Source organism: Adiantum capillus-veneris, chromosome 9, assembly GCF_014529385.1.
Source record: "Adiantum capillus-veneris isolate H3 chromosome 9, ASM1452938v2, whole genome shotgun sequence".
In the NCBI taxonomy this organism is placed as follows: Eukaryota; Viridiplantae; Streptophyta; class Polypodiopsida; order Polypodiales; family Pteridaceae; genus Adiantum; species Adiantum capillus-veneris.
In genome coordinates this window covers 136,208,242-136,350,539 of record NC_140939.1, presented here as the reverse complement: position 1 = coordinate 136,350,539, position 142,298 = coordinate 136,208,242, and the positions used below count along the sequence as shown (strand labels likewise).

The 142,298-nt window shown below is 43.0% G+C and overlaps 3 protein-coding genes across 3 annotated transcripts; 2 read left to right on the top strand and 1 right to left on the bottom strand.

Moving 5' to 3' along the window:
- The first annotated feature begins 33,900 nt into the window (after positions 1 to 33,900).
- On the top strand, positions 33,901 to 96,458 carry LOC147451225 (altered inheritance of mitochondria protein 32-like). Its single transcript, XM_086520187.1, has 5 exons — positions 33,901 to 34,982; positions 35,060 to 35,148; positions 79,174 to 79,479; positions 79,610 to 79,693; positions 96,162 to 96,458. The coding sequence occupies exons 1-5, from the start codon at positions 34,680 to 34,682 to the stop codon at positions 96,187 to 96,189; spliced, it is 810 nt and encodes a 269-aa protein (XP_086376313.1). The 5' UTR covers positions 33,901 to 34,679; the 3' UTR covers positions 96,190 to 96,458.
- LOC147451226 (uncharacterized) lies at positions 76,190 to 79,132 on the top strand. The gene has a single exon (XM_086520186.1). The coding sequence runs from the start codon at positions 76,216 to 76,218 to the stop codon at positions 77,317 to 77,319; it is 1,104 nt and encodes a 367-aa protein (XP_086376312.1). The 5' UTR covers positions 76,190 to 76,215; the 3' UTR covers positions 77,320 to 79,132.
- Positions 96,459 to 135,900: 39,442 nt separating the features above from the next.
- LOC147451224 (uncharacterized) lies at positions 135,901 to 141,269 on the bottom strand. Its single transcript, XM_086520886.1, has 5 exons — positions 141,119 to 141,269; positions 140,806 to 140,866; positions 140,458 to 140,530; positions 136,035 to 136,065; positions 135,901 to 135,956 (listed from the first exon to the last, which is right to left on the bottom strand). Exons 1-5 carry the CDS (start codon positions 141,267 to 141,269, stop codon positions 135,901 to 135,903), a joined length of 372 nt encoding a protein of 123 aa, XP_086377012.1.
- Between the last annotated feature and the right edge of the window lie 1,029 nt (positions 141,270 to 142,298).

The following is a 142,298-nucleotide window of genomic DNA, read 5'->3' as shown; positions in this document are numbered from 1 at the left end:
GCAATATGTGTCCCAATAAGATATACATCATCCACGCCATTTTACATGCAGAATGTTGTCAGTTAGACTATCTCAAAAGCAATGTGTAGTCAAATGACTATCCATTTTCTTATACCAAGCACAAGAAGACTGCTTTAAACCATACAATTCTTTATTACATTTGCACCCTTTCTTTTTCTATCCTTTCTTGACAAAATCATGTGGTTGAATTACATACACTTCCTCATATAAGTCACCATTTAAGAAAGTGCTTTTAATGTCCAATTGATGTACATCCTATCCAAAATAAGCTTTGAATGCACAATGAAACGAATAGTAGTCAACAAGTGGGAGCAAAAGTTTCTTTCAATGCCCTTTTGCTAAGCATAACCTTTTGCGACAAGCCTTGCCTTGTAGCAATCAATACTACCATCTGGCTTATGTCTCAGCTTTTAAATCCACATTGTACCAATGGCATTTTTACAAGAGGCAAGTCACATAAATACCAAATAATTTTATTCACAAGTGCATCATATTTATCTTGCATAGTATCCAGCCAACTTGTCCTCATCAAGTGCATCATTTACATCCACATAAGAAATAGGTTGATATGTGACATCACTTGAAACCTACATAGGCTGAACATTTGTCTCATATGGACTTACAATTGTATTCCCTCTATTGAAAAGAGGCAACAGGTATCAAAAATGTCATGTGATCTTGCACTTGACTCTTTAGTACATGACAACAAGGCTGAAATGCATCTTCCACAAAAACAACACCTTAAGAAGTCAAGATACGTTTTGACCGTAGGTAATATAATTTATTACCCTTGCTTTTAGCACTGTAACCAATGAAGATGAATTTGACAACCTTATCATTCAATTATTGTGGCACTAGGGCATATAAGCCAAGTAACCACTAACATGCAAGTGACCAATAATGGCATCTTATCATGCCATGCCTCATATGGAGTCATAGATTGTAAATCTTTGGTGGGACACCTGTTAAGTCTGTAGACTGCACACTTGACAGCTTCTAGCCAAAAAGCATGAAGCAAAGCTCGGATTTTGACCATACATCGTGCCATATCCATCAGTGATTTGTTTTTCCTCTAAAAAATACCATTTTTTTGAGGTGTATAAGGCACTGTACATTAGTGTTTTATCCCGCGACCAACTAGAAATGCATGAAATGCTTTTGGCATATATTCTCCCCCTTGACCAAAACAAAGGGTATCCATAATATAACCGAATATAATTTAATTCAACAACAAAAATTATTTGAAGCACATAAACACTTCAAAAGTAGCCTTAAGAATATACCCATATATGTCATGAGTAATCATCGATAAAAGTCATGAAGTGCAAACTATTACAAAAACAAGGAGTGTGCATTGGGCCACAAACATCAGTGTGAACAAGCTGCAACTTGCAAGTAGCCCGTACTAAACCATCTTTCAAAAACTTAGACCATTGTATTTTCCCCAAAATGCAGCCTTCATAAACATGCTTAGATGGTACCTCCAACACATATCAAATTTCTACAAATGCATCAAATTGGCAATATTCAGATGTCCAAAACATGCATGATATATTTTAGCACCTAAAACACCTTAAGAATCCGCATCAAGAAAAATTTCCACACAATAGTCATAAGAATTGAGCTTGTACAACCTAGGAGACAAGATACATGATGCCACAATAGTATCACATGAAGTAAGATAATGAACAAGGCATCAATCATCCCAAACTCTATAACAAGACCAAGTTTTGCTAATGCAAAAATAGATGACACGTTCTTCTTGATCCCAGGCACAAAAAGTAGATCTAAAAGTGTCAAAGAACTGCCTTAACTGTAGTGAGTATATCTTTTCAACTCCTTGAATAGGATAAGTGGCATCGTTGGCACAAGTTACAATATTCCCATTGGTGATAGCATCAAGAGAAGTGAACATCATGATGAGATGTAATGTGCTTTGTAGCATCGCTATCAAAATACCACACATGTGAATCTATACCTACAATCCTGCATGCATCATGAACAGAGGGGTCAAATTGACACTACATTGTAAAAGCCCATTCTACATCTACTTTTGGATTTTGTAATGGATTCATTTAAAGAAGATTCGGTTTCTTTCTTAGTGCCTCTTTAGCCTTCAACTTAAGTAATCGCTTTATCAAATGATCAACAACTCTACAATAGCTCAAACACAAATTTTTCTTTCCTCTCTTTGCATATTTACCAAATGCATTGCTATTATGGGAGGCATTTGTCACAGATGGGTTGCTACCCGACAAAGGAATAGTGGAAGTAGTAGCATTGTTATTGCTACCCCTTCTTTGTGAAACATCAAAAGCCAAATTCAAAAGCAATTGCTTAGCCTTTTTTTTTCTTGGCATAACGTCTTGTAATAGCAAAGTGGCCAACCCATGAAACTTAATAGGGTTAGCATTGCCCTATGCAACCATCCTCACGGTAGGAACAAAAGTATGATACTTATCTATAATGCATCCAAGATAGTTTTCACAAATAAATTGTTAGGATTGACTTCACTTACAACAATAAGTTACTCATTGATATCTTTGGTTGTAGTAAAAACAACATCCATTTCATCTTCCTCATGCATGACCTTGGATTCTAGAAATTTGCATAGATATGCTATTTTTTCCTTGTTGCAACGTGCATACAAGTCAGTTAGAATGCCCCAAGCTTGCCCCAAGCTTGTTTTGTTGATTTTGTTAAATATATGTGAGGAGTAATGGTGGGCTTGACAGATAGCACAAGCAATGCATGCACCTTCACATCTCTACTATCGCAATGAGTCTATCCAGTTGTAGGTGAAATAATACAAGGCGTAGGAGCACAAATACTAGAACTTGAACATGAAACTTGAATCCAAAGAACATCATTATTCTTCACATTGACAATGGATCAAAGCTTGTAGCTTCCATGGCTATGGAGGTATTGTGAGCTTGGCACATAGAGCTCACGCATCAAGGTGGCAAGGGACTAAGCTCCACAAGCCACAAAAGGGTGAGAGATTGAGCTTTTTGTGAGCTCAAAAAGAGAGAGGAGTAGGTTGCTCAGTTTAGGGCAGATTGATAGCAATAGGTCATTGTTTTGCTCATAACTTGATCTATAGAACTACAATTCAAAAACTTTTATTTTCAAAGTAGAGATCACTTTGAGCTCTACGACTTTGTATAAGAACTCATCACTTGGTTCAAAGTGTGCATATGTATAAAATCAAGATGGGTTGTGCATTTGAATTGAGTAAGAGAGGAGAGAGAGTGTAGAGTGAGAAAGAGATAGCTTCATCTTAACTTTAACATTGAAGGCCTCGAATACACACACCCTCAACAAAGAAGAGAAAGGGGATTTGACCAAAAGAGAGAGGGATTGTGTGTGTAGCACGCCACACACACACACACTCCAATTCTCGGCATCAACAACCCGTTTTCTTGGCTTACCGCATCAACGACTTCTCCTCCGACATTGACATGCACATGTGAGGTGCCTCTTCCATAAAGAAGTGACACCCGACGTCGACACTCACTACAGATTTTCACATGCTTTCTAGCATTGTAGAGAGTGACATATAGGGAGACATGCTACAAGATTATTATTAGCAACATGTTAACCCTCACGGACACCCTATCACCTAAGACGGACGCCATATTATTTATTTGGTAGAGTCAAGGACCGGGCTTGTCGGTCCAATAGGTGTGTAGGTGATCGCCGATGAGAGACGCACCACTTACCTTATTTTTACAGCAATTGTGCAACGATCGGCCACTATGGGCGCCCATGTGTGAACGGGCCAAACTCTTATGAAAGGTCCATTTGACCTAAAAATCCTCGTTCTCTGAGGTGTAAGCTAAGAAGTGCTCTTGCTCCATCTCTATCTCCTTCTCCTTCTATGTGTGTGTGTGTATGTTAGAGAGAGAGAGAGAGAGAGAGAGAGAGAGAGAGAGAGAGAGAGAAAGAGTGTGTTCGAGCATTGCGACAACATCGGCAGCGACGAGATGGTAGAGTGCAACATCAACGGTAGCTCCTTCTTCGTAGCACATGATCCTTCACGACGGCAGCATTGAGAGGTGAGTGACACACCATTGATCTTTGAGCTTGCTAGGATTCTCTAGCTGTGTGTTTGCAGCCTTTCAAGGCTCGCACATAGTGCACAGGCAAGTTCCCAGCCTTTGACACGTACGACAAAGCATACATTTTTGGCATTGATGTCGGGGAAAGTCTTACATTAAGCTTGAGGAGCACTCAGTGCTACCTCTGGAAGCTTTTCTTCCATCTATTTTCTGTTTTTTGTTGAGTTCTGTGAGCACTATTTAGTGACTGTAAAGGGCAAATCAATAGGTTTTTGGCAGATTCTATTAGTAACTGTAAGCTCTATTAGTGCTGCATTGTACTAGTTTTTGTTGGTTTTGCAAGATCTATATTGTGCAGGTGTTAGTAGAGCTATTAGTGCGTGCAGACAATAAGGACTAGAGTAGATAGTGAGCAGCAGAGTTGACTATGTGTGTGAGTGTGTAATTTTGTGTTGAAAGTTAATTAGTTGTTACTTAGTTGCAAGGAGGTTAGAGAGAGCTCCTAGGAGCTGTTGTGTGCGCGTGGGAGCTTGGCGTCCACGCGGCCACATTAACCTCAGAAAAAGCTTTTTTTTTAAAAAAATAATGAAAAATTAAAATAAGAAAAAACGCTCGGGATATTTGGGACTAAAAGGAATTTCGAAAATTAAAAAATATATATTCTAAAAGGAAGGGATCGGGATCTTTCCCCAAGTCCAAGCCCAGGCCCATGCCTCACTCCTCAGTCTTATCATATACTACTCACACTACCTTATATATAAAGACTAAGATCTCAAGTGAAGAGAGGGCTGTACATAACCGAATGGGGGGCTATAAAGCACGACATGTCCCCCTAGCCAAGATGCTCATTTTGAGCTATCATACGCCATATTCCGTGGCTCGATTAAAAAAAGGGACCAAAAATTAAAAAAAAAGGATTGTAAACACCTAAAAAACTAGGTGAGCGGCCTTCACGGGCACTCACCGTCACTTCTAGAGTGTTGAGGTCACATGCACCTACGCTCTGGTCGTGTGCTAGAGGATGATCACATCGAGAGTGTCTCCGTTTATGTGGGCACTCATTATTCCTCTACCATAGGCTCTAGGCCCTCAATGGGAACCCTAGGCAATACCACTCATGACCCGCATATTGCATCTAGTGACTCTTCCTTTGACTATGACGTCATGGAGGGTTACCCAATGCCTAATCCCGATAGCTCAAGCCAAGACATTCATGCCATGGGCCCACGGTACGGGCCGAGCGTGCTTAGCTGCTTGAAGGAAATCTTTAGTAGAGCCACTCGCTCTGAACATGGAGCTAACGATGTAAATGAGGGGGGTGGGGAGTAAATTCGCCATTCATGACCAACGTAGACCCCATGCTCTTGGAGAGTGTTCACATGAGTACTCCATTCACTGCACCCCCTGAGTCTTCAGAGCTATCCCCCTCCGAGGTTATATTACCTGATTGTAGAAGCCTTGCCGAAGTGCAAGAGGTTGAGCGGTATATCATTGCGGCTAAGGAAAAGGGAATCGAGAGCTTACGCAAGGCGGAGCAACAAAGAGACTTAAAAGCGAAAGCCCCTATGTCAATATCCTTGCTAGGAGAGCAATCGAGTGCTCCTGAATTAGCGACCACTAAGGGTCAAACCATAGAGAGCCACATTGCATCTAGTTCAAAGGACACTCCTAGCACATCAATCCTAGATGGAGCTTTCCTAAATGAGAACTGGGAGTGCGAACTACAAACAAAAACTCTAATCGATCCATACACAAGTCACATCTATCACGTGGGTTGGTTAGATGTCCTACAATCCACAGCGGGTGCTACTAATGTAGAGGATCAACAACAAAGAGTTTGTGAGGTCATCCATAGGGTTATTGAGCTAGAGAGACAGAACAAGGGGATCCACATGCCTTCAACGGGTCTCATGAGATTCTTGGATACAAGGAAGGCTAAACAACCAACCTTATCGCAAATGAAGACTCCCTCAGTAAGTCCGATGGATCCTCCATATGTTGTTTCGCCAAGGGTCTCAATGCAATCTAAGCCCACAAGTGATAGCTTCACTTTCCCGAGTCTAGCTCATCTTTCCCTTGATGACACCATGGCTACCATACCTGCCCCAGTGATGGGCATGCCAAGAAACACGCCATGGATCTCTTTTGTTAGTAAAGCACCACTACATGGTAGCTCAATGCCTGCAACAGTAGCTACAAGTGTGTACCAATCATATACATCTATGGGTCCTCGTACTCATGTAGCTCCTACCCCTCCCATTGTTTCAACAACCTATGCTCCACAAGCACAACTCCCAAGCTCTTATTTCAATGGGACCATACCGGCTAGCATTAGCATGTCACATCCGACGTCTGCTATGCCTAGGGCCACACATATGAAGTTTGGGCTGCCATGTCGCACAACACCGTACCAAACTTGGAACCCAAGGGCTTCCTATGCATCAAGCCCAATGCCAATACCTAATCCACCTGTAGTCTTTGGAGCGCCTTCACCCACGATGTCTGCTCACTTAGGTGACTTGGCAACATTTGCTCAAGCTATCAGTCGATCTATTGCTGAGAATATATGTAACATGCCTATTAGAGAGCCTAGAAGTAAGACAATACAAATAGCCAAGCTCACACAAAAATTTAGTGGAGACGGGGATGTGAGAAAGCATATTGAAGTGTTTGAACAAATATGCGATTCTCTAGGAGAACACAATGACCTACATAAGAGTGATGCTTTAAGCCTAACCTTAAGTGGGAAGGCTGGGATTGGTATAGAACCTTAAGGGTGGAAGAAAAAATGATTCAACCTACTCTTAGGAGATTGTTCTTGAAAGAATACAGACGAGAGGAAGTGCTTTGGGGTGTAGCATCTCAGCTCCAGAAAGCCAAACGAGAGGAAGGAGAGTCCGTGAGAGACTTTATTAGTTACTTGAAGCATTTAAATTCTCGTTGTAATCCAAATGAGCGCTTCACTAATAACCAACTTCTTGATAGATTCATTAGGGTATTACGACATGAGGATATCTACAATGGCCTAGCATTTAAATTCTCGTTGTAATCCAAATGAGCACTTCAATAATAACCAACTTCTTGATAGATTCATTAGGGGATTACGACATGAGGATATCTACAATGGCCTAGTCATTAGAGGTATCACCACTTGGGAAGCAATCACCACCAATGCGGTCCAATTGGAGGATAATTTAATGAGTCAAGGAGAAAGAGTGTAGGTTGAGCCTAAATCTACTAGCTCGCAAGCATCGGGGCATCAGCCAATGACCCTAAAGCCTATTGTTAAGGAGCCAAAGATATCTGAGATGACTTTAGCAGATCTCACCAAGGCCATTCAAGAGAGTTTTAGAGACAATCGTGCTCCGCAAAACAATCATATGTATCCAAGAAGGGAGCAACAATGGTGCTCAGTATGCTATGGTCCGCATAGTACCAGTGAATGCCCTACTTTTAGAGTAAAATTCAATGGGAATTGCAATGCCTGTGGGGAGGTATGGTCATCAAGCTAAGGATTGCATAGTATTTAAGCGTGCGATGGCCAATAGACCAACCTTAGCATGGACGGACACACCTCAAGTGCCTGCATTGATGTCGGCCCCACATCTTGAACAAACGTCACAACACATGGTCCCTAGGGCCCAACATGTTGTTGAAACCTCCAATGCTAGGACCGCAACCACCACAACCGAAAATCACTTCTGTGAATCAAGTGGGTTGTGAGTCATCTAATGCTTTTTGGGAAGGCTGTGAGGAAGATATAGACCTTAATATTGCCTATGGGATTAATGCGCTTGAAGAAAGTCCACAATACTACATGGAGGACTATTGGGGACAAGTCAAACCTATTTATCAAGTAGATGCTCTTGCCACAAGAGGCCAAAATATCAATTACACTGCCAAGAGACCACCTCTTCAATGTTATGAGTGTGGAGGTCCACATTGTGTGGCCGAGTGTCCTATTAGGCTACAAAAGAATGCCACACTAATGCAAACCAATCAAGCAAGCACGTCTACAATGCCAATACTCATGTGTAATCGATGTGGCATAGATCATTTGATTGCCCAATGTTCGAATAATCCAAATGCACCAAAGATCACGCCACGAAACTTGATTGAGGTTACTGAGGAGCCATCACAAAGTACACCTGTGTTACCAGTAAATGTACTCACACAATCGATGCTTCAAAACCAAAATTATATTCTTGAAGAAAGAGAAACGGCATCAATTGCCCAATCTCAGAAAAAGAAGAAAACACGAAGGAAGAGATTGTAAAAAGCAGAAAAGTCAGACCCCAGTTCAAGGACTAACATAGGAGCTGGTGACGACCCTGTATATATGAACGATGCTGAAGAGGATTCTGATTTAGGTGAAACCATGGAGACCAAAACGACCATTAAGAAAGAAACCAACAAGGAAGACCATCATGAGCCACAATGGCCAGGACCCAAGAAGAAGATAGGAACTTACCCAAACCCTACAGAGGAGATCGAGTGAGTCAAGCAATTAAGGAGTTTGGTAGAAGATACCCAAAGGGATCTAGAGCCAGCACCTAGGCAAATCCAGATTACAGACACAATGTTCCCTACGCAACAACGACCTCACAATGTCCATAGACCCCTAGCCATACCTAGTGTCATCCAAGAAGAAAGTGACTTAAAGTCATGGGAAAGTGACTCACTTCTTGTTGTTGGAAAGAGGGACTACCTAACCCTACCAAAGAAACGGAGATCCCATCTTCCCCACGTCAAGGGACTAAAGCCCAAAAGGCGCTATTAAACATTGCCAAATTGATGGATTTCATGGCTTCAGAAGTCAGAACCACCATCATGTCCAAACTATATGGAGACCCCGAGCTATTCTTAGCTCTTCGAGCTTTCTTCAACGGAGAACTGAAAGTCGGGGCTACCACAATTTACACAGATGGATGGAGCTAGGGAGATGCCAATAGAGGAGGAACACTTAGATCCACAACACAACCTAGATGAGAACTTTGTCGTAGAAATACCTGTTAACAAGTTGGGACAATACTTTGAGGGTGATGAATCCAATGCGACCATACCAATCACTACCAAGGAATTAACTGTGAAGGGAATCCTTAATGGTGGCACTGGGGTTAGCATTGTGACTAAAAATTGTTGGGAAACTATGGGAATGGTACCACAACCATAGTAGTGAAGATGGCCAATGGGTCTATTGTTAAACCTATTGGGATGTTAGAAGATCTCAAGATCAAGGTCTTTGGACACAAAATAAGAAATACCTTCATTGTTATGGATTTCTCCAAGCACACTATGAAATCTGAGATTATCTTAGGACGTCCTTTCATGAGGGAAGCCACAAAAATGGTGAATGACTGGTCTAAAAACCATGTCTACCAGTCCAAGATTCTGTCATTTGAGTGGATCTTGTAACTGGTTGAGCACATCCTCTAGAAAACAGGTTTATAATTGATCATAGATCTGACACCACAGTTCACTCGGCCCCATTACAGTATTGTTACACATGTAAAGTGGACACTGATGTTGGGGAAGATTCTCCTTATATGGATGTACTAGCTGGGATGATCGATTCGGACAATGTGGATTGGGTCCACTTAGCAGCAACCATAGACACTTGGGGAAACATGGGGACGACCTGGGTAACACCTGAGGGGGATGAAATGCCACCACTCGTATCCTTAAATATGCTAGAAGCAATGCATATATCTTCTGATGACCTACAAGATGAAGGTTTGACTGGCATTGGAACCAGTAGCGTCTCTCAAGACTATAGCCCACACGATTCGAGGTCAGAATCATCAATTGAAATTGACTCTGAGAACAAAGAATTCGAGTTAAATCTTAGTGCAAATGTGGGACAAAATATTCAGGGCCCAGTGGTACCCTATATGAAAATCTATCCAAGGGAGCAGAAGACATAGTAGCGATTCATCTAGTGACTCTTCACTAGAGATCGACCGTAATTGAAAATTAGACAAGAAGAGTAAGAGATATAAGAGGCGATGATATCGAGCAAATATGCGTGCTAAAATAAATGAAAAGAAATCTACCACAGAATGGCTTAATTATATAGGAGCATGTGATGCTCATTGGAAGTTGGTAGATAACTAGGGTGAATACCTTCAAAGCGTTATGTGGTGTAATCCACAACCCATTGACATCGCATTACTAGAGGCTACAGAGAATCCAAAGTTGAGCCTTACCGTAAGGAGACGACAAAATCGAGAGTTAGCTCAACAAAAAAAGGAAGCGTAAGTGAAATCACAATCCACAGAACAACAAGACCCCATAGACTTACACCCTACACCTGATCATTTCAAATCCTACACCATGGAGGAGCGTAAAGTTGTGTATACAAAGGCTCAAAGAAAACCTATTGATGGAAGCAATGGAGTCTATGATGGTCCAACAATAGTTAAGGAAATAGAGTTAGTAGACTCAGGTGAGGAGTCCAAACCTGTCTTCATTACCCAAGATCTGACAGAGACTCAGGAGTATGTACTTAAAGAACTTCTCAAGGAATTCAAGGATATATTTGCTTAGACATATCATGATATGAAAGGTGTTCCACCTTCCGTGGTGCAGCACACAATCCCCATGAATAGCATGGCTAAAGCAGTTCAGCAACGACCCTACCCAATGAATCCTAAGTATGCAAAGATCGTTCAAGAAGAGATTGAAAAGCTCGTGAAATACGGATTCATATACCCTATTGAGCACTCAGAATGGGTGTCTCCAATAGTGATTGTGCCGAAAAAGAATGGGAAACTTAGAGAGTGCGTGGATCTCAAGAAGGTCAATGCCGCCACTAGGAGGGATCATTACCCCTTACCATATTCAGAACATGTGCTTGAAAGAGTTGCAGGGAAGGACGCTTATAGCTTTTTAGATGGGTACTCTGGCTACAATCAAATCAACATTGGGCTAGAGGACCAAGCTAAAACAACCTTTATAATCGAATTTGGAGTGTTCGCATTTCGTGTTATGGCTTTTGGCTTGACCAATGCCCCTGCTACCTTTCAAAGATCAATAAACACTGCTTTTAGAGAATATTTGAGGGAGTTTTGTGAAGCTTTCTTTGATGACCTTTGTGTGTATTCCTCCTGGAAAGAACATCTATCATGTTTACAAAAAGTGTTTGAGAAGTGTACATTGTATAGCATCTCCTTAAACCCTTTCAAATGCCAATTTTGGGTTAAACGTGAAGTCATTTTAGGGCATACAGTGTCCCAAAATAGGATTTCCACAGATGAGAGAAAAATTAAAGCCATTGCTGAATTGCCACCGCCTACAAACTATAAAGGAGTTCAAAGGTTTATGGGCCGTGTTAGTTATTATAGATGGTTTATTTTAAACTTTTCCCACATAGCTCGTCCTTTGTACAAGCTTCTTATTGAGTTCTTGGACCGTGGAGTGTGACCATGCATATGAGTCATTGAAAAAGACCTTGACAAGCGCTCCCATTCTACAAGTGCACGATTGGAATATAATTTTCCATGTGCATATTGATGCATCAAACTTTGCTATTGGGTGTGTTCTAGATCAACCAACAAAACATAAATAGAACTACCCCATTAGCTTTGCAAGTCTTCAATTGAATGATGCCAAGAGAAACTACACCACTACAGAGAGGGAAGGTTTAGCTATGATCTATGCAGTAAAGAAATTTTGCTACTATCTTCTGGCCAACAAGTTTGTTTTCTATGTTGATCATGAAGCCTTGTTGTATCTAGTAAATAAACCTTGTTCCACGTGAAGAATTACACGATGGTTGTTAATTCTTCTTGAGTTTGATTTTACCGTTGTGGTGAGACCTGGTAAAAAACATGTCATGGCGGATCATTTGTCTCGCATACCCAATGGTGAAGCCCCTATTAGAGTCGATGATGAATTGCTCGATACTTCCTTATTTCTAGTCGAGACCATGGTTGAATGGAGTGAGAAGATTGTGAACTTTCTAGTTAATGGTTTTCTAGCCAAAGAGCTTCATAAGGACATTTCTCAAAAACTGTTAAAAGAATGTGAACCTTATTCTCTCATTGTAGGAACTCTCTACAGGCTAGGGAAGGACGATATTCTTAGACGTTGTGCCCGTGAGGATGAGTATTTATACATATTGCAAGAAGCCCACATGGGTATAGCCGAAGGACATTTCTCAGGGGAACTAACTGCTAGAAAGGTTTTGCAATCAGGTTATTGGTGGCTGATAGCGGGAAAAAGAGCAGTGCAATCGGGTGGCCTCTGTACTCGTGCACACTCCACAAACCACGCCTCATGCAAACAAGCAAAGAACAAAACAAAGGGGGCACCACCCTAAATTAAGAGGTTTAGGGACCTCACACATAGTGTACATAGGCAAGTGAGACTTCTGGCATTATGATGGCATCAAAACATATGGCAAAACACATAGAAACGAAGCTTAGGGACCTTATGTAGCATATATATACACAAGACATCAGCTTAACAATACAATGACATTTGATCATACATAACAAGGATATAGAGAAGCAAGCCAAGGATGGCATAATCCCTTGTCAAAAACAATCAACCCAGCAAGTAGGTATGATCCTACTAGCAACACATCAATACCTTAGAGAATGATGGCGAGGATGGTGGCCATGGAGCATGAGAGAAGACTCCTTATTTAGGTTTTAGGGCTAGTAATGTAGCATACTAGAGGGAGAGAGAGAGAGGGAGAGAGAGTAGAGCTCCATCCATAGCTCCTCGTTGTGAGCAATGTCGTCATAGCTTCGTTGCTTGGTGAAGTGAGTGAAGTGTTGGTTTTGAGTGAGAGAAGGCCTCCTTATATAGGTTTCTGAGAGGGTTTAGGATTAGGGATAAACATGCTTAAATCCGCTGATTGGGGTTACTTTTTGCTTAGGGTGGTCAACAGATTGAGGTCACCTGATATGTCACCATCAAGATATTCTCTAGAGTGATGTGAGAGGGGAGGGTAAATGCTGATTTTTCTGATTGTGACACATGGGGATAAGGCCTTGACCAGCATTTAAGAGCAGGTAGGTGGCTGTTGAAACTGGAGGTTCTGCACATGTCAGGGGAGGACCTGCTGGGTCCTCCTGAATATCAAATTCTCAAAAAATCCTCAACCATGGCTTCTTTTGACATGTGTTCTTTGAAAAAATCAGCATGTCTCTTTTCAACCCAAAAGTCTTTATCCCTGTTGACTCACCTTTACCATAAGATTTTCCCTTTTTCTCCTCCTGTAACTGCATTGTTGATGCCCAATCACTGCTTCTAGTAACAGTGAACTGTTTACCTACCAAATACTTATGGTGCATTAAAAAATATTTACCATGGGTAAAAAAAGTTACTGTAGGTAAAAGGTGATTTGTATTTACCATGTAGGTGAAAAATATTTACTGTCGGTAAAAAAGTGAAAACGGAGTATGCTGTGCTGTGAGTCCACACGAACATCCTCGTGTAAATTTCACTAGAAATTCACACCTAGAATGGGCTATTCTGTAAGATATAGGTTGTAGGCATGCATAAGAGCTCGTTCCCACGTATCTTCTGTCCATGGCACTTTTTACTCTTTTGGTGCTTGTGAAGTAGATTTTTCTTCTCTTTCGAGATCCCTTGGACTAGAGTATCCTCATCTCCCCAACAATTGACTGTGCCTTTATTGCATCTTCAGAAGGGGTCCTAAAAACCATGCATCATATAGCCCTCCCCCTTAAGCTAAAGGTATTTGATGCCTCTAGCTGTAGGTTGTGCTACAATAGGGTTCTCTTGAATACTTACCCACCTGGTACCAATTGAATTTGCCATGTTACTGCTTTCTTGGCTGATGCACCCTGTTTAGTCCTTTCTGATGAATAATTGTATCCATCCATGACTAACAACTGGTCTCCTAGACCCTTGAAAGCCATACCCCATCCATTGTCAATATCCGCTTTCACTGGTAGCATTCTCTTTTTTTCTTTTTTTCTTCTCTTTTTTTTTTTTTTTGTCTTCTCTTTTTTTTTCTCTTTTTTTTTTGATTTTGAAACGACTATGTACATGATTGTTACCTTAGTTGGAGCTCGAATATGATGAGCTCTCCTCTGAACCATCCTTAGCATTGATTTCACCAGCATATGGCTGTGAAAGACGACATTGGTAGGCCTTCAATCGCCAACCATTTACCGGGGTCTGATGTACCTTACCATCTAGGTCACCTAGTTGGTAACTACCATTTGAGAACCTCTGTATCACTACAAAAGGGCCTTCCCACTTAAGCAAAAACTTACCATCCTTCCTGCGATCAAAGCGATTGTCGTATCTGAGCACTAAAGAACCTTCCTTGATACCTTTCTTGACAAGGTTGCGATTGAACTTCTTTCATTTCTTCTTTGCCTGGGCTGCATAGTACTTCACTGCTGACTCTCGATCTAGCCCTAACCTCTCCAAATCGATGATTCTTCCTTCCACCTGCTTCTCTTGACTATCCTCTTGATGTGCTTTTAGAACTCGGAGGCTCGCTAGCTCCACTTCTATAGGCAATAGTGCCTCTTGCCCGTAAACCAAGTGAAAAGGTGTATACCCCAAGGATGTTTTAAAGGATGTTCTGTAGGCCCAAAGTGCTGCATCTAGGTGTTTGTCCCATGCCTTAGGATGTAAATGCACTTGCTTAGTGATGATTTTACATATAAGACCATTTACCTTTTCCACAAGACCATTGCACTGAGGGTAGTATGGTGTAGAGTGCTTGCGCTTGATTTTTAACTTGCTCATCAATTGCCCGACTAAATCAGCTCGAAATCCCGGTCCCCTATCCGAGAGAATCTCCAAAGGTGTGCCAAAACGGCAACAAAGGCATTCAAAAATGAAATCACTCACGTCCTTGGCTGTGATGCGCTTTGTGGGACGATCTTTTGCCCATCTGGTCATGTACTCCACCCCCATAATGATGTATTCCTTCCCTAATTGAGTGCAAGGTAGTGGCCCTATTGCATCTATCCCCCATTTTTCAAATGGCCCATAGGTTTTGATTGGATGCTGATTTTCATGGGTAAGACGCCTTGGTCCAGCTTTTTGGCAAACCTCACATGTGCGGCACCAATGTTGTACATCTCGATGGAGGCTTGGCCACGTGAACCCTGCTTGTAAAATCTTTCTGCTAGTAATCTCTTGTGCAAAGTGGCCACCACACACACCTTCATGACAACTAAACAAAATATCCTTTATCTCTTGGGATGCAGGAACTCTCCTTAAGACAGCATCTTTCCCTCTACAATACAATTCCTCATTCACTAAGCTATAGCTGGTAGACTTTTTTGCCAACCACCTACGTTCACTTTTACTCATACCAGAGGGTGCTTCACAATGCTCAAGAAAGTAAAGTAAATCATGCAGCTCCTCCTTTCCCTGGTATAAAGGACTTTTCACAAGGATAGCACCTACTATGAGAGTTTGTAGTTCTTTACCTGCTAAGGCATCTGCTTCTCGATTTTGATCTCTAGGTACAAAGTGCACTCGAACTTCTTTAAAACCCTTCGACAAGGCCTTTGCTTCCCTCATCTTAACAGACAATTTGTCATTTTTACAGGCCCATACACCAACCATTTGCTTAACAATCAACATGGAGTCACCAAAAACATTTAGCTTTGTGATGCCCTGAGAAAGACAACATTGCAACCCTAAAACAAGGGCATGGTACTCTGCTTCATTGTTAGAATGAACCTCTTTTAGATGAAACCCTTTTGCAAAGATCTTCTCCTTCTTTGGACCTAATATTAATATGCCTGCTGATGCCTTGTCTTTGGTCCTCTTGTAAGCCCCATCAAAATACAGACTGTGTGCTCCCAGTAGAACTTCAGGCTCCGGGATAGGCGGTACCTTACTAGGTGCCTCTTTCTTGGCCTTCTCATAACACCTTTGTGTGAGGACATCTGCCAAACAAGCACGGGTGGAATCCTCTACTTGTAGTGTGTAGTCAAACTCTTGAAGCTGGACCACCCACTTTGCTATTCTTTGAGACAATTCCATGTGTTGTAGGGCATATGGAAAAACCTCCTCAGTTGTGATCACCACAAATTGTCTCGGAAGTAAGTAAGCCCGAAACTTCTCCACTGCAAACTTAAGAGCTAGCACCAATTGCTCAGTTGCGCTGAAACCCTTTTCAACAGTTGTCATCACTCTACTAGAGAAGTAGACTGGTCTCATGAGAGATGTCTTTGGGTCTTTTTGCATCAAGACAGCTCCTAGAGCTTCTGGACCTACACTAGGATTTACATAGAATAATTCACCCCATGTGGGTTGTAGGATGACAGGCAATGAGCTCAAAATGGTTATAACTTCTTGAAAGCACCTTTCACCCTCCTCACTCCATGTCAATGTAGTGTGTTTAGTGAGCTGCTGCAAAGGATAGATTGCCTGAGAAAGGAGATGTATGAATCGTCCCATGTAGCGAACCTTTTGAATGAAGGAGACTAGTTGCTTCACGTTTGAAGGAGTAGGTAAAGCTAACAATGTCTTTACCTTTTCAGGGTCAGCCTCAATACCATCTTGAGACACAACATGGCCTAGTAGAGTGACCTTGCTCTCACCTATGTGGCACTTGTCTTTATTCAATTGCCCACCCAATTGGGCCAGACGGGTGAAACCTTCATCAACCTTGGACAGATGTACTTCCCTAGAGCTGTAAATGCAAAAATCATCAATGAAGACTCGTATGGACTTACCAAAGTAAGGTTGAAACACCAAGTTCATAAACCTCTGGAAAGTAGCTGGGGCATTAGTTAAACCAAAAGGCATAACTCTATAAGCAAAACACCCCCAAGGTGTTATGAAGGTAGTCTTTCTTTGGTCTTCATCTGCAATTCTGATTTGGAAGTAGCCTGAGTACCCATCACACACTGTGTACCTTTCATGACCAGCCACTTCATTTAGTATTTCATCTTGAAAAGGCAAAGGAAAATGGTCCCTTTTTGTGGCTGCGTTTAGAGGCTTGTAATCCACACATACCCTCCACTTCCCATTTTTCTTTGGTACTACCACAACTGGAGACACCCACTCAGAATCTTCCACTGGGTAGATAAATCCTGCCTTGAGTAATCTTTTTACTTCTTTTAAGAGTGCATCTTGTTGCACTAGCCCTAATCTCCTTAGCCTTTGCACCACTGGTTTGGCACCTTCCTTTAATTGGATATGGTGTTGGGTAATCGTCACTCCTTTAATGTGCTCGTAATCAGTTATAAAGAGGCCAGCATGCTTCTTTAGTACCTGCAAATAGGGTTCTCTCTCTTCTTCTAGTAGGTCCTTAGCTAGCATCTCCTCTAAGCCTGTGGCTTCTTCCTTGTTTAGAGAGTCTTGACCACCTTCTCCTTCTGGGTTTCGCAGTATTATACCCATGACTTCCAAAGAGCTAGCATCCTCCTCAGATGACTCATCCTCAAATGAAGAGCAGCTGCTTGTGCTCCATTCATCCATAGAAGTCTCCATCTCTAGGTCTTGTTGTCTACCCTGCTTCATGTCATACACAATTTTTTGTTGCTTGCCACCTACCTTATGATTTGGTCGCAACTCAAGGGAACCTGTCTCCCAATCTTGCCTAGCTTTCATAGCCATAAGCCAAGGTCTTCCAAGGATTAGCGGATAGCCCTCCCCCTTAGTTGGGATCACATAAGCATCAATTGAGATTGCCACACCAAAAGCTGAAACCTTCACTCCATTAACCTTTCCCACACAAGCCACCCTTACATTATTTGTCATCTTAGCTTGTAAGGAAGTTTGCTCGTTTACTTTCAAACCCAACCTGTGCATTAATTTCTCTGTCATAACACAAATCTCGGCTCCACCATCTACGTACACATTGGAGACTCGCTGACTCTTAATCTCTGCATCAATACTGGCACGATATCCTTCATGCCTCTTGCACTAATAGACCCAACTGACTTTGCCTTAGCCCTCCTGGTGCTGACCATCTTAGACCAGGTTCTACGCATCTTTGGGGAAAGGTGGAGGAGTTGCTGCCATGAAATCTTTGGTCCTTGCTTACTCACATCTGCTACCAGGTCGTAAGGTATGGATCCTACCCCAAGTGGAAAGTCTTCTACTCCTATGTGCCTCCTTGACCTACTCTTCCTTTTCTTTTCTCCTATCACTTGGGAGGAACCCTCATTCCCTTTATCCGGCTTTGAAGCTTCCATTTCATCAGTTCTTTGTCTCCTAACTCTCTTTATTGGCATGGCAACAGCTTCCTCCATTTTTTCTTTCCCTTTATCCTTACCATTGTCAAGACTTATGACAGAGACAGCCCTGTCCTCCCCTCCCGATGGTAGTGGAGGGATCTCTGCTGGTGCTTGTGGTGGTGGAGGAGGGGGTCTCAATATTTGGATTGGTGGAGCCACGTGTGCATTTTGTCCATTTAGTGGCCTAGCTCGAGGAGGAGTGACTTGCTGGCGAGGAGGCCGTCTTTGATTACCATTTCCTTGATAGCGTCGTGGATGGGGGCAATAATACATGCCGTGACCTACCTCTCCACAGTTGTAGCAAATGTACTCACGTGCTTGCCTTTGTCCTTCTTGTCTATTTCGTTCATTTCCTGGCTGGGGAGCCCTTACACCTTGAACCAGATTGATGGACAGGCTCTCTAGTTGATTGGTGATTTGTTGAAGTAATTCTTGTTGAGAGGACTCTTGGTCTGTTGCTCCTGTCCCTGCTACTACCCTTGCCGTAGGTTGAGCTAGCGGTGGAGGCTTCGTTCCCCCTTGTAGTTGAGCTTGGAATTTTAACTTCCTATCCTTCTCCCTTGCATAAGTCATAGCTTTATCAAAGGTATCTGGGAATTTACCTTTTACCTTTTCTCGAAGGATGGGGTAAAGCCCTGCCAGGAAACAGTCCTTCTTTAGGCATTCTGGCGCCCTTTCTCCTTCACCTAGTGATGCACACCATTTCTCCCACAGGTTGGAAAACTTTCCTTCATAGCTTCTATAGTCATTGGGTGATGTTTGGCGTAGCTCTAAGAGCTGTCTCCATATCTCCTCTAGAGGCTCATGGCGGCGAAATTCTTCGATGAAGGCCATCTTTAAGGACTCCCAGTCTCTTCTTTCTTCAGGTGCCAAAGTTTGATAGCATAATTTTGCACCTTCCCTCAAGACCAAAGGAAAGGCCCTTCCTTAGCTTAGTAGCTTCGTTATCCCTTCCCGATACCAGAAAGGCCATTTCCAAATTATCCAAAAAGTCTGGAGCAACCTCCCCAGGCTTACCATAAAAATTAGGGAAGGCCATAAGTGAGAGAGTAAACAATTACACAAACAGCTCCAATTTATCTTAAAATAGAGTATGGTAATTACAATTTGGAGCTTTAGCACAACTTAGCTCAAAATAGGATGAAGATCGACACATCAAAGGAATGGTAATAGTCTAGTAAGGGTAGAATGACAACATGAGGAGAGCGCAAGATTTCCCCAAGTTTCTCGGCTCCAAACAACAGGGCTATTCTTTGCTGATAAAAGATTTTTCTATCAATACAAATATTCACACGGATATGACGCACAAAATGGAAAGGAAACATGCGGGGATCATCATTCTCATTATTGGCATCCATACTTACACACAAGAGCTTAGCTTAGTTGCACCACCTTGGGACCAATGAGCCTGATCAGCCACAGAAGGTCAGCACCTCGGATCACTTCGACTCTTCCTGATGCATCTGTGAAGACGTAAGGCGTGATGGAAACACTTTGTACAATGCTGAGCCTTTTAGCAAGCAACAATTGGATGCTATTACCATAATCAGCATGACGAATGAAAGTGACACCATTAATGTGCAACACATCATCAACTAAGATAGTTTCCTTAGATTGAGATAACTTCTTGAAAATTAGCAGCAAAGGTAGGGCAGGGAGGCTTTTCACCTGGTTTCCAAAGCACTTTGGACAATATCCAAAGTGATCTTCACGCGGACAGGAGGTTGGCTTGGGATTGGTGGTGTCTGGATTCACAAAGTGCACTGGGAGCACTCGCAGACGGGCGGCAATCTTGTAGGCAAGCCTTCCCCTCTTTGCTTCAGGAGGATTTAGGGGTGAGAGTCGTGGTTGCAAGTTGGAGGTTGAATTTGGTTGCTCACTAGCCTTTTTCTTGCCTGTAGTGGTCATGTAATCCCTTATTAATGAGATTAAGCCAAATGTTACCTTACGCTTGAGCACGCGCTGCGGCCTTGGGCCACTTAGGTGTAGAGGTGATCTTCCTCCTCTTAGTCGGCTCCTCAGGAAAGAGAGGTCTGGTGATGCTTTCTCTTCCCTTAATGTGTGTCACAGTACCTTCGTGTATGTTGATGTAGAATATTTCAAGATCGTGTGCGTTGGAGGTTTCTGGAGCACTCATAGGTTGAGAGGAGAGGTATATCAAGCTCTTCTTCTCACTCTCCTTCGTTGGCGACGATCATGAACAAGGCATGTAGAAGAAATTACTTCTTGAATTTCAATGACACTGCAACCTGGTAACAAGACCTCGATGAAAGCTTTTAAGGCCTCTAAAGCCTCCTCCTCTTCTGTTCTCCAATTTGCAAACTCCTCACGCCATTCGTCCATGTTGTAGATTGCACATCTTCATTGCTTGTGGACTGAAGGTCTGTGTAGCCCTCCTCAGTGGGGGCACCAAAATGATAGCGGGAAAAAGAGCAGTGCAATCAGGTGGCCTATGTACTCGTGCACGCTCCACAAACCACGCCTCATGCAAACAAGCAAAGAACAAAACAAAGGGGGCACCACCCTAGATTAAGAGGTTTAGGGACCTCACACATAGTGCACATAGGCAAGTGAGACTTCTGGCATTATGATGGCATCAAAACATATGGAAAAACACATAGAAACGAAGCTTAGGGACCTTATGTAGCATATATATATACATAAGACATCAGCTTAACAATACAACGGCATCTGATCATACATAACAAGGATATAGAGAAGCAAGCCAAGGATGGCATAATCCCTTGTCAAAAACAATCAACCCAGCAAGTAGGTATGATCCTACTAGCAACACATCAATACCTTAGAGAATGATGGCGAGGATGGTGGCCATGGAGCATGAGAGAAGACTCCTTATTTAGGTTTTAGGGCGAGTAATGTAGCATACTAGAGGGAGAGAGAGAGAGAGAGGGAGAGAGAGTAGAGCTCCATCCATAGCTCCTCGTTGTGAGCAATGTTGTCATAGCTTCGTTGCTTGGTGAAGTGAGTGAAGTGTTGGTTTTGAGTGAGAGAAGGCCTCCTTATATAGGTTTCTGAGAGGGTTTAGGATTAGGGATAAACATGCTTAAATCCGCTGATTGGGGTTACTTTTTGCTTAGGGTGGTCAACAGATTGAGGTCACCTGATATGTCACCATCAAGATATTCTCTAGAGTGATGTGAGAGGGGAGGATAAATGCTGATTTTTCTGATTGTGACACATGGGGATAAGGCCTTGACCAGCATTTAAGAGCAGGTAGGTGGCTGTTGAAACTGGAGGTTCTGCACATGTCAGGGGGGGACCTGCTGGGTCCTCCTGAATATCAAATTCTCAAAAAATCCTCAACCATGGCTTCTTTTGACATGTGTTCTTTGAAAAAATCAGCATGTCTCTTTTCAACCCAAAAGTCTTTATCCCTGTTGACTCACCTTTACCATAAGATTTTCCCTTTTTCTCCTCCTGTAACTGCATTGTTGATGCCCAATCACTGCTTCTAGTAACAGTGAACTGTTACCTACTAAATACTTATGGTGCATTAAAAAATATTTACCATGGGTAAAAAAAGTTACTGTAGGTAAAAGGTGATTTGTATTTACCATGTAGGTGAAAAATATTTACTGTAGGTAAAAAATATTTACTGTCGGTAAAAAAGTGAAAACGGAGTATGCTGTGTTGTGAGTCCACACGAACATCCTCGTGTAAATTTCACTAGAAATTCACACCTAGAATGGGCTATTCTGTAAGATATAGGTTGTAGGCATGCATAAGAGCTCGTTCCCACGTATCTTCTGTCCATGGCACTTTTTACTCTTTGGTGCTTGTGAAGTAGATTTTTCTTCTCTTTCGAGATCCCTTGGACTAGAGTATCCTCATCTCCCCAAGAACTGACTGTGCCTTTATTGCATCTTCAGAAGGGGTCCTAAAAACCATGCATCAGTGGCCTACCTTATTCAAAGATGCATCACTTTTTGCAAAAGGATGTGATGAATGCCAACGTTACAAAATCACACAACGAAAGGATAAGATGCCCTTACATCCTGTTAAAGTGACTCAACCATTTGAAAAATGGGGTTTGGACTTTGTAGGCCCAATTAGTCCGGTAGCTCATAGCACTTAATCTTGATATATTATCGTTGCCACTGACTATGTGACAAAGTGGGCGGAAGCCAGGGTGACACATAAGGCTGATGCAAGGTCAACTGCCAAGTTTCTCTTTGAGAACATTATTATAATATTTGGTTGTCCCTTTGAGATTGTGAGTGACAATGACACTTATTTTATAAATGGAGTGATAAAAGAACTCACTACCGACTTCATGATAGCTCACCATAAGTCCACACCTTATTATCCACAAGCAAATGGCCAAGCTGAGAGTACCAACAAGACCTTAATCTCTATCTTGACCCAAACGGTGGAAGCTCATTACACAGATTGGGATTTGAAGCTGACTTCAATCCTATGGGCTTATCGTGCTTCTTACAAAGTGGCTATTAATTGTACACCATTCAAACTGGTATATGGCCAAGAAGCAGTTATGCCATGGGAGTTTGTAATTTCTAGTCTGCACGTAGCTTCACAAGAAGGTTGGGATGGTAACCTTTAGGGTAATATAAACCTAGGGCGTACATGGATGATAGACACTAAATGCACTATAGATTGGGGGATGGGGGTGTCACAACGTAGAAACCAACTCTTAGCCACACCACTCATAGCCCAACTCTCTAGAGCTTCAACTGCTGTAGTTAAAATAAAGCTTGAGACAAACAAAACCCATCCTAATATAACAAAGAAAACATACAAGTGGGTCCCTAAAGCTTCTTTAGCGACCATAGCTAGTGCTAAAAGACAGGAGCCTGGTAAGAGATGTCCCACTCATCCCAAGAAATGTAAAGAAACGTTGCATTCGATTTCTAAAATTCTATTAGAAGCCCAAGGCTACTATCAAGGTAATGATCAAATCTGGGTGCCAAAACGTAAATTGTCCTTTTACCTGTCACCTGATCCATGTGAGCCCAATCCTATAGCTCCAAAACGAATTGACGATTGCGAAAAAGAAAAAATCACAGAATGCTACACACCCACTCCAGAGCTAGTTTGGGTACCGAAGAAAGAACGATTTGTTCCACCTAGCTCAGGAACATAGAAGTCAAAGAAGCTTCTTGCTCTTCATGTAGCTCCCACAGAAATAGCTATTCATGTAGCTCCAGAGCTAGTTTGGGTACCGAAGAAAGAACGATTTGTTCCACCTAGCTCAGGAACATAGAAGTCAAAGAAGCTTCTTGCTCTTCATGTAGCTCCCACGGAAATAGAAGCTTCGACACAACCTCCACCTACCATTGTACATATCCATACAAACAAGGAAGATTTTGACTTCCCATTGTAAGTTCACCACCTACAACAACGTTGCAAATAAAATCATGGGAGAGTACCTTACCACCCTTGCAACTAAATGAAACGCATAGGGTGGCCAAAAACTATCGATTAAAGCCTTCACCCATAAAAACTTGGAACAATTGGTTTCAAAAGGCGATGACATCATTCGAAAAGGTATGATCTACCAAAGGAAAGAGGGAGTGTTTGTTGACAGTCATCATTCACTCACTCCCCTCTTAACGTTCCTCCCTAATCTCTCAATCTCTAATCTTAGGGAATGTGTATATAAAGCTTACTAAAAGAGCAAGAGCCACCAAACAAAAATAAGGAAACCTACGAGTTCTAAACTTAACACAAAAACATAAAAATGTATTATGCACAAGGACACGACCTTTTGACATGACCCTTATAATATTTGCACTCTAACCATCATCTATCTGTGTGTACAGATATGACTAGTATGATAGAGTCATCCACTCCTACCTTGAGTGAGAGGTACGCTCTTTACTTTGCACAAGTGTTTCACATAGTCTACCCAATGCTTGCATGTGAATGGGATTTGGTAGATATGCTAGCGGTGTGAGAGGAATTTTGTGGAATTAGAATGGTTGATACGTCTCTTTACCAAAACTGATCCATAGTTATTAGTAGAGGATGTCACCTCAATTGCACAAGACTACCCTCTTGACCAAGATGACTATAGGCGTCTAGTGATGTTCTTAGTGAACATTTGTGCTTCTAATGATGAGGAAGAGTTACATGGTTACACGGATGGCACATATGGTCTCACGGATGATGACTTCGTTTTTCTTGATGATGACGAGGATAGGGGTTTAGCCTTAGGGTTCCCCCCAAAATCTCTACAATATCCTATTCCCTTGACTCTTTCGGGGGAGTGCAAATAATTAGGTTAGGGTTCCTTATGTTGTTTGATTGTGTTCAATAAGGGTTGGTGCCTCTTCCCACTGATTTGCCTCCTAGAGGTATTCTTTGTGTTTTCTAGTGTGTACAAGATGTTAGGACTTTGAAATTTATGGAGTCTTTCTCTCGTTCACTCTTTGAATCAAGCATGATTATCAACACAAACAGGTGTTTCTTATCCATTAGCATTGCCCCTTGTCTTTTTTGGTAATCCATGTTTGTCTGCTTTAATTGTGATTGGTAGCAAAATGTTCCACACATTTGCCTAAATTAAGCATTAGATTCTATATAATTTTATGTCATAATCCCTTGTCTAGGTTTTAGAATCAAGCAGTCTGACTAAGCTAGTTTGACCAAGTTAGGAGTTAGAGATTTTCTCTCAATACCATGGGGAATGCCTTCGTAATAATCAATGCTTACTTTACGTTCTTAATCCGATTTAAGCATCATTGTGTGCAATGTACTAAGGCTTTCTAGTGGGCTTAGTCCTATGACCTTTAGCTTAAGTATTGTAAAGGGAGTTTACTAGTGTGATGAGCTTGGGGAGGGTAACAGTGTTATATGACCCCACAAAATTCCAAAATTAGAATGCTGAAAACAAACAAACAAAAAAATCAAAGTGCCACAATGTAAAATCTTAAGCTGGAAGAGAAATCTCAGCTTGATTTGGTACTTCACTCACATGTATCGCCTATGGTACTAGAGCCCTAGAGGTTCCCAGTATGGGCGCTTTTCCTTGAAAAGCAAAAAATCCAAGGCATACAAAATAAGCACACACATCAAAATTGAATCATTGTGAAAAGACTTTGGGGGGTCAAAGAAAAGGAAATCAGTCAGGCGATGATTTCATGAGCAATTCTTTTTATTGTAGCTTAACTACAAGGCCTTCTAGGTATAACCTCTAGTCAGCCCTCGGACATGAAATACTTGGCTCTCGCGATTAAACAACTTAATTGACCATAGAAAATTGAAAAGCTTGCCTATGGTATTAATAGTTGACCTCTAGTGCCTTTCGACCGTTAAATTAGTGACCCCAGACTTGTTTAGTTTTTTATCTTACAACTGTTTATGCTTTTGATTATATTACAATTTAATGTTTATTGCTAACAAATTGTTTAAAATTTTGTTACCAATCAATTTGTTTGCCTACAATTGCATATGCTTTTTAATTGTATATGAGAATGCGATTACTATGCCAATTTTGTTTGATTTTGCAGTGACTGAAGAAGACTAAGGACATTCATCTCAAATCCTCTTCCACATCGACGAATGAGCTTCAACTCACTAGCTTTCGAGGACGGAATCTACATAAGGAAGGGGGGCATGTTAACCCTCACGGACACCCTATCACCTATGACGGACACCGTATTATTTTTTTGGTAGAGTCATGGACAGGGCTTGTCGGTCCAATAATGTGTAGGTGATCGTCGATGAGAGACGCACCACTTACCTTATTTTTACAGTAGTTGTGCAACGATCGGCCACTGTGGGCGCCCATGTGTGAACGGACCAAACTCTAATAAAAGGTCCATTTGACCTATAAATTCTCATTCTCTGAGGTGTAAGCTAAGAAGTGCTCTTGCTCCATCTCTGTCACCTTCTCTTTCTATGTGTGTGTATGCTAGAGAGAGAGAGAGAGAGAGAGAGAGAGAGTGAGAGAGTGTGTGTGTGTGTGGTCGAGCATTGCGGTGACATCAGCGGCGGCGAGGCGGTAGAGCGCGGCATTGATGGCAGCTCCTTCTTCTTTGCAGCACAAGATCCTTCACGATGGCAGCAATGAGAGGTGAGTGACACACCATTGTTCTTTGAGCTTGCTAGGATTCTCTAGCTTTGTGTTTGCAGTCTTTCGAGGCTCGCACACAGTGCACAGGCAAGTTCCCAACCTTTGACACGTACGGCAAAGCGTACACAACAATTCTATGCGTATCTGAGAGCGAATTTTGATTCCCATGATGTATGTTCTTTGTGGTATTGCTTATGCATAGCCGTTGACTGCGTCTCAGAGACAACTCTCAAATATAGTTTTACACACACAAGGACAGTCATAGGTTCCTTGGACTCAGCAGATATGTGAGCATCTTTGGTTGTGATAGTCATTATAATTCGAGGGGGAGTTTTGAATGCATATGGTTTATGTGTGACTAGCACTTGAGAGTGCTTGTTCTCTATTGACAACATTTTACTTCCTGTACACAATTGGTTTTGTGCTTTTGCTTGCATACTCATTAGCGGATGTTTCAACATGTATCTTGTGGGTTTGCAATAATAGTTTAATGTTTTGAATGCACATTGTGTTGCAGACACTGTTATACGACATTGTGCATCCAATTTTGGCTTGTTTTGGTAGTCCTGAGCGTTTCTGAGAGTCGATACAGAATAGCCCTTTCTGAGACTGTGGCTAGTCGTGTTTGCATAGCCTTTGGTGAAGGTCGTTGCATGAGGTTTTTTGAAGCCAAGCACTGAGGGATGGGTTAGATTGCTAGAGATCTCCATTCGTGGCCTCACCATAGGATATGTATAGATGGGTATAGGTCCTTTGACGCCAAGTTGGCAATCGCTCAACAATTTCTTTGAGTAGTATATGCGATTTTATGCCCAGAGAACACCCAATATTGTATGCATTGATTTTGTATTGTACTTTGCTTGAGATTTTCATCTGTATACAGAGGTGAATCTGCCGGATTTTTCCCATGACTCCTCTAGTTTTCCTATAGCACTTTTTTGCATTGACCTTGTAGTGATTTTGCTAAGTTTTCAATTGAGATTTCTATCTTTGTGCAAAGGAGACTTTGCCAAAATTTCCGCAAATTTTTTGTCATAAACTCTTAAGTATCACTCTCTTACATTTGCTCTTGTCAGCCATGGCTAGAACTTCTGAGAAAGAAGAGTATTATATCACGCAGTTGATGGCACAAACTTCACGATATGGAAGCAATGTATGCTTGATGTCTTGGTCAGTAAGGACCTTGCAACGCCATTGAAAGATCGTAAAGAGGATGTTTACACTAATGATCAGTGGGAGGAGCTGGATGCTCATGTTGTGGCGACCATTTACCTACACCTTGGTGAGTCCATTTTCTTTATGATTATGGACAAAACTATTGAAAAAGAATTATGGGAGTCATTATGCTCAGCTTGGAATGGCAAGAGTGCCTCGAACAAAGCTTTTCTTATTAAAAAACTCATACATTTGAATATGAAAGAAGGTAGTAGTGTCAGTTCAGACATAAATGAGTTCAATAGCTTGTTTACGCAACTTACATCGAAGGCGCTTAATTTCGATGATGAAATGACAACCGTTTTCTTGCTATGCTCTTTGTCTGCATCATTGGATACATTTAACATTGCCATTTGTAATTATGCCCCTAAGGACAAGCTTGTTTTCAATGATGCTACTAGTGTTTTGCTAACTCTTGACACTAAAGGGCATGGAGATGTGTATGTGGCTAGTGGAAGTAGCGAGAAAAACCATCAACGGCAACGAGGTTGTAGTCGTAGTCATTGTTGTTATCTGGATTGCAAGAATGCACGTAGCAAGAGCCATGGATATGACACAAGGAAAATTGAATGCTACCATTGTCACGAGAAAAGACACATGAAAAAAGATTGTCATTTGTTGCAAAGAGAAAAGGGTAAAGCCATTGTCGTAAGTCTTGCACCTCCTAAAAGAAGTGTGAGGATAGAGGAGCTCAATGTTGTTGAGTCTCCACATGTTGATGTTGTTTCTGACGTGCCATAACCGTCATATGTACTAGTCTTCACTTCTTATTTAAGTCTAGAGATGTTGTTAGCTCTTGACGAATGCTTTGTAGGGAATTGGATCACTGACTCAGGTGTCGGCTTTCATGTTGCTCATCATATGGAGTGGTCTTCCACACATGGTTCAAAGTTAAGCTATTTGTGTATGTGTAATGGTACCGAGTTCATGCTGCGAGGTGGTAGGCATGTACCAAAGCTACCCAAGAGCTTGGTTTTAGCAGGAGAGCTTGATGATTTTGGATACACTACCATGTTTAGCAATGGTTCCTGGATTATCAAAAAAGATAACTTGGTCATGCTCAAAGACAAAACTCTGGCTCATTATATTCTTTGCATGTCTCATCTATAAAAGAGAACTCTATTTGTGTAGCCAGCGAGCTGCCTTCTACTGAGTTGTGGCATAGTCGGCTTGGTCATATGAGTCAAAACGAAATGAAGCAATTCCAGTGTTTTGATTTTAGTTCGTGCGAGCATTGCATATACGAGAAACATACTAGACTTACCACTTCACCATTGGATAGCAAGTTAGAAAATCCTCTAGATTTGGTTCATAACGATCTATGCGAGCCTATGCCACATAAGTCTCTAGGGGTCATGATACTTCCTGACTTTCATAGATGACTCTAGTCAAAAGGTGTGGGTCTACCTCTTGAAGAGGAAAGACAAAGTCTTTAATCTCTTCCAAAAGCTCCTAGCTATGGTTGAAAACTAGTCAAGCAACAAGCTGAAGTTTTTGCACACTAATAATGGGGGAGAGTACGTCTCCATTGAGTTTAAGGACTTTTGTAGCAAAAGAGAAATTCGACTATAGTTTACTATGTCGTACACACCTGCTCAGAATTAAGTTGTTGAGCGCATGAATATAACTATTCAGGGGAGGGTCACTTCCGTGCTATCTATGGCAACTTTACCTCAAGATTTTTAGGGAGAAACTGTTATGATAGTGGTGCATATACTCAATAGGTCGTCTAGTACACCGTTGAACTACAAGATTTTGCAGGAAGATGTGGACATGCAAGAATCCTAATTATGACAAATTATGTGTCTTTGTGTGTGAGGCATTCTCACATGGGCCTAAGGAGATTAGAAAGAAGTTGGACCCCAAGTCACACAAATGCATCTTCATTGGCTATGATGCAGATAGAGAGATGGGTTATCATCTCTGGCACCCAAAATCTTGGCAAATTATTTATAGCTCAAAAGTGATCTTTAACAAATCAAAGATGCATGGACAGCCTATGAAAGAGGTTGAGTTCAAGGATGTAGTCTCAAGTCTTGTTATGCAAACAGATTAGTCTATTAGTGATGTACCTATCACTAGTAATATGCGAGAGAGAGCTAGTGATGCTCCTGAGAGAGCAAAGTCCATAGTTAGTGGAGGCAGTAAGGAGATCTACATGTGTATCTCATGTCCCTAAGTGATTTCAGCCAGGATTAGATTATCTATTGGTCATTGACTGCGGAGAGCCCACCTACTATCAAGAGGCTATTGAGATTGAAGATAGCATGAAGTGGGAGCAGGTTTACCTCATGGTTCTCCCCTGAAAATACCCACTATAGTTAGAGAGAACTAACCTTTGTAATTTTTGAGCTTACTTTTGGTCCTTATGGTGGGAACTCCCTCAAAAGACCTACCTCATTTATGATAGGTATCAACCCAGTATTTTACCGGCCCTTGTTCTTTGTTATTATTTTCTCCCTCCCCCCTGCACTGAATCGATGTCAAGCTGGTTTTGCTCCTCTGAGTCTACTACTTATCATTTAATACTTATCTTAATATAGGTACTCTATAAGGATTCACACCGTGTATACCCATCCCTGCTCATGGATACGTAGGCAAACCTGCAGGATACTGTGTGAAATTCAATGGTGTTGGATGGGTGGCACCCAACTAGATTCCACTTATTGGTTGCTACTATATAATTGGTGAGGGACTTTTTTTCCCTCTCATAGCCTTGCAATACTGATTTTGGGAGAGTGAATGTGAGAGAAGTTGTGCATCTTGCCGTGGCAAAAGCTAGCTGCTATGGTACTTGTAGAAAAGAATACCTCATCACAGATTTTTTTACTCACTGGGTTTTCTCTTTTACATTAATGATGGTATGCCATTATTAATTTCATAATTAAAAAAATTTATTGGCCTCTTTGTTGCTAATGGGGCTTTCAAGCTGCAGTGTGTGTACTGGTTAAATTGTTGATTTATTGGGCTTATTGATAACTGACTGCATCACTTGCATAATTAGTCAAAAATGGAATGGCGCTGCATTCTCAAAATTGGTTTTCTATATTAAAAATCACATGGCTTTAAACAAAAGCCTAATGAGTTTGTTGCACAGCCTTCTCTAAGTACTTGATGCATGTTTAGGCTTGGGTACATTTATTGTTTTTGGTCTCATAAATTGAAAATTGATCTCTTTCTTTTTGGGGTATGTAATGAAAATGGCCTATGAACTTTGAGAATAGCGGAATTAAGAGAATTAGAGTGAGCACGTTTGTGAGATTACTTTGAAAACATAGAGGGTGAACTTAATTGATGGTAGCAACATAAACATAGTACTTAATTAACTTGGTATGAACAATAATTTTGCAAGAGAGAGAGTATTAGAGAACATGACAATAGTTGGGGACCGGATTTACTTGGAGCCGGTCCCCCCTCCAAAATGCGTTTGTATTATAGATTCTCCCATCAAGAGAGACTTGATACAATACAATCTTTGTGTTCCTTGTGACCTAGGTGATGCAATGAAGATGAAAGCTTCATGCATCACAAGCATAACATAAACTTTGCAAAAAGCATTAACTATCCCAAGCCTCAATCCCAAGGCCTCAAACACCTTCGAAGGTGGAGAGAGCTAGCGGGGAATGAGGGTGGGGAAGAGGAAGAAGAATCATCCATAGGAGAAAGAAATAGTTCCTCACTTATCATCAATATTTTTGCTTAGCATAGCATAATAGCAATGAAGATGAAGAAAATGACAAGCTTAAGCATTCAAGCATGGCTCTTGGTTGGATTTGCATTCCATAGCCAAGAGTGTTGGTGTAGGTTCTCCACTTCTCAACAAGCTTGAAGAAGGAGATGGAGCTCTTGCCTTTGCACTCCACACAATGAGAGAATGTGTGTGTGTGTGTGTGTGTGTGGGAGAGTATACCCCCCTCTCATGCTTGGTCCACACCTCTCTCTCTCTCTCTAGTAATATTTAATTATATCATTTGGGACATGTGTCTTCTTTTTCCTCTTTGAGAGAAAGAACTTAATTATTTATTTTCATGCATTTAAATTCTCATTGGACCCCTTTAAAGCCTATCCAATAGGATTCAAGCACATCATGATGGCCACATGTGGAGAATTTTGCCATGTGTCTTTTATGCTTCTTAAGTCATTTGGTTTGAATTGAATACTTCAAGCACTGAGTCAATCAAGCATGGAAACAGTTTTTGCCTCTTGAGAGTTGATCTTTGAATTGAACACTTCAAGAACCTTAGTCATTTTAAGCATAAAAAATCACCTCAAGCTTTGGGCAAGGTTCCCACACACTTTAAGCACTTTAGTTAGCAAGATGACAAGCACCTCATTCTTGGGTAGGGTTCCCACCTCAAGGTCAACCCTAGTTTGCCTAAGATTAAATGACTTTTTAACACTAACTTTTGGAGGTCTTTAATGAAGCTAACCCTAAGGTATTTAAGCTCCATTAGGTAGCATTGCTATTTAATAAACCATCTCTCATTTGGATCCCTTTAACCTTGGCCCCGTGTTGAAACAGATCCATAAGCACATATCTATATTCTAACCCTTGTTCCCTTTTATTCTCCCACATTAATTGATCAGTTTAATATGAGAAAATCATTTGGGTTGGTTAGATATTAGATTTTATGACAAGGTATGTTGTGGTTTTTTTAAACCTTATTATGACTTTGAATGATCAATGCTAGTTACAATCTTGAGAATGTGTGATTGATTTGCTCGATGTAGAATATTTTTCTTCTTTAACTGACTCTAAGCTCGACTTGACTACTCTGGAGCTTATAACAACACCTGTAATGCGTATTCAAAATTAACGAATTTGTTGTCTTGTTTATATGGACGCAGGTGGGGAGTCTATTACTTAAGATCTTTTTGGCTAAGCTGTTGTCCATCACTGTCAAACTTGGTCTCTTTCACTTCATAATAAGTTGTTCTTGACTATCTTATGTACAAAACACTAAAATGATACCTCATTCTCACCATGATATACAAAAATGAATCAAAGAGTGAGTCATTTTTGTGCTAATAATTGTCCTTTGTTTAAAGCCAACTGTCTTTTGAACTGTTACGTTCTTTTGTGTATAAAAATAATTCTAAAAACAACAATACACGCGTCTTAACCACAAAGTTTTCCTAGAAAGCTAGGACATTAGCTTTGGAGATTTTTGTTTATATAGGCTTTGATGGACCCATTGTCTATAATTTCTTGTTAGGTTGACAGGTGTTAGGTAGTCTTTCCTTGTCTATGGATCGAATTCTTACTCAGCTATTGTAGTCTTTGACTCTTGCTGGTTTTAAGTTGCAGGTTAATCCAAAATTACTTACCCTTGTGTATGTATTTTGATTCTTATGATTTCAAGAATATTTTACCTATAAACGAACTACTCTTGGATGAACGGTTCGTTTGAGAACTATCCATAGAAACTGGTTAAAGCATGAAAAACTTCTCGATTGACTATGAGCATCCATACTATTCTCTACTAGCTAACAAAGCCTTTTAAAACTTCAACTAGAATAGAATCCGCTCTGTTAACATTGTCACTTATAGCTCCGATGAGACTCATGGATTTTCTGATATGATATAGCTTCTTGGCTTCATACTTGACTATTCTATTTTCATAAACTACTATACATACTCAATGGACATACTGCCGACTCATTGAGGATGGTGCCTAGGTTAGGACGGGCACACATACACACACATATGTTACTTTCATATGTGGCTTACTGTTCTAAGAATGGAACTTGCTAATATTTAACACTACATGAATGGTAGGTATAAGTTTAAAAAGTTTTAAGTAGAACATGGATAACAATCGATAAGTTTGTTCACACCTGTAATACGTATTCAAAGCTAAAAATTCTGTTGTATTGTAATGGATGCAAGTGAGCACTCTATCTTTACTTATAATCTTTTTGGCAAAGATGTTGTTCATCAATGTTAAACCTGGCTTTTTTCACTTCAAAAAAAGTTGTTCTTGACTTTGTTATGTACAAAACACTAGAATGATACCTCATTCTCATTCTCACTACGATGTACAAAAATGAATTAAAAGCTAAATTGTTTTTGTGCTATATCATTGTCCTTTGTGTAAAGCTAGAGATGTCTCTCCTTCATGCGTGTGTACGATGTTCGAGTTGCAAGCAATTGAAGCTCCAAGACAACCTTTTCAGCAATCCCTTAGTATCCTGCTTGGGCAAAATCATTATTCAAATAGTCACATGCTAAAGAAGAAATTATAGAAGATTTGGCTATTTTTTTCACATTTTAAAACTGGTTTGGCCAAATTTTAAGGCGCAATATTTTCTTTAACTCACAGAAATACTGCTGCAATGACAAGGTAAGGTCCTCTGTTGGTTGCCATTCAAGACAAACGTTTGCTTGTCATCTATAGATGATCCCTTGCACCAACAACTCGTCGTTCCATGCCTGAGGCAAGCTTGGAGAGAGAGAGAGAGAGAGAGAGAGAGAGAGAGAGACTTGGAAGGTTGTTCAAGGAGCTGTCAAATTGGAGAGAGAGAGAGAGAGAGAGAGAGAGACTTGGAAGGTTGTTCAAGGAGCTGCCAATCCAATTTGACAGCTCCAATTGCTGTGTGAGAGAGAGAGAGAGAGAGAGAGAGAGAGGCTTGTTCAAGGAGCTGCCGATCCGATTTGACATAAGCGTGGCGGGATGATGGGGATGTTGAGATGAGCAGGTAATTCGTAGCAGGCAACTTGCAAGCCGCGAGTCGACGAAGAGAGAGGCTCACGAATCTCTGTGTCAGCTCCCGTTGCATCATAACCTCCCCCGGCTAGGCTACTTGTTCAGTTCCTGGTTGTTGTCTTCTCGGACGCCCGGCTCCAGCTTGGCGCTTGGGCTCTCCCTCCATCACACACACAGCAGTAGCAGCAGTCTCGTCCCTCCCCCCCCCCCTCTCCCCTTCTTTTTCTGCCTCTTCATCTCCCGCTGCCTGGAGCGCCCCGTCGATTTCCAGCTCCGCCCCAGGTGCGCCTGAATCATTTGGAAGGTCAGAACATTTTTATTTCTCTTAACTACTAGCCTAGCAGCTCTGGCTCCGTCAAGGATCCACAGCAGGCTGCCCAACAAGTCTGCATGGCAACCCATACTCTGCCGAGGCATCAGAAAAATGCAGAGCCTGGCGCTGAGCTTGCAGCGTATCCGCTCTCTTGGCAGTGATGATGGTGGAGACCATGATATCAAGCACGATGATGATGAAGGGGTCAATCGTCTCCATGGCTTTGTGAGAGCGGACATGTATAAGGATGCCCTCCGTGGAACTGTGCGTCCTTATCAGCAACACGTCTTCCTTTGCTTTGGAGATCCTGGCAACTGGCCGCCCATCATTGAAACCTCCTCATCGCCCACTCTCGACCTTCCTCGCCTCCTTGCAGCCTCTCTCAAAGCCAACAAAGACCGCCTGCCCAAAAAGGTACCACCATTCACACCTGAACATCAGTACGAGCGCTCACATGATTACTTATGGCCCTGATGACTGCATCTGTATAGACACTGTTCAATGTTTGCCAAGGGTCTGCTGGGGACATAGAAGCTTTGAAGGGAGATGTGCTTGTTTTTCCAAGCATGATCAAATTCAAGTAAGTGACGAGAGAGGCTATGCAGACATGAACATACATGCATGCTCCTAGGGTTGTACATGAATGAAACACACACACACACACACACACACACACACACACACACACACACACACACAGCCCAAATGAAACTTTGAAATCAAGTATGTGTGCAGTTGTAAGTGAACACCTGAGACAAACTTGAGCACACTTGTAAGTAGACAATACATGAGCCTCAAACAAGAGAGTTTGGCACAATCACGTTTAGATTACTGTAATAATTTTGACTGGATGGTTACAAAATTGAAAGGCACTTGCAGATTGTACATTGTTCTCATAAGTTTGCACTACATACATAAAAGACCAACACTCAAGAAAGTCCTCAAAGCAACTATGTTTAACAAGTTGGCTTTAGCATGAGGTGCATAGTTCTTGCAACTAAACGTAATTGATGATATCGTTCTCTCTCTCTTCTTAGGCTTTGCTTCTTCCTTGATGTTGCTACTACATCTTCTCTCTCTTCTGCATTGTGGCAATGCTACGTCACAGAGTGGTCACACTTTAAAATCCACTCTTAGCTCTTGGAGATGGAACCAATTCAAGAGAGCTGGAGTGATGGGTGAGTGTCTTCTGCAAAGGAGGTTCAACGAAATTATCAGCAACATTATCTAAAGTAGAACGTGAGTCAAGAGACAAGCCGAAGAGTACCATCCAATATATTCTCTGGAAAAAAATGATGTTTTATCCGTACAGGCTTCGTCCGTGCATGAAATATTGGATTTTGTGTAGAATCCAATTAGAATATAGCACCATCTCAACCAAATAGACTCACATGTAGCACTACAAGTAGCACGATACTCTGCCTTTGTAGAAGATAAGGCCATGGTGGGCCTAAGCTGCCTCTTATTGTCGCATGAATTACTCCTTTACCAAGTGTAAAGCTATAACTTTCGTCGAACATTGTGTTTTTGGATCACTGTCCCAAATTGAATCAATCTATCCTTGAAGAGTAACTCTTTGAGGTTTTCCCCTTCAAACACTTCTTTTATAATGCTTTTGGGCAGTTTTGTAAGTATATGCGCCCCCCCCCCCCCCCCCCCCCCCCCCCGGGGGAAACATGACCTTGCTTTCCACACTTCAGAAACACTTGTTATCTTTACAATAACGTTCAACCTCTCTAGGAGAAAGTTTATTTTTACCTTTGTGGCCCTTTTTTTTCGCCTTTCCTTTATTGTTGTTGTTAGCCTCGGAAGAATTTTGTCATACTGTTCTTCCCCTTTGGCTCAATTGATTCATTTGCTTCCGTTGGCTTTGAGCCCTTCTTGGTTCCTTTTTGGAAATGAATCCTTGAAGCGACCATAGTATGATGTATGACCTCCGTAATAGTTTTAGGTCTTTGTGAGTTAACATACTCGCTCATCTCCTCATATAGGTTAGCACAAAATTGTTATTTTTAATCCGCAGAGTCCATCTTTTTGTAGATTGTGGCTTTGAGATATAACTCCCAAATTTATTGACATACTTTTTGATAGAGTCATATGGCCCATCTTCAATGTTCGCCATTCTGTGAGGACTTTGTCTTTGGCATCACTTGGAAGGAATTGCTTTGTAATAGTAATCCTCAAAGCTTTCTAAGTCTTTGGAGCTTCACCTTGACTATGTAGCCTTGCCCACCATTGATGGCCTGTCTTTTGGAAATGCATAGAAACATGTCGGAGCTTTGAAGATTCTGAAAAATCTTCATCTTCAAAAGCCATGTCAAATTGTTGGATAAAGATAGTACTTTGTCAGTTACTCCGAAGGTTCCTTCATAGGTAAGAATGCTGATGTTCTTTCCTCCCTTTTTGAACTTCTTCAATTTATGTGACCTCTTCCTTGCCGCATAGCTCCTCTGTTTACCCCTTCTCTTCTCTCTCTTGGGTGGCAGGTGGCTGTCCTCCGTGTCAGAAGATGGTGATGATGACGAGGCGGAAGAAGGCGAAGGTGGTGATTGTTCTCTTCGCTTCCTCTTGCTTGGATTTCTTTCTCCCTTCTTTGAATTAGCATGGGAGGGAGTGCTTGATGATTTCCTCTTCATTTTGGGAGGAGTAGGTGACTGCTGTGATCTCCGTCTTCTTGGGGCAACATCAATAGGTGGAGTGTCACTTTCATGTTAGACTTACACCACTTTGCTGCTTCATAGGTCTAGTGTAACAGACTTGGACACTCCAAGTCAAGAATCTACTACGACAGCACCAAATAACCACTTTAAAATAGTCCACAATTCACAATTCACAATTGATTCAACACTGGCCCAGCGGAGTTCCGTGCCTACAGATATTGGCCCCAAAGACTAGCGCCCCTTTTGGTATTTCTTTTTGTATTAATCTGAGTTCAAAGTACAAGAGTGTGGGTAGGCGCTCACACTCAGACTCTGCGTCCAGATGCTTTGAGTTGTGAGAGGCCAGCCCGTTAATTTAAAGGTTACATGGGATGCCAAAAGCAGAGCCCCCAAAAGCTGAAAATCAAAAGCTTCCTGAAAATAAAGTTGAAGATTTCTCTCTCTCTCTCTCTCTCTCTCTCTCTCTCTCTCTCTCTCTCTCTCTCTCTCTCTCTCGCTTAATAAAAATAAAGCAAAGAGGCTTTCTCTCTCTTGCTTAATAAGGCAAAGAGGCTTTCTCTCAATTGTGTAGAAATCAGCAACCAGCAAAAGCGTAGCAAAAAGCATCGCCCAAAAGCTGCCAGCAAAATCCCGCAAAGTGCGCCGCGAATCCTGGAGATTCCGTATGGCAGAGCGGTCAACCCGCTACGTCAGCAATTTAGGGTTAGGGTTTCAACAATTTAGGGTTTTTGATTTTTTGCAATTAGGGTTAGGGTTTCTTGCAAAGCGGGCAGCCACGTCATCACTTTGTGACATACCCCCCTCTTGAAAGCATTGTAATCGCCCTCGATTATGCCTGCAAAACAGACAGAAGCCATAAACTGCCTTAGCAGACACTGACTGTTAGTACCTACGTACTAGGAACACACATCTAGCACATGTACCAATCGACAGTCACATCACAGGACATCACAAGACATCACATGACATTCAACATTCATTCGGATCTTAGACCATGATTTACTATGCTAAACCAAAAGCTTCGAGGTAAAGTTTCACAATCTGAGGAGTATCTGCTAGGTCCTCCTCCTCCATTCACTTCGCATCCAATGCAGGATAGTTCTTGAATTTAACCAAGAACCGCATTCTTACTTTACCTTTATTCTTTGTGTCCTTATGTGCCAAAATCTGTTCAGGAACAAAGATCTCCTCGTTTTCTTCCACTTTGGGTTGCTCATCGGGCTCCCCATCATCAGGCACATCACCTTTGAAAGGTTTCAAGAGACTCACATGAAATGCATTGTGAATCCTCCAAGTGTCAGGCAGTTTCAGTCGGAAGGAGACATCATTGATCTTTTTGGAAATCTGGAAAGGTCCGTAGTATCTCATACTAAGCTTTGGAAAAAGCCTCTCCTTTCCCTTTTTCTTTCTCAGGCGTGCCTTCTCCAAACGTAAGAGCACCCAATCATCCTCCTTCAATTTCAAATCGCGACGATGGCGATCCGCTGCCTTTTTCTGTCTTTCCTGAGATTTTTGCAAAGCCTCGCGGACCTTGGCAAAAGCCGTGTCTAAGTTGCCGTATACTCATCAACTTCAAAAATCTTATCTTTTGTGCTTAGGAAGGGTTGAACCTTCGCATCACCTTCAACAATCTCAAATGGCGCCTTCCCCGTCGAAGAGTGTATCGTGTTGTTGTAGGCAAATTCCACCAAAGGTAGATACTTTTCCCATTGAGTCTTCTGATCCAAGATATAAGACTTCAATAAATCTAAAACCACTGAATTGGCAATCTCAGATTGCCCGTTAGTCTGCGGGTGGAAAGATGACGAGAAGTGCAACCGCATGCCAATGTTCTCCCAAATTGCCTTCCAAAACAAACTCGTAAATCTGGGGTCCCTGTCAGAGACAATTGTCTCAGGCATGCCATGTAATCTGAAAATCTGGGACACAAACAGTCTCGCTAAGTGATCTGGCTTGACTGTTTTCTTCACTGGAATGAAATGAGCCTGTTTGCTAAATTTGTCAATAATAGTCCAGATACCATCATGACCACTCTGTGTTCTCGGGAGGTCAAAAATGAAATCCATTGCAATACTTTCCCAGGGGCCGGTGGGTATGGGCAAAGGTTGTAACAATCCCTGTGCTTTATGCCTGTCAAACTTGAACCTCTGGCATACCAAGCAACTGCGCACAAAATCTTTCACATCCTTCCTGAGTCTCGGCCAAAAGAAACATCTGTCTACCCCTTTCATGGTGGTAGCAATGCCGCGGTGACCTGTAAAAGGTGGACAGTGGCATTCAGTCATAACCTTTTCCCTCAACGGCTGTGTAACGCACAACATGGTTTTCCTCATCAAGTAGCCATCCTGAATGGAATATCCCGTTACCGTCTCCCCATCCCGTATCCGTGTGAAAACGTCTGCAAAATCTGGATCTGTGGAATACTGGTCGACCATATCCTCGAAGCTCCTATGATGTATCGCGGAAATAGCCAGAACCAACGGCTTCGAGACAAAGCGTCTCCCACCAAATTCTTCTGCCCCTGAACATGGACAATCTGGAAGTAAAACTGTGACAAGATGTTCGCCCATCGCATCTGCTTTTCTGATAGCTGCTTCTATGACAAGAAGTAGCGCAAACTCTGATGGTCTGTCAAGACAGTAAAATCAGCTCCGAGTAGGTAGTGCCGCCACTGAGTAAGAGCATGGATAACCGCCAAAAGCTCTTTCTCATAAATCTGTGCTGTCAATTCTGGCCGTGAGAACAATCGACTCTCGTAAGCAATGACATGGCCTTCTTGCATTAAGACCGCACCCAGACTATGACCACAAGCATCACAATATACTTCAAATGACTTCTGCAAGTCCGACAAAGTCAAAAGTGGTCCCGTAGTCAATTTCTCTTTCAAAGTTTGAAAGGCTGTCACCTCTGTGGGTCTCACGAGAAAGGGACTCCTTTCTGTGTTAAGATATGCAAAGGGGAAGCAACCTCTGCAAACTTTCGAATGAACCGCCTGTAGTACGAAGACAGTCCCAAGAAGCTTCTAACTTCATGGACATTCTTCAAATCGGGCCAATCACGGATAGTCTCTATCTTGGCCAGATCCATCTGCACTCCTGCTGTTGAGACAATGTGTCCCAAAAAGTGTATCTCTGGTAGGAAAAATTCACTTTTCTTTGCATTAATCACTAACTAACTTGTGATCTCGTAATGCCTGAAAGACCTTAAGTAGATGATCTCTATGTTCTCCCTCATTCTTGGAGAAAACAATGATATCGTCAAAGAAAGTGCCAACAAATAGCGTGTTCTCTCGAAAAATCCTGTCTATCATCTGGTTAAAGGTCGCAGGAGCATTGGTTAATCCAAAAGGCATCACCAAAAACTCAAATAACCCAAAAGTCGTCCGAAAGGCTGTCTTGTAGACATCTCCCGGCGCGATTCTGATATGATGATATTCACTCTTCAAATCAATCCTGCTAAAACACGAGGATCCCTGTAATCTGTCGAGTATATCATCGATCCTAGGAATCGGAAATCTGTTCTTGATGGTGATTTTGTTGAGAGCTCTATACTCGATGCACATTCTCCAGGATCCATCTTTCTTCAAAACCAACAACACTGGAGAGCAATATGGTGAAGTACTAGGCTGGACAAGACCCTTTTCCAAGAGGTCTTTCACTTGGTTCATAATCTCTTCATTCTGTGCTCGGCTCACACGGTAAGGTGGCCGGTTCGGTGGCGTGCTTCCAGGAATCAGATCAATGGAAAGATCTTTAGACGAGCAGGTGGTAACTCGCCTGGTAGGCCCTCTGAGAAGCAATTGGCATGAGAGTGGAGAAAATCTTGGCGTTCTTTATCAAGTTTAGACATATTTGTCCTATCCTCATCACTCAACTCTTTCATAAAGATCGAGTAAACAAACAGACTGGATTTCATTAACTTAGAAATGGCCGAAGCCGATACAATAGGGACATACTCGCCCTTAAGTTTAATATCAAGTACAATTGTTCTGCCCTTTTGTAGTCAATGTCGCTTTCCTCGCCCGATAGTCGACCACGGCGTTGTTCTTGTGGTACTAGGGAATTCCCAAGAGAACATCACAACCTTCCAAAGGCATTATGTAAAAGTCCTCATGCCCCAAATACACGTGACAATGCAACCGAAGTTTGCCAATGACAGGTGTTATGGCTACGTCCCTGCCGGGTGCCGCTAGAACTGCCTCCGCAAGTGGTCTCATCCGATTGGGAGTGATCTTGAGCCGCGCCGCCAATTCCGGTGAAGTGAAGTTTGCCTTGGCTCCTCCATCAAAGAAGATAAGGGTCTCTTGGTCTTTCACTTTGCCCCAAGCTCGGCAAAGTTCTGTACTCTCGTCCAACGTGCTGGGATCGGTACCCACGCAATCTGGAACCAGTCCTGGTTTCATCTTGCCTTTTCTTCCATGTTCCTCAGCTGCGCTCGAACTTTTAGGCTTTTCGTCGTCCTTATCGTTCTGTTATTTCTGTGCCTTTTTAGGGCACTTCGCGGAGATATGTCCAGGTTCCGCGTATCCAAAGCACTTCCCCTCCCTGATGAAGCGAGCTCTCTCCTGAGGAGTAAGCTTGGGTCGCGCATCTTTCTTTTCTGAGTTGCTCTTCTCTTTTTACTTTCATTTGTCGAAGTCTGTTCAGCTCTTTGTGTCATGATCTCATCGGTGGGGTAAGTCAGGCTGCCAGAATGGATGGCAAAACCCCCTTTCTCATGACTCATCAACTCTTGAATAGAAGCTGACTTCTGTTCCAAGCAGAGATCTCGGATCTCTGTAGGTAGACCCAAGGTAAACCGCTCAATCTGTTCCTTGAACGAGATCTTCTTAAATGAAGAGGCGGGTGGAAAAGAGCTCCAGAATCTCTCGCAATAAGCGTCCACTGTATCTTTCTTGGTCATCCGAAGATGGTTCCAAGCAGTTCGTATTCGTTCATACTCTCGAGTCAACCAAGAAGAAATAAAAAGCCTCTTGAATTTCAGCCATTTAACTGGCGCAGTCGAAGCGTGGACCACCAAGTTCGAGCATTCCCCTTAAAGTAAGAGGCAGCTCTTCAAATCTTAGAGTGCTCTGAGTAACGTCCTCCCGCGAAAGCGATGTCAAACTGCTGTACAAAAGACAAAGCCTTTGAAGCATCTCTACACCCCGAAAACGTGTCAAATTTAATTGACTGTCCACCTTCTTTAAACTCTCGGACTTTCTTGCTTTTATCTTCTAGAAAGTCATACTCGTTGGCTTTGTAAAAATTCTTCTTCTTTGCATAAAAGTTGCGGTCATCAGAGTCTGAACTGTCTGTAGACGAGTCCTCTGTAGAACTGTCACTCATTGGGCGAGATTTAGACTTCTTTGCCTTTTTCTTGCCCTTTCCGAAGCGTTGTTTCTTGCTTCGCTGTTTGCCTTTTCGGTCTTCTTCGCCTGAGTGAGATGAGCTAGAAGAACTGTCGGAAGAAGAGGAAGAAGAAGAACTGGGTACTCCTTCAAATCGAACACGCTTCTTCTGTTTCTTTTCCTTTTCAAATGTCGCGACTGATGACCCAAATAGCCCGGGAAGTCAGTGCCTTTCTTCTACTTTTTGCCGTGCTTTTTAGCTTTGTTCTGCGCGTCAAAAAGCTGAGCAATTCGTGCATCAACCACCTCTTCTAATTCCTTCTGTGAATATTTCTTGTGAGCAGAAGGTTTCTTAAGAGCGGGTTTTGGGGGTGGTGGTGCGGTTTTCTGCCACTGCGCGTGCACCTCCTGGAAAGATGTCTCGCTCATATATTTTGCAAATTTTGGGTCCTTCGCAAAATTGAGCATCATCTTTGTTGCTTCACCGATCAATTGACAACGCTCCATCTCTCGACGCTCCGCCTTAGTAGGCCGAGGCGGGCCATACTCCTTACCGGAATCTTCGTTGTGATGCCTTCCCGCATCTCCGGATGCATAGGGAGTTGACTGATCTTTGCTTGAAGCCATAGGTGCTGCGAATTTTTTTTTGGGATCGGATTTCCCGTAGAAGAGAAATCGGCCGTGCTCTGATACCACTGTAACAGACTTGGACACTCCAAGCCAAGAATCTACCGCGACAGCACCAAATAACCACTTCAAAACAGTTCACAGTTCACAATTGATTCAACACTTGCCTGACAGAGTTCCGTGCCTAAAGATATTGGCCCCAAAGACTGGCGCCCCTTTCGATATTTCTTTTTGTATTAATCTAAGTTCAAAGTACAAGAGTGCGGGCAGGCGCTCACACTCAGACTCTACGTCCAGATGCTCGGAGTTGTGAGAGGCCAGCCTGTTAATTTAAAGGTTACATGGGATGCCAAAAGCAGAGCCCCCAAAAGCTGAAAATCAAAAGCTTCCTGAAAATAAAGCAGAAGACTTCTCTCTCTCTCTCTCTCTCTCTCTCTCTCTCTCTCTCTCGCTTAATAAAAATAAAGCAAAGAGGCTTTCTCTCTCTTGCTTAATAAAGCAAAGAGGCTTTCTCTCAATTGCGTAGAAATCAGCAGCCAGCGAAAGCGTAGCAAAAAGCATCGCCAAAAAGCTGCCAGCAAAATCCCACAAAGGGCGTCGCGAATCCTGGAGATTCCGTACAGCAGAGCGGACAGCCACATGTCAGCCCGGCATGTCAGCAATTTAGGGTTAGGGTTTCAACAAATTAGGGTTTTTGATTTTTTGCAGTTAGAGTTAGGGTTTCCTGCAGAGCGGGCAGCCTCGTCATCACTTTGTGACATCTAGGGCATGCATGTACGGCTACTGTGCCTCGGGCTGGCCGCCCTTTGCATATGCACTTTCTCTGCATTGTCACTTCGGGCCGACCGCCCATCTTATATTTCATTTGGGTCATGGGGGATTTTTCCAGATTTTGCCCTACCTCCCTTGGGCACCTATTCATTGGGCGAGGGGGGGATAGTAGATACCCACTTCTCAGTCATAGATCACACATCTAATTGTATCGACAGGGTCTTCTATTTTGGTAGTCATGGGGGGACTGATCGCCCCCTCTTCAACACATAGCGTTTGTTGTGTCTATTGTCTCTCTCTGCTCTCCTCTCTCACACTTCCGCACACGTGCACTCACACATGGTATGAGAGCTTCAGGCTCTTCATGTTCTGGCGCTTCACCTATAGAGGTTCTCCTCCCAAGAAGAAGATCAAATCAGTCAGCGTTTTCTGCAGATTTGCTGACGTTTTGCAAAAGCTAGACACGTGATGGAATATGGAGTTTTCTATCGTGGAGGACCCCACCTTCACTTGGGTTTTTGTCTCCACACATGGCGATCACCAGTTCTGGCTGCTTGCGCTACCTTTTTGGGCACTTTTTTCGCTAGAAAAACCCTCTGCTCCACCTGCGTTTTTCAGCCAAATTTACGTTTTTGTGCAAATCAACATTTTCAGCAGAGGGGGGCAGCGTCAGCATTGGCCCACTGGATCTTGCCTCCTACACGGTTCGGCATCCGGTGCCTTACTGGCGAGATTCCTCTGATTCTACTACAATTTTCAGCCATAAACACCTGCTGTCTTTTCTGTGCTTTCAGCCCACGTTGGGTTGCTACATTGATTCCCCGCCCTCCCCAGACCCTCTACATTGCTCCAGACCATACCGGAAGCGTACGAACACGCTGAAAATCGCTGGACAACAGTGTTTTCTTCACCTTGCAGTTGCCTTTTGGGTGGACAGCAGCCACATGGCTTGTGTTTTTTACAGAGTATGAAGTTACCTCCTGCGAGGACACCATCCGGTGGTGGTCCGTGCTGTCTCTCCGTGATTACTGCAGTACATGGTATCTTCGACATCGGCTTGATCATCTACGGGCGTACGATCCTTGGGAGATCCATTCAGTCCAGCCATCATTCGGCTGGTGCGCACTCCAAAGGGGGTGGTGACTTGTGGTTTGCTACAGACACACCTATGCACTCATCAGAGGATTTCACAGCGCACATGAGATATGGCCATGCTCATGGCATATGGTATTCCGACATTCCCAGAGAAGACACCACCATCTTGGGTGGACAGACACTTACCACTTGACCTCGACAATTCAGATCACTTGCTTACACAGGAGGATCTACATAGACTTAGGGAGGATCTTGGATCTCTTCTTGGACACGTTTATTGCTTAGATCTCTAGACTGGAGTGGGACTTCAGTGCTTTGGACTCTCTTGGAGAGTTTACCCATTAGATGTGGGAGATCAGGCATCTTGCGACTACATCCGGAGTCACCCGGAGCTTGGCTTGGATGGTAGTGCCGTAGCTCTTGTAACTCCTGATCATTTAGATTGCTACCTTTAGAGTTGCTTACACTCACCCTCAATAACCTTACAACAGACTCATCCCCTGACTTGGGCAGTAGGGCCTAGGCCACTCCTAGCTCATTTACATTGAGAGCCACACAGAGTTGCGGTTTGGTGGTGGTGTTGGCACGGATTATATTTTGGTTGACACTGGAGGAATGGAGGCAGGAGATACAGGCAAGACGGCGCGGACAGATTGGTTTGGCCTTTCCTCTTCTACATGGAGGATCTTCACAGCACAGACTGCTCAGTCTAGCTTGCCTTCTTCATACAAGATGATCATGGTGCAGACAACTTGGTTTGACCACACCTCTTCTCAGAGGCCCTTCACAGCATAGACAAACAGTCTGGCTTTCCCCTCATCTTGGATTACCCTACGTACTGATAGGACACCATCTGGTGGTGGTCCGTGCGGTCTAATGGTGACTGCCATAGCTTACGGTAGCTTCTACAATGCAGACTGTTCAGTTTGGCTTTCCTTGTTACGGAGGACGTTTACGGCGCAGATTGCTACATCTGACCTTCTTGGAGTTTTACACAGCTTAGCAGCCACATTGGGTTGCAAGGTGGTGCATTAACAGGCTTCCGATCATTCTCATGAAGGTTCTTGGGCTTCCTCATTTTCTCTAGACGGTTTGACTACACACACCACAGATCCTATTGGGCAGGACACTTGCAGGTCTATTGGCACTTATTTTATGACAAAGGAGTTGTTTTCAGGACCTGCACGCAGTATCTTCACCCTGTATCCGGTGGAGTACAACAATTTTCTACATTGCTCGTGACGACATCTTTCCATGGAGATTTCTTGGAGGTTGTCACACGCCAGACTCCTTCAAACATTGCAGTAGACATCTTCATCATTTGCTTCATATCTTCGGCTTCACCTGGTTTGTTTAGTATCTGGTGCTGAGAGGGGGTGTTAAGACTTACCCCACTCTGCTGCTTCCATGTCTAGGGCATGTATGTACGGCTAGTGTGCCTCCAGGCTGGCCACCCTTTGCATATGCACTTTCTCTGCATTGTCAGACCTCCGGGCCGGTCGCCCACCTTTGTCCTACCTCTCCTTGGGCACCTATTTATGGGGCCACGGGGGGTACCCACTTCTCAGTCATAGATCACACATCTAGTTGTATAGACAGGACAGGGTCTTCTGTTCTGGTAGTCATGGGGGGCTGATCGCCCCCTCTTCCACGCATAGCGTTTGTTCTCTCTCTCTCTCTCTCTCTCTCTCTCTCTCTCTCTCTCTCTCTCTCTCTCCTCTCCTCACGCTTCCGCACACGCGCACTCTCATATTTCATACCTCTCGCTTGAAAGTTCAGGGTGCACTTCTTCTCAAACAGTTTGCCTTGGGGGTCCTTCCGGTATCTCCTCTTCATTACTCAAAGAGATTCCTGTTTTGGAGTTCTCACTTGGAGGCTTCGCAGGAATTCTCTCTTCTTGGGCACTTGGGGAAACTTGAGCTTGAAGGGCTTGAATTTGGCTTTGAACCTCCGCTTGTAAAAAAATAGGGTTTCCCGTTGCTTCTTGTAACTTGTTAACAAGGTAGTTGACGACGCTGCAACATCATCATATGCTATACCATGAGCCAAATCTAAGTTGTCAGTATTAACTACATTCTCTTGATTATGTGGGTCATAATTAAACTTTCCTATATGTGTATGCAACCTCTTTCCTTGGCACTTCCAAAACTTTGGCTACCACTTATTTCTTGAAAATTAGTACTCGAGTAGCTACACCCGTGGTTTAGAATATTGTTAATTGCAGAGAGTAGTGGAGTGGGTTTAACAGTGCGAGGTTAGCATCGATTCCTATTGAGCTTGCTAATAGCTCAATATGGTTAAGTCGTAGGCAAGTCCCGTAAGACTCCATTATTAAGACTATAGTTCCTGATGGTGTCCCCCGTAGCTTGTAAACAAGCATACCAACCAAGTTAATAATTCCGAGTCCCACTTCCTTTCATAGATTATTGAAGGACGTCTCTTCTTAGGCAAGAAAAGAGAAACCTTAGCTCTGATACCAATGTCAGAGAATCTAACACTTACTTTTAGATTCAACGGAATTTAACTATGAAAAGAGAGTTTTCCTTAAAGAGAGAGAGATAGCAAGGAGAAAATAGGTTGTGCCGGGTTGATTTCTTTACACAAGTACACAAAAAAAACACTTTCACCATGCACATAATTTAAAGAGAATAACCAATTAAGATTGACAACTCAATGAGGATCGGATTTGCTTGGAGCTGGTCCCCCCTCCAAAAGGACTTATATTATAATCCTCTCAAAAGAGATCTTTGTTACAATACACGTTTGTGCTCCTGCAGAGCCTTGCTTGAATCAAGAAGATGGTGTCTTCAAGATTCCATGGTATAACCCTCCTTCCCAAACCCTAAACTGTTGGGGATAAAGGCCATTAGGCCTATACCATCACAGACTAACCGCTCACTAACCCTAATCTCATTCTTTCTTATTGATAATATAGAACAATAAGGAGTTCACACATAGTGTGTGAAGAAGCTCCACCAAAACTCTCTCTCTCTCTCTCTCTCTCTCCTCTCTTGAAACCCTAATCTCTCAGCCCTTGCATCTCTTCCACGTTGCACACTTTATCCATACGAAGTTTGATGGTTTAAACTTTGAGCATTGGAAAGCAGGTATGCATGATGCATTGACTCAGTTGGGCCAAGTGTTGCGAGTACAGGGTATGGATGCTAAGCTAGAGTTTACTTGGTGTAACATGATCGTCAAACGTGTAAGCTCATCCAAGTCCTCCCACTCATCGTCAGTCATAGACTCTGGCCTAGTATCCATGTCACGATTGTGACGTATTATTTGTCTTGGTATTGCCTTCTCTCTTGGTTCTCTTGCAGATACGAAGACGTACCCGATTCAAGACCCCAATTCTCCACAGGATGCGTCTCTTCGCCCAAGAGTTGCACCTGTTTGGCGAATAGCCATGTCTCTTCAGCGAATGGTTGCACTTTTTGTCACGTGACACATCCAACCCTATGTGTCCGTGGACAAGCTACAACATGATCAGGGTTCAGTCAGTCCAGTCAAGTCTAGTTTAGAAGTGATCTGACACTTTTGTGAGTCTATTCGTAGACCGTGCATGCCCAGTCACTTAGTGTAAATGCATATCCTTCGGTTGCACACAACATGATCATCATAATTTCCTTCAGAATCCATCAGATTCAGTTAGGGGATTTTTCCAATGCATGTAGCCTATTTTCCCTATTTTTGGTATTTTTCACTTATTATTTTTAAGTGACTTTCCAACAAAAGTAGGTAGGGCAATTTGCTAAGTTTGTATATAAGCAAACTAGAGCTAGCACTATTTGGCTGAAGAGGCAACAAGAGCTCCTGCTCAACAGGCACCTTCTCAGCAAGAACCCATCAGAACCCTTGGCGTTTTGGTGTTCCTTGATTGCCCACACCCTCATCAGCCTAGCGTTTTGGTTTCCCACAACACCTCCCAAAGATCCCCTAGCGTTTGCAGTTCTCTCATCGCCAGGAGTCCTTGGAACCCCAGCGTTTTCATCAACGATAGCAGGCTACCCCAGCGTTTTCTGTTTTCAGCCCTGAACATCGCCGGCAACCCCAGATCACCTCAGCGTTTTACTAACGCTACAGCAGATGCCCAGTGTTTTTGGTTTTCAGCCATAAATGCATCAGATGGTCAGCGTTTTCAGCCCTATTGGACAAGAGCAGATTCAGCCCTAGTTGGTTGCAGAAGACCCCCAATTTTCAGCCCTCGAAAACGCAGCCAAAGCAGTCATTTTCAGCCATCAAAACAGCCCCGAAATTCAGCAAATAGAAGACCACCGATTTCAGCCCTAAAGTCGCCGTCGTCATCCCCGTCGTCGTCATCGGCATAGTGTCCCAGGTTGCATCAGTCCATTGCATCGTCATTGTACCACTGTGCAATCAATAGTAGACCACTCTCGCCGATGAGAGTGGGGCCTTCGGAGGAGGGTTTTACAACGCCTCTGGTGTCGTATCTCTCTTATCTCTCTATCTCTCAGTCTCATACACTTGCACGCACAGTGTCCATTCACTTTGTTTGTGATCATAGCATTTTCCATTAAGAACGGAAGGCTCTCCCTTCCATAAGAACTAAAAGGAACCTTGAGCACAGTTCGGAGCACTCATCTTGAGCAAAGCGCAAACAATCATTCCGTTGCACCTAACATTGGTATCAGAGCTTTGGCAGTGTTCTGTATCACTCAAGGAAAGAACCACAAGATTTTTTTTTTTTTGCTTGTTGAGGTCAGGTCACACGAACCCAAGTTCGCTTGGGCGTGTCGATTCCTAATCGTGTTTTGTTGAAGAGTGATAGGAATCCCAAGAAGGAAGGGCTTGTCCAGCCTCCCCTTGTGTCTCTTTTCACTCATTGAGAGCGGACCGTGCACTTAGCGGCCGGCCAATTGACGTGAGGTGGGAAAAAGCAACCTTGGTGTGAGCGCAAGGCCGCCAAGGGGTGCGCCCGCGGAAAGGAGTAGAACTCGGGTGAAGAGAAGATCCTTCTCAAACACGGTTTGCAAGCGAAAGAAAACCTCAAGAACCTCAAGACCCTCAAGAACCCAAGAACCCAAGTTCCTCGGGAACTTAAGAACCCAAGAACCCCCAAGACCCCACAATAACCCACGACTTCAGAATGGTCATCACTGGAAGCGGAATGGATACTTCGCTTGGAGGTGATGAGTATGAGAGAGGTGAAGAAGAATTTTCCCCACTAGGAGGTTTTTCCCACCCTCCCCCTTTTTCATCTACGACAAGGATTGCACTAACTTCTATGGAGGCTTTCGACAAGAGGATGATGGACAGGAAGTTAGAAAGCGAAGAAAGAATCGCAGCCATCGAGCGTAAGTACCAAGAAAGAATGGCAGCCATAGCGCGTGAGCGCGAGCAAGCACGCTTGGAAGCCAAAGCAAGAGAAGCGGAATTTGATCGAGAGAACAAAGCAAGAGAAGCAAGATTTGATCGCGAGACCAAAGAAAGAGAAGCAAGATTTTATCGCGAGAACAAAGCACGAATGCAAGAGATGTTGCGACTCTTTTCTCAAGTTCAGGCACCGATGCAAGAGATTCGGGAAAAAAAGACTTGTCAGTCTCTTCTTCTCCAAAGCATGACACACAGGATTTGCATGATGGTGTGAAGCATCATGATGATTTGATTGACAATGACTTGCATGATGATTTGAATGACAATGATAAGCATGATGATTTGATTGACAAAGACAAGCATGATGATTTGCATGATCAAGATGTGATTTCTCACAAGCATGATGAGTTGCATGAAGATGACGTGATTGTTCACGAGGATGATGTGTTAGTTGATGCTTTTTCTAGCGAAGCTAACCTCCTTGCAGATTCGATCAATCATGAAGAACCGATCTTGGCTTTCAAGTCGAGGTCCAAAGAACCCCCACAGGACGATTCGATCATTCAGGAAGAACGGATCTTGGCTCTCCAACCTAGGTCCAAGGAACCCTTACAGGAAGTATTATGTGTTCGCATGATTGATACGTACACATTGTTCGAGTGTTTCATTCGTGATCGTTTCCTGTATTTTAGTCAGCGTCTTTATGCGATCCCTTTTCCTAGGCATGACATATTGTATGTTGAGCACGTTTCTCTCATGGATGAGCACGAATGTATGCGGATTTTTCGTGAAAAGCTGAAAAGTATGTATGTCAGGAAGTCACATTCCATGTCTCTTCCTTGGCATGACACAGTTTCCGAACGAGCACATGAAGTATGAGCACCAAGCATGGGCATTTTCGTTGTGAATTGCCACAGTTGATTGCTCTAGATCATAAGAGAAAGATTCGATCTCATTGTTTGCGTGTGTGTGGTGAACGGGTTAGCACTCAGTCTCTTAGTTCATCTACATTGCATGCACAGTCTTTGAGGAAGACAAGATTTTTTCCAGTCACTTTACATGGAATAGGTATACGTTTATGGTTTTGTGTTGGAAGTGGTTTCAGGAATTTTCAGCCATGGAGATTCTTGAAGAAGAAAGAAGCAGGACTCTCGACAAAGTTGAAGCATTGAAGAAGACTTTGTGTCACTTTCGGCGCGGCCCAAAGAAGCAAGCATTGCAGGCCTTTATGAAGTTCAAGTACCGCACGACCCACACATCAGAGTCCCTTTATGGGCCGGCGAAGAGTCCCTTCCAGGATTCCGGATGCTATTGGCGATCTCCCTCGACGCCATATAGGTTGGTACCAGTACCTCACTTTGAAAAGGAGGGGATGTCACATGACACATCCAATCCTATGTGTCCGGGGACAAGCTACAGCATGATCAGGGTTCAGTCAGTCCAGTCAAGTCTAGTTTAGAAGTGATCTGACACTTTTGTGAGTATTCGTAGACTCCAGATCACCTCAGCGTTTTACTAACGCTACAACAGATGCCCAACGTTTTTGGTTTTCAGCCATAAATGCATCAGATGGTCAGCGTTTTCAGCCCTATTGGACAAGAGCAGATTCAACCCTAGTTGGTTGCAGAAGACCCCCAATTTTCAGCCCTCGAAAACGCAGCCAAAGAAGTCATTTTCAGCCATCGAAACAGCCCCGAAATTCAGCAAGTAGAAGACCACGGATTTCAGCCCTAAAGTCGCCGTCGTCATCCTCGTCGTCGTCATCGGCATAGGCCCAGGTTTCATGAGTCCATTGCATCGTCATTGTACCACTTTGTGCAATCAATAGTAGACCACTCTCACCGACGAGAGTGGGGCCTTCGGAGGAGGGTTTTACAACGTCTCTGGTGTCGTATCGCTCTTCTCTCTCTATCTCTCAATCTCATACACTTGCACGCACAATGTCCAATCACTTTGTTTGTGATCATAGCATTTTCCATTAAGAACGGAAGGCTCTCCCTTCCATAAGAACTAAAAGGAACCTTGAGCACAGTTCGGAGCACTCATCTTGAGCAAAGCGCAAACAATCATTCCGCTGCACCTAAGACTTTTACGCCGAAGGGTCACGACTCTACAACAGAGGGACACGACTATTGGCCTAGAGTCATGTCTCTTGACCTATGGTCATGTCTCTTCATCGTGTCTCTTGAGTTTCTATATAAGAACGCCCTTGTAACACATTTCAACCATTCAATCAATCAAACACAGAGTCTTCTTAGTTTTGTTTCCGAGTCAAGTTCAAGTTTCTTCAGTTTCAATCATGAGTTATTACTTAATTAAGGATTAGTAACTAGAATCCTTACAGTTGTATAAGAGAAAAAGTTTCTTGGACTCGAAGGTTGTGAGCCTCTCACCCTCGCCAGGACCCTCTCCCTTCTCCCCCTTACAGGAGTTGTATGGAAGCAGAAGAAAGGTGGTATACACACAACTACGAGCATGAGGTAACTTAAATTTTCTGTTCCAATTCGATAACTAAAGAACCGAACACAGATGTGCGTCAGTTGCGTACCCGATGCATTTTGGGAATCCATCTCTTGGTGCCTCTTCAAGTGCCCTTTTCTCGGGTAGTATCCCTCGGACTCGCACCCCTTCACGCGAAAGGACACAAGATGGCCAAGGAAACACCCTTCTCCTGTGCACGCCATGAGATGTACCCCTTCGTGCAAATCGATGGGCTCCTTGGCTGAAATTTTCACGTGCCCCTTTGCCGGTGCTCGCACCTCTTTGCGAAGAGCCATGCCCTTTTGCCAAGCGCTGGCCTAAAATCGCTGAAACGCTGAATTTCTGCACTGGGACGAATTATTGGGCTAAATTGCTGAATTCGCTGGCTGAATTGCTGAAACATTGGGCTGAAAACACTCACGTGATCTGTTGAAAAACATCCTACGCTGGCACCTTTTCGCTAACTGAATTCTTTGCTGGTGTTTTTACGTAAACAAGCCAGCAGTGCAAGGCATTTATCATACTTAGTTTTAATGCCTGAAAGTGGCCGGTCAACCCCAAATTTTTAAAGCCTCATATGAATACACTTCATACATTAATGCCCAATTCACTTTTTTTAGAAAAAAAAAACTACACGACCAGCAATTCCCTTTTACTAGCGTTGCTCTCCATCCTTTCTCCTCTAGCGCTGGCCTTCTGTGCTTCGCCGCGGAAGGGATACTTTTGAGCCATGGCTGCGGACGACTTCAATGTGCCGTCCCATTTCTCTAGATGAGATTTCGGACACGTCCTCCTGGAGAATCCTCCTCCATCCGAAGTGATTGTCATTCCCTATACTCTAGAACCCGAAGTAATTCTTCTTCCCGGAGTACTCGTTCCAGAACCTTTTTCTGCTGCAGCACCTACTCCCGCAGAGGTTCCAGTTCTTGAGCGTTGGCGTAAGCTTATTCCAAGTTATCAATTACTTTCTATAAGGAGTCAGCATGACTTGATTACAAGGTGTCGACGACCATATTATGCCCGAAAATCCGATAGCAATTCTCAAAAAGCAGATGGAAGCAATTTCAACAAGCCTCACATCTATTCACACGTGCTTGGATCAAATGCAAACGCAAAACATTTCCCGGAGTCATACTACTACTTCTCGAACTACAGATGCTGCTTCTCTGCCATCTTCTTTCGACGCTCCAGTGGTCGATCAAGAAGAACCACTCAAACCAAAGGCTTCGGAACTCAAATTTTCTCACCCAAATCATGGTTTCTTCGAGACAACTAAAATATTCTTGGAAATGTTATAGTTCTAAGCAACCTACTTCTTATTGGAATCATCAGCAACAGAAGTAGCAACATGAAGCTTCCAAAGGATCTCATCTTAAAAAGAAATCAGCAATATCAAGATGGGCTTACTTAGTGGCACATATATCCGACCCTAGTCGAGTACTCGGTGGTGAATGCCGCGACGTTGGACAAGTTCCACCTCGCAAGCCATGCCCTACATTTAAGTCTTTCTTATCTGATGGTAGTAAAGTTGAAGATTGTCACGTGACACATCCAACCTTGTGTCCGTGGACAAGCTACAACATAACAGGGTTCAGTCAGTCTAGAAAAAAAAAATCGGGCACTTTTGTGAGTCTATTCGTAGACCGTGCATGCCCAGTCACTTGGTGTAGATGCATATCCTCTGGTTGCACACAACATGATCATAAGCATTCCCATCAGAATCCATCAGAATCCTTTAGGGGAATTTTCCATTGCATTTAGCCTATTTTACCTATTTTTGACATTTTTCACTTATTATTTTTAAGTGACTTTTGTTGGAAAGTAGGTAGGTCAATTTTGCTAAGTTTGTATATAAGCAAACTAGAGCTAGCACTTTCTAGCAGAAGAGGCAGCAGGAGCTCCACGCTCAACAGGAAACTTCTCAGCAGAACCCATCAGAAGCCCTAGCGTTTTGCAGATTGCAGGACCTAGCGTTTTTCCCATCAAGATCAGCCAATTTGCTTTGCAGATTCCGGCGACAGTAAGACCACAAGCCTAGCGTTTTTGCATCAGATCTTCACCGCAAGAAAGTCTCAGCCCTAGTGTTAGTAAAAGCCATCATCGCCATCCAGTTTTGGCCTAGCGTTTTTCAACAGGAACAACCTCAGCATGCAGCGTTTTTCAGCCATGAAGAACCTGCAAATTCAGCCCTAAGAGAGTAGCAGATTCAGCCCGGAAAGACCAGCAGTTTCAGCCCTTAAGAACCTCAGTTTTCAGCTCTAAAACCTACAGATTTTCAGCGACAAAGACCATCAGAAAACAGCCCCAAAATCAGCGTTTTTCGGCAACAGCAGATTTCAGCCCATAGCGTTTTTGGACAGTAGATAAAAGATTGCAAATTTCAGCCCTTAGGTCGGTGTCGTCATCTCCGTTGTCATCGTCGACATAGCCTAGACTTGCATCAGTCACATGCATCCCCATTGTACCAATTTGTGCAATCATAAGTAGACCACTCTCGCCGGCCTTCGGAGGAGGGTTTTACGTTGTCTCTGATGTCGTATCTCTCTTCTCTCTCTATCTCTCAGTCTCATACACTTGCACGCAGAGTGTCCATTCACTTTTGTTTGTGATCATAGCATTCTCTCATTAAGAACGGAAGGCTCTACCTTCCATAAGAACAAAAGGAACCTTGAGCACAATTCGGAGCACTCATCTTGAGCAAAGCACAAACATTCATTCCGTTGCACCTTACATTGGTATCAGAGCTTTGACAGTGTTCTGTATCACTCAAGGAAAGAACCACAAGAATCACAAGAATTTTTTTTTGCTTGTTGCGGTCGCACAAACCCAAGTTCACTTGGGCATGTCGATTCCTAATCGTGTTTTTGAAGAGTGACAAGAATCCCAAGAAAGAAGGGCTTGTCCAGCCTCCCCTTGTGCCTCTTTTCACTCATTGAGAGCGGACCGTGCACTTAGCGGCCGACCAATTGATGTGAGGTGGGAAAAAGAAACCTTGGTGTGAGCGCAAGGCCGCCAAGGGGTGCGCCCGCGGAAAGGAGTAGAACTCGGGTGAAGAGAAGATCCTTCTTAAACACAGATTGCAAGCGAAAGAAAATCTCAAGACCCTCAAGAACTCAAGACCCCCAAGAACCCAAGTTCCTTGTGAACTTAAGAACTCAAGACCCGCAAGAACCCAAGTTCCTCGTGAACTTAAGAACCCAAGACCCCAAGAACCCATAAGAACCCACAACTTCAGTGGATGGTCATCACTCGAAGCGGAATGGATACTTCGCTTGGAGGTGATGAGCATGAGAGAGACGAAGAAGAATTTTCCCTACCAGGAGGTTTTTCCGAGCCTTCCCCATCTACGACAAGGATTGCACTAACTCCTATGAAGGAGTTGAAGCAATTGTTTATGGAAAGGAAGTTAGAACGCGAAGAAAGAGAAGTAGAAAGAAAGGCCTACGAAGAAGAAATGGCAGCCATAGAGCGTCCGTACGACTTGGAAGAAAAAGAAAGTCAAGCAAGATTTGATCGCGAGAACAAAGCAAGAATGCAAGAGATGTTGCGACTCTTTTCTCAAGTGTAGTCACATATGCAACAAAATCAGGGAAACGAAACTCTCTCAGTCTCGTCTTCTCCAAAGCATGACACACAGGATTTGCACGATTGTGAAAAGCATGATGTTTGGATGACATTGACAAGCATGATGATTTGCACGATCAAGATGTGATTTCTCACAAGCATGATGAGTTGCATAAAGATGATGTGATCGTTCACAAGGATGATGTGTTAGTAGATGCTTTTTCTAGCGAAGCTAACCTCGTTGTAGATTCGATCAATCACGAAGAACCGATCTTGGCTTTCGAGTCGAGGTCCAAAGAACCCCCACAGGACGATTCGATCATTCAGGAAGAACCGATCTTGGCTCTCGAGCCTAGGTCCAAAGAACCCCTTCAAGAAGAACTGATCTTGGCTCTCGAGCCTAGGTCCAAAGAACCCTTACAGGTATTATGTGTTCGCATGATTGATACGCACGCATTGTTCGCGTGTTTCATTCGTGATCGTTTCATGTATTTTAGTCAGCGTCTTTATGTGATCCCTTTTATTAGGCATGACATATTGTACGTTGAGCATGTTTCACTCATGGATGAGCACGAATGTATGCGGATTTTTCATGAAAAGCTGAAAAGTATGTATGTAAGGAAGTCACATTCCGTGTCTCTTCCTTGGCATGACACAGTACCCGAAAGAGCACATGACAGTATGAGCACCAAGCATGGGTATTTCCATTGTGAATTGCCACAGTTGATTACTTTAGATGAAAAGAGAAAGATTCGATCTCATCGTTTGCGTGTGTGTGGTGAACGGTTTGGCACTCCGTCTCTTTGTTCATCTACGTTACATGCATAGTCTTTGAGGAAGACAAGATTTTTTCCATTCACTTTACATGGAATGGGTATGTTCATGGTTTTGTGTTGGAAATAGTTTCAGGAATTTTCAGCCATGGAGATTCTTGAAGAAGAAAGAAGCATGACACTCGACGAAGTTGAAGCATCGAAGGAGCCACACAAGACTTTGTGTCGCTTTCGGCGCGGCCCAAAGAAGCAAGCGTTGTAGACCTTTATGAAGTTCAAGTACCGCATGACCCACACATCAGAGTGGGCCGGCGAAGAGTCCCTTCTAGGATTCCGGATGCTATTGGCGATGTCCCTCGACGCCATACAGTTCGGTACGAGTACCTCACTTTGAAAAGGAGGGGATGTCACGTGACACATCCAACCCTATGTGTTCGTGGACAAGCTACAGCATAACAGGGTTCAGTTAGTCCAGTTAGTCTAGATTAGAAGTGATCTGACACTTTTGTGAGTCTATTCGTAGACCGTGCATGCTCAGTCACTTAGTGTAGATGCATATCCTCTGGTTGCACACATCATGATCATAAGCATTCCCATCAGAATCCATCAGAATCCTTCAGGGGAATTTTCCAGTGCATTTAGCCTATTTTACCTATTTTTTACATTTTTCACTTATTATTTTTAAGTGACTTTTGTTGGAAAGTAGGTAGGGCAATTTTGCTAAGTTTGTATATAAGCAAACTAACTTTCTGGCAGAAGAAGGAGCAGGAGCTCCACGCTCAACAGGCAACTTCTCAACAGAACCCATCAGAAGCCCTAGCGTTTTGCAGATTGCAGGACCTAGCGTTTTTCCCATCAAGATAAGCCAACGATTTGCTTTGCAGATTCCGGTGACAGCAAGACTACAAACCTAGCGTTTTTGCATCAGATCTTCACCGCAAGAAAGTCTCAGCCCTAGTGTTAGTAAAAGCCATCATCGCCATTCAGTTTTGGCCTAGCGTTTTTCAACAGGAACAACCTCAGCATGCAGCATTTTTCAGCCATGAAGAACCTGCAAATTCAGCCCTAAGAGAGTAGCAGATTCAGCCCGGAAAGATCAACAGTTTCAGCCCTAAAACCTGCAGATTTTCAGCGACAAAGACCATCAAAAAACAGCCCCAAAATTAGCGTTTTTCGGCAACAACAGATTTCAGCCCATAGCGTTTTTGGACAGCAGATAAAAGATTGCAGATTTCAGCCCTTACGTCGGTGTCGTCATCCCCGTCGTCATCGTCGACATAGCCTAGACTTGCATCAGTCACATGCATCCCCATTGTACCAGTTTGTGCAATCATAAGTAGACCACTCTCGCCAACGAGAGTGGGGCCTTCGGAGGAGGGTTTTACAACGTCTCTGGTGTCGTATCTCTCTTCTCTCTCTATCTCTCAGTCTCATACACTTGCACGCACAGTGTCCATTCACTTTGTTTGTGATCGTAGCATTCTCTCATTAAGAACGGAAGGCTCTACCTCCCATAAGAACAAAAGGAACCTTGAGCACAGTTCAGAGCACTCATCTTGAGCAAAGTGCAAACATTCATTCCGCTGTACCTAACAAAGATTTATTGATCCTTTCCTTGTGCAAGAGGATCCTTCAGAGGTCTAAGAGGAAACAACTCCCTCGACCTCCCCCTTCTCAATTGGAAGCCTGAATACCCGCTGAGAAAGCTGAAGATTCAGAAGATTCCAGTTCTTGTGTGACAACCAACAAGCACATAGCTCCTTCTTTGGATACCAGTCCTCACCTTCAGTGGTACAAAGGATAAAACAGATGCAGACTCTTGCAGCACGACTTCAGTCGTTGCTATTGAATCTTTGGACACAACTTGTTCTATTGATAAACCTTTATAGATGGATATACGTCCAAACACTACTCGGTCTGAGTCTACGACATTCCTTCAAGAGGATTTTACTGTTCCAGACAAACCAACGGAATACCTTACAGATTTCCAACAAGTGGTCTTCACTCAACAGAAAACTCAAGTCAGTTTACCAATAGTTTCACTCGAAGCAGATAAAGATTCAATCTTTTCTTGGATAAAGCTCGAAGTTACAAAAGACTTTGACAAAGGCACTTATCAAGTTACGGATATGATCAGTTTTTAGTTTGGCAAAATAGTTATGGTCAATAACAATGCCATGACGTGGGAATTAACAGAAAGAGCTTTGGATGCAGAGGCACTACAACAACACTTTTTTCTCTCCTGGAGTTTCTACAACTACCTTCGGTTTTATTTTAAATGGGAGGGAATGTCACGATTGTGACGTATTCTTTGTGTTGGTATTATCTTCTTACGTGGTTCTCTTGCAGATACGAAGACGTACCAGATCCGAGACCCCGATTCTCCAAAGGATGCGTCTCTTCGCCCAAGAGTCGCACCTGTTCGGCGAATAGCCATGCCTCTTTAGCGAATGGTTGCACCTTTACGCCGAAGGGTCACGACTCCACGGCAGAGGGACACGACTATTGGCCTAGAGTCATGTCTTTTGACCTATGGTCATGTGTCTTCATAGTGTCTCTTCAGTTTCTATATAAGAATGCGCTTGTAACACATTTCAATCATTCAATCAATCAAGCACAGAGTCTTCTGAGTCTATCTGTGAGTCAAGTTCAAGTTTCTTAAGTCTTAATCATGAGTTAAGTACTTAGTTAAGGATTAGTAACTAGAATCCTTACAATCCATGCTCTGTAGTGGCAACACTTTGCCCAATTGAGTCAATGCATCATGTATACCTGCTTTGCAATGCTCAAAGTTTGAACATCAAGCTTCGTTTGGAAAAGCATAAACCTTGACAATGATGTACATGCCAAGTCCATGGCGATAACCTGTAGGCTGTGACAAGATAAAGCACAAATCGATCAACTGACAATAGCCAAAGCCCGGCTAACTGACACACCAAGTACTGTCAAAATACAACATAAGCTGGCATAAGCTGTCTAAGAGAACTGTAAACAAATATGGCGATCAATTTAACAAAACAAGTGAGCAAAACCGCCCAAATGATGCCAAAAACCTACTCTAATCTAAGAGCACTATGCGGTAACCGATGAATTTATCATCAACAATCTCCCTCTTGAAGCGATTACCACATACATATCAAATAACATAATCGTGTGAGCAAACACTCTCACAATGCGATGCCAAAACACTATGGCATAGTAACCACCGAGTGCCAAATGCAATCAAAACAGGACTGTAAACCATGCACATAAACAAATAAACTCGCAAAAAAATTTCCTTAGAGTTTCGACAATATTTGGCTATCTAATCATAATAACCATACATGCCATAAACATACTCAAAACCATGAGCAAATCATGCGTCAAATTCGCACTCAAGCATACATGAGCTGCCTCAAAGTCTCAACTTCCTAAACCTGGAACACAATCATGTAATCCGAAACAAAAAGTACATCAACCGCACTCAACAAGTGAGGCATATACTAGCATAAACTTGGATGTAAACCAACCAAAATATAGTACAAATTGATGCTCAAAACAACTGAAAATCAACCCACATATGCCATTGCAAGGCGAAGAATATCATCCGCCGAAAAGTGCACATCATGCGCATCCACATGGCAATATGAACGAGCATCATGCATGCCCTAAATGTGTATCAAATGAGCATCCGAATCAGCTGAAAATTCAACTCACAATCATGCTAGAAATGCTTGCAAAACTCTCTGCAAATCTGTGCACCACACTCTCGAAATTTGCTTAATCGCATAAGTCAATGCACATAACCTGTGATGAATCCACTCTCGAATCTGAGAGTCCACAATAATGCATACATCCACAAAGTGTTCTCAACGTATACGCATAAATCTGTTGAGAATCTTAACCCACACTCTCTTCACTGAAAGCAAAACATCAATGCACAAAACAAGAGAAAGTTGTAGATCTCAAAAAAACGGTTAGGAATTGCAGGAAGAGACCTGAAATGGCATGTTTTTACAGGTAAAAACAGATCTGTAAAAATCTGTAGCTGTGTACCCTAGACGTGTAGGCAGTCTGCCAAACGTACAACAAAATTTGTGTTGAATTTTGAAAAATTTTCAGTTGGCAAGTTGTAGACTACAAAGTTTTTGATGAGGATCACGTGAATCAAGTTGAAAATCGACCTTTTACTCTGCCAATATTCTGCTGCAAAACAATGATGGAAATTTCGCAGCTTTACCGCAATCTCCGCCGCAACGTTGCAATGGTGTAATGCCTTCTCTCCGGCTCTGATACCAGTTGAAGTACACGAGCGGGAGCGTGTGTGCACCAATGGAGAAGAGAGGAGAAGAGGAGCCCTTGTGTTTGCGGGGGCTAAAACTCACTCTCAATATGTGAGTCTCCTTATTCTATTATGTACATAATGAATAAGTGTAGTGGACGGACACCATGTGGCCGGTTAGACCAAGCGCCCGCCCACTACACTTGTTCATTATGTACATAATAGAATATGGGGGCTCACATATTGAGAGAGTTTTAGCTCCCACAAACACAAGGTCTCCTCTTCTCATCTCTTCTCCATTGATGCACACACTCGCACACGCTCCCGCTCGTGCACTTCAAGTGGTATCAAAGCTCATGGCGACATTGTGGTGGAGATTGATGTGAAGGTGTGAAATTTTTAGCATTGTTTTGCAGTAGAATTTTGGCTAAGTTCAACATCGATTTTCAGCTTGATTTCCGCAATTCTTACCGAAAACGTCGTGGTCTACAAACTTTCCAGTTAAAAGTTTTTCCAAATTCAGCACTGATTTTGCTGTACGTTTGGCAGATTTGCCTGCACGTCTAGGGTGCAGTAGAATTTTGGCTAAGTTCAACATCGATTTTCAGCTTGATTTCCGCAATTCTTACCGAAAACGTCGTGGTCTACAGCTTTCCAGTTAAAAGTTTTTCCAAATTCAGCACTGATTTTGCTGTACGTTTGGCAGATTGCCTGCACGTCTAGGGTACACAGCTACAGATTTTTACAGATCATTTTTGACCTGTAAGAACAGCTCATTTCAGGCCCATTCCATAAATTCTTAATCGTTTTTTTGAGATCTACAACTTTGCGGAAGGAAGTTTCTGCAAATTCTGAACGGTTTGAGAGATATGGACTGACTAGCTGCAGGGTGTTCGGAAAGTTGATGATTATGTATGCCTATTGTGGTGATTTTCTACATTCAGAGAGCTTGGATTGAGCTTTGTCATTCTCTTGTTTTGCATAGTGATGTTTTGCTCTCAATGAAGAGAGTGTGGGTTGGGATTTTCAACAAATTTATGCGCATACGTTGAGAATGCTTTGTGGATGTATGCATTCTTGTGGACTCTCTGGATTCGAGAGTGGATTCATCACAGGTTATGTGCATTGACTTATGCGATTAAACAGATTTCGAGACTGTGGTGCACAGATTTCAGAGAGCTTTGCAAATATTTCTGGCATGATTGTGAGTTTTTCTCTGATTCGGATGCTCATTTGTTTTACATTTGGTGTATGCTTGATGCTAGTTTATATTGCTATGTGGATACACACGATGTGCGCTTTTCGGTGGATGATATTCTTCGCCTTGCAATGGCATATGTGGGATGATTTTCAACTGTTTTGAGCATCAATTTGTACCATATTTTGGTTGGTTTGCATCCAGGTGTATGCTAGTATATGCATCGCTTGTCGAGTGCGGTTGATGCACTTTGTGTTTCGGATTACAGGATTGTGTTCCAGGTTTGGGGAGTTGAGAGTTTGGCGCGCTCATGTATGCTTGAGTGCGGATTTTGCGCATGATTTGCTCATGGTTTTGAGCATGTTTATGGCATGTATGGTTAGATAGCCAAATATTGTCGAAACTGTACCGGATTTTTATTGTGAGTTTATTTGTTTATGCGCATGATTTGCAGTCGTGTTTTGATTGCATCTGGCACTTAGTGGTTGCTTTGTCATAGTGTTTCGACATTGCATTGTGAGAGTGTTTGCTCACCAGATTATGTCATTTGACATATATGTGGTAATCTCTTCAGGAGGGAGATTGTTGATGATAGATTCATCGGTTACCGCATAGTGATCTTGGATTAGAGCGGTAACGGATGAATCTATCATCAACAATCTCCCTCTCGAAGAGATTACCACATATATGTCAAATGACATAATCCGGTGAGCAAACACTCTCACAATGCGATGCGAAAACACTATAGCAAAGCAACCACTGAGTGCCAAAAGCATTGCACAATCTTTGCCATAAATCTCTAGATATACATGCATCCAAACCAATGCGATAGACAGACTCACCAAGGTGTAACATGATCATGAGTCTAGAGAGATGCCTACAGTCAAAGGACGATCTTGCAAACACAGAGATATTGTGTGTTGGCATTGTGGTCATACAGGGCATATACGTAGGCGTTGTTTTCAGCAAATGAGACAACGTAGGAGACAACACAAGAGAGATGCTATCACTTTGGATGATGTGGGAGAAGTTGTAGCGTATGTGGCTATGCATGACGGAGATGTCGACTTTGCTTCCATGTTTACTCCTGACTTTCTTATGTCGGTTTTTGACGACACATTACCTTCGCATTGGATACTAGATGTGAGTGCTAAATTTCATGTCACGCTGAGTCGTGAGTGGTTTAGCACATATACTAGTGGTATGCTTGGACGTGTGTGTCTTGCTGATGGTTCAGTGCATGACATAGTTGGTGTAGGAGATGTCAGACTATTGTTGCCGAGTGGTGTATCATATGTGTTGCGAGATGTAAGCTATGTGCCAGGTTTGACGCAGAGCTTGATCTCGGGGAGTCAGTTACGACACATCGGATGCCAGGTAGTGCTGGACGAGCATAGTTTTAGATTGTATCGTGGACAGCTAGTCATAGCGAGAGATGCTAGTGTTGGCACGATTCATGCGATGCTAGTATGTCAAATGCGAGACGACACAATGTTCGTGATTACGCAGCCATGCAGAGAGACGAGGCATGTCTCCCTTGCGGATAGGTTGCATGATGCGAGCATGCTGAGCCAGTTGTGCAAATAGTTGTGTAGCAGGGTATGTCATTCGTGGATATGATGACGGATATGGATGGCTTGAGTGTTGAGGATTCAGCTGTGATTCAATCTTTCATGAATATGCTTAGGCCAGAGGCTGATGCGTGTGAGTTGGAACTAGGCATTGCTCTTGCCACACAGGGTTCGTGACACGCGATGGACACGAGGATGGATTCTAGGGATCGGAGTTCGCATGTCAGGGTGATTTTCATGATTGGAGTTTTGAGCCAGATTTGATAGAGATGGTCAGATTGGCAGAGATTTCCAGGATTGCATCAGCATTTGGGAGTCTCATGTACGAGATATTGATCTCGAGACCCGAGATTGCATTTGCGATAGGTGCATTTGCAGTGGGAGCAGTCAGTTGTGCAGTGTGACTGACGTTGGCCTTGAGCATAGGGGCACTTTGCAGCGTATGGTGAGATACTTGCGGGATGTGTGCGGCTTTGGTGAGGAGAATGTAGTCGATCGCTCTATACTTTCTCTACAAATAGAGATGGATGCACACAAATTCAGTGAGCCAGTGGGCGTTGGATGAGGTCATACTTGTGATAGCCTTGTACATGTTTTGCACGGTTTTGGTTTGTTTTCTCCCTCATGGCCACATTGGCTTTACGTAGGAGGTTGTTGGGGTAAAGGCCCACATAGCTTTGGAAAAAGCCTCTCCTTCCCCTTCCGTTTCCGTAAACGTGCCTTCTCAAACCGGAGTAGCACCTAATCATCTTCCTTGAGCTGCAAGTTGATGCTTGTCTGCTGCCTTCTTATGCCGTACTTTAGACTTCTCCAAAGCCTGCCGTACCTTGGCAAAAGCAGTGTCTAGATCTTGTGTATGCTGATCTGCTTCAAAAATCTTATCTTCGGTGCTTAGAATGGGTGGAACCTTCTTGACACTCTCGAGAATCTCAAATGGTGCCTTCCCCGTAGACGTATGAATTGTGTTATTGTAGGCAAACTCCACCAAGGGTAAAAACTTCTCCCACTGAGTCTTCTTATCAGAGATATAAGACTTTAACAAATCTAAGACCACCGAATTGGCTATTTCAGAATGCCCATCTGTCTGTGGATGAAACGAAGATGATATTTTAAGCCGTGTGCCTATATTCTTGTTGCCCTCCAAAACAAACTCGTGAAGCGGAGATCTCTATCTGAAACTATAGATTCATGTATACCATGTAGTTTGAAAATTTGTGAGACAAACAACTTAGCCAAATAGTCAGCTTTAATTGTCTTCTTTATCAGAATAAAGTGGACCTGTTTACTGAAACGGTTGATGATTGTCCAAATGCCATCATGCCCACTCGGATTTAGGCCCCTCGGTCGGGATCTGTAGGTCGGCTAGGGTTAGGCTCGAGAAGCTCTAACCTGTTAGGTCTTCGATGGCTTGACACTTGAGCAGTTTGTGACACCGAAGTTTGCCTTGACAGGTGTAATGGCAACATCCCATCTTGGTACTGCTAGAACGGCCTCTACCGGTGGTCCCATTTCCTCGGGTGTGATTCCAAGTCGAGCCGCCAATTCGGTCAAGATGAAGTTGGCCTTGGCTCCTTTGTCGAAGGAAACGAGGGCTTCTTGATCTCGTACTTTGCCCCACGCTCTGCAGAGCTCCGTACTTTCATCCATTTGCTTTGGGTCGATCCCCACAAAATCTGGTACTAGTGCTGCCTTGGTCTTTCCTTTCTTTGCTCACTGCTCTGCCGCTTTGGACCTCTGTCACTTGCCCTCGGCTTGATCATTGGATGCTTTGTTAGGGCACTTGGCAAATGCCCTTGCTCCTCACATCCATAACATTTGCCCTCTTTGTAGTATTCACCATGCTCCTCTCTGACAATCTAGGGCTTGATGGCTTCTTCTTTTGTCGCTTCCCCTTCTTCTTTTTACCATTAGGTTGGTTTGGCCCCCGTTGAGTAGACATTGGCATGTTCGTTGGGTACGTTATATCGGCGTGTATTTCAAATCCTTGCTTGCATGACTCATGAGTGGCTCAATGGAGTCTACCTTCTTTTGTAACAGTATCACCGGATCTTCGTGGGTAAACTACAACAACACCGCTCAAATTGATACTTGAAGGTAATTTTCTTGAAGGATGAAGCTGGTAGAAAAGCATCCCAAAAGCGATGGCAATAGTCATCAAGAGTGTCTTCTTTGGTCATCCGAAGATGGTTCCATGCTGTGATAATGTCCTCTTTGTACTCTTCGGTGAGCCATGTTGAGGTAAAAACTCATTTGAACTTTATCCACGTGGTGGGTGCCTCCTTTCGCAAAAGCAAGGTAGACCACCAAGTTTGGGCGTTGCCTTTCAGATAGAAAGACGCTTGTTGTACTTTGGAGTCTTCGGAAAAGCGCACTCTCGAGAAAACAATGCCGAATCTTTGAATGAAGGCAAGATCTTTGTGGGTGTCCTTTTATCCTGTAAAGTTGTCGAATTTAAGTACTTTGCCCACCCTCATGAAAATCCTTGGTCTTCCCACCGTTGTTCAAGCTGGTCAAACTGGCTCAGTCTGTAGCCTCGTCTCTGCCTTGTTCCAAACATTCTCATCCGAATCAGATTTGTCGAAGAAGAAGGTATTTTTATGAGAATTGTTAGAATGTTTTGTGCTTTCGAGATCCTTTTCGGGATCTGTTATTCTTGGATCGTTTGTCCCTACCATTCCTCTTGTTCTTCTTGCTCTTTCGAGTAATCCACATTCGAAGCAATTAGCAGATCCAAGAAGCTTGTATGCTTTGAGGATGACCCCGATTCATCTTCGTCTTCAAACAGCTTGGGAGAGTTCCTCTTCCTCCGACCTAGGTAGCCGGGGTAATCTGCTCCTCGACTTTTCTTACGAGAGCCATTCAAAGACCTCATAACTTGGTTGACTTGTTGCTCCACGACACTGTCAAACTCGTACAATCGTTGCTTGTTTGCCCTCGGCTTAGAATTCTGCTTCTTGAGAGGTAAGTGAATGGCCGCTTGCCATCTTGAATGAATATCGTCAAGTGGATGATTCTTTAGAAATCTTGCATACTGCGCGTCCTTGGCGTATTTGAGCATGTGATTGGCGCATATGTCAACCTGAAGCTGTTGATGCGCCTCCATCTTTTCGATGTCGTTTGGTGGAAGAGGGTCGTACTCTTCTTCCGAAGTCTTGGAAGAAGTTCGACTCCCACTAGATCTTCTGTTGGTTTCCTCACTCAAGCGAGTAGGGATAACTGTCTCCTCCTCGTCGGATTCATTGCCAGAATCCATGTGTGCTGTGGGAAAAGGGATCGGATCCTTCGTACAAGAAGAATCGTTTGAGCTCTGATACCATTGTAATAGACTTGGACACCCCAATTCGGAGATCTGCAATAACAACGTGAGGGAAAATTGAAAAAAACTTAACAGAACTGAAAAGAGAGAGAGAGAGAGAGAGAGAGAGAGAGAGAGAGAGAGAGAGAGAGAGAGAGAGAGAGAGAGAGAGAGACGACACGGCATGGCGAAGTTCCATACGCAGATGCACTGGCCCCAAAGACTAGCGCCCCTTCTCAATATTTCTTTATTATTATGTTTCAGAAAGAAAGGTCTAAGGTTTCTGTCTCTGGCGATCCAAGAGATGAGGCCTTGACACCCTTATAAAGGGCCGTGATGTAGTCAAAAGCAATTACATGAAAAGCGTGAGTCTCAAAAGCATATGGTGCCCAAAAGCTAGCGCCCTCTAGGCTTTCCGTAAAATGTTGAGCGTCCGTACAATGCCACGTGTCACCTCCGTGAATCGCGGGCCAGTCCGTACAACTTTAGGTTTTAGGCCCTTGGCGAGGTTTCATAAGTTGGTACAACTTATGGGTTAGGTTTTTAATCCTAACCCCTTTTGGGCCACTCGGCTGAATTTTGTAAGTTGGTCGAAACTTCTTCTGCTTCTTCTTGAGAGGTTTAGACCCCTTCTGTCTGGGCTCTATCCTTTAGGCCATGCCCCAGCATCACGTTGTGACAAATGCTGTCTTTTTTCTCTCCCCCTCTACTTCTCTGTCTCATTGTGTTCAATTGAGTTCTTGCAAGTATTGTGCGAAGTATTAGATTTGAGCTAAAACCCTTAAGACTCTTTCGTTGCATCTCATATTGATTTAGAGCTTTGGACGTGCTTTGGCTTCGCAAAAGGGAAGAATCAGGAACCCAAGGAAAACCAAGAATCCAAGAAACCTATCTCACATTTTTCTTTTCCAAAGAAGTTTCGCGTCCCCCTCGGACTTACTCCCACCCTTAGTCCATCGCACATCGGAGGCACTCCTTGTCTTCATCGCTATGTCTTGAATACCCTTAAGGAATTATCTTTTCATTATAAAGGAAGATCGTCATCGACGGATACATGAAGATCCAAATCTTGAGCACTAGGATCTGCTTGCCTCTTATGTGGATATGGAAGGAATTGGAGACAAGATCCCTGACCCTCTTCTGCATTTGCATTCGCATGTAACGTGCATCCACTTGCGTCGACAAGGAACCATTGAAAATACCTCTGAGCACTCTTACCTTTCATCTTCACCCGCAATGTTTTCACGACAGGAGTATTCGTGTGGGAGTAATTGCTTGCAAGGTAGAGTCAATACCAAGGCTGTATTCTGTGATAGTAGTAAGGCTACCTGATAACTTGTATGGTCAGTTTTTACATTGCAGAAGTACCTATATCCACAATATCCGTAAGTTTGGAGGGGTTTTCATTGGCTTATGCATCCACAATCATCATAAGCTTTCGACATAAGAATATAGAAAGCACCCACCCACAGGAAGTAGATCGACAGTTGTGTCTCACCTTTAATGGGGGGATGTTACATGTGCATTGCACTTGAGCAACGTGGATAAGCTGTTGCTACAGGTCAGTATTAGTCTTAGTTAGCTTAGAATCTAGCCCAGCACTTTGTGAGCCTCTAGAAGGACATGCATGATCAGGCAGGTCATAGCTGCATACCCTCACTTGCATAATATAGTCACTTAAGCATATATGCATATGAACACTTAAGTCATTTATTAATAAGTGATTTTGACTCGACATTTATTAAAAATAGATAGGAAAAGCATGGCAAAAAAACTTATAAATGGCCTTCAGTTTTTAGGACATCAGAACCCAGGTACCACAGGGGCATCCAACGCCCATAGCACCTCAGCACCTAGCATTTCCATTGCCAACACCCTAGCATCACCAGCACCCCAACATCATCGATGTTTTTGCATCAGTTCAACCCAACGTTTTTGCACCAGATCAGCCCAGTGTTTTTACACCAGATCAGCCCAGCGTTGTTGCATCGGATGAACATCAGCATGAAGTATTCAACATTCAGCATTTAGCCATTGTACCAACATTTGTGCAAGTAATCTAAAGCAAGTACTTGCTTTTGCAACAGAGCAAAGGGGCCCTTGAGGGTCGTTGGGACCTGACATGCAATGTCGTCTCTGTGTGTGTGTGTGTGTGTGTGTGTGTGTGTGTGTGTGTGTGTGTCTGTGCATCTCTATCTCATTGTGTTGAGTTCAATTCTTTCAAGTGAAGTAAAGTAAGTTGTAACCTTGTGTTTGTGCGAAGTACTAGATTCAAGATAAAATCCTTAAACCCTTTGCTGCGCCTGACAACCAAAATAGCAAACACTTGAACTTGAAAGAGAGAGCATCACATTGTATATAGGAGGCAGTGGGCACGAGGTGGCGGAATTTCACTCCAAGAAGCAGTAGGCATGTCACCAGCCAGTGGCAATTCCATTTTTGTTTATTTTCTCTTTCTTTGGGGAATTTCGTTTGTTTTATCTTTTGGAAACACCCCTCTGGAAATCTAATTGCCCTGCATTGCATAGCCAGTGTGGAACTGTTCAGAGAGAGTCCAGGCCTGAGGGCTAAAGAGCACTAAGGTTGGACAAGGACTATGGCTAGCCAAAGTGGGGTCATTGGCCAGCCAAAGCAGAATCCTTTGCTACATAGGCTACATTTCAGTTCTAGGTGTGGTTGCAGTGTACAAAGAGGGTCAGATGACCTAGAAGAATGTAATGGCAGAAACTCCTAAATTTTAGGGACTGCTATTTTTGGACGACAAAATGTCTTCGCGTCATTACGTGCAGTTTGACATGGGGATCATTTTGTTACTCTGTGGCCAAGTCAACAGAGGTTGCAGGTGAGATATTTTTAGACCCGAGGGTCTATAGCGGGAAAATGCACAAATGAGTGACACTTGGCACTCTGAGGCCAGTTTACTACTTAAAGAGAAGGCAAAAACGTGATTTTCAGCTGTGAGCTCGTTTTTGAGTGCTGTCACAGGTGGGAGAGCTTCAATGGAGTGCTGGCTTACCCTCTATGTACAATGAGGTGCAGGATGTCATGACCTGCACACCTCTCACTGCTCTCTCTCTCCCCTATTCTTTATGGTTATGCCCCTCTAGTGGGCTCATCAGATTGACCAATGTACAGTTGTGTGGGTTCATGCGCGATTGCCGAGGCAAGAGCCTCTTGCATAGGTACTGGATTAGCTAGCGGTTAATCCCCCGCAGGTACAGGTGATTCGGAGAGGTTTCACGTGCGAAATCTCGTCCGATTCAAAGGGCAAGTAGCCCTACAGGTGCGGGTGCTTGAGGACTTGCTACGGATGCGACCGGCACACGAAACAGAGCCCAAAACAGGGAATTACAGCCTACTGTGTATTTTTGCAGGTTTAGGGTTTCGGCTCTAAACGGACCCTAATACCCCCAAGAGGTTCGGGGACACAAGGGGACGGCTGTATAGGTGATCTGGCGCATTTTCGGGGCTGAAAACAGAGAATTCAGCATGCTGCAGATTCTTGCCAGGTTTTGCAAAGTGTCCGTATGCGTCGGGAAAGTCATCCAATGCGTGGGAATACTGACTGTGAAGGGTCCTAGTACAATTATGTTGCCGAAATCGGACCAGAACAGTTGAAATTCAGCCAAGGTTTTGCAGGGCAGCTTGTAGGGAATCACAACTTTTATTCCCTTTGTTAAAGAATAAAGAAATACCGAAAGGGGCGCCTATTTAGGGGCCAATCTAGTGTCTGACTCACATACAAATGCATTCTAGCATTTGTATCCCATTCCCCTCTCTTGTGTCATTATAGCACAGGTAGAATAGTGGGTGAAAGCTAAATCAAGGTTTGAAGTAAAGTCTACCGCCCTTTTTGAAGTTAACAAGCCGGTTACATGGTTCCATCGACGGGATTATATCACTTTTTCGTCAAAAAGTGAGCCTTGGTCAGTTTGGGTTAAAGACATAGAGAGAGTTTGGGATGACCTTGAAAACACAGAGAATTTGAAAGTAGATCGAGTGGATTTACAACCAGAGTCTTTCTTTGGATACAGGTGAGAAAGGCTACGAGTCTTTCTTTGGATTTACATGTGAGAAAGGCTACGAGAGTCTTTCTTTGGATACAGGTGAGAAAGGCTACGAGTCTTTCTTTGGATTTACAGGTGAGAAAGGCTACGAGAGTCTTTCTTTGGATACAGGTGAGAAAGGCTACGAGTCTTTCTTTGGATTTATAGGTGAGAAAGGCTACGAGAGTCTTTCTTTGGATACAGGTGAGAAAGGCTACGAGTCTTTCTTTGTATACAGAATGGATGGCAACAAGGAAGAGGGTTCCTCTTCAAAGGATAGACAGCCTATTCCAACTGCACATGAAATTGGCGAGAGTTCAGGCCAAGCAGAGAAAGCTTTGCAGGTTGTTACTACTGTGACCATGTTCAAGCAATTGATGGAGAATCCAAGATTTATGGAGTTCATACAATCTTCATCAATAACACATCAAGTTCAAGGCAATTTTGGCATGCCAGGAACAGTATTTAGGGGTATGCAAGGCATGGTGCCCAACCCCATGTATGCAAACATTGGTTTGCACCCAGGATTTCAGGGCACACAAGGTCAGTTTGGGGTGTCACAAGGCAACTTGGGTATGGCTGGTTTTTCAATCCCATCAGTGAATATGACACCTGAACATCAACATGTTACTGGCCAGGGAGTACAGATGGCTCCCACAGGTGTACTTATTATACAAACTGTCTCTTTTGACAATTTGGAGTCAATGGATAAGCTAAAGCCATACAAAGAAGATGATCAGTGAGTCCATTGACACATTCAATGGCTTTGATGAGAGGACAAAGGTTTTCTCTTTCCTCAAACAGTTTGACAAAGCATTTGTTGGAAGGAGCATGTAAAGTCAGGAAAGGTGCCACTTTTGTGAGAAAAAATGCAAGTCAGTGGTGGAATACACTGTTGTTACAAGGACAGACTCCTTCCACTTGGAATGATTTCATACAGGTACTGAATTAGCTAAAAGCTAATTCAAAACAGGTACACAATGATTTAACAAGATTTCTTGCGAGAAATCTCGTGTAAATCAAAGGGCTAGTAGTCCTACTAATGCAGAAGATCAAAGGCGACGAATTGGTGCGATTGGCACGCAAAACAGAGCCCGAAAGAAGAAAATACAGCTTGCTGTATTTTTCTGCAGATTTAGGGTTATGACCCTATTTGATGCCTTTTTGTCCCAAGAGCTTTGGGGAAGCTATAGGACAGTAATACAAGTGATCTGGAGCATTTTAGGAGCTAAAAACAGAGAATTCAGCGTGCTGAATTTCCAGGACAGGTTTGCAAAAGTGCTCTATTATGCGTGGATAATCACTTGGATATGCGGAGTTTTGGTTGTGAAGGTTTCTACTACAGTTATGCTGCCAAAATTGGGTCAAAAAGAGAATTCTCAGCCCAATAAAAGTGACAGCATAAGGGTACATCACAGGTTAATCTCCAAAGATCAAGATGAAGAGCAGAGAAAGATTGTTTTCGATGCTCAGTATGCAAATCAGTGATATTGCATAAAGGCTGAAATTGCCTGAGAGTTGGAAGATTCACAATGTGTTTCACGTGAGTCTTCTCAGACCCTATGTGGGTGCCAAAATCTGTTCCGGGACCAAGATCTCGTTAAGTTCCTCGACTTCCGGCTGATCTTCAGCTGGCATATCTTCTGGCACATAAAGAAAGAAAAGAAAAGGCAAGGTTGCAAGGTGCTGTTTGGTAAAGTTCAAAAGCTATTCACCTCTGGATGTCAAGTGGATGGAAAAAAGTGAACTTGCAGCAGAGTCACTAAAAGTATGGGAACTTAAAACCTTGGTTTGCAACCTACCTTGACTCCTTGAGATTCAGAGCTACATGGATTGCCAGTGTGACAATCGCTTCTGAAAGAAATGTACATGTTACTTACAATGAGCTCAAATGAAGTGCATGTTACATGAATGTTAGAGCTGTACAGATTGTCAGTTTGGCAATTGCTCTTATGGAATGTCCAAAAGTTTGTTTAGTGCTATAGAAGTGAGTATTTCTTGTCAGTTTGTCAAGGGTACAACAATTATTTCTATTGAAGAGTACATGTGTAACTGCATTCTTAAACTGTCGGTGTGGGTATGCTCGAAAGGTTACTGGATCCAACATGTACTAAAAGACAGTGGCAAAATGTGACGCTTCCATTTTGTCATTGGAAAGTTATGGACTCAAAGCAATGGCAGAGTGTGACGCTTCCACTATGTCATTGGGACAGGGTTCACACGCAGGCAATACATGTGTCAACGAGGTGTTGACTGTGAGCATGTATGTGTCGTACATGTGTCGACACGGTGTCCGGACACCCGAGTGCTGATTGTAAGCATGTACGACATAGGTGCAAACGAGGACGTTTGAGATTTTAAGAGGGGGGTGTGTCACCAACCAGTGGCAATTCCATTTTTGTTTATTTTCTCTTTCTTTTGGGAATTTCGTTTGTTTTACCTTTTGGAAACACCCCTCTGGAAATGTAACTGCCCTGCATTGCATAGCCAGTGTGGAACTGTTTAGAGAGAGTCCAGGCCTGAGGGCTAAAGAGCACTAAGGTTGGACAAGGACTATGGTTAGCCAAAGTGGGGTCATTGGCCAGCCAAAGCGGAATTCTTTGCTACATAGGCTACATTTCAGTTCTGGGTGTGGGTGCAATGTACAAAGAGGGTCAGATGACCTAGAAGAATGTAATGGCAGAAACTCCTAAATTTTAGGGACTGCTATTTTTGGACGACAAAATGTCTTCGCGTCATTACGTGCAGTTTGACATGGGGATCATTTTGTTACTCTGTGGCCAAGTCAACAGAGGCTGCAGGTGAGATATTTTTAGACCCGAGGGTCTATAGCGGGAAAATGCACAAATGAGTGACACTTGGCACTCTGAGGCCAGTTTACTACTTAAAGAGAAGGCAAAAACGTGATTTTCAGCTGTGAGCTCGTTTTTGAGTGCTGTCACAGGTGGGAGAGCTTCAATGGAGTGCTGGCTTACCCTCTATGTACAATGAGGTGTAGGATGTCATGACCTGCACACCTCTCACTGCTCTCTCTCTCCCCTATTCTTTATGGTTATGCCCCTCTAGTGGGCTCATCAGATTGACCAATGTACAGTTGTGTGGGTTCATGCGCGATTGCCGAGGCAAGAGCCTCTTGCATAGGTACTGGATTAGCTAGCGGTTAATCCCCCGCAGGTACAGGTGATTCGGAGAGGTTTCACGTGCGAAATCTTGTCCGATTCAAAGGGCAAGTAGCCCTACAGGTGCGGGTGCTTGAGGACTTGCTACGGATGCGACCGGCACACGAAACAGAGCCCAAAACAGGGAATTACAGCCTACTGTGTATTTTTGCAGGTTTAGGGTTTCGGCTCTAAACGGACCCTAATACCCCCAGGAGGTTCTGGGACACCAGGGGACGGCTGTATAGGTGATTTGGCGCATTTTCGGGGCAGAAAACAGAGAATTCAGCGTGCTGCAGATTCTCGCCAGGTTTTGCATAGTGTCCGTATGCGTCGGGAAAGTCATCCAATGCGTGGGAATATTGACTGTGAAGGGTCTTAGTACAGTTATGCTGCCGAAATCGGGCCAGAACAGTTGAAATTCAGCCAAGGTTTTGCGGGGCAGCTTGTAGGGAATCACAGCTTTTATTCCCTTTGTTAAAGAATAAAGAAATACCGAAAGGGGCGCCTATTTAGGGGCCAATCTAGTGTCTGACTCGCATACAGATGCATTCTAGCATCTGTATCCCATTCCCCTCTCTTGTGTCATTATAGCACAGGTAGAATAGTTGGTGAAAGCTAAATCAAGGTTTGAAGTAAAGTCTACCGCCCTTTTTGAAGTTAACAGGTCGGTTACAAGGCACCTTGTTTGGTACTTATTTTTATTTTAATAATATCCTTAGTACACCTGCCAGAACTAGCCCTTGATGCTCATATTTAAAGGCACTAAAGCCCAAAAGCAACTGTTACAAAAGCTAGCATCCAAAAGCTATTCTTTCAAAAACATGGCACCCAAAAAGCTTTGCAAGTCATTGTTTTAATAAAGCAGTCAACTATCTCATCACCAGTCATGCAAATCATGGTGCCAAATTCAGCCCTGCCATGTCATCATCTGTACATCATCATTTCTATTTTCGTAGTAAAGTTTGAGGAGTCTTTAGGAGTTGAAGGTATTTTTACCCATTGGAAGTCTGTAATCCTCAAGAAAGCTTCTTTGAAATTAGCATCTTGCTCTCGGAACGTTTCTTCAGGAAGGAATAGCTTATCTTCTTCTGATCGTGATGCTCTTAGGAAATTTCATCGTGATTTTGTAATCTCTTATGTAGATAAGTGCTCTAATAACTTTGTTGTTACGTGCAAAAAGTTCTATTTAGAATGCTTGTTAGGTGAAGTAAACTCTCAGACTTACAGTGATTGTGATCTTTCAATGCAAGAGGTTATCTTGAAACATCAAGACTTTTGTAAGTCTTTTGGTTTCAAGTGCCAGCCTAAATTACCTTCGTAAATTACCTTTTTTATATACCGTTTGGAAGTTCCACAAGAACCCTATAAAGCCTAGATTTATAGCTGCTTCTTGTAACACCTCTTTGACCGAGGTTTCCAAATGGCTTAGTTATTGTTTCAAAGCCATTTTACCTTGCGTAAATGAATTGTGGAATAATATGCTAAAGGAAGCAGACGTACCTACCGATTCAAGTTGGATTTTAAATGATTCAGTAGGCGTGATTCCCGTTTTAAAGTTTTTGAACTCTTCAAGAAGCCTTAAGGAGAAATCTTCTCCTTTATGTCTCCAAACTTTTGACTTTACAACGCTATACACGAAGCTAAATTTGGAGGACCTTAAATTTAGAGTCAAGTCTCTTATTTCAAAAGTTTTTGCGTACAAGCTTGAGAAGGATAGGTACAAGGCATTGCTAGTAGAAAAGTCAGCCTTGAACTTTGACTTCTTATGGCTGAAAAATAAGAATGTAGATGTAGACAAAGGAAGAAAGAGATTCACCAGGATTGTAGATGACATTGACATCATATCTTGGTTAGATTTTCTTTTGGACAATTTATATATAACCATCGGCGACTCTCTTTTCAAGCAAACAATTGGTATCCCTATGGGCACCAATTGTGCTGTTTTTCTTGCTAATTTCTATCTTTTTACTTATGAGTTTGATTTTATGGAGCGTCTTGTCCTTGCTAACACTTGCCCAATATTTTTGCACAAGTTATGCAATGTAAGATGCTTTGTAGATGATCTTTTTGTCCCTGACGTTCCTTCTTTTCAAGATTTTATGTACTTGAATTCAAGTTCTGTAGGCGGAGGAATTTATCCCAAAGAGTTTTGTGAACGTAACTGTACCACAAATAGTGATTGTTGTGCCTTTTTAGACCTTAAGATTTTTCAGACTCCCTTGGGATTAGAAGTAGATATCTATGATAAGCGCCTTGAACCAGAATATGCCAATCTAAAAATCATCCGCATGCCTCATATTTCTTCGAACATTTCTCTTTTAGCTAAGTATGGTGTCATTTGCTCTCAACTATTTAGATTTTCTCGTCTTTGTTCTAGTAAATCTACTTTTGTTGTTCAATCTTGCCATCTTATTTCTTTACTAGTTGAAAAAGGATACTCATTCAAAAGAATCATGAAAAAAGTTCGTTCATTTTTGCATCGTAGTAAGTTTATTTTTAGTGTTTCTTCCTTTGGAATGTTCAAGATAATCAATAGTAAATTCAATACAAGTGGGGAGCTAAAAAGCCCACTTATTGTTTGACTTAATAACACCTTATGGTGTTGTTTTGATCTTTAGCGCTTCTAGTATTTTCACTATAGCTTGACAATTGCTAGCCTTTATCATGGCTGAGTATGCCCATCACCTTCGGAGGGTGATAGAAACTCAGCTCGTTGGTTTTGTAGAGTACGTTCAAAGCATGAATGGCCTCTATATAAACCTGCACCTACTCTTGGGCACTGACGACGTGAGTAGGGATGTCATAGCTGTTGTCCAAGCTATGCATGATAAAGGTGATAATCTTATTCTTCCTGTTTGGACAAGCAGTGAAGTTGAGATCACATATTGTCAAGTTTGGTTCTTTGCTCTTCGTAGGTTTGTAGTAGTATTCATTTTTCGATTTCATATTTAGCTTACCTGAGGACTTAAGAATGTGTTCCATTATAAGTTGTGTGAAGTTTGATTTCTAGGATTAAGTTTTTAAGATGTCTTATCCTTTTTTTTTTTTGCTTAAAGTTGAGTACTTGTTTTAAGCCAAGTAAGTTGCGTCAACTTATTTTTACACATGCCTTTTCTAAAAACATTTTTAAGTTAATAATGTTTTGTTTTATCTAGTTTTGTTTCGTAGCAAACAAAGTGATTTAGTTTGTTTGTTTGTTTGTTTTTGTTTTTCTTTTCTTTTCGTGTGTCCTTTGCTTTTATAGTTTTATGAGTGCTTTATTCCCTCTTATAATTCATGAGTTCAGACTATTCTGAACTTATGAAGGTATATATATGTACAGCCGTCTTTCTCTCTCTTCCTTTATCGGGCGGGTAGCCACGCCATCACTTTGTGACAATAGCCGAGGCCTTCTTGAGATGCTTCCACACACTGTCCATCAGTTCGCTCTCCCTCAATGGCATACAATTTTTACCACAATTTGCTGCACTACTTTATGGATTATGTTGAAGGCTTGCAGTGCTCACATTTTGGGGTCACAGCCTTCAGTGACATCGATCACCTTAACAGATATCTGGACAGAGTTGCTGCATACTCTTCGCAGCCTGTGGGATATCTCAACAGGCCCCTCCAGAACAGCGGAGCGGTGTAGATACTCCTTTCTTCGACTATGGGGGAGGTCTTCACTATTTTTCAGTTTGGATTAGGGCTACGTTGTCACAAAGTGATGACGTGGCATGACCATCCGGACAGATACTCAGATAAAAATGGCATAAGTGTTCCAAACTTATGGGGTCCCGTCCGATGGGGCCCAGGGGACACAAGGGCAATTAACAAATAATGAAATTGCGTGGATATTGCTAATGTGGCAGGCAGTACAACTTTCCGCAAATCGTGGTGACGTGGTAGGCTGTACGGAAGCCCCTGTTTTGCGGTGCTTTTTACGCTGGCAGCCTCCCGCGCTAGAGACCAGATGCTTTTGGAACTTACAGATTTTGATTACTGCTTTTAGGCTTAGATCCTATTTAAGAATTGCCTGGGCCTATGCTGCTGAGCACCTCCAGAGGTCTCTTGTATATAGTACACAGCTCCTTTTTCTGCCAAAAAAAACATAGAGAGAGTAAGTGAATTAAGAAGCTCATATCTTTTCTTAATGCACCCAAATTGATTGGTACACTAACCTTTGCATGTGTATTTTATGAGGTAGTGAAATGGTCATCCAAAATATATTGACATTAACTTTTTGTACTTTTGGAGGTCATAGGCATATAAAAGTAATGTCACATATTTGGATGCTGCATTGGTAATTTTGAACCTTTTGTATTTATCATGAAGATTGTTCCTTGCTGGTTTGTTTCGTTGACATTGCATGCTAAGTAGTTTGCATCCTCTTGTTATCATGTTTGTGCATGCTTTTGTGGTTTCTCACCTTAATGGCTTTCAGTTCTGTGTTCAAGGGACTTTGGATGTCATGACATAAATGGCTTTGTGGCAAAAGTTCTCACTCTAGAAGAAGATTGGCAGCAAGCAAGGGTAGAACAACTTGATGGATATCATATTTTTGTTTGTGCTCATGGAAGTCGTGACATGCGATGTGGTGTTTGTGGCCCTGCGCTTATACAAAGGTTTGAGAAAGAGATAGGTTTTCGAGGGCTGGACAGTACTGTGCATGTGAGAGCTTGCTCCCATGTCGGCGGCCATAAGTTTGCTGGCAATGTACTTATATATGGCAAAGATTCCAAGGGCAAATTTAGAGGCCATTGGTATGTGTGAGAAATTCAGTTATTGATTTAGATATATTATTCTTTTGCTTAAATAGGCCACTGACTTGTCATGTACGTAATGGTGTGCTTGTTTTTAGAATTTATAACTTTTTTTTGTTGCTGATGTCAGGTATGGATACGTCAATCCAAGTGATGTGGCGGTTTTACTGGATGAGCACATTAAAAAGGATCAAGTTCTATATGGGCTTTGGAGGTTTGCTCCTGCTTTTCTTATGCATATCACTGTTTATGGCGTCATATGTTTACAAGTATGTGTTTTATCTTTTGGTCAGTATGCTGCCAAAAAATTCCCGTCTTTGAGATGTAATATGGTTGCATTGTAGAGAAGTGATGTATAGCTCTTTGAGCGAAGTTAATACCTCTAGCCCAAGGATCTATGTAGATAAGTTACTTACAGAAAGTCTAGCTGCTATAATGCTGAAATGCTTTTTCAGCCATCAAAATAATAGCATGTACACTATAAACAAGGCGTCTAGAGACAGACGTTGGCATTGCCTTTTCACCCCGATGAGAGAGAGAGAGAGAGAGAGAGAGAGAGAGAGAGAGAGAGAGAGAGAGAGAGAGAGAGAGAGATGAGATGAGATGAAATGAAATGTTATATTAACGTCTTCAAAAGGCTAAAGTGACCTATGAGACTAGAAAGTTACAATGTGGTGGATCTGATACAAAGTCAGAGTAACAAGATGACAAAATAAAATACTATGGAATCCTAAACTGCTAGGTGTGAACTAAGCAGCTAAACAGCTAGCTGGGATAGCTAGATCACAAGAGATCCAGCATCGGTTGTTGGCGGATCTCATCAATCTCCTCCATGGTCAGTAGTCTAACCGGGCGTCGTGCATGGCGAGCCAAAGTGATCCGAATCCTTTGATGCAGCCTCCGTTGATGCTGTGTAGTCCTCCGCAGTCGTGGGCGTCTGGATCTCCCCAGCTCAGTCGCTCGGTCGATCAGTATGCCTCTGGTGTGAGGCGACAAGCTCTGCTGTGGTAGTAACTCCTCTGGGTGTCCAGTGGCAGCTCTAAAGAAGTCTGTGATCTGTCTCTGAGACTTTGCTAGCCTCTCCTCTCATCAGGCTCTCTCTATGTCTGCACAGCTCGAGCAAAAACAAACCCAGGCATCTCTGATCCTCGTACCGCATGACTCTAGAGAATGGTCCAAAGCCTTCTCTGAACAAGCAATGGAAGTGGCCTCGTATCTCGTAGTAGATGGGGCAGTGGCATGTGTAGTGCAACTCTATCTTAGGCTTGATGTCACGCAGGGGGACATGTCCTGGCCTCTGTTGGTACTCCGCTGTATCTCCCAGTCTCGATCCGCAGCTGGTGTGAAGATGTGCGTATCTGGCCAATAGCACATCGTATCCCATGAGACAAGTGGGTGTCCATGTATCTGGGCCTCGTCACAAAACCATCCTTTGTAAGCTGGAGAGAGAGAGAGAGAGAGAGAGAGAGAGAGAGAGAGAGAGAGAGAGAGAGAGAGAGAGAGAGAGAGAGAGAGAGAGAGAGAGAGAGAGAGAGAGAGAGAGAGAGAGAGAGAGAGAGAGAGAGAGAGAGAGAGAGAGAGAGAGAGAGAGAGAGAGAGAGAGAGAGAGAGTGTGATGAAATGTAATATTAACATCTTCAAAAGGCCAAAATGACCTATGAGACCAAAAGGTTACCAGGTCTGGTGAATCTAATACCAGGTCTGGGTACAAAAAGTACAAAGAACTGAAAAGAAAATAGTGGGTAGGGCTGGGGTGAAAGCTGATACAAAGGGAATACAAAGGGGTGAGAGCTGATACAATGGAACTATCTGACAGTAGAGGCATCATGTACATATACATCAGTATCCAAAACGCTATAGAGGTTCAATGTCCTCCAAGGTAAGCACTTTGTTGGCTCCTATGTTGCGCCAGTATGGTACGGATCCTCTATCACAATCTGCGTCAATGTCGAGAGGGCCCCCTCATTCGTGGGCGACGGGATCACCCCAACTCTATTGCCTGCCAATCAAGCTATATGCCTCTGGTGCTGTGGGGGCTGCTCGAACTCCTTTGTCTGTGACTTGAAAGAAATCTGTAATCTGCAGCTGTCGCTGGATCGCTCTCATTATGCCCCTCTTCAAGAGGTCCTCTCTGTGTCTGTGAATCTCCAGTAAGTATAAGCCGAGGCATCTCTGATCCTGGTATCTCATGACTCTAGAAAGTGGTCCAAAACCCTCTCTGAATAGACAATGAAAGCGGCCTCGTATCTCATAGTATACTGGGCAGTGACATGCAATGTAGCTCTGTCTCAGGCTCTATCTGGCACAATTGACAAATCCTGGACTCAGCGGGTACTACTCTAAATCTGTCTGTCTTGATCTCTAGCTGAAGTGAGGATGTGCGTATCTGACCAATAGCACATCGTATTCCCTAGGATAGATGAGTATCCATGTATCCTGGTCTGATCACAAAACCATCCTTCGTAAGCTAGAGAAGATGTTCTCTATGGAAAGCCATCTTCGTACCCAGAGAGAGAGAGAGAGAGAGAGAGAGAGAGAGAGAGAGAGAGAGAGAGAGAGAGAGAGAGAGAGAGAGAGAGAGAGAGAGAGAGAGAGAGAAATGAAATGTTATATTAACGTCTTCAAAAGGCCATAATGACCTATGAGACCCGAAAGTTACAAAGTGGTGGATCTGATACAAAGTCAGAGTAACAAAATAACCTAACAACAGTACAAAACAAAGATATATACTATGGGGTCCTAAGTTGATCGATGTGAACCAAGCAAAAAATGGGCGGCTTGTTGGGATAGCTGAATTACAAGAGATCTAGTATCGGTCGTTGGCGAATCTCATCAATTTCCTCCATGGTTAGTAGTCTGACCGGGCGTCGTGCATGCCTGGCCAGCGTGCTCCGAATTTTTTGTCGTAGCCTCCGTCGATGCTGTGTAGTTCTTCGCAGTCGCGGGCGCCTGGATTTCCCCAGTTCAATCGCTCGGTCAATCAGTGTGCCTCTGGTATGAGACGAGGGGGAGCTCTGCTGTGGGAGTGGCTCTTGTGGCTGTCCCATGTTTGCTCTGAAGAAGTCTGTGATCCATCTTTGAGACTGGCTAGCCTCGCCATTCATCAGGCTATCTCTGTGTTTGCGCAGCTCGAGCAAGAACAAACCCAGACATCTCTGATCTTCGTATCCCATGACTCTTGAGAGTGGTCCAAAACCTTCTCTGAACAAGCAATGGAAGCGGCCTCGTATCTCGTAGTAGACGGGGCAGCGACATGTATAGTGTAGCTCTGTCTCAGGTTCCATGTTACACAAGGGGCATGTCCTGTCCTCTGTTGGTACTCCGCTGTATCTCCCCATCTCAATCCGCAACTGGTGAGAAGATGTGCGTAATTGGCCAATAGCACATCGTATCCCATGAGACAAGTGGGTATCCATGTATCTGTGTCTCGCCACAAAACCATCTTCCGTAAGCTGGAGAAGGTGGTCTTTGTAAAAAGCCATCTTCGTGCCCAATTCCTGTGCTGGTTGTATCCATGTCCTTCTGGTGTCTAGCTGGGTCAGGTCTTGGCGTATGAGCTTGGTGATCTCTGACTGCGTAATGGTGAGAGATGGTGCATCCAATGAGTAATGGAATGGTGGCAGCCGGTCTATGCTGAACCCATGTGCCTGAAACCATGATGTCATCTCCCCATACCAGCATGTTGTATCTCCTTGTATGGCTAACTGTCGAGAGGCTTCAAGTGCTATGTGAGCATATCTGTCTCTAGGAAGTGCCCATGTGCGGTTTTTGAAGGAGACTAATCTGGTGAGCGCCTCCACCACAAGTGGGGTGGCCACTAGCTCTGCTCGGATAATGGCCCGTGGTACTGATGCCTTGGCTCTAATGAGCCGCGAGATCATAGAGACGAGAGGTTTCTCCATGTTCCCCCATCCGTCTGAGCGACCCGTCCTCCCGTGGTGATCCAGTGAAGGTCCCCATATCTCGGTTCCATAGAGCAATGCTGAAGCCACCAAGGTGTCAAAGAGCCAGAGCTTCGTCCGGGGCTCCTGAAACTGAACTTGCGAACACATCCTCTCCAATCTACCGAATGCTGCGTGGGCTCTAGTAAGTCTGGTTTCTGCTGCTCTTCTGAGTGAGAATGTAGGTCCGCTAAAAACCACTCCAAGGTAAGTGTAAGCGTCTGTGTACTCCACAGTCTCCTGGCCGTATGTGAGTGTAGGTGCTGACCTCCTGATCCACTGTGGGGTGGTATTAAACACCATAACCTTGGTTTTACCCAGGTTGACAGACAAACCACTTTCGTGGGCAAACGTATGCAGAGCATCCAATTGACGTTGCATTCCCTCTGGGGATTCGGAGATCAACACTATGTCATCAGCATATAACAAAAGTGGAATCCATGTCCCTGCCAACTGAGCACCTTTATCCCCATCGCTGTCAATGTAGTCAGAAATCTCATCCACATACATACCGAAAAGAGTGGGAGAGAGCGGGCAGCCCTGCTTCACCCCAATAGTGGAGTGAACCGGTGTAGATGCCCTACTACTGATCTGTACAATGCCATGATCCCCCAAATGAGTTCTGTGGGTACTCCCATTTCCTGTAATCTGCGCATCAGTCTAGCTCTGGGTACCGTGTCGAAAGCTTTGCGGAAGTCCACAAAGCTACAATAGATCCGTCTCCCATGAGATCTGCCTTCCTCGATGATGGCCCTGAGAGTTAGGATATGGTCAAGAGTAGAGAAGCCTCTCCTGAATCCTGCCTGCCCAGTTGCACGTATTCCTTCCCTCTCTGCCCATCTACTCAGTTGTTGCTCAAGAATGGATGCATACAACCGTGCCAGTGTGTGCCCAATCAGAATAGTGCGATAATTCCCAGGCTCCATGGGGTCTCCTGATTTGAAGATAGGTACGATTGTAGATAGGCTCCAAGTGTCCGGTAGGCCCTCACACATGGCACGGTTAAACATAACTGCTAGAAGCTCTGCTAGTAGGTCTTTGGCATGCATGAAATGCTCAGCTACTAGGCCCTCATGATCATATGCTTTCCCATTCTTCATCCTGTCAATGGCTTTCTTCACCATCTCAGCAGTGAAAAAGACACATGTATGTGGGCATGGGTCGCGGGGGTTGGGGAGGGGCGCTGTCCAGGTACTGTGTACAGAGATGATGCGTACTGACCCCAGGTCTCTGTGGAGGAAATAGCAGGGGGGGGGGGGGACTGCTCATGAAAGAGCCGCCACGCCTCACGCGAGTCTTGACTCAAGAATAGCTGATATAGATCCTGCTCTAGTCTAGCCAAAAAAGCCCTCTTCTTCCGCCGTACCAGGCGTCGGAAGTCCATCTGTGACTATCTGTGAGTGACGTCCCCCAACAGCACCTCCCTCTGAAGTCTGGCTCTAGTCTGGCGGCACTCCTCATCGTACCAGCTGTTCTGAGGCAGGCTCCCAAATCGGCGGCTCTGCTCAGGCTGGGTGTGTGGGTATGCTTCAGCTGCTGCCTCATGTAATGTCTGTGTCAGTATAGTAGTTAGCTCCTCCAGAGGTCGCCCCGGGTCCTCAGTGCATAGGCGTCTGTAGATTCCGTCCATGTATACAGAGTCCGTCTCCCTTGAAAATTTGGAGGGTGCTTAGTTGTACACAGGCTGAAACTCCCGCGGCATACACCCTCCCTTTCTGCCGAAAGGAAGTGCCAATAAATGACTGGTATGAGGATGTATAGCTAAGGATCTTAATTTTTCACTCTGTGGAGGTATTGTAGTGACAGTTGCATGGTCTCTTCTCTCAGCTCTGATAAAATTTGAAGATACAGTGATATATAAGGATCCTGCCAATGGCACATGGGTTATAGAGGACCAGACCGAGATATACATATATTAGTTTCAAACTGAAAGGGGCCATTGTTACTGGCCATCAATACGTGCCAAGCAGGAAGGCATTGACACACAGTAATACACAGCCAGAACGAAGTTGGAAAAACACTCACACTTGAAACTTGAGAAGTCGTAGGAGAGGCGGCATTCCTCTCCAAGAGTGTTGGCCCCTGAATAGACAGTCACCTCAGAAATCAGTCACCTCAGCCAGGTCCGGGTGTGCTATCTTTCTCCCCCTTCTGCTCTGGTTTCTTCTGTTTGGTGAAACCCTCCCACATCATCAGGTTGTCATATGCCCCTCTCTTAAAGAAGAATAATCATCATACACCTTGTCCAAACAAAACTCGAAAGAAACATGAAAAGTCATTGGTTCTGGCAAATATGCTGTCACAGATGCCATGCAAACCAGAGATGTAGTCTATGCAATCATTGATCAAGAAAATGTGTTTTGTCACATGGAGGGTGGGTGAGCTTGCACTCACGGCTGGTGTCTTCAAAATTGAGAGTTGAGCTTGCACTCAAAAACCGGGAGGTTGCTCTTGACACACATCCGCCTTTAGCCATTCTAGACGGCATATTGGACAACCATTGATACACGAGCCATCTATGATGTGCTGCAAGAGATAATGCTGTCCGTTTGGCCATTTGAGTAGTTGTGCAAAGATATGGTCATATTCAATTCCAGCTCGTCATAGTCAATCCTAGAAAACCCTAGCTCTCAAAGCTTTGTGCTTGTCATAGGCTTGGGCACCCAAAGTCGAGAATCCGGCACAACACACGAGAGAATCACTTAAAATACTTTAAAAATAGAGTTGACATGGCCTGACGTAGTTCTTTGCCCGGAGGTATTGGCCCCAAAACCTGGCGCCCCTCTTGGTATTTCTTTATTATATTAATGCTTGAGCAAAGTACAACACTTGGAGGGATCCTCTGCTCTCAGACTCTAAGTTCAGATGCTCTCAAGAGTGAGGCCCCTAGGGTTATTTATTGTTACAACGGATGCCCCAAAAGCTTCCAACTCAAAAGCAAAAAGTCCCAAAAGCAACTTGTTCCAAGAACTGCCAGAAAAAGCAATCAACACAATATGTGGAAAATCCGTACAGTCCATAGAGCTGTCAGCGCGAATTGCGGAAGGCCATACAAGTTGCCACGCCAGTGTCCGTACTGCAACGTCAACACTTCTGTCCGCAGGTGATCATGCCACGTCATCATTTTGTGACATACACCCCTCTTGAAAAATCAGACATAAGCCATAAACTAGTTCAGTAGACATTGACTCTAAGTACCGATGCACTAGACGATACAAATCCAACACTTGTACAAAGATGACAGTCACATAACATCACGTTTAGATCACATTTAAATCACATTCATAACACATCACATAGAATCTAGGACCGTGATTCTTGGCAACGTATTTAGCAATCGCATCTAGATCTGCACCGGACCTCACTGATGTCGATTTAACTAATCCCATATTGCGATCACGTCCATAGATTCCGTTTTGATCTAGGACCATGATTCTTGGCAACTTATTTAGTAATCGCATCTAGATCCATCCCGGATCTCACTGATGTCGGATTGACTAATCCAATATTGCGATTATGTCCATAGATTTTCGAGACCAAAATGCTGCAGTCATGTGGTCAATCATTCCATCCGTACTCAAGCACTGTCGTGTGCGAGTAATCATTTCCGGGGATCCCAGTCCATTTACATACTAAGTTCATACTGAACAGAGTGGTTCAGTCATTTAGTTCTAGCTGTGTGGCCATCTCATCCTGCATGAACTCTTGATGCACTCGCGACAGTTCCATTGAATCATTCATGATTCAAAATTCATGATTCTTATCGTTATGAGGTTCATCATGGAGCTGTCATTGCTCTGAATTCATCATCATCTTTCTCGATTTTCACTTGTTATTTGCAAACAACTAGCAAGTTCTTCTAGAAAACATTAATTTCATGGATCAAAATTATCTTGGGGAATTTCTATGCAGTTCACAAATCACACACTTAGTTCATACTGAACACTATTTCAATAATCTAGTCATCTATGAACTGAACACTGTTTCAATCATCTAGTCATCTCATCCGTTGAGAAGTCTTGATGCACCTAGATCCCTGTGTAGCCATCTCATCCCGCAGGAACTCTTGATGCGCTCACAACAGCATCTAGTCATCTCATTCATATGGGAATCTTGATGCACTAGAATCATCATCATTCATTCAAAGTTCATGATTCTTATCTCGAATCGTGATCGCGTTCATTCCGAGGTGTCGTCGCTCGCAATTCTTGATCTTATTCTCGATTTCACCTACAAAACATGCAAAATTCTAAGCAAATGGTTTACCATGTTGCAAAAGAGTCGAGGTCCAGTTCCATGTTTCCAAATGCTTTCATATGCATGTTCCTCGCTCCTACTAGTTTTTTGCACACAGACAACAAGATATCAGTATCACTTTCAGTTTCCTTTCCAAATCCTGTTCTTGGAGTGGGTATCTCCTCGCCTTGTAATATCTTCTTTGAGAGGTGTTATCTCTGTCAGATTCTCCACCAGAACCCATGTGTAATCTGGGATTCTTTATGGCTTATGCCCTGTAAGACAAAGTGAAGAAGACGGGAGCGCGTCCGATGCAAGATGAAGTAAGGGTGGACTCGCTATTAAGTCCGGGGTCGGGACACGAAGATTCTTCAATAACAATTCCCAAAGTTCCCAAGTGCCCAAGCCAGTGATTGTGGTATCAGAGCATCAGGCGTGTGCTTTTCTCAAAGCATACGGGTCCTATCAAAGAGCACCTAAGTTAATACTGAACAAAGTGGTTCAATCATTTAGTTCTAGCTGTGTGGCCATCTCATCCTGCATGAACTCTTGATGCACTCGCGACAGTTCCATTGAATCATTCATGATTCAGAATTCATGATTCTTATCGTTATCAGGTTCATTATGGAGCTGTTATTGCTCCGAATTCATCATCATCTTTCTCGATTTTCACTTGTTATTTGCAAACAACTAGCAAGTTCTTTCAGAAAATATTAATTTCATAAATCAAAATCATCTTGGGGAATTTCCATGCAATTCACAAATCACACACTTAGTTCATACTGAACACAGTGTTTTAATCATCTAGTCATCTCATCCGTTGAGAAGTTTTGATGCACCTAGATCCCTGTGTAGCCATCTCATCCCGCAGGAACACTTGATGCGCCCACAACAGTATCTAGTCATCTCATTCATATGGGAATCTTGATGCACTAGAATTATCATCATTCATTCAAAGTTCATGATTTTTATCTCGAATCGTAATCGGGTTCATTCCAAGGTGTCGTCGCTCTCAATTCTTCATCTTATTCTCGATTTCACCTGCAAAATTCTAAGCAAATGGTTTACCACGTTGCAAAAGAGTCGAGGTCCAGTTCCATGTTTCCAAATGCTTTTATATGCATGTTCCTCGCTCCTACTAGTGTTTTGCACACAAACAGCAAGATTTCAGTATCACTATCAGTTTCCTTTCCAAAATCTGTTCTTGGAGTGGGTATCTCCTCTCCTTGTAATATCTTCTCTGAGAGGTGTTATCTTTGTCAGATTCTTCACCAGAACCCATGTGTAATCTGGGATTCTTTATGGCTTATGCCCTGTAAGACAAAGTGAAGAAGACGGGAGCGCGTCCGATGCAAGATAAGAGTGGTAAGTGAGGTGGACTGTGCTGGATCTTCCTTTTAAGTCCGGGGTCGGACACGAAGATTCTTCAATAACAATTCCCAAAAGTGCCCAAGTGCTTGGTCTGCTCTTTGATAGGACCGGTATGCTTTCAATAACAATTCCCAAAGTGCCCAAGTGCTTGGTCTGCTCTTTGATAGGACCGGTATGCTTTGAGAAAAGCACACGCGTGATGCTCTGATACACTGTCATAGGCTTGGGCACCCCAAGTAGAGAATCCGGCACAACACACGAGAGAATCACTTCTAATACTTCACAAATTTACAAATGACACGGCCCGGCGTAGCTCCCCGCCTAGAGGTATTGGCCCCAAAACCTGGCGCCCCTTTCGGTATTACTTTATTATATTTATGCTTGAGCAAAGTACAACACCCGGAGGGGTCCTCTGCTGCTCTCAAACTCTGCATTTTGATGCTTTGAAGAGTGAGGCCCCTGGGGATTATTTATTTTTACACGGGATGCCCCAAAAGCAGAGCCCCAAAAGCTTCTAACTCAAAAGCAAAAAGTCCCAAAAGCAAGTTGTTCCAAAAACTGCTAGAAAAAGCAGTCAACACAATATGCGGAAAATCCGTATTGCTGTTAGCGTGAATTGCGGAAGGCCGTACAGGCTGCCACATTAGCATGCCAAGTCAATGTCCGTACTACCATGTCAGCACTTCTGTTCACAACGTCCATACTGCCACGTCAGTACTTCTGTCCGCAAGTGGTCATGCCACGTCATCATTTTGTGGTAGTGCTTATCCAACAAAGCATTTGATTTGTTCTTGGTCTTGTAAACCCACTTAATGCCAATGCCCTTCCACTTCTTTAATCTTTAGTCTTGAAACCAACTCGTATGTACCATTCTTCTAGCTTGCATAGTCTTCTTCCGCTTCAATTGTGAGAGGGCCTCTTGAACACATAGGTACTGTGTCTCTCATGATTGTAGACATCAAAGCAGAGCTCACTTGTAATAAGCTCCATCATCGGCAGGATAATCACACACAGGCAAATTGAGGGATACTGGCTACATACTCGTTGAAGACCACTTATTGGCTCACAATGATAAACTTCTGCATTGTTGGGCTAAGCGAGACTTGTAACATATAAGTTGTGCCTAACTATAAGGCTTCCATAAATTAGCTAGTTCGGACTTGTTTGTGAAACCTTACAGTTAACCGCGCATTTGTAGGAACAATACTTGGATGGTTGACCTCTTGGGAAGGGCCCCTTGCCATATCAATTGGTATCATATCAAAGTTCAAATTCCAACCTCCATCCTCAAAGCAGGTTCCCATGAGCAAGTTCATCCTCTAAGCTCGAAGAGGGCCAAGTTGGACCTTTGATCTTGTGGACAACCTCAACCTCTTAGCCAATTAAGTGAACTGCGTTGGCACAAGTCCAGGTTAAGCCCAACTTGTGACATGTAAGTGGTGCCTAACTACAAGCCGTGCGTAAATTGGCTAGACCGGAGGTCCTTAAGACCTTAAGACCATTTTATGAAACCTTGCGGTTAAGCACATGTGCAGGAACAATGTTGGACAACCTCAACCTCTTAGCGAATTAAGTGAACTGCGCTGGCACCAAGGAAATCCCAAGTCCGGGTAAGCCCAACTTGTGACATAATGGTGGTGCCTAACTATAAGGCGTGCGTAAATTGGCTAGACCGGAGGTCCCTAACACCTTAAGAGCATTTTATGAAACCTTGCGGTTAAGCACATGTGCAGGAACAATGTTGGGATGGTTGACCTCCTGGGAAGGTGCATCCCCATGCCATATCATGCTTTGGTCATAAAGACGTTTAGCATTTGGAAAGAGTGTTGGGAATGACAAAAATCGCGTGGGACTTGAAATCAAACTTCTCACTTTACTTGTTAAGAATATGGACATAAGACACTTCACGGAAATGGGAGTGGTCAATCTTTCTAGCAAATTTAGCCTCAAACGGAGTCTCTCAAGGAAGCGAAGCTGTAGTAGACCTGGTTGAGTCTCTGAATAGCAGTGACAACTGCCTTTTTCCACTATGACCTAGGTAGCTCTCGATACTCAAGCGTAGTCCGGGTCATCTCAAGAACAATCCTATTCTTGTGGCCCAAACTCCATGCTTGAAGGAGATTCGTTATTGGCAAGCTTACTGCCGACTTTGGGTAATATCCGCTCCCAAAGGCTTGCTAAAGATCATCTACATTCCTAGTGACCAAACCGTTAGTGCCGTAAATCACTCCTAGCAAAGTCCGTCATAGAAGAAAGAGTGTAGAGCTAGTGTGTCACTTATCACTGTGTTTGTGGCCCACAAGCATTGTGGAAAATGTTGTAGATGTGAGATGCAAATGATTTTTTTGATTAATGAAGCAGCTGCTTTGCAAACTGGGCATGTGCTCTGGTCTGCACTTGCTTAGACTTATGTGAAGCTCTCCTGCGGTGGTTTATAGCACTACCAGTTATTGAGAGGGTCTAATTCACAGATTCCCTGCACTGCATGGTACCCTGTTTGTGGCCCACGAACGTCGTCGAAATATTGATGATGCAAGAAGCAAATTATTAATGAAGCAGTGACGGGGCATGTGCCCCTGAGTGCACTTGCTGGACATCTTATTACGATTAACACTAACTTTTCACTGCATATGTTATTTAGTCCACATTAGCAGTTGAGGCCTTCTATTAAGGTTGTGAAGCACAAGATGCCTGCATGTAACAATGATGACTGAATTAAATAGAAGGCTACAAGCATACAAGTGCAGATTCCCAGGATCGGTAGGATTAAGTTTGACTACAAACTCTTAGCTTTATTATTCTAAGGTGTGCCTGGACAAATACAAGACAAAGCTGAATTTTCTAACCTTGTATTGAGCTATCAGAACATACCTCCTTTAAGGAGACTGTGGGTGCTTCTACTATCTAGTGTGGTAAACAATAATGTTAATAACAGGATAGTCAAAGAATGCAAGTAGCCAAATGATTATCATGTATATCACATTGGCTTTATAAGCCCTCTGATGTACATTCTGAATTCAGATTGTTCATTTATGGAGTTCCACATTTTCTGTCTCATAGGTCATTTTGGCCTTTTGAAGATGTTAATATAGCACTTCATTTCATCTCTCTCTCTCTCTCTCTCCTCTCTCTCTCTCTCTCTCTCTCTCTCTCTCTCTCTCTATCACTTATGGATTTGGGGATACCCACAGAACTGATATGGGGGATTATGGCATTGTACAGTTCAGTTATGGGTCATGTACGCACACCAGAGGGGATATCTGACATAGTTCACTCCACTATCGGAGTGAAACAGGGATGCCCATTGTCCTCTACTTTATTTGGTATGTATGTTGATGAGGTCTCTGATTATATTGACAGAGGAGGAGATAGAGGTGCTCAGCTTGCAGGGACATGGATCCCTCTTTTATTGTATGCTGACGATATCGTGTTGATATCAGACTCACCAGAGGGTATGCAAAGACATTTGGACGCATTGCATAGTTTTGCAGGGGATAGTGGATTGTCTGTCAACCTTGGTAAAACCAAGGTAATGGTATTTAATAACACACCACAGTGGGTCAGGAGATCAGCACCTACATTCACATATGGACAGGACAGTATGGAGTACACTGATGTATACACATATCTTGGGGTGGTCTTTAGTGGACCGAGGTTCACACTGGAAGTGGCAGCAGACACTAGATTGACTCGTGCTTATGCAGCCCTAGGCAGTTTAGAGAGGATTTGTTCGCAGGTTGAGTTCCAGGAACCTCGAACACAGCTCTGGCTCTTCGACACTTTGGTCGCTTCAGTTATGCACTACGGGGTTCAGGTTTGGGGACCATCTATTGGCAGTGCTGGATGGAGTAATATGGAGAGGCCCTTGGTATCTATGATTTCTGGGCTGATCAGAGGCAAGACCTCAGTCCCACATGACATCATACGAGCGGAGCTGGCTGCCCCACCTATGGAGATTGAGGCACTTACGAGATCAGTATCATTTGTACACAGCTTGTGGGACACCACCAGGGACACATATGCTAGGCTTGCTCTTGTGTCATCCAGACAGCTGGCATTACAAGGAGATACATCATGTTGGTATGCACAGATGAGCTCATGGTTTCAGAGGCATGGTCTCAGCATGGACAGGCTGCCCCCTTTCCAATATTCTCTTGATGCACCATCTTTGGCTCTTACCCGGATGGAGATTACTAGACTCATTCGGCAGGATTTTATCTAGCTTGATACCAGGAGGACATGGATAGAGCCATCACGGGAGTTGGGTACGAAGAGGGCTTTCTATAGAGAGCATCTTCTCCAACTCACGACAGACGGCTTTGTCACACGGCCCAGCTACATGGACACACATCTATCTCATGGGTTACGATGTGCTATAGGCCAGATACGCACATCTTCACACCAGGTTGATATTGAGACAGGTAGATTCAGAGGCATACCAGTAGACAGGAGGATATGTCAGTTATGCCATGCAGAGCCAGAGACAGAGTTTCACTTCATTATGTCACTGCACAGTCTACTATGAAATTCGGGGACGCTTTCACTGTTTATTCAGAGATGGTTTTGACTTGTTAGATAGAGTCATGAGATATTAGGATCAGAGATGTCTCGGATTATTTCTACTTGAGATACAAAGACATAGAGACTCTCTATTGAGAGGACATAGACAGAGACAATCCCAGAGATGCATTTAAGATTTCTTCAGTCCGAGTACACAGAGGCAAAGTGTCACGAGGACGTGGCAGTTATTAACCATGTCACAGAGATGTGGCAATTGCTAACCTTGGTTGTTGGTTTCTTTCCAATGGGGTTTATTTTATTTGTTTAAGACCCTCTTTTTGAAGTAGCAAACGGTCGGACATTGTATGGCCAATGTGAACGGTAGATTCACCCGCAGACGGGAAGTGGTCGGCACTGGAATTCGTATGGTAAGAGGATGTCTAGGCTCAGAGCAAGATCATATAGGTCCCCCCGTCGCACTTAGCAAGTTGGTGGATACTAGGAAGTGAACTCAATTAAGGCGTAAAGTCAAGGTGGGACTACCAACAAAAAGTATCCGACAGTTGGGCCACATTGCACTTTTGGATGCGGTCCTAATGAGGATACATGGTCAGAAGACCAGTGGCAGCCCAACGGAAGCATCTCCTAAAATTTAGGGAACTGCTATTTTGGGCCGTGAAATGTGTTCGCGTCATTACCTCCGGTATGACTAGGGGAACATTTTATAACCCTGCCGCGAAGTCAACTGGGCAACCGGTCAGGATATTTTTAAGCGGCAAGCCCGAAACGGGCAAATGCTTGTAAATGCGCCAAGTGTCAACTTTTCATGCACTTGCCTCTTGCAGGAAAATGGGCGCTGATTTTTATGCTGGGAGAGGCCTCATTTCAGCTTTTGTCACAGGTTAAGAGCTATGGAGTGCTTTCTTTCCCTCTCATGTACAGTGTGGTGCTAGGAGTGATGCCCTGCACACTACACACTGCTCTCTCTCTCCCCTACGTGCAGTTATGTGATGCCCCACAAGAGGGCTACTCATTTGACTGATGTACAGTTGTGTGGGTTCATGCTTTTGTGCTGAGGCAAGAGCCTCCTTGAGCAGGAACAGGGGTAGCTAACTGCTGCTCCAAAGCAGGCACTGGTGAGGGTCATAACCTCACCGTACAGGTGCAAAATCAGCGCTGTGTATGCGCTGTAATTTCACTGTTTTTCAGCCATACGGACGCCAGGATCATTGGGAATCGTGCCCCACTGGCAAAGGACAGTTAGGGGACTGTTTGGGGCTGAAAACAGGGCAATAACCAGTAAATACAGCGTGCTGAATTTACTGTTTTTGGGCAGGAATCAGAGGGTAGACGCCAGTGCAAGCGAGTTCCAGCAGGGGAATTGGTTTCGCGCAAGTTTTGGGGCTGTTATGCTGCCGAAATTTGGCCAAATCAAATGGTATCTAGGTGGATACACGTGAAGGATTCCCAGGACCTTACCTTGTAATTTACCCTCCTAAAGAATAAAGAAATACCGAAAGGGGCGCCAATTTTGGGGCCTACAGGTTGTCGGCGTCTGCTCGGAGCATTCTAGCTTTCGAGCCGTGTGTGTATTCAAGTGTTAACTCCCGTCGCAGGTTCTCTTTGCAAAGTGCTCTGTGTGTGTGTATAAAGTAAAGAATTTCGGTTGAAAGCCAACGCCTACCGCCCTACGGGCCGGTTTCACAAAGGGGCCACCACCACCACCACAGAGCTCGGTTCCCACCCATACACACACCAGTGGTACTCTCATTGATCGAGCTTTAGAGTTGGGGAGATCGAGACGGCCACGACTGAGGAGGGGAGCCACACAGCACCGACAGAGATTGCGGCAGAGGATCCACAGGATCCTAGCGTGACACCCAGAGTGTCGATTAGGATAGGCTTCATGTTGCTGCTATATTGTATCATGGTGACACTTATCCCCACTTTGTACCTTTGTGGCATTATACCATTGCTAAGCTTACCAGCCACCCATAGGAGTCGGTAGCACTCCTATCTCAGTTTCTAGTTTGTAGTTTTCTTTGTTTGTACCCAGACTTGGTAATAGACTCACCATTGTAATCATTTTGGTCTCATAGGTAATTTTGGCCTTTTGTAGACGTTAATATATCATTTCATTTCATTTCTCTCTCTCTCTCTCTCTCTCTCTCTCTCTCTCTCTCTCTCTCTCTCAACAGATTTCACTGTTTTCGGCATTAGAGAGAAGCATCTAGAGCACCTTAAACTGTGTTTTCTAGAAGTGCTGAGAGTCCCAGTTGAGTTTAAATTTTCTGAAATGCGCTTTTTGTGCTAAAAGCAGCATGCACAGTGCTAATATCTGAAAGGCACTCCTCACTTTATCTGCTGCTATAACTTGCTGTCATTTCTATCAGTCTGGATTTATCAAGTTGAAGCACCTTTGTTGTATGGAAATATATGTCAATCTGTTGGGAGATCGTTTTTCTGCATGTAAATTGCTTTGTAGAACCAACTGCGTCAGTATATTCAAAGAAATGGTCATGTATAGAGAAACCACTTCTTGGGTGGGGCAGGAGGGAAAGATGAGCAGAGGGGTAGAAAGCCTTCTCTTCTTCTATGTGAATGAAATTTTAACTCTGATATCTTATTTTGCAGAGGAGAGATGAGTTGTGCTGAGCAGTGATACCATCAGGGGCATAAAGTGGACGGGTTTTTGCCTGTAAGGAGCTTAGTTCTTGAAGTAGGAGAGACTGATGAATACAATGCTATTATGCAAAAGGGATGAACCTGTAGTCCTTGTTACAAGGTAGAGCACTAGAGGTTGACTTAGTGCATATTCTCTGTGATTTATATTTCTGTAGTGGTGGAAGAAGCCCCTACAAGTTGCAACATTGTTAATCTTGGTTGTACTGGTGCAAAATTATCTATTTGGGTGTCGTGCAATCCATAAAAGCGTGTGTGATCCATCTTGCCGTCATCTGTTGGTGAAGTTGCTTTCTTCTCCTTTTCTATCCCACACCAGGCACATGCACAAAATCAATAGTTCTTTCTGATCAGCTTACAAGCATGCCAAAATTCCAGAAGGCTTCGCGGTACATACAGGTCATCGAAAGAGGCAACAGCAAATGGTAGGACTTGATAAGGTATCTCGCGTAATGAACATGGTACGAGTCATTGTTTTTGGCTTTCTAAAAGAAGCTTTAGAGGAGAAGAGAGTTGGGCGAACATTGGTCAATTCAATGGCTTTCTTGCATTGGTTGGACCTACTTCTCATGGACATTTGTAATTTTATTGTTTCCTGGCATTGATTGGACCTACCTTTTCATGCGAACAATTGAACTGTGCTCTTGTTTGTAGTTTGTCAATGGGTCCTTTCATTTCACAGCATTACATGTCTTGACTTCCCTTCTATTTCATTCTTTTAGGTTGCCAACATGAACTTTAACCTTGTTCCATATGTTAGCATACAACAAATGCATGTGTACAAAAGTATCATTTGGAGTGCGGTTCGACTCCTTGCTTTGAAACTCATGGCCTTAAATTTTCAATGGGCAAAGCCTAAAATAATGAAATATTTCCAATGGTAATCTAAGCAATTGTGGAAGGGACACAAAGGACCGTGAACTGTCTATACACCCTTCAAGGACACCCTTTAACAAGAACTTAGTTAAGTATGTTTCCCTTGTATCATATAAGTATGGTAAGCCTAATCTCCCATGCCCGCAAAAAGCAACCATATGTTGGCATAGGCAACTTGATTCTCTAACTCGAATTAATTTGAGACTAGCTTTATAGCTTCATCTATGTCCAGCATGAGTTGCAAGGCTTAAAAAATTAGCGTGCAAAACCATTATGCCAATTTCAATCCAAATAGATTAGACTAGCCATACTTGTATAGTCTTATTTATGAACAAGGTCTCTTACATAAGAAAAAAGGAGAAAGCAGATTAAGATCATTGCAATAATTTGACCACATGAAATTCAAAGCTACAAAGTTTGTTCATTAATTGCAAATTGTGCTTACTTATTCATTCTGTAGAGTGCACCCAATTACACTTGCCAAACTTGATTTATGTCACATGTAACATCGACTAGGTGGGTGAATTTGTCGAACATTGCCAATAATAAATATCTTACATACCTTCCACTAGATAAACAAAACAAGGCGTCTACAGGATGAGTGGCACTGCCGGTTTCTCTGTGTGCGCCTGCGTGTGTGCGTTGTGCCTCCGCTCGATTCTTGATAATGGCCCACAACAATGTAAGATTTTGTAGTCGAGGAGTCTTGCTACTATGCCTGTTGGAAATGCTCCGTTGCCATATTCCGCGAGCCCATGTGAGTGTAAACACACAGATGGCCAGGTCCTTTAAGCTCTAGGAGCAACAAGACGAGAGAGAGAGAGAGAGAGAGAGAGAGAGAGAGAGAGAGAGAGAGACTTGTCAACTCTTAAAAAGGAGATTACTATTACTGGCCCGAAATATAGGGCCACACTTTTTGTAGTAAAAATCGAATCATTGCATTGGCAACTGCCTCCGGTAGTGCCAATAAATAGACACTATGGCAAAAGGGTGGTTTCTTATTTTTTCGAAGATAAGATGGGTTTGCAAAGTACTTCTTTCATTTCACACAATTACATGGCTTGACTTCCCTTCCCATTTATTCTTTTAGGATGCAAACGTGAACCTTCACTTTGTCCCATATGTTAGCACACTACAAATGCAGGTGTAAAAAAGTATTATTTGGAGTGCGGGTCAACTCCTTGCTTTGAAACACGTGGCCGCTTTAAATTTTTAATGGGAAAAGTAAAAAATAAACAAATATTTAACATGATAATCAAAGAAATTGTTGAAGAGATACGAAGGAATGTTAACTTTATGCCTTTACACCCTTCCATGTTGGAATTAGGGTTGCAGAGAAACGCACACAGCTTGGAGAAGACGAAGGAAGCTCAAGGCACACAATAGAGAGTGTGTTAGTGTGCAATGGAAAGATAGATAGCCCTAGAGTGATGGGCGTATATACAATGCTCGGGGGGAAAAACCTCCTAAAGAGGGAAAAAATGCCCCGGCGGTCCTAGTGTGTTCACACACATCACTACCACATGTATATGGTAACAAATCCCCCTTGGAGTGATGCGGTGAACGAGAGCTGGCACATGAGTAAAGGAAAGTACCATGCCCTGAGGACATGATCAGTCCACAAAGGGGAGTAAGCCCAAAGCTTTGCGGAAAGCTTCAAGCTTCTCATGAGACAATGCCTTTGTGAAAAGATCTGCAAGGTTGTCCTGTGTTGGCACATAAGCCAAGCTGATCTCTCCTGCTGAGAGCCTCTGCCTGACATAGTGGTAATGCACCTCAATGTGCTTTGTGGGAGCATGAAAAACTGGGCTCCTCGTAACTGCCAATGCACTCTGACTGTCAGTGTAGATAGTGTTGGCAGTGTCCTGTCCAACACCCAAATCAGCCATAAGGCGTCTGAGCCATACACACTCAACCGTACCTGTGAAGACTGTCCTGTACTCAGCCTCACAACTCGAAGTGGCCACAGTAGGTTGCTTCTTGCTCAACCATGATATACATGAACTACCAAGCATGAAACAAAAACCACTTGTGGACACTCGCGTGTCAAAACAACCAACCCAATCTGAGTCCGAAAAAGCATGTAAGTCTAGCAGCACTGATCCCCCCTTGGGATAAAACAAGCCAAGATGTAAAGTGCCACTAAGGTAGGGAAAATCCTCTTAACAGCCTGCCAATGCTTAGACCCTGGGCTATGCATAAATCTGCTGACCTGTGAGACTGCAAACTGAATATCCGGCCTCGTGTTGCATACATAAATGAGGCAGCCAACAACAGTTTGGTAAAGAGTGACATTAGCAGGATCGCCAGCATCATGTAGACTCAACTTCAAACTTGTTTCCATGGGAGTGGCAATAGGTTTGCAATCCTCAAGTCCAAACTTACATAGCAATGTCTCTATGTAACTTTTATGACACAAGGCAATACCACCATCACACTGCTTAAACTGTATACCCAAGTAATGATGCAACAGTCCCAAATCTTTCATCTTGAAAGTAGCATTTAAATCAGCCTTAAATTCAGCAATATGTCTCTCATTTGGTCCAGTGATCAACAAATCACCAACATAAAGAACCACAATGAGAAGTACATCACCCTCACGCTTTACATACAATGTGCTTTCTGTTGGACTGTTACGAAAGCCTCGTTTAACCAAATGAGTGTCAGCTTTCTCATACCAAGCACGAGGAGATTGCTTCAACCCATACAAAGCTTTCTTACATCTGCACACTTTGTCCTCTTGTCCTTTTATGACAAAACCGCGAGGCTGCGTTACATAAACTTCCTCAAATATGTCACCATTCAAAAAGCAGTAACAATGTCTAATTGATGTACATCCCAACCAAAATGAGTTTCCAATGCCCATAGAAAACATACAGTAGTCATACGACAAGTGGGAGCAAAAGTCTCTTCATAATCTATCCCTTTTTGCTATGCATAACCTTTTGCAACAAGTCGAGCCTTATGGCGATCGATGTCACCATCCGGCTTGCGTTTCAACTTGTAAACCCACTTCGTACCAATGGCCTTTTTGCTAGGAGGCAAATCACATAAATTCCATGTGTCATTTTCTATAAGTGTATCATATTCTGATTGCATGGCAGCCATCCAATTTTCTGAATTCTGTGCTTCATCAAAAGACAGAGGCTCCTCAACATCATGTAAGCTAGACACAGCCAAAGCATAACAATCTGATACATAAGATGCATGGAGAAAGCCTGAACGAGTACGACTAGCCAAAGGTGCATCCAATTTATTGTCACGCAAAGTGTGCACCAGCCATTTTGGCATACCTCTAGCCTGCTCATTTTCAGCCTTTTTCTCATCAAGTACATCATGTACATCTGCATTAGTAATAGGCTGATCTAAAACATTTTTAGAAACCCCCATAGGCTGTACATTTGCCTCATTGAAACTTACATTCGTATTTCCACCACTGAAAAGAGGCAACAAAGTGTCATAAATGTCCTGTGAGCTTACATTACTGTCTCTAGTACATGACAGCAAGGGATGAACAGAATCTTCCACAAACACTACATCCCGAGAAACCAGAATACGTTTTGTTTGCGGATGATCCAACCTGTAACCTTTGCTTTCAGCACTATAACCAACAAAAATACATTTGACAGCCTTATCATCCAATTTTTTGCGCTGCACTTGTGGCACCAAAGCATATGCCAAACAACCAAAAACACGCATGTGCTCAATAGAAGGCTTTCTATCATGCCATGCTTCATATGGAGTAATAGACAGCAAAGATTTCGTAGGACACCTGCTAAGTACATAAGTGGCACACATGATGGCCTCAAGCCAAAAAGAATGCGGCAAAGCTTGACTTTTGACCATACATCGTGCTATTTTTGTCAGTGACTTGTTTTTCCTCTCAGCAACACCATTTTGTTGAGGTGTATAAGGCACTGTACATTGGTGTTTTATCCCACGACTAGCCAGAAATGCATTAAATTCATGAGACATATACTCCCCTCCTCGATCGGAACAGAGGGTGCCCATAGTACATTTCGAGACATTTTCAGCCATAGCCAGAAATTGTTTGAAGCACATAAAAACTTCGGACTTCGCTTTAAGTGAAAATACCCATGCATGCCTGGAGTAATCATCAATGAAAGTCACGAAGTACAGGTAATTGCCCAAGGATGGAGTTTGCATGGGCCCACAAACATCACTATGCACAAGCTGCAACCTGCATGTGGCCCGAACTGAACCATCCTTTGGAAACTTAGAACGCTGCATCTTACCCAAAATACAGCCTTCACAAACATGTTTGACAGGTGCTTCAAGAGGCGGCAAAGATGCAACCATATCAGATTTCTACAAACGCAACAAACTGACAAAATTCAGATGACCAAAACGTGCGTGCCAAAGTTTTGCATCTGAAATAGCCCTTGAATTTGCAACAACATTTGCAAATTTTTTTCCACACTTGTCATACAAAGTGAGCTTATACAGCCCATGGCACAAAAGGCTAGATGCAACAATTTCATCACCAAAACTGAGATCATGAACTGTACATCTGTCATCCACAAATTTGACTACAAGTCCAAGTCTAGCAAGTGCGGATACAGACAAGAGATTCTTCTTGATTCCATGTATATAAAGTGCATCAACAAGTGTGAAAGAACTGCCATTAGCAGCAGTAAGCACAATCTTTCCAACTCCCTGAACTGGATAAGAGGCATTGTTGGCACAAGTGACTGAATTCTCATGAGGGACAAACTCGAGAGAGGTAAACAATTCATGATGCGAGGTAATGTGCTTTGTAGCACCACCATCGAAATACCACACATGTGAATCTGCAGCAACTGGCAAGCACACATCATGGACAACAGGATTGTAAGTGCACTCTGTGCTAAAAGCCCATTCTGCATCAACATCAGCATCACAGTCTCCTTTCACAGAAGACTCAACAATGGCTGCATTTGTAGTGGAACCAGTATTTGCAGTGGAACCACCCTCTTTCTTCTTAGCCTCTTTGGCCTTCAACTTAGGACACGACTTGATGAAATGATCATTGGCTTTACAATAATGGCAACGTATCTTCTTTTTTCCCTTATCACTAGAATTTCCATACGAATTTCTGCTAGCAGAAGCATTAGGAACATAATTTTTGCCACTCGCAGCAGAACCATAAGAAGTGGCTGCATTGCTGTTATCACCCTTTCTTTGAGAAGCAATAAAAGCCTGTTCAATTGCACGCTGTCTAGTTTTTTCTGGAAAGTGACTCTCGCAACAGCAATGTGCATAATGCATCAAACTTGACAACTTCTGGATTTCCTTGGGTCATAAGTCTCCAAGTACTAGCAAAAGTCTGGTAAGAATCTTGTAAGGCATCAAGAACAGTCTGCACAAGGGAACTGTCTGAAATAACTTCACCTGTAGAAATAAGTTGCTCATTGATATCCTTGACACTAGCAAGGAAAGTGTCCATATCATCTTCCTCATGCATAATCTTCGACTCCAGTTCTTTACGTAGCAGAGCAATTTTAGCCTCATTGCGGCTTGCATAAAGACATGCTAAAATATCCCAAGCCTGTTTTGCAGATTTTGCTGAACGGATGTGAGGAACAATGGTGCGCTTCACAGACAACGCAATCAATGCATGAGCCTGCGCATCCTTAACATCCCAACGAGCTTGTTCTGCCGTAGGCAAAACAACTCTAACAATAGCAATCCTTGCAGCAAGACCTGTAACATCCTCAACATCGCCTACATCCTCAGAATTAGGACGTACATCAATGCCTTGCACAATGTTCCAGACGCCCTTTGACACAAGAACATGTTGCATCATATAAGCCCACATAGGGTAGTTGTCCCCATCCAACCTATCCTCAGCAGCAAACATCTTGAACACATCTGTGTTGTTGTTGTCAGCCATGGTAAATGCTGCACCTGATGTGAAAACTGCCCGAAAATAGGAGAAATAGAGCGGGAACAACCTGTGCTATATAGCACAAACCGTAGAAGACTATAAGGCACCTGTTATGCAAAAAACGGCACTGACAGAAATTCTGCACAAAATGACGAAATAGCCTATGCAGTACTACTGTTTGTAGTGGAAACGGAGGTCGAAATGAGCCCAAATCAAAATTCTGAGTAGACCAAGCTCCTCGAGCTTTCCCAAAATATTTGTTGACCTGCGAACGCTTGCCAAAGCTCACTGAAATCGGAGAAAGTGAGCAGGTGTGTGCTGGAGTAGCTGGCGACTAAGCCCGGGAGAACGTGACCTGCTCTGATACCAATTGTTGGAATTAGGGTTGCAGAGAAACACACACAACTTGGAGAAGACGAAGGAATCTCAAGGCACACAATATAGAGTGTGTTACTTAGTGTGCAATGGAAAGATAGATAGCCCTAGAGTGATAGGCGTATATACAATGCTCGGGGAGAAAAACCTCCTAAAGAGGAAAAAAATGCCCCAGCGGTCCTAGTGTGTTCACACACATCACTACCACATGTATATGGTAACATTCCATATGCATTGAGTTAGAATCGAGAGGCACCGCATACCTAGCTAGGTACGATTGGGGGCAGGGGACCGCCAGCCCGGTGGTAAGCTTGCTTTCTCCCCAGCTTTATGGCTTCCCACTATGAGTTGCAAGGCTTAATAAATTAGCGTGTAGAATTATTATGCCATCTTCAACTCAAATAGATTAGACTAGCCATACTTACTTCTATAGTCTTATTTATGAACAGGGTTTGAAAGAAGGAGAAAACATATCCTCGTAAGGGGGGTGGAACTGAATTCATTGCAATAATATGACTGCATGATATTCAGAGCTATAAAGTTTGTCCTTTAATTGCAAATTGGGTATACTTATTCATCTTGTTAGAGTGCAACCAAATACACCTACCAAACTTCATTTGTGTCACATGTAACACTGACTAGCACAAGAAGTTTTGGACATATTCTCACAATAATTCCCACATTATGACTTAACTCAACATCATGAGCTTCTGTGAGGGAGGCACGACATACCTAGCTAGGTACAATTAGGGGCAGGGGGACCTCGGCCTGGCTAGGTATGCGGTGCATCCCGAGCAAAAGCTCATGATGTTATGCATTGTATGAAAAACATTGAAAAAGGATCCCTTTTCCTACATGAGAAAATTTCTAAATCTTCTTGTGTATGTTGGCATAGTTTCACTAACACCATTTAGAATGGTGTATGGCACTGAAGCTGTAGGGCCTTGATTCTCTTACTTGAATTAATGTGAGACTAGCTTGATGGCTTTGTCTATGTCCAATATGAGTTGCAAGGCTTAATAAATTAGTGTGTAGAAAATTTATGCCAACTTCAATCCAAATATATTTAGACTAGCCATACTTAATTGTATAATCTTATTTACGAATAAGGTTTCTTTACATAAGAAAGAAGGAGAAAACAGAACCAACCTCTTAAGGGGGGGTGCAAATGAATTCATTGCAATAATTTGACCACATGAAATATAGAAATGCAAAGTTTGTTCTTTAATTGCAAATTGTGCATAATTATTCATTCTGTAGAGTGCAACCAAAGACACCCACCAAACTTAAATTGTGTCACATGGAACTTGTTGCCATTAGTAAATATCTTACACAGCTTTCACTAGGTAAACTAAACAAATTGACTCTAGGGTAAAAGGGTGGCTTCTTTTGTTTTTTTTTCCGAAGATTCGAAATCCTGGTTTGGAAGACGGGTCTCCAGAGTACTCTTAAACTTACACGCACCGTTGTCGCCCATAATACTTTATTGATTGGCCTTGTCTCTCCTAGTGATTTAAGCTATTGCTATGTCAAAAAAGAGTGTTTGCAAGATTTTTGGTTGTATATGTCCTTACTAGTATAAGACATTCTCAAAGATTGATGAGCTCTTTTTTTTCTTTTTTGTTTGGGAAAATGATCAAAATACCCCTCTAATTTGTGGAAATTCCCAACATACCCCTCAAATTTCAAAAATTCCCAAAATACCCTCGATATTTTGTCATAAATTCCCAAAATGCCCTTCAAATTTTCCAAAATTCCCAAAATACCCCTAGTTGTGAGAGTAAATTTCTCCAAAAATAAATTTTTTTGCAGGTCTTCACAAGAAGAGTGATTGTCTATCGTACAAGATGCTAAAACTATAATTTGAGTTGGTTATGTAGGCTTTGGAGATGAATTGCTTCATTATTTTTAGACATAATTGCCTTTTTTGCGATGCTAGCTGGTGACAAATTACATGTTGAGCACTCAAAAACGGATCTCAATTGTCAAAAAAGAATGAAGATTAGAAAATCTTGAATAATCAAACCAAAATAGATACAAGAGTATTTTGGGAATTTTGAAATTTGAGGGGTATTTTGGGAATTTCCTCAAATTAGAGGGGTATTTTGGTAATTTTCCCTTTTTTTGGGTTAACTTAAACAATTGGTTTTTTATGTGGGTTATCCAGTGTCCATTCTCATTGAAAACATGTGGTTATTTTTGCTTGGAATAGTGGAGCGTTCTCAAAGAATGAAATTCATTGCCTATTTCAATGTCTAACTCATCAGCTCAATACAAAATGTGATGAGCGATAAGGTTGTTAAAGGCATTAATGGTTTTTAGTTTTTGTGTTGTCTACAAGATGGATATAAGGAGTCCACTCTTAGAGAGAAGTTGGGGGATTGGAATCAGTGTTTGGGAAAAATCATTTTCACAAACATTCAAAAATCCCTCCAAGTCAAATTTGAACCGGAAATTTTACAATACTAGCCAATATTTTTGCAAAATTACACTATTTTCCATGTATTTTAAGTGGAATTTCCTCCTTATTGCCCTCCCCTCAACCGGCTTCTTTGATTTTGCAACCGGCTCAAGGCTAAGCTGATGCACACTTTTCCCTAACATTGATTGGAATACTAAGTTTGATGTTAGATTTGACCAAGTTGACTCATTGTGCTGGTTTTGAGATCATTAAAAGTAATATTTTCTTGAAAGAAAATTCGAGTCCCTTTTTACTAATGATTCCATCTTCTCTTAATTTAAAATCGGTTTTAAAATCATTAAAAGGGATAGTTTTTTAAAAGGAAATTCTATCCGTTGTTTTACTATTGATCCCATCCTATCTAATATGATTTATTTGACATGTTCATTAGAGCTTGTTTTAAATTAACTCAAAATCATACATGCAAACTTTGGCATATCCTTTGCAGAGGGGCTTCCAACATGTACAAAAAGGCCCGTTCATTGGTGCAAAGCCCCATGAGGGATTTGAGACCATTGACCCTAATCGTACCCTTAATCCAAGTTACAATTTTTTTGTTGTTGCAGTATATTTCCACTTCTCGGCAAGCCGCTTCCTCTTGCTTGACAAAAGCCCTCCGCAGTTTTCCAACACCAATTCTGCATGCAGCACTCCGTTCTTTTTTTTGGAATAGTTGTTCGTTTCTAAACACCCATATGGATTTTAGGACTATAACTCTAATCATACAAATTTCTGTCCTGATATCCTCATTGTCCAAGCGCCTAGAGCTAGCGCAAGGTCTCATCTAAAGAAAGGGGTGCCAAGCTGGCAAAACGCCCATCTATAGACTTGATTGCTGGACATCTCCATATGAGATGGGATATGATCTTAGTTTGTTGGTATCATCTAATGCATGTCCCCAGTCGGCAAAAAACCAAAAAGCATTTTCCAGAGGAAACTTTCTGACCACCTTCATGTTCAGAGTGCCATTGTAATCTTCAACATTTGTCTCCATTTGATCTTGCTCCACTTTTTGGATTAAGTTTTGTTGAGACGCCCAACCCATTACTGAGAGAAAACCAGCTTCTCATAGACGCTCTTTGTCAAGGGGGAAAGGAGATCCAGGAGTCTACCAACAAGGACCTCTTCTTGAAGGGACAAGCAATGTGGGAAGTTATTTAAATATTCAACTCCTTCCTTACATCATCAAGTTGTTCGGATAATTGGAGGTGCAAGTTTCAACATATACTCAACAAATGGTCAATGGTTGCCAAACTCTTTGCAAGACCTAAAAATGAAGGACGAGCTAATTGATAAGCTGATGGGAGGATTTAATATGGCAAGTTCGATGATTTTTATGTTTTATTTTTGGTGTTGGAGGGGCGGGGGGGTGGGTCTGTTAGTGTGGTTGATGACTATGATGGAAGGAGGATGGAACTATACTGGTCTCATAATGCAAGAGAGAGAGAGAGAGAGAGAGAGAGAGAGAGAGAGAGAGGCGTGTAATAAATTGAAAGGTACTCATAACGTCTACAAATGGCTAAAATGACCTGTGAGACCAAGTTGTAACCATCATAGAAAGGGTTATACCCAAGACTTATCATAGGAAGGAATTTGATAATTCTGGGTTTTGGCATTGAAGTGCCAAGTAAAATCACATCCATCTTCTTCTAAAATTCCCAATCGTTTCTATCCATGATCTTGCAGAGGCCACTACTTTGGTAGAACAAAATGGGATGCATTTGTAGGTGGACCTATTGTGCCATCTCATCTTTATGTACCATATCTATTCTTTGTTTTTGAAGCAGACTTTACCTCCTTACAAGTGGACTCTCAACTAAAAGCATTAGGTGGAATCCCACTGGGAATGCTACCTCCCTTTGGAAGATCATCCTCAAACATCACCTAAACACCTTCTTACAATTTCACATTAGGAACTTGAAAAAGTTATTTTCTCATTATAAAAGGCGAAATCAAGTCCTTGGTTCAATCCTCGGCGATGCAAGGGTAGTGAACTAGGGGTGATCTCGAGAATGAACCTTGGCGGTGAACCAGGGGTGGGTGCTAGTATCCTTTGTACATATCCTCAAGGACATCCCCCCAAAAAAACTTCTTATATGTCTAATTGTATAGATCCTTTATTGGCTTCCTTAAGACCTCTTTTGCGTAACGCTTGTCACACACAACCCAATGGAGCTAGCTTAGTTGGAAGAGGGTTGGACTTGCATCACCAAGGTGGTGGGTTAAACCCCCACTAAGCACCCTTGGTAGTATCTCAAGGCAAAGGATGGTCCCGGGTGTTCGGCTTGATGCACGATGTTGGTAGGATGACTTGTTAGCACTAAAAAAAACAAGTGATAAAATCACAAGGCCTGCCTAGAAGATAAAAAAATAAGCAAATACATGAGAAGTGCATAATGTAAAACATGAGCAAGTATATGAAGTGTATCTGAAGTAGAGCTTGTGGCTAAGAGATTTGTATAGAGAATAGAGTTTACCAAAAAGTAATAAGGCTTAACTCATCATGGCCGACAAAATTAAACAAAAAATTCACACGTTTGACTATATCAATGCAAATTACATACCTTTGTAACAAGGTGGAAAATCAAAATGGTGTACAAAAAGAAGATAAGAAAGTGTCTCTAACCCACTACTTGGAAAAATAAATGTTAAATATCTCTCACATGGCGTACATGTACATAAGACAATGTTTAGTTAATGCCCCTTTTTTAAAAAGGAATTTTTTTCCATCAATAGCTTGCTATGTGGCTATAATGGGTAGCTTTCTCCATTTGTCCACAATTGTGTAAGTAGAATGGTAAGACAATTTTTGCATGTCTTTTCTACAGCAACAGAATCCAAGGCCTTCAACAACCCTTGAGCACTCCAAAATCGGCGTTCCATTGTAGGGCACAAACTTGTCCACAAGTTTCACTCTCCTTAGCAAGCCTTGAAATAAAGCATGTTAAGGCATAGTAGGAAGAGAAAACAATGAACCTTTTCAAAGCAGGAACTACTTTTCTGACCAAGTATTGTACAGTATTTTGCACAAGAAATCTTGTAAGACCATCAGGCATACCATATATGTACTTGTACATGCTTGGGAAGACAAATAAAGATGAGAAGGGGAAGGATTCTGTATAGAGATGGCGCCACTCTTTATGTTATGGAGAAAAATGCAGTACAAGAGCCTGCAAAAAGGAAAAGCCTTAGGCCTTCACAGCTTTTAGGTTTGAACCTTCCTCACCAATGATGCTCTCGTAGACATCTCGAATCTTCAATCCGGCCACGGTTTGGGTAGTTGGCATGCTTTAGAATTTTGGGAGCTATACAATACACAACTTGTATTATAAGTGGTGCAATACAAGTTCACAATCGTAATGGCCACTACCTCAAAAACTGTCATCCAATACCTTTATCATACCTCGGTCAACAATTACGCCTTCCTTAACCATGCACACTAGCCATCATTGTCATGGGATCTCATTAAGCAAGTCTAACACATCAATAGCAGATTTTAAAGACTCATGGAGTTAAATTTTCTTCATTTTTGATATTGCATACATAAATCAAACAGACACTGTCCTGAAGTAAGGTGCTCAAGAGACCTTGTGCATATGCAGGTCAAAACCCTTTCATTTATCTTATTCCAGTACATACTTTTAGAAACAGCTTCAACAAGCCCTCATTGACAAAGATCATTGGGGGCACGATCGTCTCAGGGGGGTCTAGAAGGCCAGTGACATGATTGTAAAAAGGTTTCTCAATCAGCTTGCAAACTGCGTCGTGAAGCTCCTATGATGTCGGATGCTTTGAAGGCAAGCAGGAAGACTTCATTCAAAATTTCAAAGATAACCCTCCTGGCTCGCACGCGAATAAAATCTATTCATTACTAAGTTTCCAAAATCCCACCTCCTACTGCAGGTGCAGGGCTACCTCTTGTCAGGCCCCAAAGGAGCCAGCCCCCCCCCCCCCCCCCCCCCCCCCCCCCCCCCCCCACCCCACCCCAGAGAGAGAGAGAGAGAGAGAGAGAGAGAGAGAGAGAGAGAGAGAGAGAGAGGTGCAGAAGGGCCTCATTCCAAGACTCCAGAGAGTCCTACTTCATCTACATACAATCAAAGAGAGAGAACGAGAAGAAGAAGAAGAAGAGAATTTTTATGTCGTAGGAAACTATCCCAAGAGATAGAGATAGATAGATAGAGAGAGAGAGAGAGAGAGAGAGAGAGAGAGAGAGAGAGAGAGAGAGAGAGAGAGAGAGAGAGAGAGAGAGAGAGAGAGAGAGCAGAAGAGCGCGGGCCACATCTCTCTGGACTGCGACCATGGGCTCCATGAGGGTGGCTCATGAATATATTGGCGCTGCCTTTGAATGAAGAGGAAAAGCTCCAACTCCATTTGAAACCAGTATGCATCCAGGATGGGCCGGATAGAAGCCACAACAACATAGCAAGACTCATCCAAACGACCCAACAAATGCAAGAGGTACTATGTAGACAAGCATGCCCTCTGCACTCTCGTCGTCCCACAGCTGCCTCAGCTTTCCCACAAGGTTCCTCCCCATCCTTCAGCAGTGGCATTTCCTCCTCTTTCTTCAGACTATACTGATAGTGTAGGACTACCATCTTTACATGCACCAGTGACCCCGAGCTCTTCTCATCCACATGCTCTCCTAGCTTTTCCAGTAATGGCACACCGCTGCTCATCCTCGTCTCCGCCAGAACTCTCGAATCCCTCCTTTCTGTGTTGCCGAAGCTGTTCACCGCCGCCCAACCCACTTGCCCTGACTCCACATTGTCTTCCACCCCCCTCAGCACCTTCTTTGCTAGCTTCAGCTCTTCCACCCCACCTTCTTACTTGGATCTGCCCAAAACCCTACCATATTCACCGCAGCCTGCGAGATAGACACAACAAAAACCCATTGGAATTCTACATCACCACATCAAGAAGATATGGTCTTGTGTATTTACATGTTGGACAAATACATCATCATCTTTTGCAAAAATATTAGCAACAAGCGTGGAGAGAAGATGAAACCACCTGCACGTGGGCATGGTGTCGTTCTCCACATCACGTGATCACAAAGACCACTCTAGCTGGACTGCACTAACGGGGTGAATTGCATCGACCCGTTGTATGGTTGATGCCAAAGCCTCGGATAGCCCTATCTTTCCTTCCTCCACTAGCTTCTTCATTTCCCCCACCTGTAGAGTAGCTAGCGTCTTCATTTCCCCCACCTGTAGAGCAGAGCACATAAAAGCTCAATATAAGGAGACTCTACAACAACTCACACAGAAAAATGTGCATACGCCACCAATTTCCTCTCAAGGTCGATAACTTTCATGTCCATGGGAGTGGTGACCTGTCCATAGACCCTCGAGTTCTAATCCCTTTGCTTGTTGAGCTCTGAAAACAATTTTGACACTTCCTTAACCTCAAGGTAGCCCACTGCCTCACCTCTAAACATCAGCAGGACTTGAGAGCTCCGAACCTGAATGAACTACAACATAGAGATGTTAGGGAAACCTCTCTATTCAGCACATCAATGATTGTTTCATGCAAGGCCATCCTCCTATCTATGGACTCAACAAGGAGGATTGGAAGCCACAGAATGACATGGTTGTTGGTAGCCTCGGGGTAAAAAGATGTAGTGCATGTCTATGTAGGGGCAATGTCGCTGCTGCGAGAGGTAGAAGTGCCAAGAAGAGCTTTCCATCTCTTGAACCACTGTAGTGTCGGGCAGACTGCATAGCACAACTCAGAAAAATAACACACACACACACAAGAGAGAGAGAGAGAGAGAGAGAGAGAGAGAGAGAGAGAGAGAGAGAGAGAGAGAGAGAGAGAGAGAGAGAGAGAGCCTTCATGACCCCGACCCTGCATGCCTCGACAATCACTATCGTGCTGATTTCGGAGCTTTGAAAATAGTCGAATGGACACTTTTCCTGGTTGTTTAGGTCCCTCTCACACACATGACTGCCGGTCTTGAAGAAGGATGCCGAGAACTTCATTATGGTGGTGAGGCGCTACCCAGCTATTGCGCAGACGACCAAGCCCTCTATGCAGGCTGTGTGGCCAATCAGCAGTGCAGGATGAGATCTGGGCGAGGGGGCCAGGCCGCCCGTCCTGGAGCTTGGAGAGTCGGAATGGAAGCATGCCACAGAGGTAGGCAGGCAGATGTGTGTGACAACAAAAAACAAAGGCAGGTGCTCTCATTTGTCCAGCTCAGGCTAGAGCGATGTCAATCTGGATTTTTCTGATAGGGACCTTAGTAAGAGAACAAGCAAAAGTTAGAGAGAGAGAGAGAGAGAGAGAGAGAGAGAGAGAGAGAGAGAGAGAGAGAGAGAGAGAGAGCGCATGCGTACTAAAAAGTGCTCCACTACCAAACTACAAAGAGAGTGAATAGAACAAATCTATCATTAGATTTATAGGTTAGTCATCTAAATGAGTGCCCACTATCTTATTTCAACCAATCAACATTTTAAATCTATCAAAAAAATTTAAAAATACAATCCGTTTTTTTTTCTATTTTAGTCAGCAAAAAGAGAAGGCATTGCTATAGCCTTTGCCCTTTGGGCAGGCCAAAAAAAAAGTTTGTAACACACCTCCTTTGCTACTAATGATTGATGTTCTTGGAGATGCTTCAAGTTGATTTCCCCCTTTTTCATCGCTTGAATCCATTGATTTGACTTCCCATTAGTTGTTATGTCTTTTAGAGATTCTTCATCTACGATGTCATATTTGCAATCTTCGTCGCTTCCTTCATTTGTAGGTCTTGAATGCCGAATTTGATTCCTGTGATCTCCTCAGCAATATATGATTGATTCTTCCCTCTGTAAAATTTTGGTATTGGTCCACAATTCTCTTTACTAATCTTTCTGTGTGCTAAATTCTTCATTCGACTTCTCTACCCCCATCATTAATGCTGCAAATCTTGTCTATTGCTTCCTGATTTAATCAAGAAAAAGCTTGTTCACTATGTTTATGTAACTATCTGATTCTTATTTATTTCTTTTCTCCTTGTTGGCAATTTTAGTGAGGGCTTAGATTTTCAAACTCTTCATGGTGCTTGGAGTGAAGGCATCAACCCTAATATAAATCAGATTTAATTTCCTCATGTTAATGGGGGGAAACTATGTGAAGCAAGGCGAGGAATCACGAAGACTGGGAGCCGTGCAGGAGAGTGGATTCCGGGTGAATGGTTTGTAAGGGACCCCATTCCTGGTCGTCAAGTGTCGGGGGGCCAACACACTGCGCTATTCACTGAGGAGTTGCAACATGTCTCACATCATATCTGCACTCTATCCTAGATTAGACTGTCCTTTCAATGCACATCACATGAAGTTCCCATGAATGGTGACTCGAGTCCACTATAAGAGGAGTAGTCTATAACTGCTAACATTGCCGCGGAAAAACAAAGGAAAATGGAGAGAGAAAAAATTGCGTGCGTGGCAATAACTGCGGCTCATAACGCGGTAGTGGTTTGAAAGCAATAATCGCGGTAATATCTGCGATAATATACCCACTGATATTATCGCGCTAATTACCGCTAAAACGGCCATTCAAAAATAAAGGTGCTCATTTGGGCCACCCAACCTTTATTTTTGACCTGCATAAAACAATGAAACATCAATTGTTTTTTAAAAGAGTATAGAAAAAAAACCAAAGAACTGAAATTGAATTTACTTTACCTTGACAATTTAATGTGTAGAAGATCAACTATTTAAAAAAGTTACATATAAAATGTACATAGTTGTATATACATTGTGCCACATTGGGACTTTACGAAAGTTTGGACAAATATTTTTCTATCTAATCCTTCATGTTCTTGTCTTCATCCAGAGGTACGTACATTTGATTACCTTAACTCTATAGAAATCCAAACCAAATTAAACAATTATCAACAACTCAAAACAATTGAAACAAGATTACTTGTTTAAACTTACTGCTTGTAGTGATCCAACCGCTGCATCGAATTGCTCGCGAGAGATGTGGTTGTTCTCAAACAACCATCGCCAAGTATCAAATTCTATATGGCGCTCCTGATACTTGACCATCTCTCTGGTTGGTCGAGTAAGAGTGATATTTTCCTAAGTTAGCAATAATAATAACAAATCATCAACTACAATCTTTATAATAACCAATTTAGGTTATAATTTAATCAATCTTACATATTTGTCCTTCCAGACTGCCTTGCCTCCTGATCCATAGTGCGTGGGAGTTTGCCTGGCGTGAGCTTCACGTTGTTGTTTGTAGGATGAGTCCGTCGCAGCCTGATCTCTCTTTTCTTGCAATGCCCACTCTCACTCTACGTTTGCCATGTTGCCATCGCGATACCTCCAGTCTCGATCTCTAACCTGGTTGGCTGCTGCGTGCCGTACACTAGACTGCTTGTTTTTCAAAAATGTTTTTATGTAGCCCTCCAACCATTGTTGTGAAAAGACTCAATAAAGATGGTAATCTAGAAAAACCTAAAGCTTGGGACCTCTTTGCTCGAAGTATTCAAAAAGAAATCAAAAGATTTGGCCCTAGGATGAAAAAGGCTTGGGAAAGAGCATTGGAAGCAGCTTGAAGAGGAGGTGGCTAATCTGACTTCCATAAAAGCTTCTGGGATGGCCTCCAAAGAAGCACACAAAAGGTGGTTGAAAGAAAAAGCCAACCTAGTTGAGCAATAGCTAGAGGAGATCAAGAGGGCGAGACTGATATCCAGAGAGACTTTCCTCCAACCAGAGGCTTCCAATCAAGCACATTTTTATAGGCCCCTAAAAATCAAGAAGAGTCGCGACTCTGTCCACTCGCTCATATATGAGAATGGGAATGCTACACATGCAAGACCAAGACATAATGGATAGGTTGATGCTCGATCACATTAGCCAAATCATTGGCCAACCAGAGACCCGCTCTCAAGAAGTGGATGAAGACAGAGCGACCTTGCTCGGGAGTGTCAACAGGAAAGTTTCCCAACCTGAAGCCAATCATCTTGAGATGGCCTTCTCTAAAGATGAATGCTTGCTTGCATTGCAAACTGTTGGCAAGGAGAAATCCGCTGGTTGGGATGGTCTGACCACTAAGTTCTCTAGGGAGTTCTGGGAGGACCTCAAGGTCTCGATCACGTGTATGGCTAACCAGGCTCTGGTCAAGGGGTCCTTAGATCTCAATGTGAAAAGAGGACTTATCAAGCCTATCCTAAAACATGTCAGCTTATATACACTTTGGGTGCGGGTAGCCTATCAGAGCTCTTATTCAATGATAGAATTGTAGGCTCATTTGAAGCCAAAAGATCGATCAAGCAAGGATTTTCCCTGGCCCCTCTTCTCTTTGCTATTGGGTCACATCCTCTGATAACAATGCTCGAAGTTGTTGCTGAGCGGGGGGGATGTCAAGATGTTTATTGACGAATCCCTCCTCTTCTTTAAACCTCAGGTGCTCACAAAGGCCCTTGAGATTGTGCAAACAGTTGTTGGGCGTCTGGATCGATGTGTAGTATTGAGAAGTCTAGACTGATCTCCTTGGTGAAAAACAATTCATTCGACGCATCGGTCTAGTCAGGGGAGATGTGTCTAAAAGGTAAGATTTTTAAGCATCTAGGCCCCCCCGTTGGGATGGACGTTACTCATAAGCAAAGGTTCTAGTGGGTCCTTGAGAAGATGCAGAGGAAAATGAGAAGGTGGGAGTATCCGTTGCTTCTCTTCCAGAGTCGGGTCAGAGTGATCAATTCAGTTATGATTCCTTATATTGCCTTCACCAGCCCGCTCCTCAAAATAGCCAAATGTAACTGGAAGGAGATTTAACAACCAATTAAAAGGTTCTTATGGAGGAACAACACTAAAGACTCAGTGCCGTGGCAATGGGAAAGTGGGAAGGTATCACTCAACTGTTGGTCCAAGGTGGCCTTGGAATTCTTAACCTAGATGTTCATGTTGAGGCCCTTTGTGCCAAGTTTGTGGTATTAATCGCAAATCAAGACCAGTCTTGGGATATTATGATCAAGGATATGATTGACAAAGCAAAACTTTTAGCCTGAGGGTGGGCTCTGAAGGTGGGCTCTGAAGGTGGTCAGTAGAAAGGGATTGAGGTGCACGACAAACTTTTAGCCCCAGGGTGGGCTAGCTTAAGACTGAGTGGCATCACGGGAGAGCAGGTGCGAAAGTGCTGTAGAGAAACTAGAGCATTGGAATGGGGGTGAATTAACTAGGTACTTCTAGAACTCCATCTCGCACTAGTCCCCATGGCTCTCTTAAGCTGTTAGGGTTACCTTGAAACCTTATTGGAGAGAAATTGCAAGAAAGATGACCAATAAAGGACTTCAATGGATGTGCCACTTCTGGGATAGGAATAGCATGTGCTAAAAATCCTCTAACCACGTGGTTGACTAGTTTCAACTCAGTGGCACTGAGAAGCTACTTGTCAGCAGGGTTGTAGAAGGCCTGGGCCGTGTTTTGATGCCGATTTGTGAATCTACTTTTCAATGGAAAGCTTGGAAATTGCCCATGAATAGCCGATTCTCTAAATCCCATGCCAAGGGAATTTACCAAGTGTTGATTCATGAGGCTGAATTATTTCCCCTTTAAACAAGCAATTGGAAGAAGCAATGGTCGGAGGCTCGATGGGTAGAGGCCACAAAGAACATTTGGAGTCCACATTGGCCTTGTTTATGAAGATATTTTTGTGGAAGGTACTTTGGGGGGCCTTGCCAACATGTGTCAAGATTCAAGCGCGTGGTATCAGACCCGATAGATGTCCAGGGTGTAAATTGGCTAGTGAAGACCTCGGCCACCTCTTCATGGACTGCCCGGCTACTAGAGGCCTTGTAGGAAAGATGTGCAAATGGATACAAAGGATGTGGAAGATAGGGTTTTTCAAGACCGATGGTGGTAAATAGTTTCAAAGGTTTACACTGTTGATTTATACTCAAATTGTCATATATTGTTTCTTAAGTAATATTTGGAAGGCCATGTACTGTCGTATCTTTGATAGCGACGTCTCTGGGGCTAGCTTCTCAGATATTGTACAAGAAAGCAAGGAAATAATATATGTGGTAAGTAAAAGGTATAGCTTGGATGATTGGCTTAGGGCTTGTAACTAAGTTCGGTTGCAACCCTCTATCCGTCAAGGCTCGAGCTTGAGGCCCGAGCTTGAGGCCGATTTGTATATGTGTTGGTGACTATACAATACAATCACTGACAATTGTGAGTTTTGAAAAAAAAAAAAGGCTCTTGGTATGGATTATGACACTAATTATCAACATTACAGCCAAGATTGTGACAATGGAAATCAAAACAGTGATAGCCAATGAGGAAATTGTAGCCATGCAGGAAAAAGGAAAAAGCTAGGAATTAAATTTAAGGTTGAAAGTCAAATTCCTTGAGATTATCCAATCCTTAAAAGAGATCCCCATTACTTAGGTTGGGTTCAGATGGGGTGTTGGTAGAAATGCTAGAAGGGGCATTCTTTCGGTGTGGCATTCTTGGATTGAACAAAGAGGAGAAGGTGGTTCTCGGGACTACCGAAATTTTGAACGAGCCCCCCACCCCCCTGAAAGAGCAGGGTTTCCATCCTACTTTTTAGCGTCGATTGCGACTGTGGGAGTTGAACAGAGGCCCATGCTAAGGGAGCTAGTAGTTAACCACTGCATCATTGCTGATTTGTTGCAACTAGTATGTGACCCGCGCGTTGCTGTGACCAAAGAAACATGGCCACTATTCTCATAGGGCTATCTTTTCCTCCCAGTGGAACACCATCAATACTCTATTCTACATGTATAGTCTGTTGTATTTTTAAAAGTGATGCATGACACAGCCTCTTGACAAATTCTAACAAATATGAATATGTAGCTTTAAATCATTTTTTAATACCAAGCTTGGGAGCTAGGCTCAAAGAAATTATTTTTTGTGAGTTGTTAGCCCTTGTTCAATAAACTTCTATTAGGTTGGAGAGAGAGAGAGAGAGAGAGTCCTCCTTTTTGTGTGTCTGGGTCTAGCAATGCTACGAAGCTTGATTATATAGCTTAGATAAGTTAGCATGGTGTGAAATATTTGAAAGCTAAGAGAATTCAATGTGATCATAAAACTTTGTTTGAAAATGGATTGGATTCTATAGAATTGGTTTCAACAATGGAGTGGGTTCAATAGGATTAGTTTCAACAACGGGAACACAATTTGATTCAATGTTTTGACTCCACTCTCTTACTTGCTTCTATCCTTGCTTCTTTCTTGTGAGAGCAAGGCATGGCAATGGTGCACATCATAAACTACTATATAGTAGGAAGGAAGTTTTCCCCTAGGTCTACCTAGGGTTGATAGAAGTGCTACCAAATGCAAAAGTACAAACTGAGTAAGTAAGCAAGTTTTTAAATATGAGTTCCCATAACTGGTACAATGTGTAATCATAAAACTTTTCATGTTTGAGAGTGGAGCTGTGAAAAAATTATTAGGGCTCATAGTTTCCAATGTAGCAAGAGAGCTTCAAGTTTCAAAGAGATGAGTTGACTTTCTTTTAATATCAAGAATGTGATTGGCCCTTCCGTCTATGTTTCTCTGCATATGCCACACTTGCTTACATCTCTATCTATGTTTTGTGCACAAGTATGGTAATAGTGTTCATCAGATCATAACGATGCATAAGTAGGTTAGTACGTGTACACTATTTGTTCATGTACACTTATGCACCATCGGCACCTTCAAATGTTATAGAAATGAAAGCAAAATAAGGTCACCTAATAGTTTATGTGGATGCTCTGGGCCTTCCTAAAAAATTTTAAGCTCCACTATATATAGTATAGAAGTTGTATGTGAATGCTCAAAGAAAATCTAGATTTAGTGTAATCCTACGTACAAATTTTGAGATTTACCTCTAAATGCTAATTGAAGGTGAGAAGAAACCCTGATTTTACCATAATTCCACATATAAATTTTGAGATTCACATCTAAATCTGCCATCCCACCTCGGATTCCTCGTGCTGCTTTGGATTCGGTCACGCCGCCTTGGGTTCACTCACCTTCTGCCTCGGTTTTGCTTGTGTTCAACGTTAAACCTCGGATTTGTTTTCAAATACAAAGCTTTCAATGCTGATATAGTAGAAGTAGATTGCGTCTAAAATTTTTCATATGCATGTTTACCAATTGTCTCAGCAGAAGCATTGTGTATATGAGTGGCTATCCGATTGCTTGAAAGAAAAACACAAGTTTTGTGTATTCTCACATATGAAAATTTGAAATCCACCTCTAAATTCTAGTTTTGAAGATGAGAAAATCTACAAATTTTAGGGAAAAATCATTGATGAAATATAGCAAAATTGCCTTTAATTTTTCAAAGTCGATTTTAGAACTTTTTTGAAAAAAAATTATATTGTGTGCAAATGCTCAAAGTAAACTTAGGTTTACCTATAAATTTTGAGATTTAGCCATAATTTTTTATTTATTTTTTGCTATACTCACAATTGTGAGTGAGAGAATTTATATTAACGTGACGGGATTGTATTCTTTTGAAGCTAATATAGATTTAGCAACAAAATTCTAACTTGAAGGCAAGAAAAAAAACCAAGTTTAACACAAAGCCTAAAGAAATTTAGTGTAAATTTTCTCTGCCTCTTACCTTTGCCACCTCGGTTTTGCTCGTGCCACTTCAGATTCGTGCATGCTGCCTTGGGTTCGCTCCCCCTTTTTGCCATCTCAAATTTTCTCATCACATCGAATTCGTGCATGCCACCTTGAGTTCCCTAGCAAAAACACTTGTCTTTCACATTGATTTTGCTCGTCCAATTTGTTGCAAATTTTTCTATATGTCGGTTTTTAAACTTTTGTGAAAAAAGCATTGTATTGTATGCGAATGCTCAAAGTAAACTTAAGTTTAGTGTAGTCCTACCAATCAATTTTGAAACTTAGCCTTAAATTATACCTGGAAGGCGAAAAAAAAACCCAAGCTTAGCAGAAATCCTAGAGAAATTCAGGGTAAAAACCTTCAAATATCATCAAGATTTTTCTCCTCGTTCCGCCTTTTCTACCTCGGAATTTGCTTGTTCCACTTTGGATTTGTGCACACACCGACGTGGGTTTGCTTTCCTTTTTCCCACATATTCCCTCGCTTTGGATTCTTCGGATTGGCACACCCCACCTTGGGTTCGCTTGTCTTCCGCTTTGATTTTTCTCGCCTTCAACGCTTTCCTCCATCCCTCGTCTTGGAATCAACCTCTTATTCTCTCTCTCTCTCTCTCTCTCTCTCTCTCTCAAACACCACTGCTAGCTCGAAGGATGAAAATACACCCACACACGATCCTTCTCGCATCAATTTTTGTAGAGCTCTCTCTCTCTCTCTCACACACAGACACACACACACACACACACACACACACACACACACACACACACACACACACACACACACACACACACACACACACACACAATAACTCAAAACTGTAGAAGTTGGCACCGGGTAGTGAGTCTCTCTCTCTTTCTCTCTCTCTCTCTCTCTCTCTCTCTCTCTCTTATATATATATATATACTTAGGCTCGTCATAATTGAGAGAATTTATGAATTTTAAAGGGTGGCACATAGTTTAACTCCTAAAAATAGAAGGGAATAAAATATATTAGAACAGGTAAAAGGCATGTCAGCTGGGCAATCTCTCTTCTCATTTGGGATGCTAGTGTCACGACTGATTTTTTACGTACATTTTACACATTTTAAGGTATTTTTTTGTTTTCTATGGAGAAAACGTTAGCCACTCTTTCAAAAATACACTATAATTCCAAGAAAATAATAATTTCTTGGAAATTGGCAAGGGTCCCCTTGGTGAGTAGGAGTCCCCATGAACTTAATAAAACAATCTCTCTCTCTCTCAGAATGAAGTTGACTCACAAACATACCAATCTTCTCCTTTTTTCTAGGGATAGATGTTTGACATTAGTTAGTGTATATATACATATGTGTGTGTGTGTGTGTGTGAAAATTTATAGATTTTTTAGGGTGGTACATGGTTTAACTCTCAAAAATAAAAAGGATCAAATAAATCTCAACTGATAAAAGACCCGTCAATTGGGAATCTCTCTCCCCATTTGAGATGCCAATGTTAGGGTTGGTTTTTTGTTAGACATTTGAACCATTTTAAGGCATTTTTCTTGTTTTGTGTGGGAAAAAATGTTAGCTACTCTTTTAAAAGTACATAATAATATTAAGAGAATAACAATTTCTTGGAAATTTGAAAGGCAAGGGTGTCTTTGGTGAGTAGAAGTCCCCATGAGCTCAATCGCAAAATCTCTCTCTCTCTGTCTCTCTCTCTCTCTCTCTCTCTCTCTCTCTCTCTCTCTCTGCGAATGACATGTAAAACAACCTATCATTTGCATGCATGTCCCCAAAGCGATACAAAATGAAGTAGATTCACAAAGAGTCAAACCTTCTCCTTTTTTTCTAGGGGTAGATGTTTGACATTAGTTAGTGTGTGTATATGTGTGTGTGTATCCATCATAATATAAAAATTTTATAGATTTTTTAGGGTGGCACATGGTTTAACTCTCAAAAATAAAAATGATTTAATAACTCGGACTTGATAAAAGGCCTGCCAATTGGGAAATATCTCTCCCCATTTGAAATGCCAATGTTAGGGTTGTTTTTTTTCAAAACTTTTATCCATTTCAAGACATTTTTCTTGTTTTATATGGAAAAAATATTAGCTACTCTTTTGAAAATACATGATAATATTAAGAAAATAACAATGTCTTAAGGGCAAGGGTGTCTCTAGTGAGTAGGAGTCCCCATGAGCTCAATCGTAAAATTTCTCTCTCTCTCTCTCTCTCTCTCTCTCTCTCTCTCTCTCTCTCTCTCTCTCAATAATATAGATAACACCCCCTACCTTTGAATGCATACCCTCAAAGCGAGACCAACCTAAATTGATGCGTGGACATGTGAACCTTCTCCTTTTTCTCAATCGCTTTTAAAAATAAAAACTTACACAAATTTATAAAAGGTATCAATATTGGTCTTGAAAAAAGCCCCTTGATAAAACAAAGCCAAATATATCATTAAAAATCAAATTTTTATTAAATAACAAAATCTCCACCAAAATTATGTTTACTGGGTTAGGTGGGTGAAACTAAATTCATCCATTTATTCTATGTATAGTTGAAAGTCTTTGGTGTTTACTTTGTACATTTTGAAAGGCTTTTCATTTCCGTATGCATGTCAAATCTGACCCTTCACTTTTGCATTTTACATTAGATGTTTGGTCTAAACTTTTGTGAAGTGAACCAATGCATGACAAGTGGATGTCGTCTTCTTGCTTGAAACTTTTAAGCCGCATAAGCATAGTATAGATAGATATAGAAGGTTTTGATTTTTTCTCTTTTCGTTGCTGCTACCGTCTTTGTGAAACAAGGGAATTGAGGCACAAAAAACAGCGACGGCTCATCTAAACCTAGCCTTACAGAGACACTGGCACTTGGTTTATAGACACATTAGTGTCTTGAGCCACTTTTCAAAACACTCATAATTTTTTTCCTATTATTGCTTCTCCAAAATTATTCTTTAATGCCTGCATAACATGTGTTAGTTTGTTGGACGTGTGAAGCCTGCCTCTAGTCACGATCCTCTCTTGGGTGAGGGGCCGGGAAGATCTAGTGCAGTTTGGCACTCGTCCCTTGTTGGGCCTAAATTTTTGAGCCAACGAGGAGGTTGTCGTTCCCACCTCCTTATGGGAAGGAAATCGACAGTCACTCCAAGCGGATCTGCTAGGTGGTTTTTTGGTGCCGAAGGAGGGGTGTCCGTACTGAAGACAGCAGGCACCCTGTGGCAACCTTGGGGTTCGATGTGACCTGTTGAGACGGTTCGAGGCTCTTGCAAAAAGCCCAAATGTTTCGGAAGATGATGGTTGTAGTGGTGCTACTGTGGGTCGGCGCGTGGCTCACTACTTTTTTGCTCTTTGGCCTCCTTGTGTCGGTGATTGGGGCTTCGAACCCGGCCTGGATCTCGGCAAGCTTTTCCTACTTCAGAGGGAGGGAGACACGTGGCAACTGACTTCTCTTCTATGGCAACCGAGGTATACTTAGAGCTGGTCGCACCAAGCACTAGTGGGGGCAACGCCAGGAAAACTTGTACGATGGTCGCACTGTCTTACATAGAGAAAAATAGAGAATAGCGAGATTTTCCAAGAGAACTCTCCTGAATTTTGCAGCGTCACGATTGGCTTAGTAAGCCCGCAAGATGAGGGGAACGCTGGCCTTTCGTATCTGTAGCTTAACACCCTCAAATTTCAGCGTGCTAGCAGACCTATGAGGAGGCTTCGATTTCTTCGCAACCCGGACACGGACTCTACAGAATTTGGTATTTGAGTCTCCCCACTATTCCTGTTAGCCCCGAGTGCGACTCGGCTCTTAGATTCCCTTGCTGGTCGTTATTGCGATCTATTAGTCGGTTGTGGTGGGGTGGCTCCCCTATTCGCTAGTCTCTTCTTATGGTGTGATTGTTTATGTGGATTTGTCTCCCTTGAGGGGATGGTTTGATGGGAGTGACAATCCTTATTTATTTATTTTTTATTTATATCAAAGCTCACAATTGTGAGTGAATTATATTGAGCAGCCCATAAAATTACAAGGTTTTGTCATGCTCATGTCAAGCCATGACAACCTCGAGGGATCATAATTACATCGGCTATCAGGGAAGCCACCCCTACGAACCCGCCTCCACATCCTTGATACACAAGGTCCATACTCTTGTCATTCAGAGATCTTTTATTTACCGATGGCCAAGATTTGCCCCCATCCTAGGCATTCCATTTGCTGACAACAAGGCACAAGTAGTCCTAGACCAATCTTCCGAGTGATGCTTGCGTCCGAGTGCCCATTAGCACTTTGCTTTCTTGTATAATTTCTGCGAAGCTTGCCACTTCAAAACCTCCTTCAAACACACGGCGGTTCCTTGTTTGCCATACATTATGAAAGAAGTATGTGACGATCTATGTGCTCATGGGAGTGACAATCCTATGCTCTACCGTGGCAACCTCAAGATGTAACTTTGTTTGTTGGGTTATGGGTGGTTGTTGTGATGACGCCATGGCTCGATGTGAGCATGGCTTTCTTGTAAATTTTTTGGATTTAATACATTTATCACTCACATTTTGTGAGTTTGGGGAAAATAAAAATAAATCTATGTATAGAAAGCTCTTCAGATTTTGCATGTATGAAATTGTGGAGGTCAAGGACGTAAAGATGCTATACTTGTGAGCCCATAATTCTAGGGCTAAATTGACTATTTTGGTTGCTATCTAGCCTTTTGAAGAAATTTATGGCTTTTGGAGCGCCTTGCAAAGGTATAATTTTGATTCTTTACCAAAACATGTTTTCCACCAAACAAAGCAGAGGTTCAATTTTGTCTTATGAAACTTTTGTGCTTTTAAACAAGGCTTGATTTCAAGTTACAATAAGTAGTCCAAACGTTTGAATTAGATGGAATCAGAATATATGCCAAGCTTAGGATTGAGGGAAAAAAATGGAAAAGTGAAGGGGTTGTTTTCAAATCAAAGTGTCTCCCTCTCTCTCTCTCCCAATCCATGGACTCAAGCATGTAGGTTGACGTGGAGACAAAAGAAAGAGTCGTCTGTCACGTGCGAGGCTAGAACGATGAAGCTGTTTTTTTTATATGCAACACGTTGCGCGCTGAGCACAAAGAGCGTGACGATCAATTGGCTCCCAATAACGATTGAGTCCTGACGGTGACGTCTTGAGTTCAAACAATGGGACTTGTGTGGGACTTTTCTAAGAGATGGAACCCGTTGAAGGATCTGCTGAGATTTGATATAAACAATTGAAAGTGGAGCGAATAAGGGGAGTACCCACAATAGACTTCTTGCATTCTTGCTGATTACATTTTGGAGATATATCTAACGATTTATCTTGTTTTTATGTTTGACATACTGTACCCATACAGTATGTTTTTATGTTTGACATATTGTACCCATACAGTTACTCTTGTAATTCTTTTTTGCTATTATTATATGTACTACTCACATTTGTGAGTAGTGTAAAATGAACAAGGTGAAAATTCACTATGGCCTACATAAGTCTATTGACAAAGATTTCCTAATAAAAAGCTTTTTTGCTGGAAATAGAAAGTGACACTATTATTTCTAAACATGTACTGTCACAATACAATATTACGGTTTTTTCCCCTACCCCAAAGGAGTGAGGCCATAGTGATGACTCCATTGATCGAAAAAAACCTAGGTTTAGTGTAATCCCCACCTACAAATTTGTGAGTAGTGTAAAATGAACAAGGTGAAAATTCACTATAGCCTACATATGTCTATTGACAAAGATTTCCTAATAAAAAGCTTCTTTGCTAGAAATAGAAAGTGACACTATTATTTCTAAAACATGTAGTGTCACAATACAATATTATTTTTTTTTCCTCTACCCCAAAGGGGTGAGGCCATAGTGATGACTCCATTGCTCGAAAAAAACCTAGGTTTAGTGTAATCCCACCTACAAATTTTAAAATTTACCTCTAAATTTTATATTTGAAGGTGAGAAAACCTACAAAATTTTGAAAAAATTAATATAATATGGTGTAAACTCCCTTCAAATTTTGTCAATTTACCTCTGGTGTTTCACATATGTAGGTTTGCCAAGCTTTTGGAAAAAAGTATTTTTTTAGAGCCACTGAGATTCATCATGACTTCCCTTTTCGCTAATGAAAAAGGAGGAATATATTTTTAAAAATTGCATAATTTTTTATTGGATGACAACACACTCATTACAGAGACAAAATGAATCATGAAAAAGAGACTTTTCATTAGAGACAGAAACATGTGAAGACAATGATGAAAATTTGATTATGAATATGAATAATATTGAATTTTACACCATTCTATAAAGAAATAAGATTTCTAACTAGATGCCCCCAAATATTCTCTTTACCACCTGCGTCCGATCTGTCACGAGGGAGAGAGGGAGAGAGAGAGCTCTGCTATTCTTTTTGGCCTGCCCAAAGGGCTGAAGCCATAGTGATGTGTTCCCTTTTTCTTAGTGAAAAAGGCGAAAGGAGAGATTGTTTTTAAAACATGTACATTTTTTTGATTGGTCAGTTGCCACAACAGAAACTCATTATAAAGATTACAGATTTATAGACACTCATTAAAAGAGAGTTGCCACAACAGAAACTCATTATAAAGATTACAGATTTATAGACACTCATTAAAAGAGAGCCGGTCTCTAAAGTTGATAGTGGCATTGTGGAGGTCTTTATTATCTTTTTGATTTTTGAGGTGGTGGCCTATGGAGTGCGGCTAAATTTTTTCAAAAAGATTTTATTACTCAATGTTATAGACAATAGAGTCCTCTAGTGTCTCTCTGGCTCAACTAAAAATGGGCTCTCATGCCCTGTCGAAATTCCCTCCCGTCCCCCTCACCCCTTCTGCAGCGACTTCATCGCTCTGATCTGTAATGGCCGCCACGTAGGAATCTGCTGTTGCTGCAGCTGTGGCTATGGCCGGTGCTACCGATACTTCGACTCTCTTGATCTCATCATCAGCATGAATGTCCGAACCCCCGATGGAAACTCCATTGCCGTTTTTGTCAGCAGCAGCTACGTCTGTACTACCCCCACCACTATACTCCTCATCATCAGCTTCAGCAGTGATAATACTGTGCAGGGAGTAGGTAGACGTATAAGCGTCAGCTGCAGGTTGCTCCATCTCTAATAATGGTGCCGCCTCAGTACGTGTGTCGTCGCTAGCTGCTCTGCCTGAATTAGCAGTGCACAAGAGCGCCATGATTATGAAGTTGGTAACCAGCAAAACTGCAAGCTGATGGGCTCACATAAAGGCGGAGTAACAGAATTGAAAGCCGGAGAGTTCTCCCCACCAGTTCGTCCTCTCTTCGCCACAGAACTGGCCTGCACACACTCGTCGCAAGGTGCCACTCCTTCCTCCCTGTGCTCTGCCGTCTTCAATACCCCCACCTGCGTCAACGATACCAGCCTGAGAGAGAGAGAGAGAGAGAGAGAGAGAGAGAGAGAGGGAGAGGGCTCACCCTGCTGCTCGTAATTTAAGCATAGAAGTCCACATTACAACATCTCTATTCGGCATTCTCTGAAATACAACACGTGCATCTTCAAGGCTTTGACATATTGCATGCATGTCTATAAGAGCATCTCCAATGGAAACTCGAGCACCAAGGCCACTGTTTGTAGTTTGAGTGTGCAATTGCCATCCATGCTCAATGCTTCCATGCAATGAACACACACACACACACACACACACACACACACACACACACACACACATTCTGAAGCTTCGGTGGCATCACACAGGGGAGAGAGAGAGATTGCAGTGGCATGCTAGCAGAGACAGAGAGACTTTTTTTGGTTTGAGTCTTCATTAGCAGGTGATTGCAGACATCCTTTGACATCGGGAGTGTACATGCTGCAGCTATTGTCGCACCTCAAGCTGTGTGAGGGCGTCTATCAACATAGTAAGGGTCAAAGTTGTGCATGCGCAGGCTTTGGTGAAGAAGGTGTGAAGCAAATAGGAACTGATGCTAATAACAACTAATCTAACAAAGTAAATAATGAGAGAGAGAGAGAGACACTGCAGTGTAGCAAGGAAGTAAAGCTAACTTGTATTGATAGAATGAAATAAGAACTTGCACACTCTTCAACATAACAAAGGTGCCTTTATATACATTAGGCAAGGGGAGCCTTATTGGGTAAGTGCTAGGATGAAGGGACGTTGCCTACATTAGGGGGAGATGATTTAGGGGGTGGGTGAGATGATTGAGGCATTGAGTGAGCACCGTTAATAGTGGTAAGATATTTCACATCCCCCCGTAACGGTGAACACCTCATTGCATGGGTACCCCTTAAGGAGGTGTGCAAGCAGTAGGCACAAGTGACAAATTTCGACATGCTGTAGTTTGGGGTCGTAGCAGGTACTGATTTGGTGAGGAAATCTGCCCAATTGTGAGCAGTGGGCACATATTGCAACTTTAAAAAACCATTGGCGACCAATTCCTTGATGAAGTGATAACTAATTTTGATGTTCTTTAGTTTGTTGGAGAAACTTGGGGAAGCAGCCAAAGCAATTGCAGATTGGTTGTCGCAGTAGAGGGTTATGGCTTCTTTCGAGATAGGATATGGAAGTTGAAATTCATGAATGAGCTAAGAAATCCAGAGAGCTTCCCTAGAAGCAAGAGCAGCAGCTACATATTCGGCTTCAGTCGATGAAGAGGCAATTGAAGATTGTCATTTTGTTTGCCAGGATATTGGTGCACCTGAAAGAGAGAATATATAGCCACCTGTGGAGAAGCAGCGGGGATCATCCCCTGCCCAATTGGCATCGACATAGCCACTCAGAGAGATAGGTATGGTGGCATCATAAGCATAAGTGAGAGCATAGTGCTTAGTGGTCAGGAGATAGCGAAGTGTGCGTTTTGCAGCTTGCTTGTGTGCTTTGCATGGCTGTGACATAGCACGAGATAATATATGGCCGGTGTAGCAGAGATCAAAGCAAGTGCAGGATATCAGATAACGAAGCTGACCACAAAACTTGGGATAATGAAGAGAAGGCCAATAGAGCTCATCAGCGGGAGAGTAGGCATGAAATTCAGGTGCTAAGTTGTGTTTGAGAGGAAGGGGGCTGAATTCAGAAGAACAAGTGCTCATGCCATAATAAGTGAGAAGCTCTTCAATGTATTTTACCTGGGTGAGTTTGATCCACTTGCCATAGGGGTCGCGAAGCACTTGAATGCCGAGAAAATACATCATTGGTCCCTTGTCACTGACAGGGAATTCTTGTTGGAGACAGTCGATGGCGCGCAATACCATGATTTCAGTGGTGCCGATGAGTGGGATATCATCCACAAATAATCCCAGAATGGCGAGGCCATCATTTGTACACCAGATGAAGATATTGAAGTCGACACTAAGTCGCTCCCAACCACATGCAATGAGATAATTGTGTATGCGTGTATACCATTCACGTGCAGACTGTTTGAGGCCGTATATAGGCTTATTTAGCTTGCAAACATAGTCAGGATAATATGGATTTGCAAAGTGAGGGGGTTGGGTCATGTAAACAAGCTCGTAGAGCAAGCCGTGCAAAAAGGCTGTTTTAATGTCAAGGTGATGTAGGGGCAAATTATACTTTGCAGCTATAGCGACTAAAAGTCTAAATGAAGTTAGGCCTAGAACAGGGGAATATGTATCAAAATAGTCTACACCATACCTCTGTGTATAGCCGCGAGCGACAAGTCTGGCTTTGTAATGCTCAATTCTGCCATCCAGGAAGTACTTTTTCTTCAATAGCCATTTGCATGTGACTATATTGTGATGCTCTGGCGGTGGAACAAGATCCCAAGTATGGGCTTCTTCGAGTGCCTGAAGCTCAGCTTGAATTGCTTCGTGCCATAAATCTCCCTCACTCGATGAGAGGGCATCGACGACCGAGATTGGCAGAATATCTTCGACTGGAGCGGGTGGGGTGGTCGATTGAAGTTCTTCTTGGAGAACAACCGAGAAGCTTGTAGCAGCGTAAATATCTGCTAATGACCTTGTGCGGACGCGACTGCTAGAAGCTGCTTGATCAAGGCGTTGTGATGATGGTGATAAATCCGACGAGGTGCAGGTGGTGGGAGATGTCGCTGAGGTTGATGTAAGTGGCTCGACCTCGTCGATCCCCGATGGAATAGGTTGATTTGAGGGTGTGGCATGAGAATCCTCCACTGGCGAGGGAACCGATGTCGAGGTGGTAGGTGTGTGATAGGATGACGCAGAGTGAGATGGCTCTCGGGTAGGGGCTGCCAGCAAGGAGGGAGCAGGTAGGGGCATTGAACTCTTGCGGGCGGTTTGGTAGGTCCGAACCATAATGGGCGAGGATGGGGTTTGCAAGGCGGGTGGCCGATGGTGGGAAACGCTGCCAAGAGGGAAATTATTTACTGTGTGGTGAGGTTGAGAGTTATTGGAAGATGGCGTAGCAGGGACAGAGCACCGTGTGATGCCGCGAGGGGAGGTTGGAGAGTGATAGGCGTCCAAGGGGCTTGATTGGTTGAGGAAGCGAAGCTGTGGTGAGCTGCTTGTATGCAGGTGAACGGGGAGCCCTGGTGACGCTGCTGCCGAGTATGGCGCTGGTGGGGAAATTGGCGCAACTGGGGAAAGTGGCGCAACAGAGCGGGGGTGAGGTGGGTGGCTCTGTGGGGTGGGGAAAGAGGGGTATTCAGCAACCTGTGATGATGGGCGATGGTGTTGAGGGCTGAGCGGCATAGAGTTTGGGGTGTGTGGAATGCCAGCAGGGAGGTGTGAAGGAGGCTTGGGATGCAGTGTGTGTGCATAGCGCATGTGAGAGGGAGAGGCTAATAGGGGTGCTGGATTCTCCAGATGGCGGCATGCAGGTATGTTGCTAATTGAGGAGGGTGGTGAGGGGGTAAGATTGGAGTCATGTGGGGTTTTACTCGGAGAAGGGAGGCAAGCCAAGAAATGAGCGGGATAGCGAGCCTGTTGGTGGACTTCATGCGGAGGAGAGGAAGTATTGGAGGGAGACGAGCCTTGGAGGATGAAATCCTCATCAAAAATGACGGTTCTGGCATGAATGAATTTGTGGAGCTTGGGTTGATGGAGGTGATAAGCTTTGGCTCCAAGGCGATCTCCGTAGCCGACGAAGATGGTGCGGGTGGCTCTTGGTGATAACTTGGAGACTGGGTTGGTTTCGACAGGATATGCTATGCTACCAAAAATGCGAAGATGGCCAAGGCTCGGCGGGTTGCCATACCATAGAGCGTATGGAGTGGTATTTGGATTTTGAGATGACGGGATTCGATTCTGTACATAACATGCGATGGCCGTATCTTCTTCCCAGTAATTGTCTGCTAGACTAGCTTGAATGAGCATGGCACGAGCAGCATAAAAAATGGTGCGATTCTTGCGCTCGGCCCGACCGTTTTGCTGAGGGTGAGCAGGGATGGTATATTCATGACAAGTACCTGTCGTGTGGCAGATATCCCGAAACTGATGGGATGTGTATTCCCCGCCATTGTCGGTGCGGGGTACCTTGATTTTCCGATCATGCTGGTTTTCAGCCAGTGCTTTGAAGCAGCTAAAATATGTGATTGTTGAAGCTTTATTAGGCATGTAATAGACAGCTGTGAACTTGGAGTAGTCATCAATAAAAGTGAGCATATAAAGGTTGCCAGTGAGTGATTTGACAGGCAAGGGGCCACAGACATCAGAATGAATGAGATCAAGCGGTGCGGAAGCGCGTGATGATGATGTAGGAAAAGGTGCATGATGTGATTTGGCAAAAATGCATCCTTCACAGAGGGTGATGGGAGTGAGATGCTTGGGTAAACCGAGGGCAAGCTGGCAGTGTGTGAGCTGATGTAAAACATGTTGAGAAATGTGACCTAGTCTATAGTGCCATTTGAGGGTGGTGTCGTGTGGGGAAGATTGTGCAGAAGATGCAAGAGCATGTGCAGGAGATGAATCACCTAGAGGGTAGAGTCGTCCAACCTGGGGTACCTGAAGATTGATATGCCGGCCATTGACATCTCGGGCTTGTATGTTGCAACCATTTTTTGTGAATTTAATGGTAATACCTGAAGAGGTTAGCTCGCTAACAGAAATAAGATTTTTCTTTAAGCCAGGTACATAACAAACTTTAGATATAGTAGTGCGTAGGCCATTGGGAAGATTGATGGTGGCATCGCCATAGGCTGTAGCAAGTTGGAGGCTATTATCTCCGAGACAGACTTCTAGGGGAGTGTGGAGATAGGTTAAATTTGAAATCCAATGAAATTGATAGGTCATATGGTGGGTGGCACCAGTGTCAAGTAGCAAGAGATCAGGGGATGAACTATGGAGAGTAGCGGCATATAATTGCATAGGATAAGAAGGGTTATTCTCATATGTAGATATATCAGCATAATGAGCTTGGCCATGAGAAGAGGGTGAAGACAGAAGGGGTCTAGCCCCCCCTTGAGGGTATGACGGATAAAATTGAGAATATGCAGCAGGAGGCCAAAAATTACCTTGATTACGGGGTTGCCGACAATCTTTTGCAATATGACCAAACCGATGGCAATTCGTGCATTGCTTCGGGCTTGAATGATGCTTCTTTCCATGGTTGTGGTGCTGACGAGGAGGGCCAGAGTGGTTGAACTTCTTCTTGCCGGGGTGAGGTTTGTGAGGTTTAGCCATAGTGATTAATGCCGTAGACTTTTGCGAGCCGTTGGTGTGGTCGCGAAGGGTTTCTTCTTGTTGAATCTTTGCTACTAGATTTTGTAGCTGTAGATTTTCCATCGTGGCTTGTGTGGTAATGAAGGCCCTCCATGATGCGGGAAGGGAGGCCAACAAGAGCATGGACTGCAGCTCTTCAGGGATTGCTAGCCCTGATATGAGTACTTCGTCTAGAAGTATCTGCCAAGTTTCTAAGAACTTGGATGAAGACTGACCTTCATGCATAGTGGTGTTTACCAGTTTCTTGATCAGGGAAACTTGGTAAACGAGGTCGGTATGCTCGTAGTTCTTCTCAAAGAACTTCCAAATAGCATTGGCGGTGGTGAGCTTCTTCACCATTTGGACTTGCCGGTCTTGGCAGTGGAGAATAAGCTCCATCTTGGCACTATTATTTTTACTTTGCCAAGCATTGTAGACATCGGAGATGCCAATAGGATCCTTGTCTTTGGGTTTGTCGGGTTGAGCTTCGACGCCCGACGTAATTTCCCAGAGTTGAAGCTGTGTAAGGTAAAGCTCCATTCGTATCTTCCATAGTTGATAATTCGTGCCGTTGAGTTTGTCGATGAAGTAGCGAGGCTTGTATGCGGCAGAGGACATGGAGGATGACTCGGCCATCGTGCAAGGCTCCGGATTCCTTGACGTGAACGAGCAAACCTTCGAGTGCTTGGAAGATAATAGAGAGGGGCTCTATGTGCTGGCTAAGATAGAGATGCAAGGGGCTAAGGCGATTTCCTAAGCTCTACGAAGCTCTGATACCATGTGAAGCAAATAGGAACTGATGCTAATAACAACTAATCTAACAAAGTAAATAATGAGAGAGAGAGACACTGCAGTGTAGCAAGGAAGTAAAGCTAAATTGTATTGATAGAATGAAATAAGAACTTGCACACTCTTCAACATAACAAAGGTGCCTTTATATACATTAGGCAAGCGGAGCCTTATTGGGTAAGTGCTAGGATGAAGGGAGGTTGCCTACATTAGGGGGAGATGATTTAGGGGGTGGGTGAGATGATTGAGGCACCGAGTGAGCACCGTTAATAGTGGTAAGATATTTCACAGAAGGGGAGGCACATGACTGGAGCATGCAACAGAGGGGATGACAGGCTGCCATTGCGAGAGGTTGCGAGAGGGCTGCCATTGCCTGAACAGAGGAGCATGCAGCACATCGAGAGAGAGAGAGAGAGAGAGGGTATGTCTGCACCAAAGTAAAAAAGCTAAAAATCGAGATGCTGTGGAGATTCGTTTTTCTCTCTCGATTAGAAACGAAGAGGGCTCTCGCTCTCTCTTTTCCTATTCCGGGAGCAGCCGCATCATCGCACGAGAGGCAACCCTGTTCCCCTCTCTCTCTTTCTCTCACTGGGTGTGTGTGTGTGTTTCTCTCCTGCGCATGAGCAGCTACAATGTAGGAGGTGATGGACAATGATGGAGACAGTGTGGGAGCAGGGCAAGGTGAGGAAGCGCAGAGAGGAGTCGGGAGGGCCTTTTTGTAGGTGGATTGGGGGATTGAGGGAATATGCCTTCCTTGATACCTTCCAGGGCTAACAATTGTTGCCCCAAAAACCCCTCGCCCTCGAGCACCCGACCTGCAGACCTCTGCCCTCGAGCTGCACATCTTTGATGCGTCCTGCCCTCAAGTCCCCGACCTGCAGACCTCGTGTCACAGATCCTCCCCTTTCCTCCCCATCATCTCTTCTTACACGCCCTCCTGCCTGCACAGCACGATGCCGCTCATGTTGGTTGCGCACCATGGCACATCTCACGTGCCTTCTCCTCCAGCTTACGTACCTAGGATGATCTTACAATGTGGTCTCGCTTTTAAAGCTACTATCACTAGTCATTTATAACTAGAGTGCTTCGTCAGCCTGTATAACCGAAAGTAGATAACAAACTGGTATACAGGTACAAGCCTTCAAGGTGATTGCAATTAGAGAGAGCAAGCACTGAACAAGAGTATAGATCCGTAAAGAAGATTGTCGAAATGAAAGGAGAGAGAGAGAGAGAGAGAGAGAGAGAGAGAGAGAGAGAGATAGAGAGAGAGAGAGAGCACTTATTATTTGTTTTTCACAAATCTTCTTACGCCAAGTGAGTGTAAGTGACTGAAACGATTTGATGAAAATAATATGCCAAAAAGTTGAGGAATTAAGAACGGAACTTTGAATGTAGCATGAAATGATTTCTTTACAATGAAATGGACAAATCTTTTGTGGAGAAGAGGAGGAGGACTATATCGGTAAGATGCTCTTCAGAGTTGAGCGTGTGGAAAACTGGTTGACAGAAAAATAGCGTGAAACGAATTGTTTAGCTGACTGAAGGTGGCTGGGAACCACGTTAGAGTAATTTAATTCTATAGTTTCGAGTAGGCGGCGCACGTCCGCAATCTGAACGAACAACATACAATGGTGTTTTGTGGAGCAACTAGCTAGCACGGCGATGTCGATGGTGATTTGTCGATCGAGTGTATTCCAAGTGATGTAATGTGGATGCCATGGGGTAGGTGGCTGAACTGGCCATGGAATGAAGTCACTCCATTTATGCATGTAGTGTCTGAGCACCCGCTCTTGCAAATGTGGGTAAAGACAGTATTGCAACATGTACATTGCAGTCTGAAATTCTGACTATTTCTCAATCAGATCAACTGGAATCGGCCTACCCATTCTAAATTGAAAAGAAAAAGCATTTCAATCAAAGAAGTTGATAAGTTGTCATGTTTGCCATAGTTTGAATGAAAGAAAAAAACATTGTTGTAGCCAATGAGCAACGGTATGTGACAAAGACAGTGAACAAAACAATGAAATGAAGATGGCAGAAGTTCACAGCTAGACCTTCTTGTTTTTTTTCAAAAAATCATATTTTCTCATCCTTGGTGGATGTCCAGAACAAACGTTATAACCTAATGCAGTTGTTGTCTTGTGTTGTTTAATATAGAAATGTTCTAAGTTTCTAGTTTTATGTATATTGGTACTGGTTGCTAAAGTGATAATTTCAAAATTGTCCTTGAAAGGACTATGTGCCTGCATGTCCGCTTGCATTCTCCTCGGAGGATTGCGCTTGTGCTGGCCAACGCGTTTATGGACGTTATTTGTAACTCCGATATATCTCTTATCGTTTTTCGTGCAGCGTATACTGTAGACTATGTATTCTTGCTGCGACGCAGCTTTTTCTGGGGTGGAAGACCGATGCTTGTCTCTGGTTGTTGATGAGTGTCTAAATCTACAGTCCATGCAGATTGGTTAGGTAAATAAAAACATGCGGTGCTATGTAGAAATGAATGGAAGCTAGTGATACTTGTTATCCATACTTGCCTTGGTGTGTCGCAACTGGCTCGTATGGGGAGGCTGGTTGTCTGTAATTTAGTGACTTGTGTTTACTGTAGTGCCATGCTACCTTCTGGATTGTGATAGGTGGGTTAGTTGCATCGTTCGTGTGGTTTGCCGAAGTCATGAAATTTGTCAAGATAGCGGCACAGTTTTCTTGAGTAGCTTTTGAAAGTTCAGCCAAATCAATGTTGTAACCAAATCGCATATGCTCCATCGTGTACAGTGTAACTCCTTCAGTTTTTGTGTTGAGGAGTTGTTGTGCTTCAACATTACGCAACATACTCTCATCATCCTCGTACTGGATGTCAAGCTCTTCTAGTATTTGCTTCATGAGACCTGCAGGATGTAGAAGCAAGCTGGTTAGCACGACAGATAGAAGGCATTATATTTTTCTTTTCTAATAGTACCTGCTGTCATTCCGATTGTGCTTGGTGTGGCCATCGTTTGGTCTAGAGCTTTATATCTTGCGTCGCACTTATTCATGAAGTTGCGACGCTCTTGAAAAGTATGGAACCCCTCAATATACGCATGGGGTTTCTCACCTGCTGAGTTTGCCAATCTCATCTGCTTAGTCGTGAGGTAAAATCTCTTAGGTTGTATCGCTGGTTACGTTTCCTTTGCGTTGTTCGTGTATTGCTTGAAGAGCTGCACAGTAAGATGAGTTATTGATTTGCATGTGTATACACAAGCAGATGCAAGATCAGAGAAGCGTACAAAATGTACCGTGTTGTGATCCATTGTTTGATTCAGTTTCCTGCACGTAAAAAAATTTATTTTGATAACCTCTTACAGTATTTCTGAAGCATAAGATCCGCCAAACGTTTAAACACAAATGAATGAAGTGAAAAAGGAAAGAGCAATAAACTTACAAAAGGTGGATCAGAGTGAGTAGGGGTGATAGGGAAGGTGTCTCAGCACTGCAACATATTGAACATGAGAAGTCCACAGAAGAGAAGACAAGCAGTTAAACAAAAATTCCCGCTTTATATAGAAGGCAATTACAAGGCAATTTCATCTCTTTAATAGAAAGAGGAATTGATACTGAAGAGGGTGTAGGAAACATTACCGGCTAGAAGTTCAAAAATCTAGATTGTGTGAACATCTCTGGCATAGGTAGCTCTAGTAAATGTAGTCGGGTTCGCTCAGTGACACGTGATAGCATCACGTATAGAAGGCCAGGGGCATAAACTTCTTTTACAATGAGCAAGACGTTGGAGTTGATTGTTGCGCCTTGGGACTTGTGTCCAGTCATAGAGTAGGCGAGAGCTAGTGGGAATGTGGATTTATGGTACCAGTGCCCATTGAATGTCCGTCTGCTATGCTTTGACTGTCGAAGTGTAAGTTCCTGTTTGGATGTGTCGAGTGTGATTTTGATTGCTTAGACGTCTCCTTCTTTATCTTGGAGGATTTCGTCTACGTGACATAGTGATCCATTGGCTGCTCCAATTGTTAAGTCTATATTCTCTGTTATTAGCGCCTTTGCTCCTTCTGCTATTCTGTCAATTGCGTGGAAGTCGGAATCTTCAAGCCATGCTTGGAGCTCAGGGACGTTGTGTGCATTTGTCTTGAGGCCGATTTGGATGATGTGACTATTCCGATGGAAGCGTTCCAAGAGAAGGTTATTATAATATCGAGCGTCACTCTTGTGTGTGCAAATGATTGTCATATTCCTATCCATGTGTTGCTCTATTTGATCCTGCGTTATGATGCGGTCACCGATCGCATCATGGATCTCTTTCTTTGTGGGGAGCCTGACTCTTATTGTATTGAGGAACTCTATGAAAGAGATATCTTTTGCATGGCGCACTGAGCAAGACATAATGTACGTAGTAGCAGTGGACCAATAAGTGGAGATTGTGATGTGGCATGAGTAGCAATGATCACTTTGATGCTTGCATACCGACGGAAACTATGCCAAATCACCGAACAAGAAGAGCTTTTTATCTTTGAATGGGTCTAGCAGTGTGCCGTTGGCGACATTCACAATTTGTCATACTATGAGATCAAAAGTTTGCTTTGTCAACACAGAAATCTCGTCTATGATAATTGTGTCTGCTTCTTTGATACTGACGTATCTGTCATCATTTTCGGAGATTGACAGGGGATACTATTGTGTGCGCACTGGTATCTTGAATCGGTAATGGACAGTTGTAGCGATGTTGCTTAACCTCGTGGCCGCTGCACCGGTTGAAGCAGCGAGTGTGACAGTTTTCCCTTGCATTATGAGTTGGCTTATGATATATCTTATGAGGAAGCTTTTGCCAATGCCAGGAGTGCCTGTGATCACATGTAGACCACCCTTTGCTGTTGTGAGCTTCTTGTAGATCTCTGCTTGTTCAGATGTTAGTGACGCGTTCTAGACGTTTTGAAGCTCGTTTAGAAGGGTAGAGATACGAGAAGTCGTGTCCTGTTGCTCGTAGTCTGTTTGCACATCTGGAGATTGAAATGAGGTAGCCTTTGTTGAGGATGTCTTCTGTAGTATCATGTTGTGAAATTGGTGTGTTTGATCTGTCGTGAGCATATTTCGTTGTGTATACTCTGTGATGTACATCTCAAGGTCCTCATCTGTCAGTATCAAATTTCTAAGTTTGCACTCAAGATGGTACGACCTGGACTTGTTCTCCGGTGAGAGCAGCTGGGATTTGTTTCTAAAAGTGATTCTCTTTAGCAACACGTTGTAAAAGAAAGCCTCAGGATGATGCCCTGGGTGGAAGTCAGTGAAACGGACCAGTCGGTGTTGCCGCTCGATTGGCCGTAGGTGTTCGCCTCTGATATACTTTTCTTCCCTTCGTCACTGTGTAATTCTTGTGGAAGTCGTAGAACGTAAGATTCTCCAGACTTTGTGGTGTGCGCAGTACAAATCGACAGGGTGCAGCACGACATCATTGTTGCGAGAAATGATTCGTTGTCGTAGTGCCGGGGGTGATGAGCCGACGTATTGGACGGTGTCACTCTTTGAAATGATTGGGATGTGCAAACAATTTAATGCCACTTCTGTTGCTAAGATAGGCTTCGACAGTAAAGAGGCTGAGATCAGCTTCAATTTCACAGTGTCAAGGCCACCTAGGCCTAAGCGCTATGCATCCTCTGAGCGGATGTTGAGATGGCCCATTGGTTCAGTTTTGAGTGCATACTTCAGGAGGTAATAGGACAACGATGAATTGGTGACCCGCTGTATATTCATATGTGCACCCCATAGCAGAAGCAGTGTAGGGTGGTTCGGTACGACATTTCTGTCTTCATGCTGGGGCCTGAAGTATTGCCATCTTTGATTTTGTTCGTTGAAGACTGGGTTTCGATTTGGCTGCGCATGAAATGGAAAACCATGTTTACATACTCCATCTCTTTGACCGTGGTAACAACTTGTACGACACTTGTGAAGTTGTTTCCTGAGCACGAGTTGTCGGAGGCGGCTCACTTCTGGCAAAACCACAGTGCTAGTTTCTGGCGGGATGTATGCAGTTATCTCAGCAGATAGTTGCTCTTTGTCTTCTTCATGCATCCACAATTTGACATGAGCATGGAGTGATCCTCTATTTTGGACCTCATATCTAACCAAGTGGTGTTGCACACGACCCAACACACCTTTCGCAAGTATATATTTGGACATAAGCATTTGGAATTTAGTGTGGAAGGTGAGGGCGCATTGGACTGGGCAATCTGTCCAAGTGAAGGAGACGTTCAAATGATGTGCAATTAGCTCGATCGTGTCAATCTCAGGCCATCTTGTGTTTGTGACCTCATCGGCAGTGAAAGTCAAGAAGAAATCAGGCATTCCCCATTCGCCCACCATTGCTATCAAGTCCTTTAGGTTCTTGCGGTGCCACGAGCAGGAGCCTGGCATGCTGGAAGGGGTGCTGCACCGAAGCACATGTCTCTTTGCAACAAGCTCGTGTGTGTATTGTTAGCCAACATAAGAGCCTGCTTTAGTTGGTACATTATGAGCATGTATGGCTTGTACAGGGTGTAAACGGAGAACAGAGTCGATGCACGTATCTTTACATATATACTGAAGTTGATTTTACCATCATATTGGCCTTTCCCGAAAGGGAACATGAATGGAAACGTTGCCGTCTCTATTGTGATGTCGTTCACGGAGCTTGATGCGGCAGGCATGCCGTTGGGCTTGAAAGTAACCGTTCTCTCAAGAAATTGTTGACGGCCACGGAGCTGCAGAGAAGCAAATTCGTAAGTATCGCTAGCGGTGAATGCTCTTCTCCTGGCTAGTTCAACGATGTTTTCGATGATTCCAAACATCAAACTCGTGTCAATCTGCGCCATCAGTGCAAACGGTGCGTTGTCTTGTTGGTGTTGAATGATCTTGCTCACACTATCTTGACTTAGTATGCAGAGGCCAAGCTTCTTATTCGGTCGTTTAGCCACCATCGACGTGTACTTCTGTAGTACGAAGTTGTTCTCAAGATTGAATGCAAGTATGTCTGCCACTTGTGTGATGTAGCTAGGTCTTGCTCTGTGAAGGTTGTTCTATGCTCTTTACTCCATGATAGCAGAGGGTTATCTAATATTGAACGTCTGTCTAGTGTACCACGTGCAATTGTTATCACTGTTGAGATGGCGTTGATAGATATGTCGATGACGCTTAGTAGCTGTATGTGAAGCTGATTTCCGTTCAGTATTCTTCTTGTGTAGTCTGGAAGTAACGGCACACAATATCTGTGACGTGTACTTGAGTTCTCACAAGCGGAGCACTACACCCATTGTGTTTCTATTTGTGTAGCCTCTAAGCTGGATACCAGTAGACTGCTATCAAACATTGCAACTGATGTCTCGTCTGGAGCTCGAGTACAATGAAAAGAGGCACTTCTTTGGATGAAAACTAAACCACAAACAAAGAAAATGCTTAAAGGTTTGAATGTCGTTGCTATTTCTGAACTCCATCGGTGTACTAAATTGACGATATCAATCCATGATTGTGAGCATGGTAGAAATCTAGCCTTCTTCTTGATTGAAGTGCGATGTCTCGCTTTCGATCTGCTGAGGTGTATCCTAAGATTTCAATGATGGTCTATTGAAGGCTTTGGTCAGACTCAATCTTAATGGTTCAATGCGATCAGAACCTTGTGATATTTAGTTACTAGTCACGGCTAAGCAATGGACAGTTCAAGCGTTTGAAACAACTATGTACCTGGTGTTGGATTGCGCTGTTGTGGGGTTTCGGACTGAGAAGAGGCAAGCGGTAGCTGATTTCTTGAATGTCCCTTGCAAAGAATAAGTACGAAGCGTTAGAAAAGTAATAGCACAATGTTTAAGGTTCTGAGAGTAATCTCATTATTTGTATGTGTTCTTTATCTCTTATGTTATATAAAAAAAAGAAAACGTGCTGGTGTCCCTGCACGGGGGAGTTTGCACAGTCCTCCCCAATTTTTATAATACGAGGGAACGTGCCATTCCCACGGTAGCATGCAATTTTCGGTGTGTTCCTTTTTACTGTGTCCTCAGCGTTCAAGATTAAAATGTGGCACTTTGTACTCACCGCATGTTGGAATATGTCGCCGTTGCAAATGTAGAGGAGTTGTGTCCAAGTTTCTCTTGATCTGTTTGCAATGAAACACGGTAGAGTTAGGCCATAAGTAGTTGCGTCTTGGATCACATTTTAGAAGAGCTGCAACAATCGCAATGTGCATTCAATCATGTGGCCCATGTGGAATTTGTGAATGAAAGCCCTGATAGTATGGGGATCAGAGAGACGCAATCATCCCTGCTGTGGCAATTAGGAGGTCAAGCCACATACTTCCAAAGTGTGCTGGCGGGGAAAGGAAAATTGAAAGAAAGGCTGGAAACTCTACAAACATCAGGAGCATCTGTATGCATCGCCATCGACAATGTCTGGAGAGCACAAGACTTGGAAGATCTGCTTCCTGCAAGATTTGTAACTCTTCTGTCATCACTCCATATTTGCATCATAATCACATCATGAGCGACGAGTACAGTGGACATGCTGAGTTCTCACTGAGGGGAAATCCTTAGGTTCTGACATTCTAGGACCATATCTGCAGAGCCATGTGCACTCAAAAAAGAGGCGATTCCCCTATGAATGCATCATATCAATAGAGGTATTTTCCATGTACGTGGCAACGAGATCAGCAAACATTTTGCATTTGATATATGATGATTGCCTCAGACGAACAAATTACCCATAGCTGTTGAGAAAATCGATCTCGCAAATACACAGCAGCACACTAATGTTAAGGCCGATCAGAGTCACCCACGTCGAGCATAAGTGAAGTGGTGTGACTTAACTTTCCACATTTGAGCAACAGAGACCAACATTAAATCTCTGAAAAGCAACACACATACATACTTTGGAACTTGCATACATATACGTTATTGTATGCACAAAGATTCAAGCATCCAGCCATATCCAAACTTGTCAAAAACGACGACGTCTCGTGATGAATCAGATGTATCCAATGCAAAATTGCTCAAGAGATTTTACAACAGACTTGTAGGCAGTCAATTTCGCTGCCAGATCTGCTTCTGATGTAGATCCTTACAACCTTACAAAATTATGACAAAGACCAAGAAAAGAGGCCTTAATAGCTAAGCAGCAGATCGAGATGCATAGATCTTGCCTACAGCGTGGAGGAGTGCGACAGCTGCAATGAAGAAGACACTCATGCCGAGGATGAAGGTGGGGTTCATCTTGAAGCTAGGGGCGTCGTCTGTGTAGAAATGCAGCATGTCGCTGCCACCGGTGCTTCCATTGCTAAGGGACGTGCTGCCTGCACCACTTCCCCCAACCCTTCTCCTGCGAGCTCCCACGGTTCCTCGTGGTCCAGCTCCTGCTGGCGTAGACATGGCTGATGACGAAGGAGAAAGAAAAGGATACGATCACCTTCCATCCCGTTTTTTGGAACGTGGTGCTTCAGCCAGCGCACGTAGAACTACCGTGCAGACTGTGGATAAGTGAGAGAGAGAGAGAGAGAGAGAGAGAGAGAGAGAGAGAGAGAGAGAGAGAGAGAGAGA

Coding starts and splice junctions, on each gene's coding strand:
- LOC147451224 (XM_086520886.1), bottom strand. CDS start 141,269: ATGTCCACTGTACTCGTCGCTCATGATGTGATTATGATGCAAATATGG. Junction 140,867..141,118: donor TACAGATGCTCCTGATGTTT/GTAGAGTTTCCA, acceptor CATTGCAAACAG/ATCAAGAGAAACTTGGACAC. Junction 140,531..140,805: donor GCGACATATTCCAACATGCG/GTGAGTACAAAG, acceptor ATTCTTTGCAAG/GGACATTCAAGAAATCAGCT.
- LOC147451225 (XM_086520187.1), top strand. CDS start 34,680: ATGCAGAGCCTGGCGCTGAGCTTGCAGCGTATCCGCTCTCTTGGCAGT. Junction 35,149..79,173: donor CCAAGCATGATCAAATTCAA/GTAAGTGACGAG, acceptor TCTGTGTTCAAG/GGACTTTGGATGTCATGACA. Junction 79,480..79,609: donor GGCAAATTTAGAGGCCATTG/GTATGTGTGAGA, acceptor TGCTGATGTCAG/GTATGGATACGTCAATCCAA.
- LOC147451226 (XM_086520186.1), top strand. CDS start 76,216: ATGCTAAAGGAAGCAGACGTACCTACCGATTCAAGTTGGATTTTAAAT.